This window comes from Panthera onca, chromosome A2 (genome assembly GCF_046562875.1).
Source record: "Panthera onca isolate mPanOnc1 chromosome A2, mPanOnc1 haplotype 2, whole genome shotgun sequence".
NCBI lineage: Eukaryota > Metazoa > Chordata > Mammalia > Carnivora > Felidae > Panthera > Panthera onca.
Window position 1 is genome coordinate 45,794,909 of NC_138340.1, and position 144,179 is coordinate 45,939,087.

The following is a 144,179-nucleotide window of genomic DNA, read 5'->3' on the forward strand; positions in this document are numbered from 1 at the left end:
CACATCCAAACAGTAAAGATACCTAATCATGCCTACTTCCTTCATTAATCACTGTGAACCAGACAATGAGGATAGAAAGGTAAATACAATCTATTCTAGCCTGGCTCGAACATCTGTCTTCCAGTGCCCTCTATGGTGGACATGACCCCCGACTGGTCCCTGGCTTCTGGTCTTCACACCCTTCTGTAAGCTCTTCCCCTGGGGGGAGTGTTTGTAAGAGAGTATATCTGTGACTTGCTTCTAACCAATACAATTCAGCAAAATAGGTCACCTCCATAATAACATGGTGTAAGATTCCTAGAAAACTTGCTCTGGAGTCTATTTCTGTTTTCCTGGTCATGGAGAAGTGAGCTGAGAGGTTGTAAACTGCATGTGGAGAAGGCCACATGGCAAGGAACTGAGGGAAGCTCCTAGAAGCTGAGAGCAGCCTCTGGCTGATAGCCAACAAAAATATAGAAGCTCCCAGAACTCCAGCTGCAAACACAAATAAATACAAATATTTTGCCAGTAACGTGAGAGAGCTTAAAGCAGATTCTTCCCCACTCAAACCTCCAGAAGAGAATGCAACCCAGCCAACATCTTGATTGGAGCCTTGGAGAGACCCTCAACCCAACTAAAAGAGAGCCCAGTCAAGCCATTCATGGGGTTGGGGTAATACACAGAAACTGTGGGATACTAAATGTTTGTTGTTGGAAGCCACTAAATCTGTGATAATTTATTCTGCATTATAGAAAACTCTACCTGCTCTGATAATGCCTGAGCTGTATAGGTACAAGAAGACCTTCCTCATTTCTTTTCTGTCCAGTCTCTCTCCCCTCTTCATCAAGCTCTGACAAGCAGAGTAAATGAACAAACCTCGCCATGAGAAATCCATGCTTAGAACACTTGAAGGCCTAGGAAAAATGCTGAGCAAAGTTGTCTCTCATACCTAGCTGTCCTTTTCTCTAATAACAAAAATAGGCAATTTTCCTAATTGCCTAATTTATACATTTTAAAACCACATCCTATTTCCAATTACAGGGAGAAGGGAACTTTCTCTTCACCGGACACTGAACCTCCTTCTGGCTCCTTTACAGCCAGAAGATAACCGCCCCTGCTTCCCCACAAAATGGTGGGATGATATGGGTGGGCTCAGAGGGTGAGCCTCTGAAAACCTCACTGACCTGCTCTGATAAAGTCCTCACCCCAATGCAAAAGTACATTTAAAAAAGCCCATAAGGCTGGTAAATTCCAGCTGTTTCCCCTTGTCAGGCAAAATGGGCAATGTGGCCATGAAGGCCTGCTCTTTCCAATAGTAAAAGAATTGCAAAAATCAGTTAGGCTGTATGTCCATCACAACCGTTTTACAACAGGTATTTTAGAAAATATTTGTGGCACTAGTTCCATGTGTGCTTGGGACTGGGGCTCTCTTAACAACATCATTCAGACCCCAGCCCAGTATGCTGTCTGTGCCCAAGAATTTCATGCTGCTTGCATGACTAGTGCTATGCAGAACTTTGCCACTGCTATTCCGGTGTCTTTTAAACAACTGTCTGACATAGGGGATTCCCGACCAAGGAAGCAAGCCCAGCTTCCAATCATTGTCAGCAAACCAATGCACTGAAATAGTGCGGTGGACTTTACAGAGGTCATCCCTGATATAGAGGACTCTAACTCTCTCTCTCACTGTTTTTTCCTATACACTCTGGTTAGTCTAACTATATGTGAAGGCTTCTCCCTCATTCATTTCCTGGATTAATAACTATGATGATTAGACCCAATTATCTTAGCTAGCCTAGGGGATGAGACAGATAGGGGGAATAACCTCAGGGTTGACAAGGCACCTTTTCTTTTATTAACCATCTCTGCTCTGGGCTGCTTTGCCTGCAGTGCAGCGGTCCATAGTCCAATTCACCAATTTTCCTAACCTGGCCCTATTCTTCTATGAAGGCAGCTGTCTGCTATAGTACTAAATTTGGGGTGCTTTCACCCTGAATATCTAATCTTGTTATTCCTGTGTGTTGGGCACCTTTGTGCCCTTTCTATTTCAGGCCTTTGCCTCTCCTTGTCTATTTTGTGGTGTCTTTGCACCTCCCTATTCCTGGTATCTTTGTGCCTCCCTATTCTTGGGGTGCCTTTGAACCCCCCTATTCTTGGAGTGCCAATCTGTTTTACCCAAACTCAGGTGTGAGCATTTAATGATTTTGTATTTCTTTATGACTTGTCAACCCATTGGTGTAAGCCAGGGGATTCCTAAGCTTATCCCCCACATCTCCTACTGTACATTTCACTGGCTCCCCATGATATGGGGATCCAGCACACACATACTCCACACATACACTTCCTCACATCAAAGTAACTTTCACATTTCCCTCCATTTTGCTTTATTCATTCACAGAGAGCTCTGAACGTTGCCAAGTTCAAAATGTGTTGCTAAGAGACAAACTTGCCCTGGGATAAGGAGCAGGAATGAAAGGCAACTTGCTAATGGTTTCATTACTGACTCATTTATCAACATTGGAAGGCAGAGGGCTGCTCTACCTCTTGGTTTCTCCAAATGGTAATTAGAAAAACTTGTAACAATGGATGTTTTGTGCAGAGATATGTTCCTATTTGTTTCCATTGTGACAATGCAACACTGGCTAGTAGCAGCCAAGCCCCACTCCCTGTCTTACCTCTATATAATCCATGGTGCACACCAAAGCCAGGTTAATTTTCACATAGCACACCTGTCATCTATCTGTCCTCACACTCACACTAAAGTCTTTCAATGACTCCCAGTGCATTAGGTATCCATTCAAATGTTCAGTGAGAACAGATCCTTTGGGATCCAGCCTTCAATTTCTGCTGTCACTCTCTGTGCCTACCCTGCATGTTCCCTGTATCTAAGCCACCTGGCTCACTAGTTAACCCACATCTTCCCATTCGAACATTTTTTTGCTGCCACGTTGGCTGGTTTAGAATGAAGTGCGCTGATATTTCTGCCAATTGGAATTTTCCCCATCCTTCAAAACCTTTGAGATGCCTTTTTTGACACCATATTCCTAAACAGAAGTAATTAATCTCCCTTTCCCCTAATTCCTGTGATTGTGTACTTTCTCTTTTGGAGATCCCTACTTTCTTCACGGTGGTGTTTCTGTTACATATGACCATGTCTTCCCCTCTACCCTCTGGAATTACCTTATTGAGCTCGTTGGTTATAGGCACTGGGTCTCCATTACTGTATCCCACATCACAGCTTACAAAGGAAGATATTCATTTTGTTTATTGAATAATAATAATAGTTAACATTTGTTGGGTGTCTTATACAAGAGTCTATGCCAAGTATATTACATACATTATCTTATTTACACTTCATTCTAACCCAAAGAGGTCCTATTATTAACTCTACTTTACAAATTTGGAAACTGAGGTTCTAAAAAGTTCTAAACTCGCTCAGAGTCATAGTCATTTGGTTTTTAAGTGACCAAATCAAGATATGATTAATTGTCCACTTCTTTTTACTGAACGCTGTTGACTTAGGTATGTTTGGAGGATTTAAACAAAAGTTCTGAAAGCCCCAAAAACTCTCTTTATAAAATTATAAAGACCACCTCATTTGTAACAAATTTAATTTTTCCCAATCTTATTCACTGCTGGTCAGAGTTCATAGTGGTATAATTCCCTTTCAGAGCATTTGGATATTATTTTCAAATTTTTCAATATGCATCTGATTTAATTAAGTTAGGATCTCATTTGAGAGTATGTAATAGGAAAATGTAGTAGCTTAAACAAGACAGCAATTTAGCTCTCTTTATGTAAAGGAAACCCAGAGGGAAGCTCTCCAGGGCTACTATGGTGTCCTTAAGTTATCAGACATCCAGGCTTCTTCAGTCTTGCTACTTTCCTGTGTCCTTAGCATGCTACCTCATGATCCAAGAGGATGCTCAAATCCATCCAGCATAAAAGAGGAAGGACAAAAGAAAGGTTTGCTCTTTTCTTAATAAAGAGACTCTTACAAGAATTACAAAGCACTTGGGCTCTATTTAATTGATTAAAAGTAAGTCACACAGCCATACATAGCTGCAAAAGAGGCTGGGAAATATAGTGTTTTAGTTGGCTACACTTGTGCCAAAAAAAAAATGTAAAGTTATGTTATTAAAGAAGTAAGGAATAATGAATAGAGGCAACCAGTAATCTCTGCCCTGTATCTAACAAAGGATTTCTACTTCTTTTTTTTTTTTAATTTTTTTTTAACGTTTATTTTATTTTTGAGACAGCACTATTTGAAACAATCAAACATAAGAAATAATTCTAAAATCTTTAAAGATTTGGATGAAAGAATTATGGCATGCAATACAATATCACATGCTCCGTGTACAGACATGGTCAAAGTATTATGGTTGAGTGAAAAGCAGCTTGGGGAACAGTAGAGCATGGTCAAGTTTTTAAATAAATATATATAAATAAAAACAGTTTGTGTTTTGCATTACTTTACATGCTTCTGTATTGTTTTAAATGTTCTTACCAATGAATATGTATTACCTTTACAATAACTTGTTTTTAAGTTAAAATTTTCTTTATCAAAGCATATCCTTAACCTTAGGACCATTTACACCCCTTAATATAATTTCCTTTGTTATTCTTCCTGCTTCCGTTTTATTTCTTAATTCACAGGAGCAGCCTTATAAAGCTTCCCAGACTTGGGACAATAAAGAGATTGCTTTTTAGCCACTCGACATGAGTTACTCCTGAGTTTATCACTGACTCCTCTTCCCTGAGACTGCCTGTCCCCTTAGGCTATTTCAATGCTGGCCCAGGAAACACTTAGATTCACAGTTCCATAATGGAATTTCATTATCAAGGAAGTTTACGGAATGCTGTTAAAGTAAAATATAGTTCCTTTCTACAGGATATTTTAGAGCCTTTAATAGTGAAACAGTGTTGTCAATCTACAAGACAGGAATATGCAATAATATGCAGTGTTTAGCAAGCACCTTACCAGAAGGAACCCTTTCTTTCTCTAATAGGTTACCACATCAAATAGTGTTCAACCTTCAGCACACTCTGTTCCAGAAAAAAGAAGAAAGAGCAAATCACCCAAAACACACAAGCTCTTAGTGGTCCAACCCTGTCCACCTTTCTGTGTCCCAACATGGTTCACCATTCCTTTTGCTGCACCTTCACAGACCCCTGGAGGTTCTCCAGATACATTAATTTTTTTCCACCCTTCCCACACTTTACACTTGACAAATTTCTACTTTTCCTTCAAACCCCTACTCAAAATGTAGCTCATCCAGGAAGCCTTCCTTGCTTATCTTCTGACCTCCCCCACCTGTCACGTTTCTCCATAGTTTTCTGTACTCTATCATGATATTTGCTCCTCTGCATGTAATATCTAATTCACTTACCAGTCTTTACCATTAGAATGCAAATCCCTCAGCTATGAGGAATTATCCAAACTCAGAGAAAGAGAGTAGAATGGTCGTGTTTACTCTGGGCAGGAGGATGGGAGAAATGATAAAATGTGGATCAAAATGTGGAAACTTCAAGTTATATGATGAAAAATGTATAGTGGGGATCAAATATATAGCATGATGATTATGGTTAATAATACCATGTATAGTTGAAATTACTAAGAGGGTAAATCTTAAATCTTCTCAATTCAAAAAGAAATGGTAATTATATGATGCATGGAGGTATTAGCTAACCCTATGGTGGCAATCATTTTGCAATACATAAGTGTATCAGATCAAGACATTGTACACTTTCAACTTATACTATGTTTTATGTCAGTTATATCTCCAAAAATCTGGGGAAAAATATGAACAGAAAATTTGATATTAATAAATGCATTCTAGTAATGGAGAAAAAGTGGGTATTGTTCCACTGATACAAAGGTTCTGTCAGCAAATGTGTGGGAGGTTGTTATGGATCGAATCGTTGTCCCTGAAAAGATACATTAAAGTCCTAACCCCAGTAACTGTGAATGTGACCTTATTTGGAAATAGGGTCTTTACAAATATAATCAAATAAAGATGAGGTCATACTTGCGAGGGCAGGCTCTAATCCAATATGACCTGTGTACTTATAAGAAGAGGAAAAGAGACACAGATACACAGGGAGAATGCCATGTGAACACAGAGGCAGAGGTTGGTATGATTCACCTGGAAGTCCAGGAACATCAAGGGTTACTGCAGCAACAGAAGCTAAGAGAAAGGCAGGGAACATATTCTCTCTTCTGCAGTGTGCAGAGAGAGCACGGCCTTGTTGACATTTTAATTTCAAATTTCTGGTCTCCAGAAGTATAAGGGAATAAACTTTTAGTGTTTTAAGGCACCAAGTTTGAGTTACTTTGTTACAGCAGCCTAGGAAACAGTTACAGATGTTTATAGCTCCACAGAATTCATTTAAACCAGTGGCTTTCAGACAGATCCCAGGTTCCATTTCTCCAGCAACTAATTTTGTGGATCTGGGGTAAAGTCGGAAATGTGTGTTGTTAATAAGTTCCTCTGGTAATTCCAGAACACAGAAAATTTTTTACAAAACTCTCATTTGAAGTGCAAAGTGTTTTCTTCCCCCTCTGGCTTTTATCAGAAGCCAGGCACTTTCTCCTATACTTTTTCACAAGTATTCTAGAGAGCAAAAAGCAAACATGTGAGTTTGATTCAATACTAACTCAAAATGGTCAGCAGTGATTCTAATGATAAAGCAATGCTAGCTGAATCGAGATACCATGTCGACTCAGAGTGGGGGGCATTGGGGACTCATCAGCTGGGCTGCTTTGGCCAATTCCTGACTTAGAAGCTCAATTCCTGACTTAGAAGCCCAAGCTTAGGACTTGGTCTGAATTAAGTTCCCTGCTTGAAACTAGTCCAACTGATCACAATCTTACAAATATGAGAAACAGTTTTAGAGGAAGCTGGTTAAAGTTCAGTGCCAATGCTCTGGGGACCTGGATCTTAGGACTGACTTGATCGGCTAATGTTACCATCTGAATCAACAGGTAAATTGATTTTGATGAATAAATCACATGATCTGGAGTACGGGACCCACCTTAGCTGTGTCTACTTGGTGTGGGAATAGGTCCAAGTTATTCAACGTCTCTGAACCTGAACAACTCCATCTACAAACCAGTGATAACATTTGCTATCTCCCAAGAGCTATTTGGAGATTGAATAAAAGAGTGAATGAAAAAATTATCCATAAAGTATTAGTTAATACAGGTAGGTAGCCACATACATTTTTTTTGGCTAATGGCTGCATCTTCAGATCTAGGTGCCTGCTTCATAGTGTGAGCTCACAGAAGACCAGGTAAGAAACTGTGAATCTACTTGGACTACCCACCACTATGATTGTTCCCAAAAGAGCCTGTGCTGTGGGTAACAGATGCGTCATGTATCATGGTGGGTACTTTGGACAATAGAAACCCTCTGCAATCATCCATGGTGACAAAATAGTTTGTCAGTTTATTAAAAATATTGATTAAACTGGAAAATTCTTTAAAATGCTGCATACATACCTTTATTTTAACTTAAAATGTAAAAATTGGATCCATTCCTAAGTTTTTGATGTAGGCCAAGTTTTGTTGCTATGATTAACTTTAAATTGGTCCAATGATCAGAGTTCATACCATCTGTCTTGTGTAAACTCAATGTCTCATCTACTAGGATTTCCAGGTTTCCTTCCTATAAAGCAGAGTGAGAATGTACATCCTTTTGTGAAACCATCTGAGTGCAGACTCTCTCTAGTTTTATGATCTCCTCCACCCCAAGACTTTCAGACTTGTCTCGCCCACGTGTAATTCAACCGCACTTTCAGCAGCACAAAGTTACTAACTCTTTCCAAAACATTTATGGAGCCAACAACTCTCTTTTTGTACTTATATTAAATCAGTCGTGAAACATTTAATTGAAATATGTGATTATATAACAAACAGAACTGGCATCAACAGATATGGGCAGCAACACAACTGACTCTTGGCAAGTAGGCACCTGCACTGGTGGGAACAGAAGAACCAAGATGAAACAAAGAGCAGCCCACTAGTTGGGACCAATCCACATTCTTTAGGCATTAGGCAGTGTGTTTTACATAAGGTATAGAAAGCACTGATTAATCAAATAGGTGGGAGGAGATTGGTTAAGTTTCTAATGCTGCAATCTGTCTAACAGAGAAGCTCTGAACTACTAGCAAAGAAAGACTAAGAAGCCAGCAGATTTAATATGAACCACAAGCAGCCTTGTTGCAGAGCTGCAGGTCTGGGAATAGCTCTCATAGGGTAGGCAGAGAGTTCTAGGGCTCTTTGTAAATTCCACTTTAAGAAAGAGCCCATTTCATCAGCTCCTTGAATATTAAGAAAACTCAGCCCCTGATGAAGCTTCTGTACATCTTGAGCACTGGAGAAAGAAAGCCCCTAAGCATCCTTAAAAAAAGTCTCAGAGTGTCAGACTATGAGCACTGGCAGACAGCTAAGCCTCTCTCTTCCTTGACTGAAGACCTAGCCGGAGTCCCCTTGAGGACACCCCTTGCTTCAGGTCACAGTGCTCACTCTAACTCAGAGCCAACTAGCACTCTCAGGACAGCTTCTTCGACAAACAAACATCACCAGAATCAATGACAAGAGCAGTGCCAACTAACAGCTATGAAGCTCTTTCTTGTGATCAGGTATGACACTCGGTACTGTATAGATAATTGCTTATCTACGCTTCACAATATCTGTATGAGAATATCCTATTAGCCACATCTCACAAACAAGAACAGTGAGTATCAGGAGGCCAAAAACTTATGAACATACAGCTGGTAAACGGAAGAGCAAGAGTTTAAACCAAGCCTATCTTACAACACAGAAAAGGTCTTTAATCATATGACAGAGCAAAGAATGGAGAAGGGACGCTTCATGGGTGTGCTGATTTACAGGATCATGTTGTGATTTTAAGAACAACAGTCATGAATATTTAAATGGCATCCCTGAAGGTAGAGAGAAGCTTAAACTTCCAAATCACCAATGCAGATAACACAAAAAGGCTTTAGTGTATCTTGGAAAGACACTGGTCAACATCAGTTTCCTGGTGAGGAAATGTGGGCTAATCTGTTTGGGAAGATGACATAATAGGAGATGAAGACATAAGATGAGAAAGAAGTAGGGAAGTCATTGTTCAGTATTAGGCAGGCAATTAGCCCTTTTAATTTATTTATTTTTTTTAGCTCTCCCTGAGATACCCCATTATAAAATATTGCCCTAAGATACCGCCTATGTCATCAAAATTGGCAAAGATGAAGTTAAGGTTTCACTTTTTGCAGATGACATGATATTACACATGGAAAATCTGATAGACTCCACCAAAAGTCTGCTAGAACTGATACATGAATTTAGCAAAGTTGCAGGATACAAAATCAATATACAGAAATCAGTTGCATTCTTATACACGAACAATGAAGCAACAGAAAGACAAATAAAGAAACTGATCCCATTCACAATTGCACCAAGAAGCATAAAATACCTAGGAATAAATCTAACCAAAGATGTAAAAGATTTGTATGCTGAAAACTATAGAAAGCTTATGAAGGAAATTGAAGAAGATATAAAGAAATGGAAAAACATTCCATGCTCATGGATTGGAAGAATAAATATTGTCAAAATGTCAATACTACCCAAAGCTATCTACACATTCAATGCAATCCCAATCAAAATTGTACCAGCATTCTTCTCGAAACTAGAACAAGCAATCCTAAAATTCATATGGAACCACAAAAGGCCCCAAATAGCCAAAGTAATTTTGAAGAAGAAGACCAAAGCAGGAGGCATCATAATCCCAGACTTTAGCCTCTACTACAAAGTTGTCATCATCAAGACAGCATGGTATTGGCACAAAAACAGACACATAGACCAATGGAATAGAATAGAAACCCCAGAACTAGACCCACAAACGTATGGACAACTAATCTGTGACAAAGCAGGAAAGAACATCCAATGGAAAAAAGACAGTCTGTTTAACAAATGGTGCTGGGAGAACTGGACAGCAACATAGAGAAGATTGAAACTAGACCACTTTCTCACACCATTCACAAAAATAAACTCAAAATGGATAAAGGACCTGAATGTGAGACAGGAAACCATCAAAACCCTAGAGGAGAAAGCAGGAAAAGACCTCTCTGACCTCAGCCGTAGCAATTTCTTACTTGACACATCCCCAAAGGCAAGGGAATTAAAAGCAAAAATGAACTACTGGGACATTATGAAGATAAAAAGCTTCTGCACAGCAAAGGAAACAACCAACAAAACTAAAAGGCAATGAACAGAATGGGAAAAGATATTTGCAAATGACATATCGGACAAAGGGCTAGTATCCAAAATCTATAAAGAGCTCATCAAACTCCACACCTGAAAAACAAATAACCCAGTGAAGAAATGGGCAGAAAACATGAATAGACACTTCTCTAAAGAAGACATCCGGATGGCCAACAGGCACATGAAAAGATGCTCAACATCGCTCCTCATCAAGGAATCAGGGAAATACAAATCAAAACCACACTCAGATATCACCTCACACCAGTCAGAGTGGCCAAAATGAACAAATCAGGAGACTATAGATGCTGGAGAGGATGTGGAGAAACGGGAACCCTCTTGCACTGTTGATGGGAATGCAAATTGGTGCAGCCACTCTGGAAAACAGTGTGGAGGTTCCTCAAAAAATTAAAAGTAGACCTACCCTATGACCCAGCAATAGCACTGCTAGGAATTTACCCAAGGGATACAGGAGTACTGATGCACAGGGGCACTTGTACCCCAATGTTTATAGCAGCACTCTCAACAATAGCCAAATTATGGAAAGAGCCTAAATGTCCATCAACTGATGAATGGATAAAAAAATTGTAGTTTATATACACAATGGAGTACTATGTGGCAACGAGAAAGAATGAAATATGGCCCTTTGTAGGAACGTGGATGGAACTGGAGAGTGTGATGCTAATTGAAATAAGCCATACAGAGAAAGACAGATACCATATGTTTTCACTCTTATGTGGATCCTGAGAAACTTAACAGAAACCCATGGGGGAGGGGGAGAAAAAAAAAGAGGTTAGAGTGGAAGAGAGCCAAAGCATAAGAGACTGTTAAAAACTGAGAACAAACTGAGGGTTGATGGGGGGTGGGAGGGAGGGGAGGGTGGGTGATGGGTATTGAGGAGGGCACCTTTTGGGATGAGCACTGGGTGTTGTATGGAAACCAATTTGACAATAAACTTCATAAAAAATAAAAAATAAAAAAAAAAGATACTGCCTATGTGGCAGGCCAAACCTTGGCTACGTTTCTCCCACCATGATCAATAAGGTGAACCCTTATCCCTGGCCTACTCCAAAGGTTAGGTTAGAATGCTTTGGAAAATGCTTTGATTCTATTTAAAGAAAATTCATACATATATCACTTCCTTTCTCCAACATCCCACTGGGATATTAAGAGAGAAGGTATTAAATTAGCAACTGGACTTCAGCAAAGACAAAATTCACTCAAATTAGACTTATAGATATTAGAACCAGTTGTTTTCCATAAGTACTCACTTGGTTGGAAATAAGAGGGCATAGCAGGAGGAATAAAAACCTGACCCAAACTAAGTATTTCCTGCTAATATTCTACAAAACCAAAACTAGACCTGAATAATCAAGAGATGATCATGTTAATATTTTGAGATGCTTGGTTGAAAGCCATATTATAGAAATTCAGTCTCACTATCATCCATTTATTATGTAAATGTCAAAAAACACTACTATGTACCACCCAAAATGCTAGACATTAGGCATGCATAATGTAGTAAACAAAGGTGTAAGATTCCTATCTGCAATCTCTTAGCTAACTGCTCTGGACCGTCCAGCTTGTACTAAAAGGTCAAATCTCTAAGGTAGGTCTATGGCTAGCTGATAAGGCACCCATTAACCACCTGAAAGTTGAGACAGAGTCTTGATTATTTGCACATTTATTTTTCTAAGAAATGGGCTCATAGCTTGATTCATTTATCCAGTCCTTAACTTTAAATGTTAACAACCAATAGTAAGAGAAGCATGATTCAAATCAAGTAATAAATAAGGAGTCATTATCAACGAAGGCCCATACTCCTCCCCTTCATGCCTCTCCATTCTACCCCAATTTCTGGTCACATTTTGACAATTCTGAATAGCCAATAGGGTGTAATGGTGTGATATTTGCCTTGTAATCTCTAAGGTACTATGTATAAATAATAGTTAATGTTATGGTCATTATGACTCAATTTGTAGGTTTCTTCTTCTAACAGTTTCAAAGAAAGACAAATATTTAATGACCAGCCACTGTGTTCCAAAGACATTACCTTACAACACAGGTCATTTATGAAATGAGGAAAGAGTGACTCAGCACTCCAGCTACTACAGTGGTCAATTAGTTTGATCTGCTTTCCATTTTCTCTCTTTCTTTTCTTCTATCCTGATGGCCCACATTACCTTTTTACAACTACAAGAAAACTGGAAAACTTGGGGTTTCTGAGGGATTTTCTTAAGTGGCTATTAATTCTGAATGCTTTAAAATGATACTATCTGTGCATACTGAGGCTAAATGGGACCAACTGTTTCTTATGAATGTAACAGCTAAAAATCCTCTGAAGAATTTAAGCAAGCACCATCAGATAATTGCAGCCTTTGCAAATGGACACCCAGTAACTCCGCCCCCTCCCTCTCTTTCTCTGCTGTCTTCAGCTAAAATTTCCAGACTGCTTCTCCTATAAAGATGTATTATTTTTTTAAATAATTGTCCTTATTGTGACTACTCTGGCTTTTTAAAGACAGTTTAGTTATATTCATTGCAAAAGTATTTGGAATCCGCCTGCCTGTTTCCTCTACCCTAGCACACGCACTATCGATTCATCTTCTGGTTATGAAAGAAATAAACATCCCACAGGAACCCTCTGTTTTCAGAGTCAGGTAGGTGTGTAATGTCTCTAGGTTTTTCAGGATTTAAAGCAAAGTATATCTAGAGAAAGTGCTCCTGTCTCCTGTTGCTGGTAAATTCAAAGGAAACACGGTGGTTTGGTTTCACAGAACATGACACCTCCCTTCCTCTAACAGCTCTAGTAACAGTGTCTGGGTTAGAAGATCCTCAGAACGTGAAAATCAAATTCTATATAATCCGCTTACAGGGGAAGCAAATTAAAAGCTATTTTTGTCACTTTTTGAGCCCAACACACGGTCTCCTCCACAAATGAAATTTGACATTCAATCCATTCCTACCACTGACCTGAGGAATGTAAGACTGTCAAGGAGCTTAAAATTAGCTGACAAGTCCACATGAGCAATGGGCTGCCCAGTCCACATGTAAGATTTCTAAACAGCTTATGCTTCCTAAACCAAATCTGTTTTCTATTTTCCGTTCGTAAGTAGTTTCCTTGCAAATCACTTAAGCATTTGAGTTTACTGCATTATCTCAAAACAGCATTAACTTTCAGCCTCTCTCTCTCTCTCAGTCATCAAATATTACAAAGTCAAGTCTAAGCCAAAAAGCCTCAGCCTGCCTGGAAGCAGCTCTGTTGAGATGCCATTTGTTGTTGTTGTTGTTGTTGTTGTTGTTGTTGTTCCACCCTCACTTGGAGGAGGAAGCAGATGATGTTCTAGTCTCCCTCACGATGACTGCCTGCAAGTTGTATTGCTACAAACCACACTTAGAAATATGAAAGTGGAGTTGGATTCTTTAAGCCAGGTGGAAAATTACCTGGAGACATTAAAGACTTATCTTCTTCTCGGGGAGCCTGGGTGGCTCAGTAGGTGAGGCGTCTGACTTTGGCTCGTGTCATGATCTCATGGTTTGAGCCCCACTTTGGGCTCTGTGGTAACAGCTCAGAGCCTGGAGCCTACTCCAGATTCTATTTCCCTCTGTCTGCCCTCCCTTGCTTGTGCTCGCTCTCTCTCTCATGAATAAATAAACATTAAAAAAAATGTTTTAAAGACTTATTTTCTCTTGTGGTGCCTTCCTAATAGACAAATATTTCTAAGTTATGATATAGCCTAATGGTTAAAAGGGCAGATTTTCCCATCAAACAGGATGTATTCAAACATCACTAGTTGGCTGTGTGGCCTTGGACAGGTTACTAAACCTTGCTGTGCACAGTCTTCTACTTTATGATATGAAGGTAACAATAGTATCTCTCCCACATTCATTGTGAGGATTTAGTTATATAATGTTATAAGCCCGTCCTTCTTGGACTGTCTTTGGAAATTGGATATGGATATTCTCCAGCTTTATTACACTGAGCTTTGTATCTTTCCATATCTGGCTTCTGCCCATCAAAAAGTGAGGTCCAAAGCCGTCAGTCCAAGCATTTCCCTAAATGTGCCTACCACTTCCTGCCTTTCTGTAGAGAGATACTCTTCACTCTGCCTCAGAACTTTTACTGGATATGGTATCTCCGTCATATGGTGGATTTTCTGTTTTCTGCACATTCTAGTGGCAGGAATCATAGAAACAGAAGAAAGAAAGAAAGAAAGAAAGAAAGAAAGAAAGAAAGAAAGAAAGAAAGAAAGAAAGAAAGAAGAAAGAGAGAGAGAGAGAGGGAGGGAGGGAGGGAGGGAGGGAGGGAGAAAGAAAGAGAGAGAAAGAAAGAGAGGAAAGAAAGAAACAAACAAACAAAGAAAGAAAGAACGAGCAGAGGATAGGAGTAGGAATCTGGGAATTTACTCTGCCAATGGACAGCATGACATCAAAGAGGTGCTGGATCTTTCTGGAATTCAGAATGCATACAAGCCTCTGAAAGGATCAACAGCATGGCCAATATTTTTATCTTCTTTATTCATCCATGAATTCATATGATAACCCCCTGGATCCTTAAGGTAGCCTAACTGAGTCTCTCTTCCCTGCAACCAAAAGAACCTACCTCACATGCTCACATGCTTCCCATTGGACTGGGCATTTTGTCCTTATCACATACACGACGGAATTTCAGGGAGAACCAACACAATATATTTGCACTTAATCCCTAAAAGGCAGCAGGCAGGGAACCACACAGTTGTCCTCAATTGTGAGCACACACCTGGGCTCTAGCAGAGGCCCAGCAGAGAATGCCAACTGACATATATCCTTCCTTAAAACCCATTATTTCCCTATCATGTGTCCCTATGAAAATAAAAACTACATGGGAAAAAGTCATGAGCAAAGATGATTGATATGATCCTTGGGGAAATCTCCTGCTTCTGGAATGTGATGCCTCTTAGTTCCAAGAATAGCCCCCAGATAGAATCACCAGGGAATGTCCTGAGCTGCCTCAGACCACAGAGATCCCTGTACCTTGATGACAGGGCTCCCCTGCCCTATTCTGAGTGAATTCTAGGCACCTGGAAGGGTGAGCTTAGCTTTAACTTATCCACTCTTTGACTTCTTCAGCCATTAACCACAGCTTTCTGACTCCTAAACAAAATGCTAATGTGTTGGCCTTATCATACGCTTGCAAACCCTCCAACCTACCTGCTTACTATAATTCAGAGTTCACAACTGTGTTTGGGCATATACTACCTACTCGGGTCCCTCTATGCTTCTCATCCCAACTCTAGAAGAGGATGATATTCCACTGAACTGCTACTTTTGACACTCCTCAGCTGTACATAATGGCTCATTTCCTCTGACCCAGCCCTGGCACCTATAAGCAATAGAATTGAAATTTTCACATTACTGTAAAGGAATCAGAAAACCCAGGTTTTAGTCCTGGATCCATTCTTATATGATCTTGGCAAGAGCATCTTGATGTATTAGTTTTCTAGGGCCACCATAACAAAGTACCACCACCTGGATGGCTTAAAGAACGCAAATGTCTTGTGTCACAATTCTGTAGACCGATGAAGGTGTCAGCACGGTTAGCTCTTTCTGAGGGCTTTGAAAGAAGGATATGTTCCCAGTCTCTCCTCTACCTTCAAGAGACCTCAGGTGTTCCTTAGCTTAGATATGATCATCTCCCTGTGTTTCCTTATATTACTTCCTTCTATGTGTGTTCCTGTTCAATTTTTACCTTTGTATAAAGACACTAGTCATATAGGAATGGGGGCCCACCCTATTCTAGTATGACCTCATTTTAACTAATTACATCTGCAACAATGCTTTTTCTATATAAGATCACATTCTGAAGTACTGGGGGTTAGGATTTCAGTATGTGAATTTGGCTGGTTGGGGGTGGGGGGTGGCGCAGAACCCAATTCAACCCTCAGCAGTGGCTAATCCTTGTTTTATCTACTTGCCAAGTTGATGTGAGAGAAGAATACAAAAAAGAATACATTTTGCAAACTGTAAAGTACTACACAAACAGAAGGAATTATTAGGACTTAAAATACCTGTTGGAATTGTTTTTTTTTTTTTTTGGATTTATAGAACATGACCATCCTAATGATTATCCTGTATGTGAGAACAGTCTAAAAGTAGCCTTGCTGCTTCTATAAAACTGAATTTATTTTTCTGCAGGTGCTGTTTCCTTCTCATTTATTGATTTGCATAAAATGCCACTTAATGGCTTAAATATTTATATTACGTACACTCGGTAATAGTTTAATTTCCACAAAATAAAAACGTGCATTATCTCTTACTGCAGAGTCCTTTTTTTCCGAGCCATTTACATTTCCATCTCCCCAAGACAGAACTTATGTAAACGGATTAGTACCACGGAAACAAAATATATTCCTTGAAGGGGAAAATTTGACTCGGAAAAGGACTTGTACTGTGAAACTATCTGAATCATTTCTCTCAGAAGACTTTCTCCAAAGGCTAAGTTGATAGAGAAACACTTGAAAATCAAACTAGCTGAAATGATAGAGATTCATTGTTTCCCCTACGGAAGAAAGAGACACGAAGTTTTGTGATTCCACTTCAGAGCTTATCCAAGTTGTTAGTATTGGGCCCATCTTCTGCTAGGGGAGGGGGCGATAATAATCAACAATTGTTTGCACAGAAAGTAGCTACAGACCTATTTTAACACCTTTGAAAATTATTTGTTAATTACATGGTATATTAGTTTCCTGTGGCTGCTGTAACAAGTTACTACTAGCCTGATGGCTTAAAACAAGTCCAAAATCTGGCAGCACCATGCTGTCTCCAGGAGCTTTAGGGAAGGATCCAGTTCTTGCCTCTTTCAGCTCCTGGTGAACACCTCAGCATTCCTGGGTTTGTGGTCGTGTCACTCCAATACTGGCCTCTGTCTTCACGTTGCCTCATCCTCTATGTTACTGTGTCTTCTCTTCTGCCTGCAATCTCCCTCCTCTTTGTCTTGTGAGGACACTTGTGATTGCATTCAAGGCCAACAGGAATAAGCCAGGGTAATGCCCTCCTCTCAAACTTCTTAAATTAATCATGTCTGCAAAGACTCTTTTTCCACATAAGGTGACATTCACAGGTTCCAGGGAATTTGTATGGATATCTTTGGTGGGAAATCAACTATCACACATGGGTAGAAAAAAGAAGCTTCCAATATATATTTTGAGATCATTCGTTTTCAAGCTGTTTCCTAAAAGCCTTGTAGCTCTGAGGCGGAATAGCAGGAATTGCAGAGGAAGGTGAGATGTGACCAAATCCTGAGACTCCTCTCTCCCCATTACCACGAACAGCTCTCCTCTTTTCTGTTTTGGACAATGAGGCCCTGAGAGAAATGTCATTTCTAGGAAGAATTCAGTGCTTTCAAAACAAGGCTGAAAAGTAATCCAATCAAGACTGGTGATTGTGGAAATGTTGTTCCCGCTACACAAAATTCACATGGAAAAATAACTTTCTTAAACAGAACATATACTCCTAGCATGGGAGATTCAGAGTCACAAGTCTGGAGAGAAACCTTGCAGTATGTATTTTAAGAGGTATCAAGGCGATTTGATTTCATGGCCAAGACCAGGTGTCTTTACAGGTCCAGGTAAAATCAGGATCCTCCAGGGCCCATTCTAGATCTATTATTTGAAATTGATGGCAGGAGCAAGGGGGTCTCTAGTACCCATTAAGAATATTAGAGGCCTGGAGAGGCCATTTTCTGTGATGTAAACAGTTCAAGGCACTATTTTAAAAGAATTATTGGCATTTGTTTAAAAGCATTACAGTTCCCCCAAAAGAAAAATATTATATGATACCACTTCTCTGTGGTAGAGTGGCCCAAATTCACAGAGATGGAAAGAATGATGTTTGCCAAGAGCTGAGGAAAGGGAGGAATGGGGAGCTATTTTTTCTTAGGTCAAACATTTCAGTTTTGCAAGAAGGGAAGAGTTCTGTGGATAGATGGTGGTGATGGTAGCACAGCGTGAATGTACATAATGCTGCTGAATTACACTTATAAGTGGTTAAGATGGTCAGTTATATGTTATATATATGTTGCCACAAATTTTGAAAATTTTTTATGAAGCAACACCATTGTCATGGGCAAAATTGGTGCTCTGCTTAGATCCCGTAAGATTTCTGCTTAACATTTTTGTGCACCCTTTTTCTGTCTGACTTTGCTTCTTTTATATTTTTAACTTTTTACATGTTTATTTATTTTTGAGAGAGAGCTAGAGCACAATCAAGGGAGGGGCAGAGAGAGAGGGAGACACAGTATCAGAAGTAGGCTCCAGGCTCTGAGCTGTCAGCACAGAGCCCAACACAAGGCTCAAACTCACAAACCTGAGATTGTGACCTGAGCCAAAGTTGGACGCTTAACCAACTGAGCCACCCGGGCACCCCTGATTTTGCTTCTAACAAGCAGCACCCACACCTGTTTCATATCTTTGGAGGGCTCCCCTCAGGATACTTGAACCACTCTGCACTCGCAAGTGCCTGGGACATGCTTGGGTGGCCTTGACCCAATAACTCGTAGGTGCTCCCTGATCAGGAAAACTCTGACCTGTTCCATACTTCCCTGTGGGATCAGGTTGAAGGTAGCTTCTAAAGATTTTGCATGAACTCTCACCTTTATCTGGCTTCCTCCCATTCCCTGTTCCTGTCATGCTCACCAGGGTTCACTGGGACCCCTTCCTTAATACACCACTTGTGTGCATGTATGCCCACATGCACACACACCATTACGATTCCCATTTTGACTGAGTTGGTGAGAACAAATCCAGGCATAGGACTGACCATATGATTCTTCCATCAAAAAAAATATAATGAATTATCTCTCCTTTCTGGAATTTGTTGAGGTTTTTTAAATGTGCATAAATAGCATCAGGAAGTACATGATGAAGGCCATAGGAGTGATAGAAAATGTTAAGGCACTTCAGTGGAGGAAGAAAGTAATTCAGGCTGGAATAGCCCAGGATGGGGCATGGAGGAGGGAGTTAGACCTGGAAAGATAGAAAGGATTTGGATAAGTGAAGACTGGAAGATGGCAGCTCAAGAAAACTAGAATATGATACCAGAAGTAATGATGGGAAATTTTAAAAATGTATTCTGGAAAGGGTGGAGAAACTATGTAGGATCCTGTTCATCCTGAGACTAAATGGCCTGCAGGCATTGCAGAAGAAAGAGTCCTAAGACCAGAAAGTAGTTGATTACTTTCAATAGAGCACGATTCAGACTTAAAGGTGCTGTGCTGGAAGACAAAGAGAAGCCAGGGGCCAGAATTGATAGGCCACAGCAGTTAGATGCACAGGTATGTTAAAAGTCAGAATTCATAACAGACTATAAACAAAATGAGTTTCTGGGTATGAAAACATAATTTTTAGAAAAGAAAAAAATCGTACTTCTATAAATATAAAATTAAAATGTGTCAAAGACTTTATTTAGCTCATTAAATAATGAGGGAACAAGATGTAAAAAACAAACAAACAAAAAAACAAGTCAAAGGAGAATCCTGAGAACAGACACATACAGAAAATCAGAAATGCTGAAATAAATTTGCAAGCAGATGCATCCTTGCAATTCCACCGGGGCGGGGGGCGGGGGGGGGGGGTGGGAATGAATTTGCACTTCCAAGAACAAGAATCATTTGTACTTCTGTTAGTTGTCTACCACTTGGCCAAAGACAATAAAAGGCCAAGATCCCTATAAAATCAAATCATCCAAAAGAACGAGGCAGCTAATGCCCTATATTCAATTGAAAGGACACCCAGAAATCTCATTTGGCCATTCCAGTCTTCCAACTTTTTCTGACAGTGGTCAAATAATTTGGGGACACACTGGGTTAAACAAAGTTATCAGTTAACCCTTTCTCAGAGCCTTTAAGGGGTAACATCGATTTAGAATCAACATGAAAAGAATATAGTATGGACCACTTCCCCAGTTTATTGGCTTATAGGACCTTTTTTCATGGAATTCTTTTTAAGATATCATTGAATATCAGTATTCTATGGAACTGTTGGGGAACCCTGCACATGAGCACTCTGACTGACCTGCAAGAGATAACAGAAAAAAACAGGGTACAAGGACATCTTCTCTTTGCCTGAGGATCTTGGGTGGCTGGATGGGTATTTCCTCACTGCTGAGTATGGAAATATCTCCTACAGGTTTGCTATAATTTGTCCTTACCTTTCTCACATTGCTACCTTCCAAACACACTTCATGGTACACAACACCCTTTCAAAGTAGCACAAGAGAATTTGAAAGGATTAGATCTGGGATGCTAGAGAAACTATTCTTGTCCCTTTCTCCACCCCATCTCAAACTTTTATATTGACTTGCGTTATTTGTCTAGCATGCCTTGGGATGGATTACAGACCGAGATATTTCTCAAAAGAAAGGAATTGTGGCTAAGATACAGCTGCCACATTTATGTCTGTCAACTTAGCTGTCTACTTGGAGCTTTCAGGAGCACTCACTGAAGAATAAACAACTGTTCTAATCAGCAGTAAGCTGTTTGGAGACAAAGATATCTTCTTCCATGCTGGCTAAGACAATCAAGCAAAGGCACCAAGCCGCTGGAAGTACCTTCTCTCTGGAATAAATAGAACCTCTGGTCATTTTGTGGCCCAGGGAGCAAAACTTGGCATTTCAAACCAGAAGACATGAATTCAAGTCCTAACCTTTTCATTCATTAACTGTCTAACTTCAGGTAATATTTCCCCTCCCTGAGCTTATTTTTTTAATCTGTAAAACAAGTCCAAAAATAGCACTGAACTCAGAAGGTTATTGTGAGCACTAAACTATTCATTGAGATAACATATATAAAGCACTTACTGTATGCCTGGTATATAATAAGTACATAATAAACATTAATTCTCTAATTTATTTCATTTAATTAAATATGATAAAGCATTGTTATTTAGAGTACAGAAGGATGGTGTGCTACCCTTGATGGCCTACAGATGTGTGTGTATTTACAGGTGTGTGTATTTATTCCTATATATATTGTAAAAGACAACATTCACCCTCCAAACTGGAGATCACAGATCATTTTGCTTAGGACGAACTTAATTAAGTAAAAAAAATCAATTAAAAGGAAAATATTATGTTGATAACATTACAGGTAATGCACAGATATAGAACAATTGTAAGGGTGGTGCATGAATAATTGAATTTTAGGAAACATTGAGATATATGTGCTGAACGGCCCCAAAAGATTCTAGAAGCAAAAGCTGAGACTTCTGGAAGAATACTTCACTATGGAAGAACTTTCTAAGATAGCTGAACAAAGATGGACTGGACTGGACTAGGTATGTGTTCTGTTACTGGACACATTCCAGCAGAGATTAGCAGACTTGTGTGCAGAAATGGCAGACTGGGGATTCAGACATCAAATGGATGATTAGACCATGTATCCATTAAGATCCCTTTGAATCACATGAAGCCATGTTTCCATGATTAGAAAGACTGCCACTGTAGAAGCTTACAGATCACAAGCAAAAGTAGTTAGTAAATGATTCCTGGGAAAAGGTAGCACATCCAGGAGTAGAGGGCTTGAAGGTTCTCTGCTGGGTTCTGAGAGTCACCTGACCACGTTTCCCCTGCTTGCCCCTGTCTCTGTCTGCATGCCGATTCCCGTCACATTTCACAGGTTTTGCTCTTTCTATTCACTGAATGTTTCCTTTGGGAATAAAGTCCAGATCCGCTGCTGCCTCAGTGATTTCCTTTGGGTGTGAACAGTCGGAAGGCACAGGGTAATTAAAGCCCAAACGTGCAAGCGCAAGCCTGTCTGACTGACTGATGCGTCCTCCCTTCTGATTGGTGTCTGATTTGAATAAGAATGCCAAGCCGGCAGAGCCTAGAGGAAGAAAAGCATATGGAAGCCTTTCTAAATTCTAAAAAGAAAACGTCAGGAAGAGACTGGGTTGTCATCTTCAGCCACACTCCTCCTCCACCTTCATCTTGCAACACAACACACCCTCAAACTGAAGACTTTGGGACGCGGTGTCTAGGATTCCACAGAGAGCTTATGCAGGGAAAAAAACAAAAACAAAAAAAACTGACCTGCTGGTCTAACTACTTAGTGGCTCCACACAAAATACCTTTTATAGGTTGTCAGAGTAGCTGCCCAACTGGTGTGCTTTCCCAGGAACATGAAAATCCCCTCAAATGCCTCCTTATGACTGAAATCCCCTTAACAACTAACTGTGTCTTTACAAAGCAACTGCCCCAGAGAAAGGAAACGCCATGACTGAAATTTAAGCTGAGGTGGAAATGACCGACTTGATCTTAGATCAGAGAATTTCAGTTCAGAGTATTACCTGTCAGGCACTGTCCTAAGAAATGCTTCACTCCGACTGACGCTTCCTCTGCCCCTACCTATAAAGGGGGTGGTTCCTTATTCCCATTTTGCACATGAGTGACTTCAGACTTGGGGAAGGCAAGGGTTTCACTCTGAATCACTCTGAACCTATTATTTGAAACCGAGAAAAATTTACAGATCATCAAGACGAGACTTTTCTTGTTAAAAATGAGAAATGGAGAGGCAGAAAGTAGAAGAGTCTTATCCACTAGTATGCAGCCAGTAAGCAGCAGAGCTGGTACTGACGCCCAAGGATTTCCGGAGAATCCAAATCCCAGGCTCTAAGAAGCAGGTGTAATGGGGTGAAGGGCAGAGAGGTCAAGGATTCCAGGAACCAGGAATTTAGGAAGACAGAAGAGGGTGACACTCAGAACAGAAAGTACATACTTTTTCCCCTTCATAGCTTCGCTTTGGTGGCAGTGCAGGGTCCTAGAGCTGAACTTCAGAACGGGATAGAGCCCTAGCTGTGCCACATTAGCCACGTGGCCTTAGATAAAGTGCTTCCCCTGCTTAACTTCAGGGGTTGGGATGAGGGAGGCCACTTGCCCAAAATCACATGGCCAGGGTCTAGTGGAACAGAAGTTCAAACCTAGGTTTTCCATTATGGCAAATGGTAAAACAAAGGAACAAATAACTATGGTTATGTTATGGTTGTGTTTTTTTTTGGGAGGGGGGCGGTTATTCTAATTTGTTGTTAATCCAAGGAGAAGGAGAAGAAAAGTGAAACAGGTTGCTGGCCTTCTAGGTGCTGAATTCTGGCACCCTGCTAAATGGGGCAGCTCTGTAGCCCAGTGGCACTGAGACTGCTCCTGTGGCTCTCCCCATGGCCCAGTCCCATTCTCCCACCAGGCCAGCCCTTTAGTAAGGAGCAGCCTCTATGGCTTCCCATGGGAAAAGGTGCCCTGGTGACCTGGAACAGACAAAAGGGTCGTTTGGAGAATGGAGCAGTTAGTTGTCTGGGATGAACTGCTGTCATCTGTGACCTGGTAAGTGAAGGCCAAAGAGCCCTGCCCCCATCCCGATACTGCAGTACTTAGGACAGGAGGCTGAGAAGGAGAGAGGTCTTCACCACTTGGAAGCTGACAGCCTAGCAGTTTCTGCTCCCCAAGATGCCAGGTCCACTGACTTTCCTACAAGAAGCAACCCATGTGTTCCCAGGTCTGGCTGGCATGTGCAGGGAGGGGATTTGCTGTAAGTAACCAGCTGGCTTGGGGAGATGAATGTATGTCAGGGCCTGGGGCAGCTCTGGGCCCTAGTGCCTCACTACTCCATGCCAGGTTCCACGTGATAGCCTGTAACCATTAATTAGACACCTGGTTGATGTTTATAGCCCATGATTTCAACCCCCATTAAGTTTTTGTTTTGTTTTTTTATAAATCAAACTCTTTCAAAACCATCTGTCAATGGTGGATGAGGAACTAGGTGAGAGGCAGGTAACTAAATGGCAGAGGTCTGGCTCTGAAATCTTATTGACCTGGGTCTAAATCCTCAGTAGCTGTCAGCTCCCTTGGATCACTTCTCAACTTCTCTAAGCCTTTGTTTCCTTTTATGTGAAATGGAAATAATATTTCTTATTTTTATTAGAATTGCTTTCAGACTACACAGTGTTAGCTACTATCATATTGTATTATAATTCCCCATTCTCATGTCTGTATCCCCCACTAATGAATAGGTTATACAAAAATAGGAACTGCGACTTCTAGGCTCACCTCCTGATTTAGCATGAGTTGCCCTAGAAGTAGTCCCCTAGACAGGGATTAGAGAGCAAGTAGTTCATTTGGAGTTGATCCCAGGAGGAATGGGTAGGGAAACAGGAAAACAAGGCAAGAATGAGCGAGGGAACCAATAATGGGAGTATGACTTATGTGCCAGTTAGTGCTGTGGGCAGCTGAGGGTCCATCCCATTAGGAACCTCTGGGAGATCATGCCTCTGAGGTGTAACACTAAGGGGCAAGGAAACTGTGGTGCTTATCCACTAACTCTCATCCACCTTTGGATGAAGTAAGAGCTGAGGGGGTGAGGAAGCTGGGCTATTTATCCACTAATTCCCATCCACCACTGGCTGAGGGTTCCTCCTGGTGGCATTAACTCTCTGGGACTCCAACCTGCCCTGTGTACCTGGAAGAAAGCTCTAGAGCAGAAATTTGTGTAGCTCACACAGGATACCATCAGCATACTGCAACAGGGAGCGCCCTCAGGAAAATGGGCAGGGCACCAGCACTGTCTGATACTCCTCTATTATCTGACTTTTAGCACAATGCCTGATGCATGGCTAGTGCCTGATACATGTCCTGAGACAGGACACAGATATTGGTAACTGTAACATAGGATACTATGCTCATAAAATCAGGCATCATAAAAGAGGCATTTAAACTATCAAGGGAGGTTAAAAGGAGATAACATTTATTTTCATCTAGGAAGTATTATAAAGGTTTTAAAGAAGAGGTGGCAACTGGGTGGGGTGTTCAAGAATATGTTGTTATGTTGTGAACCCCCAAGAAATTTGTATGGTGAAATCCTAATACCCAGTACCACAGAATGTGACTGTTTTGGTGACAGGGTCTTTAAAGAAGTGATAAAGTTAAAATGAGGCCATAAGGATGGGCTCCAATCTGTTATGACTGATGTCCTTAGAAGAAGGAGAAACTTGGACACAGGTATTTATAGAAGAAAGAATATGTGAAGACACAGGGGGAAGGCAGCCATCCATAAGCCAAGGAGAGACACCTGAAACAGATCCTTACATCCTGGTCCTTGGAAGGAAGCAATCCTGTTGACACTTTGATCTCAGACTTCTAACTCCTAGAACTGTGAGAAAATAGATTTCTCTCATCTATGCCACCCAGTCCATGGCATGTAGTTTCAGTAGCCCTAGCAAACAACATGGGGTAGGCAGCTCTAAGCTTCTGCAAATTTCTATCTCCAGCACCTAGCAAACTGTCTAGCACATTGTGCGGACTTAAATTTTTTTTATTCTGTGATGAATTTGGCCAAGTGGCAAGTGGAGGAAAGGCATTTCAGCAGATACGAGTACATTAATAATGGCATGGAGACCAGAAAGTAAATGGCGTGGAGACCACAGCTACAGGATTCAGTCTGGCTAGAGCATAAGCACTAACCATGTAGTGTGACATCAGTGTTGGGATGGTAGATTGTATTCACAATGAATAAATGTTAAGGAGTTTGGATCTTATTAAATGGCACAGTGATGACTCCATGCAACAATCAAAAATTACTTCCCACTGTTTGGATTCTGGGTTTGGCCAATGATACCTGAGCAAGTGTGATGCAAATCAAGCCTTGAGAAGCATTTGTGCAGTGTGCTTGCCCTCTCTTACTGTTCTTAGGAATCCTGAGAGCACCTGTGAGGAAGCCATAGCTAGCCTACTGGAGAGGGAAAAACAGGTGCATTTCAGGCAAGCCATCCCAGACAAGCCTTCTAGACCAAGCAGTCTATTTACCTTCAGACATATGAATGAGGCTGTCCTTGACATTACAGACCAATGGAGCCAACCTAGACCAGAAAAACGACCTGTGTGATTGCAAGGAGTAATAACTATTTAATGTTTCAGTCCACCAAGTTTTAGAATGGGCTTGCAGTGCAAGCTCACTGATAGAATTGGGAGGTTATTGAAGGCTTTTGGAGGTCTGAATGGGGCATCACTAAGGCCGTGAGATTAATCTGGATTTATAAACTAATAGCTCTAGCTGTTCCTTAATAGGAATAGGTAAATCAATCCTTTGCTCTCCCTTCTCTGAATTTCTCTAGCAAGGAGTCCAAGTTGGGCCACATACTGGAACCCTAGACTATATTGTAAATATGCCATCTAGAGCTACTGTTCACAGCTACTGTGAGATTTGCTCTTTCATATCTAAATTTCTCAAGCAAGGGGCAAATACCAGAGGGGGGATTCCAAGGTAATAGAACAACTGAACTATTTTCAGAGGCCAAAACAAGAGGGATCAACACAGAATAATCTAAAATTTGTCACCGCTAAACTATACAGGAAAACAGTTCAGAGGTGGAGTTCAGATCAGGATAAAGGAATGGCTCTCACAACTCTAAGAGTCACAGCCTGTGTCTGAGTTGATTGTTCCTATTTGCTTGTAACTACTTGGCCCCCCACTCTTTCACCCTTGGAGACAGTCAGAGTCACATACTGTAACTGGAATGTAATTTAGATATGTAGAATTATTTTGACTCCAAGGTTATGATAAAAGGCTCGGTGAGAACGGTGCCATAAACTGTTGCCTCATGTTAGCCATGATAGTCTTCTCTCCAGCTAGTCTGAAAATTGGATGCATTATGTCATGCAAACAATTTCAGCATAAAGCCAGGGTTCCATAACAGGGCACTTTGCTTTGGAAGACCACCATATTTAGAAATCTACCACAGTAACTCTCCCAACCACTTCACAATGCAGCTCAAAGCCAATCAAGGTCATGGGAATCATGTGACTTTCCAGAGGGTCAAAGCATGCCAGCAACAGAACCTAAATTAGAAATCACAGCTCCAAATGCCCTGCCTGTGGCTTTGTCCACAAGGCCAGCTCTGCCTTCACTTAACTATTTGCAATTCCCTCCCACCCCCAAAGATGAGGATGGCGATAATTTGAGAAACTGGGAAAAACTGATTGCTTTGTTTTCCACTACATTCCAGTGTACTCTTCAGCATAGCAAACCACATGAGACTTCAGCTGAGGTACACAGCAAGGAGATGATGAAAAATTTGGATCTGGTTCTGCTAAATTTGCTTTACCCTTAAAAAAAATCATAATCCACTGTAATTATAAAGAACCCAGAAATGATTCTCTGCCCACCTCCACAAGCCCCTCCACACACAGGCACACACATTTTTATAACTTCAAAAGGAACTGATCCTCTGATTACTGACTGTTAAGCAGTGTCTCTGGCATATGTGTGAGAGCGTTAAGTCTTTGTGTCTCTATGGAACCAATTATCTGCAGGTCTGGAAAATTAAGAATTTGAATTATGTTTCTGTGGATGCATGATCAGATGTTAGACATTAGAGCAGAGTTGGGAGCTATAATAATCCTCTCCAGATAAATCCAGATAAATCCAAACACTGGACCTCAAAAATTTTCTCTCTTTACTTGCTCAGGATGTAGGGCTTCAGGTTTGGACAGTATCTCATACAAGGCCTGTATTTAGTGATCATTCACAGGTATTCTCTCACACAGTTTCACGGAGGTGTCACACAGACTGTTAAGGGCATGTTTCCTTTAAGTGGGGACTATCTGGTGTCTGAATTTGGCAAGCTGCGCAAGTATAGATAACTGATTTCATATTCCATTTTGAGTGAGATTGATAGGTTTTTGACTCTAGGACAAGCCAGCTCCAATTGTAGCATAGTGGGTGGATAGTAGCAAAGGCTTAAGAGAAAGGAAACAATAGGCTTACATGTTAGTATTAAAATAGCAGTATTAAATATCATTGCTGATAGTGTTATAAATGGTAATATCAGATAACATTTATTGAGCTCTTACTGGGTACCTTTGTCAAAATATCAGCTCCATACCTTGTGGTCAGTTTGACCCTTGAAAGTTACCCTATTAGTTTCCCAGAGCTGCCGTAACAAAGTTCCAAAACCCAGGTGGCTTAAACAGCAGAAATGTATTGTCTGGCATCTCTGGAGGCTACAAGTCTGAAATCAAGGTACTGGCAGAGCCATGCACTCTCTCTGCAGGCCCTAAGGGAAAATCCTTCCTGGCCTCTATCTTTGATTATTTGCTGCCAACCCTTGGCATTCTATGCCTTGCAGATGCATCACTCCAGTCACGTGGTCATTTTCTTTCTGTGCGTCTCCATCTCTGTGTCAAAATCTCCCCTTTTTATAAGGACACAGTTATATTGGATTAGAGCCCACCGTAAGGACCTCATTTTAACTTGTTAACTCTGTAAAGACCCCATTTCCTAATAAGATCCCATTTTGCAATACAAATATTGAAGACTTTAACATAATTTTATGGGGGGGGGGCGGGCAGGACATATTTTACCCATTAACAGTTACCTAACCTCTCTCCTCATGTCACCTTCCCTTTATAGAATGAGAATACTAGGAGTACTGACCTCACAGGGCTGCTAAGAGGATATAATGAGATAATGTATGTAAAGTGTTTAGCATAATGCCTGGCACATAGCTGGAAGGCAGTAAATGTTAGCTATTATTATCATGAAAGTGGAGATATAGATCCTTAAAGCTCAGTTTATTTTGCTTGGCTTCACAGAAGAGAAGCCCATGATGGTAATATTTTCCTCCAACTCTAAAGGGCATAATGATTTTTCTTAACAGTGTACGTTGATTTTCACATGTTGTATTTTACCAAGGAACTATGTGTTTGGGAAGAAAAATCCATTTTTTATTTGAATATTGCCATCTATTCAAACTATGATAAAATCACTTTGAATAAATACCTTATTCCCAGCAAGTAAATAAATCTTAAAGGTTAAAAACCTGATCAATTTTTAAAAGGTTAGTGAATGCTCCTTCTAGATTACCTCTAAAATAAAAGAAATAAAGCATCTGAAATGTAATATTAAGGACTTCCATCCCTTCAACCATGCTAATTTGGTAAAACATGTTGCAGATATTAGGAGAAAGCCTTGTACACCGATAAGAACATGACTTTTAGATTCATGCATGTGTGGGCTCAGCTTATAACCCCACTGCTTATGGCTCTGTGACCAGTGGGAATTTATTGAACATTTTTCATTCTTCGTTTCATTGTCCATGAAATGAGGATAATGCTCCCTCAGAAGTGAGATAGCCTAACCACTGACAGATGAATGGATAAACAAAATGTGGTATATACATACAATAGAATATTATTCAGCCTTAAAAAGAAGGCCCTTCAGACACATCCATGGTATGATACGGATGGAACTTAGGGATAAAGCAAATGAAATAAGCCAGTCACAAAAAGACAAATATTGTATGATTTTACTTATATGAAGTACCTAGAGTAATCAAAATCGTAAGACAGAAAGTAGAATGCTGGTTGCCAGGGGCTGGGGGAGGGGAAAAAGAGAGTTAATGGTTAATGGCTACAGAGTTTCAGTTTTATAACATAAAAAGGGTTTTTGGAGCTGGATGGTGGTGATGGTTATATAACAATGTGAATATATTTAATGCACTTAACTGTATACTTAAAAAAATGGTTAAGATGGTGATTTTTATGCTGTGTGTATTTTACTGTAATTTTTTAAACTATTTATTTTTGAGAGAGAGACAGAGACAGAGACAGAGTGTGAGCGGGGGAGGGGCAGAGAGAGAGAGGGAGACGCAGAATCAGAAGCAGGCTCCAGGCTCTGAGCTGTCAGCACAGAACTCGAAACAGGGCTCGAACTCAGGAATTGTGACATCATGACCTGAGCTGAAGTCAGTCGCTTAACCAACTAAGCCACCCAGGCGCCCCTATAATTTTTTAAAGTTTAAAAAATTGAGATAGCCTAAGTAAAGCCCCTAATTAGTGTCTGGCCTCTAACAGGTAATAATTAGACATACACTGTCATTAATATTCTCCTTCCTACCCATCACCAATACTTACAAAAAGAATTGGAATGTGCACATAGCAAAGAACTCAATGTAAAAGATCACAGACAATCCATCAATCCTTGATTTTGAAATAAATTTGAAATAAATGAATAAGTGAATGATATTGGATCAGGAGATAAGAAAATAAGTCCATCTGCTGCTATTGTCTAGTTCTGTGACTGTGAACACGTCACTTAGCTTCTTTGCATGTATTTTCTCATGTGTCAAATAACGGGGTTGAACTAGACAATCCATATTAATTCCTAGCCATTAGAGTCTTTCATTACATAAATAAAGCCAAAATATAGTATTTAAGAATGGAAGGTCAGAGCTTAGACTGCCAGTATGTCCTCTTCACCCAAAAAATTAGAGACAGAATAAATAGGAAATAAGTAATAAGGAAATAAATATCGTTTATCATGCCAGGATGGTAAATTGGCCAAAGGGAGTCAAATAGATTTAGCCAGCAATTAATAGCAAAAATGTCATCTTGGTCAAATACTATTGTACTTAAAAATATATAGTTTTGGGGTGCCTGGGTGGCTCATTCGGTTGAGTATCCACCTCTTGGTTTTGGCTCAGGTCATGATCCCAGAGCGGTGAGCTCCAGCCCCACATCAGGCTCTACAGTGAGCATGGAGCCTATTTAAGAGTCTCTCTCTCTCTCCCTCTCTCTCTCCCTCTCTCTCTCAACCTCTGCACCTCTCTGCCACTCACAGACACTCTCTGTCTAAAATAAAAAAAACTAAATAAAAAATAAGAGAATATAGTTTCGCAAGATAAAAAAAAATTCTGGAAATCTGTTACACAACAATATACATACAGTTAATACTACTGTGCTATGCACTTAAAGATGGTTAAGATGGTCAATTTTTTGTTATGTGCTTCTTACCACAATAAATAAATAAATAAATAAATAAATAAATAAATAAATTCTCTCTCTCTGTCTCTCTCTCTCTCCTTTCTTTCTTTTCTTCACTTCTTGAAAACAATATCAATGGTTTTCAAATTTTTTAGACAACAAATCCATTCATCAAAGAAGTTTTATGGGACAATGACTGTAAAAAAATGGAGTTGAAAATAGGGTACTGGATGGGGAGTACTAAAACCCTCGGTCGGAGTCTCTCTCTTGTTCCATGGCCTGGCCCTGAGTGCTCTGAGGACTCCTAGTGCTGTAGTAGGTGAGTTTGAAAATCAATGCTATGTACTCTATAAGGAAATGTAAATGCCCTCTCAGTGCATTCAATTGAGAGTCAATAATGGTAGAGCTTTACTAGTCTAAGTCTTATGATCCATCTAACCATTTATTGTAAGTAATGTTTAAGTGGACCTTAGAGAAGGTATTTCCATCTATTTTCAGGAAGAGAGTTTATGGATATAATAGAGGGGGAAAGAAAACATCACTTCCTGATGCCTTCCAGCGAACCCAGAGGTTAGCACATGCTCAACAAAGCTAGGCATAGGCATCCTTGAAGGAATGCCCAGCCTTCAGGGAAGGCATAGCAGGAAAATAAATATTTCATTCATTCATTCATTTGTTCATTCATTCAAAACCATTTCTTTATCATCAACTATATTCCAGGCAATTGTTAAGCCCTGCAGATAAAAACATGAATCAGATACAAGTGTCTACACTCAGGAAGTACACTGTCCGGTAAAACAGGTGTGTTTCCACACGTAATTGTAAGGAACTGCAGAAAATGCAAGGAGATTAAGCCCAGAATATATGGCAGCACCAAACCACTTGTTAGGGAACCAGGGAAGGTTTCTTGCAGAAGTAAAGAAAGTTAGCAGGCCAGTGATGGGGGAAAGTCATAGCAGGCAAGCAAAAGAATGAGCACATGTGAGAAAGAGCTTGGTATGCTGACAAGTGCAGGATGTAGACAGGAGGCATGGGAGAGAAGAGGCTGAAGAGCAGGGTTGGGGAGAGTTATGTGCATGGGTAGAGTCTGCCCACATTTTCCTGCCCTGGCTTTGCTTATCTCCTTTTGTCACATCCTAGGGAACCTCCAAATGATGTGTCTATGGAACCTTAGAATTCTATAATCACTGGTTCATTGTACTCCATGGAGTAAGCAAGGAGAAAGAGGAAAGAAGAGGGCTAAATGGAAGCCGCCATAAAAAATCACAACATGAGTGCCTGGGTGGCTCAGTCATTTAAGTGTCTGACTTTGGCTCAGGTCATGATCTTGCGGTTTGTGCGTTCAAGCCCCGCGTCGGGCTCTGTGCTGACAGCTCAAAGCCTGGAGACTGCTTCAAATTCTGTGTCTCCCTCTCTCTCTGCCCCTCCCCTGCTCGTGCTCCTGGGCTCTCTCTCTCTCTCTCTCAAAAGTGAATAAACATTAAAAAAATTTTTAAATCACAATATGACTTTTATCCATAGAAGAAAACAATGAGGTTCCTTGTTGAGAAAACAAGAGTCTTCAATAGCCTTCTGAGAGGCACAAACATTTGACTAACCAGAAGGCACTGTACAGAAAGGGCCCAGTAGGGACACCTGTTCCTCCAACCTGTCAGGACCAAGCTACACACACATGCTGGGGGTCCTGGGTTGACATACCCGGCATCAGACGGGCCTGACTCACAAGCCCACTCTCAGCTGTAAAGTTTTCCTTCTTGGGACATTTTACTTCCCAGCTCTATTTAATGAAAACATTCTCTTCTGATCCCATTTTCTTACCAATATTAGAAGACTCAGGCATCATTTCTCTGTAGGCCAGCATGAACACCTGAATAATTCTTTTATGGGGGGTGGGGCTCTATAGAGTCTGAGTCAGAATGCTGACTATAAGAAAGGGAGTTCCTGATATCACTTTCCTTTCCTATATGAGCTGCCACTAGATAAACATCAGACAAGCACAGAAAATGAAAATGCTGACCTAGGGCAGGGCTGAATTAAAATCTGATAATAAAGGCCTCAGAATCCTCACTACTGTTTCTAAGAATATTTTCCGGTTTAAAGCCTTTTCGTGGATCAAGATCAAAGCAGTGCCTTATTCCCTATGTTTGATACTTCATGCCTTGTTCTGATGTCAAGGCACACCTCAGAAACCCAGCAGTCCCATTTGCTAGATGCAGACCACAGGTCACTAGGAAAGGATGAATTTCAGAGACAATGAAAATCAAAAGCAACTATCCTTTTGGAGTTTCCAAATCAATGTTCTAGAGTCTGAATTCTATTGGCAACCAGGGAGAATCAAGCATTCTTCTTCATTGCCCAGAGTATTAACTTTATGGGACTGGATTGTCAATTTCCATTTATTAAAGGAAGAAAATCATATTGAAATCTTATAGTCTCCTGTTTTTTCCCCCTTTTTCATTGCCCTGAATAGCAAAGCACAGGACAAGATTTTGCATATATTATCAGATAAGTCTAAAATATTTTGTGACTAAATTTGGATTTTTGTATAACTATCCTTAAGGGGAAAGGCTTAAGTTAATTTTGGTACCAAGACTCAAGAATGATGTTTCTACATTTTCTGTAAAACGGCAAACAAACTTGTTTGATAAAAATAGAGAGACATGGTCAAAGTTTGAAAATAAAAGTTCTAAATCCTAGATTAAAAATTGAATGATGACAAATCCACAATTCTATGAAATGGAGCAAAAATTCATTTTAAAAAAAGAAACTTATTTTTTAAAGTTTTTATTTATTTATTTTTTGAGAGAGAGAGAGTGGGGAAGGGGCAGAGAGAGAGAGGGAGAGAGAGAATTCCAAGCAGGCTCCACACTGTCCACACAGAGCCCAACACAAGACTTGATCCCATAAATTGCGAGACCATGACCTGAACCAAAATCAAGAGTCAGATGCTTAACCCATTGAGTCACCCAGGGCCACAAGGATGTTATTTTTTAGAGCAGTTTTAGGTTCACAGAAAAGTTGAGCAGGAAGTACAGAGTTCTCAAATACTCCCTATCTCTCTCTACATGCATAGTTTTCCAATTATGATGACCCTTCACCAGAGGACTGTATTTGTTACAGTCAGTGATTCTACATCAACACATCATTATCACCCAAAGTTTACATTAGAATTCCCTCTTGGTGTTGTGCATTCCATGGGTTTTTGACAAATGTATCCACCATTATAGTACCATACAGAGTCATTTGACAGCACTGAAAATCTTCTGTGCTCTGCCTATTCATCCCTCCCTCCCCCTCTTCCCCTGCACAACCACTGATCTTTTTACTATCTCATCATGTTGCCTTTTCCAGAATGTCATACAGTTGGAAGCATACAGTTTGTAGTGTTTTTAGATTTGACTTCTATCACTTAGTAATATGCATCTAAGTTTCCTCCATGTCCTTCATCATTTGGTAGCTCATTTCTTTTTAGTGCAGAATAATATTCTATCACCTGGGTGTATCACAGTTTATCCATTTACCCAAGGAAGGACATCTTGGTTGTCTCCAAATTCAAGAATTCATTTTTAAACTCCATTTTAAAGAGTAGCTATCTGAGATCAATTACTGCCTTTATTTCCTCATTGAATTTCAGAATAATTGAGCCAAACTCTTAGCTGATGCATGAATTTTCCTTGACAGGAAACCCAACAGGCTACAGACTGACTTCACCTGCATTCTCCTCCAGCAAGCAACTCACCATTTTCATAAGACAGTCCATTTCATTACAGGATATCTGTAATTATTATCACACAATTCTTCCTAATGGGGGACTGTTTCTACGCATCTCAAAATCGGCCTTTCCATGTGCATTTCCAAATACATCTTTTTAAAAAATCTCAGTATTTTTTCTACTGTTTAAAAGAGAAAAAAGTAACAGAATTGTTGGTTTTGCTATTTTTTTCATCTACTTTTGCAATTTATTTATTTGTTTTACTGTTGCAATTTAGTCTCTTAACATACCCTCTAGACTTTCAAACAATAGACATGACCCCTCAGACTTTCATTTTTCTCCAGGACCAGCAGTGCTAATTCCTTGAAGTTCACTCTCAAAACACCATTTGAGTCTCCCACATCATTCTGGCTATTCTCCTTTGGACACGCTTCTTTTTATCTATATTTTTTCTTCAGAATTGGGCACAGTGTTCCATGAGTAATCGGATGAATGCAGAGGAGAGGGAAACAATTATCTCTCGTGTGGAGTATATACATTCCAATTACTGCAGTTGGAGGCTGCCTCAGCTTTTCTGCCACACTACTCTGAGACCACATTAAACCTACAGTTAATTAAAACTCGCTCCTTTCCCATCTGCTCCACTCTCTGCCTCCTCACTTCTTCCTCATACTTTCCCTCTTAAATTTCAGCCTGTTACATTTGGCTCACTGTATTAACTTGTCAAGATAATTGTAAAGAAACTGTATCTACTATCAAAAGTATTAGCTTGCACCGTGTTTTATGGTGTTTGAGATTTTGATCAATAGCTTTTAATTAATTCACTCATTCATTCATTCAGCCAATATGTATTAAGTGTCAATTATGACATCATGTTCAGACTAGGCCCTGAGTATACAGAGCAAACACTGATACCTATTCTTAGGAAATAAAAATATATGGTGTAGTGGGAACAAGAGATTATAACTGATCAGACTAATGAATGTGTAATTACCAACTAATATAACCGCTCTAATATTTTAAAAGTGCAATTTTATTAGTGATAATAACCAAATAATCTAATGTGAATATAGGCATGGAAGTGGTAAGAAAAGGCTTCCCTAGGAAAGTGACAGTCAAGTTGGGGCCTTAGGGACAAGTAGAAGTTTCCTAGATAAAGGGGTAAAGGTAGGGAAGAATGTTCTAGCCAGAGGAAAGGTCCTGAAGGAGAAGGAAGCATATCATGGTTTAAGATCTGAACAGAGGCCAGGGTGCCTAGAATAAATAGTAAAAGTCATGGGAGAATCATGTAAGGCAATGCTACAGATGTAGGCAGGGCCAGATCATGGAAGGTCTTTGCAGGCTGGAGTAGTGATCTGGCTCTACTGTAATAGCCCAAGAGTCTCTCTGGAGCAGACTCCACTTCTGTGAATTTTAGCTTCATTTCCTCAAGTTTTCAGAGCCCTCCACCATTAGTCAAGTCCAAACCCTTTAGCTTGCCATACAAGGTCCTCAAATTTTGATTTTCCTTTTCAAATGTGTCTCTGATGGGTTCTTGATGTGAGCTCTGTGCCCCCAAAGAAACAACCAATCAAGCGGTACATTTTCCCACTCCTCTGCCTTCACCTGAAACATGCTACCTCTCTGTTCCAGCCTCAGTTATGGTGCATAAAGATGGACACATGGTCAAATGCACAACCAGTTAGCATTTCCTCAGACAATCACTCTGTATTCTCAGTGAGACTGTAATTTCCCAGTGGGCAAGAAATATTTTTGTTACTTCTTTTGAATGCTACAAAACTCCTACACAATTTCTACACACAATAAATAGCTAATTCATGTTTATAAGTTATATATGTAGCCTCACCTAAAAGCTCCCTAATGAATAAGGTTACTCAGTTTACCTAGTACTGTGTAGTGTGTAGTAGACACAAAGTAATGCCTCATGGTTATGAGATTCAGTTTCCTTAGAATACATGCTGTGGAATCCTCTGTATAAGGAGTCTATACAATGGAGAAGCCAAATTAGGGCATGTATGTTTCTTCTTCCTTAATGTTTGAGGGCAGCATTTTCCAAAATGTGCTCCACACTATTGAATGACATCGAAAAAAGTTGAAAAGGTGTTCCTTGGCCATATATGTTTGGAAATATCAGATTATGTATGGATTCAATTGATAGAACATCTCAGAGCATTAACCTATTAGTGGGTATTTAGACTCCCCAAGAGACATTGATTCATTCATTTAATAAATATTAAGAATTTATCATATGCCAAGTAACATGGTAACAGAGGTGTGCTGGCAAATGTTTACAAACCAGCTCTCTAAAGAAAAAAAAAAAAATACACCAAACACCTCAGCTGGTAGTGTTTGCTAATTTCCATAAGGTATACACTCCCACATGATGATTTCAAGGTACTGAGGTTACATCACAGAACTTGGAGTAGCAACAAAATGCACACAATCAGCGCTTTCCTGCCAGTTTAAGCTGCCTTCAGCACACTAGGTATTAATCAATGATGAATAAATAGCCACTTGTAGAACTAACAGTCTAATGTAGGCAAAAGAAAATAAAAAAGTTAGTAAGCCAATATATAAGATTGAATTATAAAGAGGATGACCAAGGAGTGGGGGGAGACAGAGCCCTGTAATAGAGAACCGTGGGGTCTAGGGAGATGGTCACATGAGTCCTCCCCAAAGAAGAGATGTTCTTAGCTGAGTAGTAAGTTATGAGAAGATGCCTATCAGAGGAGAAGAAAGGGAAAAAAAAAAACATTCCAGGTGAGGGAGGGAAACAGCATGTGCAAAAACATAACTTTACAAAGAATATGGTCATTTTAGAGGACTAAAAAGACCACTGTGTCTGGACAGAGTGAGTAGGGGAGAATGGCAAGAAATGAATTTGCAAAGGTAAGCAGGACCTATATGCCTGTCATTGGACCTCCAACTTGGGAGTGTGGATTTTAAACGGCAGAAGGAAGAATTTGAAGATTATTTTTGTTTTGTTTAAGGTGGAAGTAGAATATTCTTACCAGCTGACTTTTGACTGCTGTGTGAAGAATGGCCCAGAACATTTCCCACACTTACTTGACATGGAGCCCTGCTTTGTCTAAGGGTCTTTCTCTGGAATAATGCTCACACCAAATTTTTTTAAATATTATATTAAAAGTTTTAAAGAAGCATGTAATGAGTTAACATTATTTTTCAACCTCTCATGCATTAAGAAACAAACAGGTAAGTGTGATTAACAGAAGCTTCTCTTTTGTTGCTCCCTACCAAACCATCCAAGCCTTTTCCAACAGGCTCAGGACAATCTCCACTGTTCATGCATGTGATAAAAATGAAAACAGCTTTAAAAAAATCTGAAGTGTAGAGACACTGTGAGATCCAGGTCAGATAACAGACAGAGTCTGCTGCTGGTTATGCCCAAAGCCTGGTTGTTTTTAAGAAAATAGATAAAGCTGGTTCTAAAGCAGCACTGTCCAAAAGACTGTTCCACAGTGATGGAAATTTCTGTAGCTGTACTGTCCAGTATCATCATCCCTTGCCACATGTGTCTATTAAGCATTTGAGATGTAGTAATGTGACTGAGCTCTGAGTTTTAAATTTTATGCAGTTTTAACTCATTTAAATTTAATTAAAATAGCCACATAGGGCTTTGGCTACCATAATGGATGCCGTAGTCCTAGAAGGTATTAATGGTAAAATAAAAAGTGGCGATTTCCCCTCTCTTTATAGCTAAATGAAACCCCTCCTTCTAAATAAACTTAGTCCCATAGGAGAGCAGTAATACACTAAAGGCATTTCAAAGGTCACTCTGCAATTTAGTCTTCATTGCTATTTTTTGCCTTTTTTTTCTTATTCAAAGCCATATATACACAGGAGAACTTGTTAATGTCTCTAAATAATAGATTAGAGTTATTTATTACTATGCTCACATACTCATTTTCTCCTAAAAATATCACAACATTTTAGACATAAAGGCTTCCTCTTTGATGGAAAAAAAAGAAAGTTGGAAGGCAATAGAGAACAAAATAGTCTTCTGACTTTGTTTTGTCGATATGTAGCTGCAACCAACCGACACAGCAACTATTACCCAACACTCCTATTTTTCATGTCAGCACTCAGAGTTCCTTTAAATCTCCTTTAAGCTCCCAAGTACTTTTAAATTATATCATACCAAGTCAATGGATGGGAAAAATGGCCAGGAATATATGGTCCATTAAAAATTCCCTACTGGCCTTCTATGACAAGGCGTTTCTCAAAACATTCTGTTATTTTGCAAGATAAATCTTTCTTATTGATTTTACTCTTTAGCACCCCCACCATGAAGAATTGGGTTTGCAAATGGTCCAACACATGGGGTTGCAACTTGTTGTTGTTTAAATGATGCTGCCCATCATTTTCTAAGTAGGCCTGCTTTCCTTCTTCATTCCTTCATTTTTTATCCTTCCCTGCTTCCTTCCTTCATCTGTTCAACAAACTTCTAAGAGCTTACTATGTGCCTGGGACTATGGCAGGGGCTGGAGATAGAGCAGTTAAGACAGAAAGGGTCTCACACTTATGGAGTAGTGGGATGCTATCAGATGTAGGACAGCATGCTGGACAACATGGGGAAGCCTATAAATGGAGAGGTTTGGGGAACAGATCAAAACATTTGCAAGAAGAAAGAGAAAATGAAGACATGGGGTTAGAGGACCAACACACTTGGCTTGAATTTCATCCAGAAATTTTGCCTTTGTAAAAGAAAAATATTTCCCAGAATCACCTTCAAGGACTACAGAAAAAAAAATTGAAAATTATTGAAAACAGAATCAAAGCAAATCTTACCCTATCATTAAACAAAATTGTTACCTATGTATGAATACAAAAACAGACAAAATCTCTTCCAGGGGGCATATAGTTTAAAATCAATTTGTGGGCCATTGAAATTTCCCTATTGCTGACCAAATAATCTGAAATCCTTAGCCAGGCATTCAAGAGCCTCCAAAATTTAGCTCCAGGTTACTTCTCCAAATTTGCATCTCTCTGCTCCTCTCAGGAAGCCTCTATTACAGCCAGATGGGTCTATGCACTCTGTCCTGAAATCTTTGCAGGTTCCTGACTTCTATTCTTTTGCTTTCTTCCCAAATTCTTAGCAATTCATCACAGCCTAATTTAAGTTTTATCCCTTACATGGAGCACTGCCTGACCACCCCAATTACAAAGTATGCTCTCTTTCTACTCAGAACTAGTAAGGCACCTCATAAATATGATTGTTTCTAGGCAATGACAATTTATTACTTTGCAGTTAACAAATTTATTAGGCATGTCTAAATCATAAGATCAACGTACCTTATATTCTGCTTTTCACTAGTAGAACATTTGTGTATACATTTAGTGCATAAAGCTTAAATTTAATCCTCCCTACAGTAGTCTAATTAGGTAAGTATTTTCTTCACCTGTGTACAGAGGTGAAAACAGAGGCCCAGAAAAGGGAGCTAATTCACCCAAGGTTCTACAGCAAGATATAACTGAGTTTAAAAGACATTCTGATTTCTGATTAATGAATAAAATGAAGCCTTTTTCAAAATCAGCTTCACCAGCAATGCAAAAGAAGCAGTGGTGGGGATTCATTTTTTAGAGTGCCATCCACGGCAATTTTTGGATTAAAAAAAATAGCTACAAAACGAATTGCTCATGATTAAGGCCATGGTTGCTCCAAATACATCTGAGTCACCTAACCTTTGGCTCTCCTTTTCCCTAATGGTTTCAGGCCAAACCACCCAATCCTTTATGGTATAACAGCTCCTCCATAAATGGAGACAGATCAGAACAAATTATTAATACTCAAGCGGATGCAGAAACCACCCAGATGGATAATTTCAATGTTAATACAAAAATATTTAAAAGAGCTGCAGAATGTCACATAGAGGATTAGTAATACAAAAGAGATAGAAGGCATTTATTTTTGAAAAAGTAATTTTTTTCTGTGTATCACTTGTACATTTTAAATACAGTTTCTACAGCTTACACATGAATTCTACTTTCTAAGTAAGAGGTAGCTTACATTATAGGTGAGTGTGCTTCTTGGTTACGCATGCTTAATCATATTAGCTTCCATATTCCAAATGTCCTCTATGCTGTGCAGTGTGAGGGAACTTCTCTACTCCTCACAACAACCTTGCAAGCTACATGTTATTAGTCATTCCACTGATAAAGTATTTGGGTTTTCCATACAAAGCAATTTTGGCACTAACTGCCTGGAGTTCATGCATACCCCACAAGTCAGGGACTCAGTCCCACCTCAGATGCCAATCAGAAGAAGTGTACTCCCAGATAACTCACACTTCTTCCGACTTGGCTACAAGTGGGAGGTTCCCACAACCTCTTCCATCAGTGTCAATTATTTGCTGGCGTGGCTCACAGAACCCAGGAAAACAATTTACATACTACTGCTGGTTTACTACAAAGGGTACTTTTTTTTCTTTTTTAAAATATAATTTATTGTCAAATTGGTTTCCATACAACACCCAGTGCTCATCCCAATAAGTGCCCTCCACCCTGCCCATCACCCACTTTCCTCTCTCCCCCACCCTCCATCTACCCTCAGTTTGTTCTCAGTCCTTAAGAGTCTCTTATGGTTTGCCTCCCTCCCTCTCTGTAACTTTTTTCCCCTCCACTCCCCCATGGTCTTCTGTTAAGTTTAGATATTTTAAAGGATACAAATGAACAGCTGATGAAGAGGTACAAGGGTAAGGTTTGGAAGGGTCTGAGCACAGGAGTTTCAAACCCCGTGGAGGTAGAACTGAGCTACCTCCTAGAGTTCCCCCACCTTCAACATTCCCTGAGCCTCATTGTTGGGGATTTTTACAAAGGCTTTATCATGCAGGCATGATCAATTGTTAACTCCATTTCCAGTCACCACTCTGTCACCTCTCCATAAAATGGCGGTAGGGAGAGGCTGAAAAGTCCAAGCTTCTAATCATAGTTTAGTCTTTCTGGTAACCAGCCCCCATCTAGGAGCCCACGAAGAATCAAAACATTAGAACAAAAGATGCTCCTATCAATCACCAGGAAATTCCAAAGAATTTAGGAGCTCTGTGTGAGGAACAGGGGCAGACACACACACACACACACACACACACACACACACTCATTTTTTTTATTATTTCAAAGGTGGAAGAATTCCCAAAATTGACTACAGACTGGTGAAATATAAGACTACATAAGAACTGTAACAAAGATTGTACAATTTTTGTATGGTTAGGGGGTAAAATTTTTTTAATATAGAAGAAAATTACTTAGAAAATTATATGAAGGAAAGACTGAGGGACAGAATAGCTAAATTGGAGAAATTAATATAAAGTCAGTTTCCTAAAAGGAAATACATTTTTTTTCAGTTTTTTCTCTAAAACTGACCCAACAGCATCAGCAGAACTCTGACCACATTATCTCTCTATGTGGGTCTCTAGGTTCCAGACAGTTTCCAAAATGGTTCCTCTAAAAGGGAACCTGGGATTCTCAAGGATAACTGATCCCCTGCCTTGGAACCAAGTCACATCAGGAGAGCCAGAACAGTTGCTAAAGAACACTAGTGCTCTTGAGCACATGAGGACAAAGGGCCAGCTTAAAAAGACTCATACTGACCAAGTTAAGGCAGTTTGAGCATCAAAAAAAGAAAAAAATAATTATGAGTAGAACAAGTTTGAGTTTGTGAAAAGCCATGATTCCATCCTGGTAATGAACAGGGAATGTTATAACAAAGTAAACTAAAAGGTAGTTCTAATGCAAAAAGAAGAGTGACTGTAACTATATATATATTTGCTTTTTGATTGATTATAGTAATTAAAAGAGAGATTACATGTAGGTGTGTTGCTTCTATATATTCTTCTCTACATCTGTTCACAGGGTGCAGATATGTACTTGCTGTCTAAGTAGAGAAGTAATTATAAGACAGCAAAGTAGTTACAAGGAACTTTGGAACTAAGCCCTCAAATAGAAAAAAACAGTGATTATGGTCACAAATAATAACCAGTGGAATGAGGTTTAATCAATAGCCAACTTCAATGATCAAATAGAAAAAGGGTTTAACAGAGAATTTTGAGATGATCGGTTGGCCAGATGTTCTCAGAAAGCTAGATGGCCCTACTAATTATATTAAATACTAATGAGGCATAGATAAGTTGTTAATAATACTTACAGGACAGGGTAATATATCATCATTGATAGGATAATTGATGATATAGTGCTGGCTGTGCAAAATTTAAAGAATGCCTCATTCTGGAGAAAAAAAACACAAATTGCAAATATCTAACCATGGGAAAGATGCAGAATTCAGATCATGCCACTAATATAACAATAAAGTATAGTTTCATAAGAGACCTTGCCAAATGATCAGTAGCTCTGGTTCAAATCAATTTGGGACAAGCAATCAGTCTTATTTACACATCAGAAATTAGCTTGTTGATAATCCAGGTCCTAGAACCACGGTGGTGTGAGAAGATACTGGGGCTGTTTTGTTTTTTGGATGATTTTTGGAACCAGCAAAGACTTTGTAATCTTGGTAAAATGACCATATAAACTCTACTATAATTTTAAGTTAAACTAAAACAAGTATTATTGTAACCCTGCAAGGGTATATAAGAATATATATCAAAATAACAAAGAAATCAGAGCATCAATAACTTTGAATAGTTTGGGTATAAAGTAACAAATTTAGGGGCACCTTGGTGGCTCAGTCTGTTGAGTGTCAAACTTCAGCTTAGGCCATGATCTCATGGTTCATGAGTTTGAGCCCCACATCCGGCTTGCTACTATCAGCAGAGCCCACTTAGGATCCTCTGTCGCCTCTCTCTTTGCTCCTCACCCACTCATACCCTCGCTCTCTCTCTCTCTCCAAAATAATAATAATAATAATAATAATAATAACAATAAAGTAACAAATCTAGTAAACATTATAATTATAGTTATTTTGTCTACCCTTCAAGGCATTTATATTGTTCAAAAGTTTTAGTCACATTAAAATTTTAATTGTAGGGGCGCCTGGGTGGCGCAGTCGGTTAAGCGTCCGACTTCAGCCAGGTCACGATCTCGCGGTCCGTGAGTTCGAGCCCCGCGTCGGGCTCTGGGCTGATGGCTCGGAGCCTGGAGCCTGTTTCCGATTCTGTGTCTCCCTCTCTCTCTGCCCCTCCCCCGTTCATGCTCTGTCTCTCTCTGTCCCAAAAATAAAATAAAAAACGTTGAAAAAAAAAATTTTTTAAAAAAAAAAAAATTTTAATTGTAATTTGCACTTTCTATTGAGAGTTTAACTAATTACATTTGTAATAAATTTTAAATGTTCAATCTGATGTTTCAAAGTTTTGTCTATTAGGTATGTACATTCAGTAAGTTGAGCATATTACAAAATATAGATAGAAGTTTATATTCTTCTCTGTTAAGTAAGCCCTTAGAGAATCAAAGAATTTTATCAGTAGAAGTAGTCTCAGAGAGATTAAGTAATTTGTCCAAGATCACACTGCAAACCTAGATCTGTATGAACCCAAAGACTATGTTTATATCTATGCATCCAACTCTTTGTAGACATTTTTTGTAATAGCATTCCTCACATTTAGGTCACTATTTTTTTCCCACTTGACGGTAAATGATTTGGGGTTATATAGACACAGCTGTCCAGACAGTTTCCCTATGGGCTGGATTCAACCATAAGAACTATCAGTTTGGATCACATAATTTTTTAACAGAAAATAAATGAATTCATTGATGATGTTTTTAAGAAGAAAAACTTCCCATAGAAATACACATGTCAAGCTTCTCTTGAAAAATTAGCAGATCTGGCAAAATTGGGCTCTCATGTGTCAAAAGTCAACAGAAATTGAGTTATGGCTGCCCCTAGAATGGGGCACTCATGTCATTTGCCACTGTCCCTATCTAGCCAGTTTAACTAGTTTACATTACTTGCCTGGCTCTCATGTCCACGTAAGTGTGCTCTATCTTTTGAAACCAACTGCACAAAGACCTTCATGTCATACATGCTTATAGAAGCCATTGTCGGGGGGGAGTTTTAATAGTATCAGGCACAATAAAGAGACAGAACCTATTTCAAGGCCTCAAGGACCAAGTTTCCCCAGTTCTAAACTGCACACTCTAGAATGGTGTTATATATATAGATATATAGATGTATCACTCTAAACAGAATTAAACATTAGCAAAAGAGAAAGAGCCAGCAAAGAACCCTGAAAAAGAGTAGCCTAAGAAGTCAGATGAAACTAAGAGTCTATCAATCCATCCATCTCTCCATCTGTCCACTTACAAAGGTGCTTTGCCAGGTACATAAGTACCTCATAAATCTTTCCTGAACTTGTCATCTATTCATCCAGTGATTTTAAAAACCCTCTTTGTTCCAGGCACTGTGGACTATGCACCATATAGAAAGCAGCAAACAAAATACGTAGGATCTCTTCTATCACCTATCATACCCTAAACTGATAATCCTACAAATAATTAAAACTGTAAATGTAATAAAGAAAAAAAGTAAGGGATGCTGTGAAAGCACATACCAGGAGTTTCCTACCCTAATTTAGGGATTCAAAGCATGCCCCTCTGAGGATATGACATTAATTGATTAGGACCCATAGGCCAATGATTATCCTTTTCCAAACCTGGGTCTGTTTCACTGTGCGTTCACTTGTCAACTGAAGTAACAATAACAGTAGTTAAGCTAAGGATTTACCATGTACTCAGCATTGTGGTGAGTGCTTTACACACATCAACCATTGAACCCTCATACTAATTCTATTCTAAGACAGATGCTCTTACTATCCCCACTGTGTAGATGAGGAAGCAAGGAAAGGCACAGAGGTATAAAGTATTTGTCCAGAAGCTGGAAAACTGAGTCAGAACTCAGATTCAAATCTGCCCTTCTAGAGTTACCACTCTCTTAACCCTTCTCTTCTTATAAAGGATCCATACCTTTCCTGAAGAAGCCAATATAGCTGGTAAATAGTTGCATATTAATCTGCCTTTTGGTATCTCTGTCTCTCTCTCCAAAGCAGCTTTTCCCAAAACAATAAATGTCAACGTGTCTTAGCCCACTTTTATAGTAAAGAGTTGATCCAGCAAGTACAAGCATATTCCTCCTGTAATACCTTTTTATTAAGGATAAATGTGAGTTAGGAGACACGGTGCAGCATCCAATCTCAGAAAGCAATTTTCAAGGATTGAGTATCTCTACTTTATGTTGCAAAATAACGAACACATGGACACCCCAGAATGCTTATCCAACATAGTTTGCCATGTTAGCATTTAAAATAGGCGAGCATGTGCTGAGAGATATAAAGAAATGTAACTATACAGATGATTTCTTCCCTATTTAGCTCAACATTGATCATTTGCTGTTAAGTAAACACTCTAAAGTAAAAGGAGTCAACGGGAAGTTGGATCTTTCAGAAGAAATTACATGGCAAAAGCTCACTGTAGGGAGGTGAGAAAAGAGAAAGCAAAGGAGCCTTTAGTAGTGCTGAAGGAGAAAGGAAAAGCTGATAACCTTGGCTGAGAAAAACCCTTTCAGAATGAGTCATTTCCATATGCAAGAAAGATCACGTTTTATACAGTTGCATTATGAAATAAGAAGAAAGCTTTCCCCTTTTTCCAAGCAAGGGAGATCACTCCTTAGGTTAACATTAGAAGCATACAAATATTTTCTTCCCAACTTTCCCTCCAGCATCAAGCAACCATGGCCTTTCTTAACCCTTTGACACTCAGAGCTTTGTTAAATATGAATTCCTCAGAAAGTTTCTGTTGCAGCCTGAAATTCAATCCCTAAAATCCTACAATGCATGGGGAACATCGAAGGCCACAAATGCCCCAGGAAATCCTGGGGCTCTTTTTCCCTTTTACCTCCCAAAACAAAGAAACCTCACTGAAGCTTAAGTTTCCCCGCATCTTTCAGCGTTGGAATTTTTGGAACTTTTAACATGAGATGGTATGTGCACACTTTGCCTAAATTTAACAAATGCTTGAAAAAAAGTTTTACAGAAAAGCTGAAACAATGTAATACAATGAGATTTGTTGTTGTTGTTGTTGTTGTTATTGTTTTTGTGGGGTGGGGGAGGGCTGTTTGGTTTGTTCTGTTTGGCATATTGTAGAGGAAAAAGAAATGTCAAATCATTTAGTGCTATGATATTGCGTGATAAATTAGAGCAATATTTCTGAAGTATATTTAATTACAAATTGGCCTGAGCTTTCAAAAGGACAGAGCTTGGAGACAGGTGTGTCCTGAATATGAAACATTGCTATATTAATGATGCATTAAATCATTTTTATAAAACAAAAAACCCACTGCTTCTAGAGCGCATAACCAAGTATCCGTGGCTCTTGATATACACTAGGTGAAGGAAAGGAGTTTTTGTTAAATTTCAAACACCAATGAGTTCAAGGGAATGGGATCATCTAACTAAACCTTGTGAAGATTAGCGTCTTCATTCACTCATCTCATAAATATTTATTGAGGGCCTATTATTCTTCAAGGTTCTGAGGAGATAGCAGTGAATGAAACAAAGTCTTTCTTCTCCTAGGGCAGGTATTCTATTAGGAGGAAACATGAAAAAACAAAAAGCAAATAAATACGCAATAAAATGTTGTGAAATACAGTCTCTGCAAATGAGAAAAGAAGAGTAGTAGTTGTGCAGAAGGTGGAAGCGGTAAGTGAATGAAGGCTTATAAAAATGGTTCGCTATTGTCTCACCTCCTGCCATTAGCCCCCAGAAAGAGAGTGGTAGAACTGAGGAAGACCTCTGGGTGAGGAGGCAGGAGACATAGGCGCTAGGCACAGCCTTCTCGACAAGGGCTCATTTTTGTTAGGGACACTTACATTCAAGATCTCAGGATGTCTGGGAAAATGAGAAGTCCGCAAAAATTCAGAAACTGGAAAGAGATCCTTTGGCACTGTTTGTTTGAAGGCGAAGTCTGTTGCTTTATTGGGAGGCCAAAAAGAACATGGGCACTGGAAGCAGAAAGGCCTCCTTCAATCTCTTCTTAGCTGTGTGACCTCAGGCAAGTTGCTGCATCACTCGAGGTCAGTATCTTCATCCATCAGAGAGATATGCCTACCTCAGGAAGTTTTCATAACAATTAAATGGGATCATGCATGCAACGGAAGCTCAGGGGTTGGCTATTGGTAAGTACTCAATAAATGGGATATGGTATTATTATAGTAGACAACAACACAATGACTGTCTTCAAAACAGAGCCAACAAGGGACGTCTGGGTGGCTCAGTCGGTTAAGCTTCTGACTCTTGGTTTTGGCTCAGGTCATCATCTCAAGGTTTATGGGGTTCAAGCCCCACATTGGGTTCTATGCTGACAGTGGGGAGCCTGACTGGGATTCTCTCTCTGCCCTCCCCCCCTCACACTGACTGTGTCTATCTTAAAATAAATAAATAATCTTAAAAAAAAAAAAACACATATTCAACAAGTCTTTTTTATTTTTGCAAGAGGCCCATTCTTTCTACTACGTGAAATAACTTGATTATGGTAAGTTGCTTTCTTTAGGCTGATGAATGGTACCTATCATGTTATAGATTAGTCTACTAAATATTTGCATTTTTAAAATAACAGAACCCACTTGCAGCTATTCAGATAAGCAGAAGGGAAAAAAATCCACTGAAAACTAATGCTAGTCATTTAGTTACTAGGTCTGAATCATTTACAATTGCAGGGGCCAGATTTCCTTAGATTTGGACTCACATGCAGACACTAGCCATGGAGAGAGGGAACCCTGGGTACTGATCGGGTGTGTTTGTATTTGTCTGACTGCATCCTAAATATCAATATAAAAATAAATTTTAACTCTGAGTCCTTTGTGGATTATTATTACCCAGAGGTCTCTACTAAAGCTGACAAATATTTAAGTGTTGACTTGAAATATATTTCTGTCAGTTCTATACCTTGCTCAGAAACAAAGAAGAAAGAAAGAAATAGAGAAGCATTTTTAAAGCTTTGCAAGCAAACAACATGCAGCAAAGAGAAGATTAGCCATTTGGCAACAAAGAGGCACCGGCAGAGGAAAACTTATGCCAGGAATGTAGACAGAATATGACCAAGAGACATGGTGTATTGGGATAGAAGGAGTTCCCAAGAAGTATCTCTTACATTTGATCCATGAAGCGACAGGTGTTCATGGAAATAGGATCCTGTATTTGGCTCAGGCCATGTCCTCTGTCAAAATGGAGACAAAGGATTGGAAAAATCACCACCACACTGACAATTCCCATTAACCTCTGGCATGGAATAATACGCTCTTATCTACCGGCAACCACTGCCTTCTCTGCAACCCGCCTCTTATCTTCATTTGCAGGCCATGGAATTACCCTGTCCTCTGAAAATGCACCAAGAGCAAATATTGCTGCAACCCGAACCTCTTTGGTGATTAAGAGCCCCCTGAGGCCCAGGGAGGAGGGTTGCAGATAAATGTTTATCTTGATGAGCACACATCACACCGCCTAGACTTTTTAATCGAGGCCAGCAATAGTTACTCTTTGTTCAGAAAACTCACAGGGATTGAATATAAGTCAAACTAAGAGAGAAGGAGAAAGGGGAGTAGAGATAGGTAGAAATTTGTTGCCACATGCCTGTGGCCACCTGGTTGTCTGAGCCACAAATGTAAATATGTTTGGAACAGAGGTGACAGCCTTCTCTTGCCTGTAAGAAGCCTCTGAAAAAAGAATGGACAGTACAGAACACTGCCCAATTCCCCATCTAACACAGAAGTCCCAAATTGGTGAGGACTCTTTTTACCTGGGCTTCTATAAGTAGCAAATCTCAACCAAGTATGAGCAGTCACTTTCAAGTGATCAGAATGGGTACATGAGAAGAAATGTGCTCATATATTTTAGATAAGAGCCCAAAATAATCCCCATGCACCCTTTTGCCTATTGGGGATGAAATCCTAAAACAACCTTAAACTTAGACATTGTAAACACAATTCTTGGCTAGATTTTGACTCATGTGACACCATTTTAGAAACCACATGGTCTATAAAGGAAAATGTTATCACAAAGTAGCAGATGTGAAGCCTTGAAATGTCAAGTGGATTTAGAGAAAAACTGTATTCTTAAATGGCAACAGGTGGCCTTTACTTTTCATACTCATTTTAGGAGAGAAGATCACAGAAGAGAACACACATGCCCTGTCAAGGTGATGATTAGGCAGGAGGTGATGATCAGGCAGGAGGTGAAAACATAATGTTACAAGTCAAAACATTTGAAAAGGTTAAAAAATTTTGTTTTCCATGATACTCAATGGTTTTCAATCCTTTTGTGGGAGACGGTACACAAGCACACATTTTGTCATTTCAAACACGATATCTTTTATGAAGTAGAAAAAAATAGGTTTTGCAGAGGAGGGTCAACTTGTATTTCATGAACAAAGAAAATGGGAATGGTAGAGAGTGAATGACAAAGAAATGCTTAGGTGACAAACATTGCCTGTGTCTTCTCTACAGTCTAATTGAATTCTTTGAGGAAAGTTGAGTCTGTCTGCATTTCAACAGATTCGTAGGTGACTTACCTGGAAGAAAACCAAACCTTGCATTCAGCAAGGGGCTCATTGTGAAACCTATATCATTTGGTTTTATGCACCAGGCTTGTCTTGCAGCTTTTTATTGGCTTTGTTTTCACTTGCCTAAATCTAGACATTTTATAGAAGCAAACAAATGTCTCAGTACTCAGAATGATGATGTCTGTTCTACCAAAATAGAGAACTCCAAGGTGAAGAAAGTCTGTAGGCATCTAACCCATCTTCCTAACAAAGCAGCAGTCTTGCTTGGTGGGTATTTTCTACTGCTTTGCTTAGTCTCATTTTAAATAGATTAAGCAAAGAGTCTTTTATTGCCTAAGACCTCTCATTGTTCAAGAAGTGTCCTTTTTTACCTTTAAGTATACACTGTAGTATGTTCATCCCACTGTTTCTATTCGCTGCTTCCCTCCAGCACCCATATTGTCCACAACAAAAGTAGGCATGAAGAGAGGGAGAAAATGAGGGAATTGTCAGATGGCTTTGAAAAGAAATGACACCCATAGCTGAAGAAATAGGTTTTAGCTCTGCTACCAAATTAAGAATGCATAAAGTGCTTTATAATCATCAGTTAGCTGATCCTCTACAGAAGCAGATGAGTTTCCTATTTAGTATCCCCAATTTTTAATGTTTTTTTAATGCTTTCTTCACTCCCACAAGTAATGTCTCACCCAACTACATTCACCAGGTGTTGATTCCCACCACTGAGTTGACTCAAGATAAAAGAATCACTGGGGCCCTTGGGTGGCTCAGTCAGTTAAGGGACAGCTCAGAGCCTGGATCCTGCTTTGGATTCCCTGTCTCCTTCTCTCTTTGCCCCTCCCCCACTTGTGCTCTATCTCTCTCTGTCTCTCAAAAATAAATAAATGTAAAAAAAAAAGTGAATAAATGTTAAAAAAAATAACAAAAAAGAATCACAGACATTTTGAAAGAGGAGTAATGATTATAGCCATTTCACCATTAAGAATACATTTTTTTCTGCCAAAAATTCCTAAAAGGGTGTGTTTATCTTGAGTTATTCATTTTAATTATTTTCCATAGATTTTTAAATTATTTTATTGTATAATTAAATTCTCTTACAGTTAATCATTAAAATGAATTCACAGGTTAGGCAACACAATGCTGAGATTTTGATATTGTTGCATTCTTGCCATGTTTAATTAATTATACTTTAATGATAACAAATAAATGAATTTTAAACAATAAGATCACAGATTAGATTCACATGGCATGATTTTGAAGTCACATGCCGCATTAGAGTCACATGGCATGATTTGAGTGATCACTCAAAGTTCCAAGATCTTTTTCTTTAATTTTGCAACAATTTTGGGTTCAAGAGTAAAGAGGCATGAAGGGACCAACTGTCTGAGAGATCATTTCATAAAAAAAATTTATACTAAATAAGGATCTACCTATTATAGTTTATGCTTTCAGAATTCATGACTCAGAATTTCTCTCATTTCTCTTTTCCATCTCATGTCCTGTTTCCATCCTGTATTCCTTTTAATAATGTGTATGCTTGTATGGGAGAATATAAAAACACTAATAATGACGATAATTATAATAATTGACATTTAGTGAGTATTTCCTCCAATCCAGCTACTAGTTTAATTTCTTTATGTGCTAATACATTTCACCCAAACAAAATGTCCATAGGCCATTTTATGAAGGAAGAGATTGAAGTACAAAGGGTTAAGTAACATCTGCACCCTCATCCAGCCACAGACGATGGATCTGGAGTCAGACTCCAGACATATATTCCTATATTCCTAACCATCACAGTTTACTTCATCCCTCAAAGAACAAGCCAAATTGATGCCATCTATTATTCACTTGTTTTTTTTTTTTCTCTCAACCTTTATTCAACATTAAAAAGCAAACACTAGTAGCAATTATCTGGGTTGTTTCCCTCTAAATGCTGCTAAGGCCAGAAGACAATTTCTAAGTTGCTCTGCCTAGTTTTATGAGTTCTTACATGTCGAATGTTATTTCACCCCAAATAAAATAATATATCACTTCAAAATGGTGTGCTTGTAAATAATTGGTACTATCTTGTCCATTTCTGAAATCAAAGTATAAATTAGGACTCCTGATTAAGTGTCAAGGCAGTATTCCAAAGAATAGTGGGAAGGTATCTTGCACTGACAGTGACCTTGGAGAGGATTAAAACATCAATAAAATAAAAGAAGAATAAAGATGTCAGACATTAACCCTTTCTTACCTCTGTTCTTCCTTTCGTTAGACTGCATGCATGAAATCCACCCCCAACAGTCTGACACCCACAGCTCTTTTTCCTCTCCAAATTCCAGCAGATGTTATATGCTACCCTTATTTTTACCGTCATTTTTTGAAATTGTGTAGTCACTGAAGGGTGCCATTCATCTTCCCTCCCTATAAACTCCTCTGAGGATTTCTTGTTTGTGCTCAATAGATTGATTATGGTTATGGTTTCCAGAACAAGAAGGACTCATGGAAATCGTCTAGTAGAACCTATTATTTACAGAGGAATTAACTAATGCTAAGAGAGGTTAGAGGGTATATCACTGGTTACATAGCTAGTTAAGGAGCAGATTAAGTACTAGCATCTAGATGTTTTTATTCCTGATTGTGAGTTCTTTACCCCAAATCAAGGTTGTCAGCTGAAGAGAAGCCTTGCAAAAGAGAGATGGTATAGAAATACCTGGTTGCTCCCATATGTTTATATCCACATATTTGTGCAAATTACATAATGGGGGGTCTGAAAATGAAAAGCCCATCAGTAATATTTAAGAACTTAAATAAATAGGAGATTAAAAAAATTTTTTAATTAAAAAATTTGATGCCAAGGAATTGAAGTCAAATATATAGGATGATAAAGTTACTCTGATAGGAACCTCTAAGCTACTGAATCAGGGGAAGGGCTTAGATACATTTCATGCCCATTTTAGTAAAGTACTTCACACAGTCTTCCATAATCATCTGTTGTTACAAGGATTAGAAATGATTCAAACCATTCCCAATGAGTGCTACTTAAAAGATCAATACTGAATTGGAGAGGGGTCCCTAGAATAGTGCCACAAAGCTCTGTTTTGGAGTCTACTTCTCCTGAATATTGTAAACGGTACATCTGATTAAAATGTAGAACATGTGTCTATAAAAAATGTTTAGACTAAAACAATTCTGGCAAAGATACCAGTACAGTGGCTGACAAAATGAAGTTTCAGAACCATCTCTGCAGGCAGCAATGCTGGGCTGAAATCAGTCAGAAGAAATATAACAAGTATGAAAGAAGATTCTTATATTTAAGCTTTAAAAAATGGAAAAGAAACAAGTAAACAAATGCAAGATGAGAAGCCCAGCTTGAAAGCTATTTCTTTTTTAAAAATTCATGACTCTTATGTCTTCACCATCTAAGCTCCCCTTTTGGACAAGACAGTATGGGGGATACTACTATGGACTGAATGTGTGCCCCCCAAATTCATGTGTTCAAATCTCAACCCCCAATGTGATAGTATTCATAGATGGAGACTTTGGGAGGGGAGTAGGTTATGAAGAAGGAGCCTCATGCATGGGATTAGTACCCTTATAAAAGAGACCCCAGAGAGCTCTCTCTTTCTCTTCTATCATGTGAGGACATATTGAAAAGGCAGCTGTCTGTGAACCAGGAAGCCAGTCCATTCCATTGACATGAATCTGCCAGCACCTTGATCTTGCACTTCACAGCCTCTAGAACTGTGAGAAATAAATGTTTGTTATTTGAGCCACCCATCTTTGGTATTTTGTTATAGCAGCCCCAGCTGACTAGACAGATGTCGCACTAAACAGATAAGCTGAAATCAGAGGTGGGTGGTGCTAGATCAGAGCCTGCAGAGACACTTTGAAAAGAACAAATTTGGGATCCAGCCATGCAAAACTCTACTGGAGTATCACACAAGAGGGGCGAGGGAGAGCAGAGAAAAATAGATGTAAGGCCATGACAGCAACAAGAAGTCTTAGGGTGGCACGGATGGATTTGAAACTTGAAGAAAGAGGCCAAACTCTTGAGGTATTAGACTGGCTACTGGCCTCTTAAAGGCCATGACTTCCCACACATAATATGCAAACAGATGAGTTGGCTGTGTTCCAATAAAACTCTATTTGGATACTAAAATTTGAATTTTAAATAATTTTCACACGTCACAAAATATTATTCTTCTTTCATTGTCCCCCTCCTCAACCATCTGTGAAAAAGTGAAAAATATTCTTAGTTTAAAAATAGTAGAGAGAGAGCCATAGGCTTTAGTTTGGCAACTCTAGTGACAGACTGGAGTTGAATGAATGAATGAATGAACGAATGAATGAATATGATTTATTAGGTGTTTTAGGGAACAAAGATAACACCAGGAACAATGGAAGATGGACTTCAAGAGGGGAAAACATATTCTACGATAACCTAGCTATTTTAGGAACATTTCAGGGGAAAATATTAATCTGTAAAAAAACACTCAAAAACTTACAACTATGCAGCAAGAACCTTGGTTAATTCACCCCAGGAAATGTGAAACTGCTTCCTTCAAAACAGAGGAGTTTTATCATTTCATAACTTAAGTGTCTTCCTCGAAGCTGAGGTCAGGAGGGATACATGAGAGTTGCACATATGCAAAGATCAGAGAATGGCATCTTTTCCAGAACAGAACTGGATTCTTACTTACATTATTTCAGACTTGCAACAGAATACTTCTTTTTTTCTGCAGAAGAAAGATTTTTTAGAAATAAAAAAAATTAAATTCTTTCTAGAACACTTGGGATCACCATACACTTAGTTTTTAGTTTTTACACCAACTCTTCTGACAATCTGATTTCATTCTCCCTGTACTTAGAAGTTGAATGAAATTTAGCAGCAGAAATGGCAGTTTCCCCCTTGATGAAAGAGAAATACAAGAGCAAAGCCAATAGGTTTCCTTATAGATGTATGCTTTACATGGAAAAATGTACACCTGGGTTTTAGCACCACCAAATTATTCATAATTAAAGATTTTCCCATGAATCATGCACTGCAATCAAACACTTGAATGCTATTTCCAACAAATATTGCCTTTATGTCACATATGATGTTTTAAATATGACATGTAGTTTACCAGTTTCTAAATGAACAATGTTGATACAAATTCTAGGGCAAAAGTGAAAGTCTGGTCCATGTTACTCTGCAGAGTTTGCCATCATCCTCTTCACATTAAAAAATAATGAATCTGGTCTCATCTGCAGGTTCTTAAAAGCAAGCATCACGTGGCCATATGACAATATGAAGCCACAGCTCATAAATAGTAAATGCAAACAGGATTTTCTTACCTTTTCAAACAAGTACGACTGAAAGCTTTCTGGGCCTCCAGGGACTCAAATTTCTGTACCAAAATTTTGGAAATTCAGGGATAAAATAAACAACAAAAGCCTCTGAGGACTGTGGTAGATCAAGGGTTTGTTTCCCAACACCCCCCCCCCCCACCGCCGCCTTCTCCAAAATTCTACCAGTTGTTCTACAGTTATAATCATTTTTAGGATAGAAAATATCTGGTGACTGTGGAAAATGTCAATTTGCTCATTTTTTGGAGTATTGCAAGTGTTCCTTTTTTCTGGAGTAACTTTGGAAACTCATGGTCATTAAGTTTAGCATAGTACTTGTGTTTATTTCCTAGGACTGCCATAACAAAGTACCACAAATGGGTTGCTTAAAACAATTTAAAATACATTCTCTCATTGTTCTGGAAGCTAGAAGCTGAAAGTCAAGGTGTCAGCAAGGCCATGGTCCCTCTGAGTCCCTGGTTAGAACCTCTTGCTTCTTCCTAGCTTTGGGTGAAGGCCATCAATCATTGGTGCGCTCCTTGGCTTGCACCTATGGGACTCCAAACTCCCTGTCATCCCCTAGCATTCTCTTCCCTATGTCTCTTTCTCCTCTTGTTATAAGCCATCAATTATATTGGATTAGGGGTCACCTGACTCCAGTATGTTCTCATGTTAACTAATTCCATCTACAATTACCTTACTTCCAAAAAGGTCACATTCTGAGGTTCTAGGAGTTAGGATTTCAACATATCTTTTTCAGGGACACAATTCAACGATCGCAATACTTAACAAAATCTGACCCCAGAAGATTTTTTGGCCGTGTGAATGAAGAACAGTGAACAGAGGCCAAGATCATATCAAAAAGCATTCCTCTTGAACCCCGTCCATGCAACAAGTCTACCTGCCTCTCCCTGAGTACCTTTTCCATCATAGACACTACACACCATGTCTCTCATACAATACTGCTAATCCTACTACTGTATAGCAAGGTCAGTGTTTCACTTCAGTTTTACAGATGAGGAAAATGAGGATCTAAGACGTACAATGACTTTCTTAATGCTAAGTCAAGAGAGCAAGAGAAGCAATAAGATTCAAATCCAGGGTAAGCAAAACAGTGAATAAATTTACAGAGTCATGTGGTTAAATAGTAACATAAATTATTATTAATTGACAGTGGAGTAGTACCATTTACAAGGGTTGTAAATGCTCAAAGTGTGGGCCGAAGGTCTTTATGATGTTTTATTCTGAGCCCTCGTACAGACTGAGAATTTCATTATTGAGCACTTATTATCTGCTAGGTCTTGCAGCAGACTCTTGGAATATGAGATTAAACAGGATATCATCTCTCTTCTTTCAAGATGCTCAAAGCCTAGTAGGTTAAAAAGGAAAGTATATGGACAATCACATTTTGGTATAAAAAGACAATAATTAGGTAACATGTATCAGACAGTCCATTCCTGGGCCTATTCTATATCTAAATAAGTATGCATTCTTGACCTTGAGTTTATGGACAAACTAAATTATACAAAAAGAAATAAAATAGTCTGTACGTATGGTACTTGATGGGAAAAGTGAAGTTTACAAATTAACTGAAAGACTGAGAATAATTTTTTAGGTGGTGCCTAACATTTTTTTTTTAATTTATAAGTTATCATCTTAACATTGCTTCAGTGTTTTTTGGTGAATTGGTCTCTTGTAACATGGAAAGGGGAGTAATAAAAATTGAAATTTCTTTTTAGTTCATTTCCAATTACCAGAGTAAATAGTGAATTCCATTCTTTTGTGCATTTTAGATTAAATAACAAACTAGCTTATTGCAAAAAGAAAATGAGTTGGGAGCATTAAATCTTTTATATAATTTTAAATACTTGTTTTGTCCTTAACTCAGTTTAATACAGTAGTGGTTTCTGATGTTCAATGAAACATAAAATTCCGAAGAATACTTTTGTTGGTATTTGGATTTGCTGTTAATGTTGTTGAATAGCTTTTGATTAGTGTATTTACCTTTATGAATACAACTATATACACAAGATTTCATTTTTAAAACCATATTATGTGTAGACATCTATTGATAGTTTACATAAAGAAATTATCGTCTGTTCACTTATATGATTTATAATTTAATTGTATTATAAATGTAATCTGACATACAATGAAAGGTAAAAGTTCTCCAAGTCACACTTTTATTATATTTTTTAAATTCAATTGCTTTAAACTCAAAAAAGAATGGAAGAAAGAAAGAAAGGAAGAAAGAAAGAGAGGCAGAAAGAAGGGAAGAAAGAAAGAAAGGTCACCCATTTCTCCTAGTCCCTACCCCATACTTCTGGCAACCACCAATCTATTCTCTGTATCTATGAACCTGGTATTTTTTATTATTTTATGGGTTTTCCCACTATCCAAAGTAGACCGTTCCTTTTGAAAACTGTCATAAACCAAAATGGCTTAAAGCAAAAAAGCAATTACCATTAATTTATATGGCAAATATTTTTGACATTCGCAGACCCAAAAAACAAACACGCATAGGTTTTTCTGATACCTTAGGACACATCTTGCTAACAGATGCACAAAATAAATTGAGATAAAACACAGATGCTCACAGACACAGTTCAAACCTAGGCAGCTTGATGCTGAGAATCCGAGTATAGTTCCCAGGGAAGCAGTTTGGTGGTACCATGCGGGCTGCTTGGGGTGTGCACTGCTCCTAAAAGCACTCACTGCAATACAAATGCTGAATGCTATTTTTGCTTTTTGCCTTTTTTCACAAAAGTGTGAATCTGCCTTGGATTCCTTCATTCAGTGAAAACTACTAATGGAAGTCTTTCAAAAAAGCAGTGGTAGATACAATGCAAACTTTTCCTAGTGGGGAATACCTGTGTTTATTTTTAGATTCCACATATAAGAGAGATCATCCAGTATTTGTCTTTCTCTGACTTAACTTCACTTAACATAATACCCTCGAAGTCCACCCATGTTGTCGCAAACACCAAGATTTTATTTTTTTATGGCTGAATAATACTTCATTGTGTGTATATACACCACAGTCTCTTTATCATTCATGGATGGACACAGATTGTTTCCATATCTTGGCTGTTACAAATAATGCTGCAGTGAATATGGGGATGCATATGTCTTACACAATCTTGCTATAAACCCCAGCCATGGTACCACGAACCACATCTAGAAGGGAGCTCAAAACCCAGAGCTTCTCCCTAGATAGCAAAGGGTTTGAACCCTACAGCAAGCATCCCAACCTTTGAGACATATACTTGAGACACAAACCCCCAATATTTCTAACATTGAAAACTAATGGCTCATATCCTGAGACTCAAAATACTGAAGGAATCTGAGAGAAACAGTTCTGAAAGGTCTCTTGTGCTTAGACTGACCTACCCCAGGGCCCAGCTCAGAAGCAGCTGATTGCACCTAGACTTAAAGTGAAGTTTCACCTGCATGTAATTAAACACACATTTAGGAGCCTATGGGAGAACTCTGCAGGTTGGACACTTGTGAGGCGCCATCTTCCTACTTTGTCTTTACCGTGTTCCCAAGCACCAGTATTTCCCAAAAGGGAGCTTGTACACGCATCTGGTGGCCCCATTTTTGCAGCTGCCACCAGGAGACATCTCTACATTACCTGGCTCTGGTGGCCAGTGGGGCTTACATTTGTGGGTCCCTCAGGACTGCAACCAACAAAGAAAGAGTTTTTAAACAGCTACCACCCCCAGGGCACAGCAAGAGGCAACAAATTCGGGAACTTGATCTTTCTGTTAAGGAGACCTATGAGCTCATCATCATGGCTACGGCCTGCCTATGGGCGGGTTTCTAATTAAACACACTGATAGGGCCTGACTGTACTGCTTCCCAGAGAACCTGGAGGGTGGAAACCATCTTTACACTCATCCTCTGCCACTCTCTAGAGTGCCAATGTCTCCTGGAAGGAAGCTTTACATGTGCCTGGTGCCCTGGTTTTTATAATTGGTGCCTTATTCTTTGTGGCTGCTGCCTCGGAGACATCCCGGAGCACCTGGCCCTGGTGGCTGGGGAGGCTTGCATTCCTGGGTTCCATGGGACTGGTGATCAGAGAGATGGCCCCTGGAAGGCTACCACCCTGAGAACTGCACAGACAGAAAACCGAGGCATATCCCTCAGCCTTTCTGTGATGGAGGCCTCTTTGCTTGTCCCAGAGTTATGGCTAAAGGACAGCCTTCAGGTTTGGCATACCTTTGTGGTTTATGGAGCTGCTCTCAAAGAACAGGTTGTGAACACCATCTTGGTGCTCTTCTTCTGCCTTGCTCCAGCTCACTGGTATTACCCAGAAAAGATATTATACACTTATCTGGAGCCCTGATTTTTGTGGACTACCCCCCACGAAATACCTCCAGATTGCCTGCCACTGGTAGCCAACAGAGCTTATGCTTATGATCTCATAGGACTGTATATATTTTCATACTTTTAAAACTTGTTGCCTGAGGATATGGCTTGCCTGATTCTAGGTGCAGAGATCCTCCCTTTTGGGATGCTGACAGGTCTTGGACATCCTTAACTACTAGGGACTATTAAAAATATATTAGGCTACTTGGACACGCACAAAGTTTTGAGAGACAACCAAGAGCTGAGGCAGTGCTGAATGACAAGATTCATCTCTTACATGAGGCCACTCCCTCAAGGCTGGGTGAGGAGGTATTATTTCAAATCTCCATTTTATAGGAGAGGAAACTTCAGAGCTATGATAACTTTTCTAGAGTAACATTGCCAGAATGTGGCAAAGCTGGTTTTAAACCCACAGAGTGGCTACAGAATTCACACCCTTAGCTTTAAACTTTATAAGTTCAACAGCTAATACTGCTTCAATTGCTCATCTCATGACCAAGTATAAAATGTATTCCTTCCTCCTTCAGCCCTGTCTCAAAGCGTATTAATCATGTTCTACCTATGCTAATGAGGGACAGCCTTATCCAGGTGAGTCATGGGTAAAGTAGTTAGCCAGTTTCTGTGTGACAGTTTCTGCTTGAATTTTAACTTTCTCACTCCTAGAAGGACAAATCTGAACAAATATACCAGCCAAACCTTCACTACTTTGCAACTAATGCATGATCACCCCTACTTATAATGGCAACAATTACTCTACTTATTTCACTTAAAAAAAAAAAAAAAGCCGACTGCAGTATATACCATCTACCTTCTATGTTCTATGCAAACAATTAAATGGTAACCATTACCAGATTTGGTATTGTAAATGTATTTTCCATAATTTTTTTTAACTTTTTTTTAATGTTTATTTATTTTTGAGAGAGAGAGACAGACAGAGGGCAAGCAGGGAAGGGGCGGAGAGAGAGGGAGACACAGAATCTGAAGCAGGCTCTAGGCTCTGAGCTGTCAGCACAGAGCTGGATGCGGGGCTCAAACTCATGAACCATGAGATCATGACCTGAGCGGAAGTCGGACGCTTAACCGACTGAGCCACCCAGGTGCCCCATATTTTGCATAATTACTAACTGAGAAGAAAATGGCCCATTGCTTCCCTTATTAATGGGGCTGGTTCATGTACATGGTTTAGCTGGGCATTTCTGTTTGGTATGATACAGGCATCAGAGAAAGAGGTGAAACTTGGCTGTTCGAAAGAAACAGAGGTTCCATCCAGACAATGCCAGAAGTTACTCAAGAGGTACCCACCCAGTAACTGAGCACAGGCATTTCTCTCATGAGGACACAGAGAAAGCCCGTTCCTTTATAATGGATATTAGAGACTTTAGCCTGAGGCCACTGTAAATCCATCCTAAGAAACCTCCAGAGAAAAAGCTTTATTCAGTCTCAAATTACCAAATGGACCAGAAGTTTTTATTCCCCTTACCCTGTCTCAGTGGAAGTGTGAAATGCTTCTAGTATAGTACAGAGGCAGCTGAATATGCTAAAACTTTCTATTGTGAGTGGAGAACCAACTCCCTCCATCAAAAATCTTATAAAATACACATATGTCATTCAGTTATCTTCACCTACCGGTTATATTAAGTAAAGTAAGTCATTCTTATTACAGATCCCAGCAATCTATACCAAATGGTTATTTATGTGAGGTTCAAGAGCCCCTCTAAATTTTGGCAAATATACCTTGACTAGGTGAAACCTACTGATCAGAGTAGAATTTACAAATGGAAAGCCCATGAGCAGGATGTAGCCCAAAGACAGGCAAGAGTTCTACAGAGCTTTTAAATAGTTGAATTAGCTACCATTTTGACACTATTTTTAAATGAAGTATTACATATGCAGTTCTGAATCTCCAGTATCTCTTGGTAAAACCAGATCCACATCTCACAAGATGGCAATCTAATAGTACTACTAAATAGCAGCTGCCCACTTCAAACAGGGCATGTTTTATCCAATTTGGCACAGTTGGCACTGGGCTATTTTACTCACTTATCAGCTAGCCTTGTGTAGATATCTTGGTTTGTGATTGTCATAGTTAAGATTCTGGCAGTCCCATGAGCCAAACCAGAAGAAAAGCAGCACAGGACTATCACTTAATACAATCTATATTTGTGTTAGTATGCTACTTGTTATATTTGTATCTTTCACAGCCCAGTGCCTTTTACAGAGTAGATGTCATACATATTAGTTGAATAAATGAATAATTTAATTTAAGGACTGCTGCTCATGTTCTGTTAAAACTTATCCTCTCTTGTTTTAAACACAACACTTTTTTTTTTTAAGTATAGGCTGAGTTCTCATTAGCTCTTTTAACAATTATAAACTTTCTGTGGAAGCCTCCCCACTCTTCTACTACCCTGAAAATAAAACACTGGGAATGACCTCTTTTTTTTTTTTTCTTTTTTTTTTGGTAGAAGCTGATTTTAATTATTTTGTTTTATTTTTTATTTTTTATTCTTTTAAATATGAAATTTACTGTCAAATTAGTTTCCATACAACACCCAGTGCTCATCCCAACAGGTGCACTCAATGCCCATCACCCACCCTCCCCTCCCTCCCACCCCCCATCAACCCTCAGTTGTTCTCAGTTTTTAAGAGTCTCTTATGGTTTGGCTCCCTCCCTCTCTAACCTCTTTTTTGTTTATATACACAATAGAATACTATGTGGCAATGAGAAAGAATGAAATATGGCCTTTTGTAGCAATGTGGATGGAATGGAGGGTGTTATGCTAAGTGAAATAAGTTATACAGAGAAAGACAGATACCATATATTTTCATTCTTATGTGGATCCTGAGAAACTTAACAGAAGACCATGGGGGAGAGGAAAGAAAAAAAAAAAAAAAGAGGTTAGGGAGGGAATGACCTCTTATACTCTATGGGCACAAACTCAGGAATATCTATTCCTTCAAGCACCAGAAGGGAATGGTTCTAGTAATGAGATTTGAGTAGATGTCTCCAGTCTGGTTTAGGGGTTGATCCCAATGACCTGGTGATGAGCCATCTCTCAGAATCTGTGCTGCCTTTAGCCATAAGAGCATTTGGCCCAGCTGATTCAATTATCAGGAGAAGAGACCTAATGTGAAGACCATTACAGCCATCATACAACAATATATGTCAAAGATGCTGAATGAACGGTAAGAAAACAGTGGCAGAAATTGCCTAATGTGAAAGATATGGAGAGAGGCTGAAAAAAGAGAGATGGGGAATTAATACAGGAAGAGTCAAGCTAGATAATAATGGGTGACATTTTCTCTTCTAGCTGGTACTTTTAAAGAAATCTCTTTAGGATTTCCTAAAGGAGCAGACCCACTAACCTATTATGTTAATAGAAAATTCGAAATTACGAAGAAGTTTATCTCCATTTGGCTAATGTGAGGTTGTATGTGCTGGCTTGTTGCTGCTTATAACTCTAGGACCCACGGTGTTAGCTTTGACATTTAAGCTGTTTTCTCAGGCTCAGAGGCACAGAGGGATTTCTGCCTACTTAGCATCGCAAGGTATACATCTGTCCTCTCCTGCCACCTTTCCCTCCTGTTAAATTTGCACATCGTAAGGAAATCACACAGATAAAGGGATTAAAATGCAATAATTTAGGTAAGGAGGAGGCATCAAAAACATTTGACCTGAGCAAGCTCTTTTTATCTATATAAGCATACCATTCATGGTGGAAGATTTGTAGTTTAAAATGCAGGTAAAAAATAAACACAGTATTTACCGCTTAATTTATACCCAGGGCATTACAAACCAACCTCAGCCCTTTGTGTTCCCAAGATCTGACCATGCTATGTTCTAGAAGCTTTTAGGAGATAGGTTTTAGGGTTTTATGTTCTAGAAGCTTTTAGGGTAGAGATAACCAAAACATTAAAAGATCATGCTTGCACTCAGGGAGTTTTACAATTTTGTTAGTAACTTGGAACACACCCAATGGAAACATTTAAAGAGCATTTCCAGGGCAATACACGAAGTACAAATGATGGAAAGCTAATGTAGACCACCATGTATATATGCAACTTCTTAGTTTTAAGCCAGTACTGTAGGTTTTCTTATTCAAAAATAGGAAAAAAAATTTGTGCTTCTTCTCTGTGCCAGGCACTTGCACATATATTATCTCATGTAACCTATTCAAACACCCAAGGCATAAGCCTCCTGGCTTTTCTAGAGGAAAAAGCTATGGTTAGGAGAGGTAATTTGTCAAGGGTCATCACAATAGCAAGAGCTAGGACCGAGTTCTTAGCTGCTCTCTGCAATCCCACTCCAGACTTCTTTGTGCCACATCACAGTTACATCCCAGGGTAGAGTTCCTCATTTTGAATGAATGGAATTAAATTCCTCAGAGGCAGAGAGACTGTCCAATAGGGGATATACAACCTGTTAATATAACCAATTCATCCTAATTTTGCTAGAGCATTCCTGATTTTAGCTCCAAAATACAATACCCTGAGAAATAACTCAGTCTTGGTTTAAAATAGAAAATTGAGTGCACCAGGCAACCCCTCAGTCCCAGACAAACTAGGATGATTGTTTATTCTACCTATGGTTTCTCCATATGTAGAGGGACACAGTCAACCCTAATATCTGCTTATTTAACGTCATCCCCCTATGAAGCCACTCAGCCCACCTCAGACCCTTGAGAGCCTCACTAATGCTAAGAGCCAAAATCAGTTCCTAGAATATAGTAGAAACTCAACAAATGTAGAAACTCAACAAATGTTTGCTAAATCAGTGTCCATGTTTGTCTGGTCTCCCAGGTCATAGGCCATAGTGCTTGGCATGTATGTAGTCAATGTGCAGAGATGTTTGCTGAATCAAATACAGATGAAATCAGTCCCTAACAAATGGCAAGAGCAATCTTAAATAGTTAAAGAAGACTCAGGGAAGTAGGGACGATCCATCTCTATGTCTTGGTGATGGTGGACGATGGTGGGTTGATTGCACATTTATGAATATCATGTCTCTCTTCTCCGGAAAATCAACTGGTGGAACTGCTTTTCCTCTCCTTGGGCCGCAGCCTCCCAAAATCACTGCTTGGCTGCCAACACCAGTTGAGCTTGCAAAGGACAAAAAACCAGTGTATGTGTCTTGATGACTATACTAGACAACATTTCTTATATCCCAGGGAACATGCCGGTAGGTTATCACACATTGTCCCATTTAATACCTGCAACATGATGCAGTTACTATCATTATTCTTATCCTGTAAGTAAGTGGAAGCCTCTAAAGGGGCTGAAAGCAGAGCCCAAGCTCTTGGGCACAGAGACTTAGTACATCTTTAGTTACCATGCACTTGATGGATATACCATGTCTAATAATATGGTATCTCACTGATTTCAGATGTCTTTAGAATGCCTTGATGATAACAAGAATGTTATTTTCTAGTCATTGAGAGATGTTACATTGCAAAAGATTATGTAAACAGATATCTGTACAATTTAAGGCAGCTTAAGTTTGCTTGCTCTCTCTTCTGATTATTGCAACTTTGTGCTTAGATTCTGTAAATCTGAACTTATGCCAACACTGTAAGCGTTTTCCCTACAACTGCATCTGCAAATACTCCCAACTTAAAATGCTTCCCTTGAAAGTCTCAAAATACACCCTTCTGAAAAGAAATCCTATATATCTTTGTCAAATATTCTCCTTTTTTTTTTTTTGTCTTACAGTTTCCTTTCCTTTTGTGTGAATTGGATGTTCTTATACTAATATACCTAACTGAGGAATTCAATGAAAATGCAAATGTACATGAAGCTATACTCTCTGGGTATAATATTCTTAACTACTAATAATTACAGAGAATATCTTGGAATTAGCCAAGCCCTACAGGAAAATACTTCTTTAAGCACCACTACTTTAATTTAATCTTGGAAATGAATAGAATCAAGGAATTTTAGCACTAGAGAGAATCCTAGAAAAATCTAGTTTGGTTGTTTTCTAACTTCAGTCTACAGAGAGCTGGAAGCCTATTTAGCGAATGATTAGCCAACCTGGCCCCATTATCATCAAGGAACAGGGACAAATGAAGGTTGACTGGGAGTTCTGGCCATCTTAAAGGAGCACTGATGGCACTCACTGATACTGTGAGTTGGCCCACTCAGCACCCAGTCCAACCCCTTTCTCAAGATGGCTTCCTGTTCAATACAAGGCCTAGGTTCAGTCAAGCAACACATAGGTACAAGTCAGCTACATGAAAAGGCAGCCACAGGCTGGGGGTTGAAATCTGGCAAGAACTAAGGCAGCATCTAAGAGAGGGCTGTATAGAGTTTCTAGATTCCAAACCATAGTGTGGCAGGTATTAAGTGATGGACAACAGTGACAATGGTGCTTCCTTCTACTAGAATAGGTGCATGGTGGTAGGGCATGTTCTCTAGCTGCTTTGTTCTTGGCTATGCAACATCCTTGCCCATCCTTCCAGCTCTTCCAGAGGCTCAAAGACTAACTAGTACTTTTTAATACTACCCAAACTACCTAAAGTAGATTTGGTTGTTGTAACCAAGAACCCAGACAAATTTGCTTTTATGTCTTCATGTGGTATTTCCTCAAGATCTAATTTAACTAAAGAATTCTGAGGGGAATAAAATGTATGAAAACCACACATTTTATCAGCAACCTCATTTTCCACATAAAGAAATTACACATAAAGAAATGGTACCTAATAGGTAATAGATACCTTTACCTATTAATGGTAAAGCTTAGACTAGAATCCATTCTCTCTATAAGCTCACTAAGTGATCTTCCAGGAAGTGACCATGACCCATCCTTGGCAAACTATATCCCATATGATTGCTCAGCCCTTCAGAATCAACTAGGTGGCCCATGCTGGCCCTTCATACATACCTGTCCAAAAGCTCCAGTGTTACAAATTGAAATTTCATTGCTTTTTACATTTCAATGATTTTCAAATCCCTTGCTATGGACTTTCAACTCTTATTTTGTGAATGTCATTGTTATTCTAACAAAATCTGAGTAGTGTTCCTCATATTCTTACTTTCTGAAATATTAATATATTTGGAGACAGTTCCTGGGATACTACTTCAGTCTGTTTTTTTTTTTAATTTAAAAAAACTTTCCTAATAGGTGTGTTTATGTCAATATGATGAAATGATATAAGCCTTTCAGATTATACTATTATAGCATAGATAGGATTGGACACTATGGATTATACTATAGCTAAGAGCAAGAGCTCTGGTGTCCGGGGCAAGAAATCTACCTTTGTTAATATCGCAATTACTTTACAAAAACAAGAGTGATAATCATACCTCCCTATCTCATGGTATTGTAAGAATTACATGAGATTCATGCAAAAATTGTACCATGTAGCTACATTTGTGGTGAGAATAGCATAGTGCATAGAGTTGTCGAATTACTATGTTTTACATCTGAAATTAATATAACATTGCATGTTAACAATACTTCAATAAAAAAATAATAAAACCAGCCTAGCATATAATACCTGTTTAATAAGAATTAGCTGCTATATTTATTATTATTATTGTTTCTTGACTTCCAATGCCAGACTCTTTAGAGGCATCAAGAGAAACTTTTCTGTAGGACATTTAGCCAATGTCTCAAAGTCTACTGGTACCCTGTTTTCTGCCCAGAAATGAGGGGGATGGTAGCAAGTACAGGTGGTCAGTGTACTCTACATTACACACCACTCACATCATAAAGGCTGTCACAATCTGTGGGACCTTCATTCTGGAAACCCATCTCTCAGAGAGCGTTTCACTATCATACCATCATGAAAACATGGTCTACATCATAGCTTGCAAATTACTTCCTTGAATAGTCAATTTGATCCAGAAAACAACTCTATGAGGAGGCAAGTAAAGGAGGCAAAGTAAAATGTCTTTACTCCGAATTTTCAGGGAGTACATTAAAGAGAAGGGGCAGCTGATGGCACACTGAGAGGCACATGAGTAGGCAATGGTACACTCATATCTTCTGACTTTGGTCCAGGACTCTGTACAGATTTGTACGCATATAATGCATGAATCACATATATGAATAGCCAATGCTGAATCAATTTATTAATCAGAGGTTGCACATTCAAAATAATACAGATAGGTAGCATAAGTGTGTAAATCAAGCTGGGTATAAGGCAAATAGGCAGAGTGTGACTGAATCATCTAAAATTCCTTACCTCCCTAAACCTTCAAGAGTTTTTAATGTGCAAGCCAACTGGTACACTAACACACTGTTGGTAGGAATGAAAAATGGTACCAACTGCTTTGGAAAGCAGTTTGGCAGTTTCTTAAGAAGTAAAACATATACCTACCATATGATCCAGTCATTTCATGCTTGGATATTTACCCAAGAGAAATGAAAGCAAATATCGAGTCAAAGACTTGAACACAAATACCCAAAGCAGCTTTATATGTAATAGACAAGATCTGGAAACAGCCCACATGGCCATAAATGGTGAATGAATAAACATATGGTGATAAAGATATACAATGGAGTTCTAGTTAGAAATAAAAAACAATTAGTACGCACAACAACATGGATAAATCTCTAACAATCATGCTGAATGAAAGAAATTCTAAAAAATACATATTAATCCATAATTACAGAAAGCAGGAAAGTTTACTGAGTCTAATGATGGACAGAAAAGAAAAGGGCATGGCAGGTAAGAAGGAATTAAGTACAAAAAGGCACATAAAACCCTTTAAGGATCATGGATATGTTCATTATCTTTATTGCAATGACGGTTTCACAGCTATATACAATCAAAATTGCATATTTTGTAGTATGTGTAGATATGTGTAATTTATTCTACAGCAATTATAAAAGTTTACTGCAGCAACTATAACAGAGTACTTCAAAGTGAGAAGCTTAAACAACAGGTATTTCTCACTGTCTTGAAAACTAAGTTGGAGATCAAGGTGTCTGAGGGTTGGTTCCTTCTGAGGGCCACGAGGAAGAATCTGCTCCATGCCTCTCTGCTAGCTTCTGGCAGTGCACCAGCAATCTTAGGTTTGATCCTTGCTTTGTAGAGCTTCACCCTGATTTCTGCCTGTGTTTTCACATGGTTTTCTCCCTTCAGATGTATGTCTGTGTTCTAAATTTCCCCTTTTTTATAAAGATACCTGTTATATTAGATTAGGGCCCACCCTACTCCAGTAGGACTCAACTATTTACATCTGCAAAGACCCCATTTCCAAATAAAGTCACATTCTGAAGTACTGGGGCTAAGACTTCATCATATGTTTGTGGGAGACACAATTCAACTCATACTGGCAATTACACTTAAATAAAACTATTTATGAAAAAAAAACCCTACCAAACCAATTAAGCCCAAGTTCAATGGTTAATTTCATGTAATAGTTGAATATTTTTCTTTCTTTTTTCTAAAATTAAGTCATCTCTTGGGATGCCTGGGTGGCTCAGTCGGTTAAGGATCCGACTTCAGCTCAGGTTATTATCTCACTGCTTATGACTTCAAGCCCTGCATAGGGCTCTGTGCTGACAGCTTGGAGCCTGGAGCCTGCAGCCTGCTTCAGATTTTGTGTCTTCCTCTCTCTCTGCCTCTCTCCTGCTTGTGCTCTCTCTCTCTCTCTCTCTCTCTCTCTCTCAAAAATAAACATTAAAAAAATTAAAAAGAAAAAATATAAATTTCTTATAGCAACCCACCAGACTCTTTTTTTTAATGTTTATTTATTTTTAAAAGAGAGAGAGACAAGGTACTAACAGGGGAGGGGTAGAGAGAGAGGAAGACACAGAATCTGAAGCAGGCTTGAGGCTCTGAGTTCCAAGCTGTCAGCACAGACCCCCATGTGGGGCTCGAACTACAAACTGTGAGATCATGACCTGAGCCAAAGTCAGATGCTTAACTGACTGAGCCACACAGATGCCCCAACCCACAATACTCTTGAGAGTATATCCACAAACTTCTGGAAGGTCTGAGGATCCCAGGGAAGGTTACACAAATATTAGAGAAAGATTCCTGATCTGAAAATCAAGAGAACTAGATTTTAGGCTTGGTTCTCCTATTAACAGGCAGTATGACCTTGAGTAAGGGTTTAAATCTATGCAAATTTCCCAGATACTTTCAAGTACATGGAAGTGTTAGTGTTTTTGAGACTTGGATTTGCTCATCTGTAAAATGAAAGAGTTGAGTCAGATTATCTCTAAGGTTTTTTCAGTCCTCAACTCTGATGGTACTTGCTAAATTGAATTGCAATATGGACTTGCTTCTAGTGATTAGCATAAGTCACCATTTAGATATCACATATCTTTCTGCAGCTTTTCTTTCTCTGAAAGTCACAAAACTCAAAAGCTAAGTCCCTTTTCCAAAAGACAGTGTGCATTCAGTGCAAGGTTTTAGGCAGGGACAGAGTCAAGGGCACAATGTGAATCAAATTTAAGAGAATAAGGATTCCAACAGATGATCAGTCTGGTAGATGGGTACTTAGTTATCCATGAAAATGGAATTTGGGCAATGCTTCACTTAGAAGAGACTGTTAACACGCTCAGAGATAAAAAAAAGTGTGAGCGTCTCCATTATAAAAATAAAATGAAATGAGGGCAGAATGCAGACAAACCTGACAGAGGAAGGTGTTAGATGAAATGCAGAGAAAATTCTGTGAGCTTTAGTGTTTCTGCAGAACGTATATAAATCAGTTGTATCTACTCTACCTGCCAATCTTTGTTTTATAGCCTGTTAGGCCCCTAGGACCAAAAGTAAATGTGGATATTAAATTTATGATAATAGGGGCACTGAATTCCAGTGCACTAGTCTCTAAGTATTTTCTTATGAGGAAAGATTCTGAACTACCTTAAAGTTTTATGATTACTGAAAGAAAAAGGGTATTACTGAGAGAAAAAGGAGTAAGCTGCTGATGGGGCAGCTAATGGTCTTCCTCTCCCTCCTTGAGGTCTCTGGGAACTTTAGGAAGGTAATGTGTGATGGTATTCAGGTTGGCAATCACCCAGGGACAGTTTTAAAAGGAAGTGATCATTGGAAAGCCCCGCTGTGTAGTTGTTTCAAGTATATTTTGTTTGCTATAATGAGAGCCTCTTACTTGCCGTATGATTCTGATCCAGTCATTTCCTTCTGCCTACCTTATCAGACTTATGATTAGGATGAAGGAAGATGAGAGCCACAGAGGAGAGATAGGCATATTTCTTACATATGTACCTGTATTTTTACTATAGATCATCATACATCGCAAGATTTCCTCTTCTCCCTTTTAGGCATACACATGGTCTACATTTCCCACATTCCCTTGCTCTTAGATGCAGCTATTTCTCTGAGTTCTTGCCAGTAAAATGTGGATGGAGGCAATGTAAGCCATTTCCTAGCCTAGTCCATAAAATTTTCCCATTTGGTCCCTTCTTTCTCTTTCCCCAGCCTCTGTGTGAATGGAAAGAAAGTCTGGAAATAGAGGAGGAAGAACCAACAGATGGAAGCAGCCATGGCCCTGAATGATCATGAGGAGTCCACCCAGCCAGGAACACACTCCTTTACATGAGTGCAAAATAAACTTGCCATATTTAAACCACCAGGGTTCTTTTGTTGATTTGTTCCAGCAGCTAGCATTCTAGTAACTAATTCGTTAATATGTAGTGAATGCTTGCTATATGCTGGGCGCATACCCATCTCTTTAATTCTCACAAACCCCATGGTATAGATACGTTACAAACACAGAATTTAACTTGTTCAAATTCACACAGCTGTGTCAAGCTGGCATATAAACTTCAGAAGCATGAATCAAGGGCCCTAGCTCATTACCATTGTACTGTACTGCCTATCTCAACATAAGAAACATTACTTAGTACCCAGTACAAAGTACTTAATTTATGTTAGCTATTATTATACAGAGAAAAGAGAAATCAAAATGGAGAGGAAATAATTGAAAAGAAAGAAACTTGACTCTAAAATTTTATCAACTAAAATCTTTATAATGTAAGAGCAAAAAACCCAAATGACCTTTTATTTTTTATTAAGGTCTGCCTGTCTAATCATAAGTAGTAAGAAAAATAGAAAAAATTGAATGTTAAATTGCTAATCCAAACTATTGTTTATGTATCTATAGTTCAATAACTAAAATAGACATTTCCTACATGTATGTTTATTATAATGTGTTATAGCCAATAATTGATAAAGCTCTTATTTCTCACCAACAGAAGATTGTGGAATTATACGGTCATTAAGCATTATAGTTTCAAAGACTTTAATGATATGAAGAAATGCTTGTGATATAATGAGCTCCAATCACATAAAGACATTCATTTATTTAATTTATTAAATTCAGTGATTGAAAAATGTTTAATGAGTACTTAATACATGCTGAATGCCGGGCTAGGAGTTAGCCATCTGGTCTCTGCCTTCAAACAGTATACAGTCTAGCTTTCTAGTGTAGGCTTTGTCAGCAGACTGGCAGAGCTCTTTCTAGAGCTTAGTTTCCTTATCTATAAAATAAGGAGGTTGAATTAGATAATTGTAATGGGCTCTATAGCAATTAAGTTCTACAAGTGGAAACAGGATTCTTGATCTCATCCCTCTTACTGGTGCTAGAACATCATTTGTTGTATATGTGCTGCCGAAGCGAGCACTAGAACATCATTTGTTGTATCTGCAAAGTTATAATTCAACTAAGATTACAACAGTACCATATACTTCCTAATGTGAGTTCCATTTAGGACAAAGAACCATCTTGGTTTGCCTGGAATGAGCTGTTTCCTGAGATGTGAGACTTATAGGCCTATTTCCTAGATAGTCCCAGGCAAACTAAGATGACCGGTCACCTTAGTTCCATACCAAATTATTAGACTTAAATGCAAAAAAAAAAAAAAAAAAAAAAATTACAGAAACCTCAGTTTTGTGGTGTGTTGGGATGATATTGTGTTGGAATGAATTGGTATGAAGAACAAAACTGGAAGAATAGGAATTATATATAGTAAACCTACTCAGTTGTCAAAAATTCTTAGGGAAACAACACATTTGGTATGAAATTTAACAATAATCACAACAGTCACATAATTATGAGCTGTAGAGTCATCATTCTCTAAGAGCTTGGTGGTGTTTGTTTTAAAACTATAATATTAACTCAGAGCCTTGACTCCAGCACTCTATTGATATTTCAATTAGAAAGAAACATATTTTCAACTTTTAAAAATTGTGGTTTTAAATGGCTTATTATTACTTTATTCTCAAAATACAGATGTTCTTTTAAAAATTATTCTAATATGATCACCATCTAAAGTCCCATCTTTCTTTTTTTCCCCCTCATTTACCACATAGATCACTGCAATTAGGCTAATACCAATTATAATGTTTCTTCAAACCAAAGCTAAAGAACCTCAAGGGGAGCTTGGGGGGAGCCCAGAGGGATCTGTAGGGTCCCAACATGGCCAGCTCCAGGGGCAAGAACTCCTCCTTATATCAGTAGAAGGATCTGGCTCTCTTGGGAACTCTTAGGCCCTTCTATCCATTTCTACTGTCCTCCAAAGCCTCCAAGGTCTTCTACAATGGCCCAAATAAATGAGTATTACGATAAGTCCTTTCCCACTAATAAATTTAGAACCCCAGGACTGGGTGACCTCACTAGGAGTAATCCAGACAGACTTCTAAAAAATAAACAAGTGAGTTTGGTTTAGTTATCCTGGGCCATTGAGTAGCTGCATCCTCTTCATTCATCCCTCCAGGTAAAGAGTCACAAAATGACAGTTTCTAAAATTTGGACCAGTTAGCCATCCAGGCAGTTTATTAAATTTTCCAACCACTAGACCAAATTTCAGATTTCTTGGTAATTGCTCTGCCTTCATTTGTCCTCTTCTGTCCCACAGCAATCTTCCCCAAACCAAACAATCCCTGTCCTCCTGCCCAAGTCCCATTTCTTCCTACTGACAATTCTCCTTCTGCCTGGAGCCAAGTAACTGCACTGGTCAAGTAGAAACTGGCAGAGCTTCCATTCTTACTCTTGCCTTGGGGAAGAGGGAAATACGTTTAAATAAAAGATACTGTTTTTAAAAGAAATGAATTGAAGAGTTGGGAGACAGTCTGTTTCCCTCATTGGAAGTGCTAATGCCTTTAAGATATTCTGTCACCTGTGTGACAGTTTTGTGAATTAATTATCCCATCTGTTTGAACTGATGTTTGGCTTTCGTCTTCACTACCTGGATAATAATGCCTACTGCTTCCATTTGCTGACTGCTTACTATATACCAAGAACTGCACCAAGAAATTTTTGTGCTTACACTTTCTCATCAGCACAACCCTTTGGGACAGGTACTGTTATTAACCCCACTATATAGCCAAGGAAACTAAGGCTTAGAGAGGTAAAGTGACTTGCTCCCGGAGGGACACATCTCATAAATTGCAGTGTTGGGATTTAAAGCAATGTTGGCCTCACACACTCATGCCTGAATTGGTTTCTTCTTAGCTGGGCTTCATACCATTCTCATGAAGTCTCTTCCCAAACCTGGAGGCTGTTATCCATCCTGCCTCCCAGAAAGAATAATTCCCCATCATCATTAATTGCTTCAACTGCCCCCCTCCCATGACACATCTCTGTAAAGCCCCACAATGCAGGGTGCAGCATCAACTCCCCTCCTCTCCCAGAAAGACAGCTGGAAAACCTAAAGGAGACTCCCTAAGAAACCTGTGTTCTATCTTTCCCTGATGATTCACCAGAGCCCTGCCTTCTTTCAGACAAACTCTAACCTGCGTATAACCAGTATCCGAAGGGGGGAAAGAGACAAAAATGTGAATCTTGAGAAAGACTCAACTTGCTTGGAAAGTTCTTAAATCCTATTCACTTAGAGGCAGTACTCTCCCACCCTAGTTGCAATGAGCCTTTTTGCATAGCTCTTCTATTCTTTACCTACCTTCTGCCCACAATCCTAATATCTTCTTTCCCTAAAGGTTCTAAGGCACACTGTGACCCACTGGAAACTACATGATAGTTTCAGGATAACATAAAGGGGATGGACATATAGAAGCATTGTATTTATCAGACATCTAGGAAAGACATCAAGAAATGCAATAAAGACCAAGATATACGATTATTATTAAATTTACACAATGTCTTCAAGGAATTCAGAAGATAGATTCTGTAATAATGTGTCCTTCCAAATTCCCCACAAATTCTAAGCTTGAACATGATGAGGAAATGTTACCACATTCGCACCCAAAGCTGTTCAGTAATGAGGGGTTAATAATTGCCTAGCTTAAAGCAGATTCCTCAGCGACAAGTACCAAAGGCTTTTCTCGAGCCTGGTTCTAAACCGGACTCTGGAAGTTGAGCTTCAGGTTCACGTGCAGTTTCCAAAGACCCATTTCCACCTCTTGCTCTCAGACACCCCCCACTCCGAATACACTGCATTCCCAATCGGTTTCACACGTAACAAATCAAAGGGCTGTAATTAGAAAGTTTCAGAATCATTTTTCCTTAAATCGGAAGTGGCTTCACCATTCATTTAAGTGTCCGCAAATACTACTTCCCGCGACAAGGGCACCAGCCAGTTGCACAGCCACCTAGGTAGGCAAACACACAGCCCAAGTAATCACCATGCATTTTAAGACGAAGGTCAGATTTCATACTTTAACCTGGCTCTCTCTCGGGTTGAATTTTGTCTGCTTCTCTGTCTCTGAGCCCAAGTTCTATGTTGCGCAGAGATTGGGCCCCATTGTACCTTACTGGTCTCCCAGCAAGTGCTTTTTTTTTTCTTTTTTTTCTTTTTTTGGTATTTCTTTCGCTAAGAAACGGCACTATGCTTTGCCTCCCTAACCCAGCCGCAGCCTGCCGTCCCTCAGACAAAAAGCGGCGGCCCACTGCTCCCTGCAGCGGCCGCGGCGGCGGCGCAGGGCGGCCGGGCCACCCGAGACCGGTGGCGCTGCGCCTTTGTTGGGCGGGCTACAGATGGTGCCCCACAAGGGGCTGAGCCGGAGGCTGGAGGCCAGGAGGGGGAGGCTAGGAAGGGGGTCGGGCGGGAGGGGAGGAGACCGCGGAGCAGCCAATAGGCGTGCAGCCCATCAGCTGACCGCTTTTGCTTACACCAGGTGCACGCCGGCTGCGGGGAGCACAAAGCGGGGCGCACCGAGGGCGCCGGCAGCGAGCCGGAGAGCTAGGCGAGGCCCGTGCGCCCGCGCCTGCAGCGCCCTCCGCGTGGGGAGAGGGGCTGGTGGCGTTAGCCCAGGCGGCGGCATCCGCGCGGTGGCATCCCTAGTTGCCCCGGGCGCCTTCTTCGGGACCTGGCCTCTCTCTGCCTCGCCCTCTGCACCCCACTTCTCCTGCCCTCCTCCCCAATCCTGCCTGCTTCTGCCCCGACCCCCGAGAGTCGGATTGAGCCCAGGCCCGCGCAGCAGCTGTTGCTCGTGTCGTTGCCTCGCCTCCTGTCTTGGTGCTCTGCTGGGAGCCCCCCGAGGAGCCAGTACGCGCTGCGGGTTGGGAGGGAGGCGCCGCTCAGCCGGCAGTCCTCCTCCTCCTCCTGCTGCCGCGGCGGGTCCGTGCGCACCCCACAACCCCGCCAGCCGGGCCTCGGGGTAAGTGCGCTCGCCTAGCCGGGCGGTGGCGGAAGGTTTGGGCGGCTGCAAGGGGGAAGTCGAGGCAAACTTGGCGGCGTGGCGGGCCCCACAGGGTATGGGGAACTGCGGGATAAGATCGCGGGCCTACGGGGGATCAGGGGGCGCGGCTCACGGAGCTGGAGAAAATGACCAAGTCGGGGAAATGGCAATCTAGTAACCCTTTTCGCATCTTCCCACCAGCCCCCCTCCCCAAAATACCCCACAGGGATGGGGGAGAGTAATAGTTTGGAATGAAGGCGAGGCAGAAATGGGCAAAAGGCAGTGACAGGAGGCGAGCCCGCTGAATTTCAGGGACCAGCGCGGGGGAGGGTGTCGCCCGGCGATCCACAGGAAGGAGGACTGCTGGGATGTGAACGGGTAAGACAGCTGGGGCCGGAGAAGAGCGCGTAAAGGGGGTCTGGGGAGTTGGAAAGAGAAAGGAAGAGATGGGAAGGAAGGTGGCAGGTAGTGGGAAGAGCTAAGAGGAAGCATGTCTTGGTGGTGGCCTTGTTGTTAAAGAAAGGGGCAAGGGACACAATTCACAAAGCACTGAAGTGTAATGAAGCCCGAGCATTCGGAAGGACCTACCCAATTTTCGGGCAGTGTAATTGGGGGAAAGACCTTACCCTACATATTTTGAGTCCAGAAGGGGTAGCAGCCTCAGGAGGCTTGTCAGGGATGCTGAAATGTCAGGGAACCTCGGTCCGTTCCAGGAACCAAATAGGTGCTGGGTTCCCGCTCGGCCGGGGTCAGAGCAAGGAAAGTTTGCCAGCGAGTATCCTCTGTGCTGCGTGGAGAGGGGTGTGGGCAGCCCCCCACTCGGCGTTTCCAAGGGACCTGCTGCGACCGCCTCCCGCGGTGGGAGTCCCTGCCTGGCAGGCTGGGGTGGTGAAGAAAGATCCAACCGCGGGAACGGCGCCACGCGCCCAGGACCGGTGGAAAACCCGTCCCGGGACCCTTTCGAAGGGGTCGAGGTAGATATGCGGAGTGAGAAACTCGGAGGTGGTACCTATTCTGGGTGAGGGGGATCTTACCTGCTACGTTCACCGCTGTATCCCCATGGCCAAATACAGTGCCTGGGAATGAAAGAATGAATGCATGAATGGCCAGGGTGTGAATAGTTTTGAGGCATTTGAACTCCACAGGCAAAAGCCAAGAGTCCGAGAAAATGGATCCTTCCCTAAATCTCACGTCACCATTAGCATTTTCATTTCCAGACCTACATAGTAAAGCAAAGGCTTGATTCAATGCGGGAACAGGTATCACTGATTTGGGTTTTTGCTTGTAGGATTTTCTGAAAGACGGTGTGTTGTTTTGTTTGGCAGTGTGCTTTGGCACGATAGTCTAAATAATACTACTCAAATATGCTTATTACTTCATTTTTAAGAGCTAGAACTAGAGATGTTGAAAGTTCAGGAAGGCACTTTGATCAGTATAAATCTAGAGTAAAAGTGGTGTTGTTGGCTTCTTGGCCATGAGTGTCCCGAAGTCTCTGATTTGCATGCAAATGTGAGCGAATCCTGGCAGATGTCTGGCCTCATCCATTCACATGAAGGAATTTGAAAAGACAAGGAGTCTTTAGTTAACAATAGACCTTAAGAAAATGGAATAAAGGCGCAGTGTGAGTTTTTCTGTTTAGGAATTTCATATCTTGCTGACACCTTCAAGAGCCAAATTCTCTGAGTGTATTGTGTTGAAAGCTCAAAGTACTACTTGCTCTTTACCTGGCTGTGTATTTTTGTGCAACATTGAAGCTGCATGTTCTAAGTTGGATAATGAGGAAAATATTTATATGAAGTAGGCTGTAACTTTAATCCACTTCTGGTGGTTTGAGGTGATTACTGAACTGCCCTTTCAACTTTTAGAGTTTCTTTTCTTTTCCTTTTTGTCATTTTATCTCCGGCTCACATTTGCTCTCCATCCTCAGAGCTAAAACAATTAGGAAGAGATAGTTGTAATTGACATTCACTAGAATGTTCACTGTTCAAGCAAAATTATTTTAGTTCTTAAGACATCAAACTTGTAGAAGTGAAGGTGATGAAATCAGCATGTTCCTAGTCACCTGACGGGTTTTCGGGCCACAGGACAAAACCATGAGTGGAAGGCAGTCCAAACTAGGGGAATCTCTGCCTTGTTTAACATTAGCTAATAGACCACTGCTTGCTCACCTCCTAGAGTAGTGCGACTACTGAACAAAAGGCCAGCGGTGTGGGCTGCACGTGAGCCCTGGGATTATACCTACTGACAAGCCAGCCTCCTTGGCCTCTTCTTTTGTCAGTCTGAAACATTGTTGAAGAGAAAAAAGAACCTATTCACTAAACAGTGCTTGCCCAGTATTCTGTATATTCACTGAAAGGGACATTAAAATCCACCCCCCACCCCAAGACAACATTGTTTTGAGGGCTCAGTGTTTGTGGGGGAGGGGTGCACAACAGATGTTAGTCTGCTATTTTACATGTTTCCTTTAAGTTATTTTTGCTGGTTCAGTGACTTTTACACATAAGGCAGTTTTTTTCCCAGGAGGGGAAAACTGAATTGAGTCAAATTTAAGTAAGAAAATGTTAAAGCCAAGATTTCATTTTACGTTCTTAATGCTATCAAGAAGACTTCTTAATGCTATCAAGAAGTCAGAAAGTAACAAATCATTAGAATACACACATATGTAATTTAAGCCTGAGATTCGGTCTTCATTATGGACTTGAGAGTTAACTATAAAATACAGTTGACTTTTCTAAATTAGGCTGTAAACTATTTTACTGTAAATTGTCTAGGTATTTTTGAAACAAACCTGGTAACTTTAAACTGACCACAGCCTCACATTTGTAAGAAATTCTCTTTGGTTATTATCCTGCCTATGTGAAATCTTTGCCAGTCTAATGAAAGGGAAGATTAGAGCATAGTCCTTGGCAAATAAAAGTAATAAAGTACTTATTATTGTAAAAAAAATCACTGTGCTAAATAAAATCTTTGACCAGATCTAACTGCAGACTCTGCCGCTGAACAATAACACACGGAGCTCTGGATAGTGTCTGGAATTCAAAAACAGCAAGAAAAAACTCACCCATTGATCTCTCTCTGGTTGGGCCCTGCTAAGGCTAGCTTCTTGACCTGAATTGCTAGAGCAATTACCACATATCCTAAAGCAGTGACACTCATGGCAACAAACTGGTAGGTACTAAGGAAAATCTGCCTCTACAGAGTTATAGTGCTACTTTCTAAGCCAGTTGGGTATGACTATAAATAAACAGAATGGTGGGCTTTTTATGCCACCATAAATAATCATATATCATAAATAAAATATGGTAAATTATAGGATCTGCATGTCATTTTTTGCTAGACTTTCATAATGCTTTCTTAAAATTTATTTTAGGCTACAAAATAATAGTTCTTTGAATGATTCACTTGAGCACTAATGTAAGGTTGCTTAACTATTATATTTAATTTTTCAAAATTATTATGCTGAATATCTACTTGGGGTTAAGCCAATCTGGAGATAAAGCAAATTCCATTTTAGAATCATATTTTGGTTTCTGGGAACAATGGAAGTTTCTTTGACTCATGAATATAGCTTTGATTAATATTTTATTCAGGGTGAAAATATAATTATATAGATGAAGTCAGGAAAACCCGTATTCTCTCTTGTTTTTGGCTTAAAATATAGGATAGAGACAAAAGTTAAACCCTATATGTAAAATTCAATAGTTACTGTCCAAGGGAACCCTTTGCTCTACAAGTCTTCTCAAATGAAATTTGTTTTTTTAATTTTTTCTTTTAGGATATTACCGTTCACCTATTTTATAGATCTGTTACAGACTGTGGCCTCCAAGTGTTAAACCATAGACAGACATGTTATAAATAGTTCATTGACATTGTATTTACGACACGTGATAAAATATTATAGTATATGTTTCCAGAGCCATGGCACCTACAGAACTGGTACCCATATTATTCAATAATTAAAGTCTATACTATTTTGTGGTACATTGCTTTTTGAAAAAGAAACATGTAGGCTTACATCTTTTTTTACTTTTTGAATATTCTCCAAAGGTCTAGCAAAGGTAGAATGTTATCAGCAATTTTATTAGTTATTTAGCTGGGAAACAAGCTACTGTCTAGTCACAGCTAGGTTATCTTAGCTGTTTCTTAACCCTGCCAACCCTGTAACGTGATAATGTTGAGTGAATAGCTCTGGAAGGACTAACTTTCAGTGAAACTGCTAAAGGGTTTGAGGAAGCTGTGCTTCAAATGCCATAACTAACAAACATTGAACTTGGATCGAACCACTGTACTTACCAGACTGACCGTCATCCCTGACATGCAGAGAAACTCAGCTTAAACTTTCAGTGATACACACTGAAGTTCCATCATTTTGCACTTAGGATGCTGGTGCATCTACTTACAACACTTAGTTTTGAAAGCTATGGGATGAAACTGCTTTTATGTGGCTTATTGCCTTCCATTTACACTCTTTATTGCAAAGGGTTTGGAATGTTATTTGAAAGCTTCGATTAATATAAATGAGTCGTAATTTTCCGACCCAGGCCATCCTGCCTCTCATCTATTATACCACTGGCAGACATGTGGACTCCACAGCTGTCCCCTCATTTGTGTATGAAACAGACACACTGGTGGCATTTTTTGGTTCCCATAGTTACAGTAACAATATACATGTGACATGACGCCCTTCTACGGGAAAGGTTTTTGTGTTTTGTAGAACTGGGAGTAAAGGACAACGAAGTAAAGTTTGGGGGATACATAAATTAATCTGCCATTGTTTTCTGGAGCCACTTGTTTCAATCACGGGAGGAGAGCTGTCCCTCAGTGGTGTCCAGAAAAGGGCAATTGCAAGACTTCGGCTAACAAAGATTTCCAAGGGAGGCATTTCCAACAATGCCTAACCTCTATAGGAGAATGTCCATTAAATATTCATTTCAAAATATTTGCTCTTCCTATTTATGACTGCCCTTTGTGAGATAATGTATTAGCATAGTCATTTTCAATTCATACAGGAAAAAAAGACAGCACCAGTATTAGCATCCATCTCAGTAAGACCTAGGAGACAAAAAAATCAGTTTGCACTATTAAGCAGTAAGCACAAAGAGAGAATCTTCATTTAGGAACACTAAAAAGCTTTACAAAGAAAGAAAGGTTGCTTAATTGGTTTCATGCCTATAATTTTCCCCTCTAGAAAAAAATGTTAGTGTGGCAATAAAGAATATCATTAACCTGCATTGTTATTTCACAATAGTAATAAGTCTTAATTTGCATCCATAATAATCACTGTAATCAAGTACTGTCCAGGGAGTCAGGAAGGCGCAGGCTCATTTCCCCGCTCTGACACTAATGCCTGAATGTGTGACCTTCTAGATGTCCTGCAACCCACCTGGTACTTCATGTCCCTAACTGAGTTGTTTCAAAGGATGCAGAAATGCTAGAGGTGTCTAGTATTAGCACTGCAAAGAATTTTATTTCTGCTCTAAATGCCACGATTGGACGGAGAGCTAAAGGTCTGGGGAACATAGCCATGATGCTCTTTTCTGCAAGGTATTTTTTCTGGCTTCTAATCTCACAGCTAAGAGATTTTTTTGTTGTTCTTTTAAAAATTTTCTCCTCCTAATGTGATAATTCCCTATCACCTCACCTGGGTCTTCTTGAGGGAAATAATTTTACCTGGGATACAGGAAGCTGTTTATTTTCTTGGAACACTCGTTCACCCAGTGAATATATACTGAGCCCCAGCTGTGTGCCAGGCATTATAGGAGGTACTAAAACCAAAAGAAATTAGCTTGATTTTTCTGCAGCTTGTACATTAAATCCATCAGAAGCAGTTTGTTTCCATCAGTCACATATTCTTCTACAAATAGTTATAGAGTGAAGAAGGCACTTTGCTAGATCTAGCACAGGGGTTTTTAACTGGGGGTGATTTGACCTCCCCACCCCACCCATCCCTACCTCCAGGAGGAACTTGGCAATATTTGGAGACATCTTTGGCAGTTGTCACAACTAAATGTGGGGGATGCTACTGGCATCTAATGTGTAGAAGCCAGGGATGCCGGTAAACATCCTAAAATGCATAGGATGGTCCCCCCACGGCAAAGAATTATTTGGTCCAGTGTCAATAGTACCAAAGTTTTGACAAACCCTGTTCTAACAGACATTGACTCTGCCCTGAGTTAATGTCTATTTGGTGTTATAGAAAGGAGAGTGACAAGTACAATGAAGTGTGCTGTAATGGCAAAAGTGTGAGCTACAAAAGTACAGAAGCAGGAGCGTTAATTCAGATTTTGGCCATTGGCAAAGGCTTTAAGAAACCTTCTGGTTAATTCACAGAACAGGCTATCACCTGCAACACAAGTATTTGGCAGGAGACCATTTTAAATCTAGCCTCACTGAACACCAGTGAGTGGGATGGTTGCTTTAGAGAGGGTAGACGCCTCTGAATTGGTTAGAATTCAGAGTGTCTTGAGCAAGCAGAAGAGGAGGCTAGAAACATAATCAAAGTCAGTTGCAAGAAACATGTAACAGCACATGCTGCATAAAAAGAAGATGGGCTGCACTGACAAAATGAATAGTGCCTCATGTTTTACAACTTCACATTTTGCAGAGTCCTTAAATATGTATCTCATTTGACCTCTACTATTCTGAGACACCAAATATCACTCTTTCTCTCTTTTTTCAATAACTAAGGGACCAGAGCCATGGAGCGGTTTAGTGTGACCTTGGACAAGTCACTTAATACATTTCTAAGTTGTAAAAGAAAAAAGGTTGCAATTTTCTTTTTCCTAGCTTAAGTTGAACTTGTGTAAGATCATACATTCTGGGATAAGACCTGAGGCTCCTTGCTTGTACCAATCCTGTTTCCTGAACTGTGGTGACAGAACAGGTAATATGACAGTGACTCAGCACTTTAGCTCTTGGGTTACCAAGGAGAGCAAGGACCTGGGACGTATCAGTTAAAATGTATCATGCAGGGAAATTTAAGCTGGGTTTCCCAGACACCTAAGAACTAATCAGACTTTCTCTCTAATGTCTTACCTTAAACTGACCTTAGAGGCTTAAAAAAATAACTTGTGACAAGCTGGGAAGAAAGGTTCATAGGCTAAAGATGGCTAGGATAAGAAAATGAGATAGCCCAGAAGATGAAAGAGAACTGAGGGTGTTCTGCCTACAAAAGAAAAGTGATAGTGGCATGGTTTTCTGGTTTTGTTTGGCAGGGGTATTTTAACTTTGTATATACATACACACATGTGCACACACATACACACAAACAGGAGACATACTTGATTTCATACTGAGAAGCGTATGTTTTTGTTTCAATAATAAGACTTGTTCATCAAAATGAGCTTTGTAAAGAGCCTTCTCAAGTTCTTAAAGATGTAACTTCTCACTTCTCTGGGATAGTGTAACGTTCTCTTGTGAGAAGCTACATGACCATTTAAGGTCCTTTTCACCTTCATAATTCTGTGATTTCAATGAGTGCTATAGTTATATAGGACTTCAGCTCATGTCTCCAGAACACTGATGGAATTTATAGTAACTCATCCAACCATGATAGAACCACTGAAGACATTGGAGTGGCAATTAACTGGATTTCTCTGCTTGTTCTTCCAGCTCATTATGGTTCTGTGCAGTAAGGACTGCATGTAAAGTTTAACACTCCCAAAGGACTAGTTAGTTCTGCTATGTCCTGTGGGGACAACCTGTCTCTGGAATCCCAGCCAACCTCCTCACATACTCACAAACTCATCATTTCTCACCTGGGAGACCAGGTGAAAAACTTGAGTGTCTTCAAAGCCATCTGAAGGAAAAAACACAAAGTACATGAGCAAATGCAGGTGAGATATTTTTCCCTTCATGCATGAAGGATAGCACTGTCAAAATAGAACCCTTGTAAATAAGCTTACAAGCAGCTTCACCCTCAGGAGTGACAATGGAGTGAGAGATTCACTCCATACACAAGAGATGCTTTAGTAATTAGGAGGAAAATATTACATAGGGCTCCTGAATTATATCCCCAGAGCCCCACTAGATTACCTAATACAGAGTGTAGTAACAGTAGGAGAAAAGTAATGATACCCAACATTGTGTGTGCCTTTCCACTGTGCCGGGAACCATCCCGTGCACCTTCTATGCATTAACTCATTTAATCCTTGCAAAAACTGTATAACGGGGATACCCACTTTACAGCTCAGGAATAAGGCACAAAACAAGTAACTTGCCCAAGGTCATGGTAGTGTGTACTCAGTAAATATTTGTCAAATGAATGAATGAATAAGCATCTGCTTTAGACGTGAAAGTCTTTTATTTGAATGCTCAGTTTACAGCGGCCCTGCTTCCTAGGCAAGGTGCTTTCAAGAACTGGCTCTGTGACTGTGGATGACAGATAGTCTCAGAGCTGGTAAGTGGCAGAGCAAGAATGTGAAGTTGGGCCTGTCTGACTCTGAACCTGCACTGTTAAAGCACTGGGCTGTATTTCTTCATCTTTATTTGCAACTATAAAACAAAAGGATTGGATTGGACTAGCTCTCATAGCCCATTTGGCCCTAAAAAGTCTGTAATTCCATTATTAAAGTAGAGTTTCTATAAAATAAAACATGATGTATTTTATTATTTAAGTTTCTTTTTAATTTTTTTTTACATTTATTTATTTTTGAGAGACATAGAGACAGAGCACAAGTGGGGGAGGGGCAGAGAGAGAAGGAGACACAGAATCCGAAGCAGGCTCCAGGCTCTGAGCTGTCAGCATAGAGCCCTGATGCAGGGCTCAAACTCACAAACCGTGAGATCATGACCTGAGCCGAAGTTGGACGTTCAACCAACTGAGCCACCCAGGTGCCCCCATTTTATTATTTAAGTTTTGAGTCAACTTTGGTATTTTTATTTAGCCAATCACTGAATTATTCTTTAAAATTATATTGGTGTTATTAACAGCAAATTTTAAAGTCATATTTAAGGTAAAAAAAAAATTTAATGAGCCGAAATACCTAAAGATTGCATTCTCCTAACCATTACCATCACACTGCGTATTGTTATATCATCAGTGTCTGAATTTAGAGGGTTTCTGAAAACCGAAAAGCATCTTTTTGTTACACGGAAAAAAGACAGAAGTAAAATGATTAATTTTGAGGAAAGTTACTGTCTTGGATATTTGCAGATTGCTGAATCTTATGAAAAGTATTGAATGATTTTTTACAAGAGCTTAAAACTGCTAGCAATAATGAAAACTATTTAAGATTTGCTTCTAAAGAGTGTTTTGCTTTAAGGGATCTTTCTGACATGCAGGTGATACATCAGAACAATGTGAGTCACTACCATAAGGGTTATAGGATGTATAGCCCAAAGCAGGGCAAAGAGAGTGGATAACTAGACAGAACTTAGAGTTGAGAGGAATTACTTCCAAAACTGCATCTTAGCTCTGTGGTCTGGAGTCATTTCAGTGAACCTCAGTATCTTCATCTGTAAAATGGAAAAATAACAGACCCTGCCTTACAGAATCACTGGACTTATTCAATGAAATCATGCATATATAGCCTTTTGCACAGTTCCTGGACCCCAAGGTAAGTAAACAGTAGTAATGGGTAGGAGTGGTATTATATTGAAATCTAACATTTCTGACTAAATGGTGTAGGCATTCCAAGGATCCTTACCCAGAGGCAAGTGAACGGACTTTAAGAGACAACAAGATTCAGACCAGATGTTTGGAAAGTCAGTAGTTCATAAGTAGTCTACCTTTGTGGTAGACCCCAAGAGAGATTTACATTTGCCCAGACATTCAAGAAATCTTATATCAGCTTATGTGCTTTAGAAGAAAAGGCAGACAGATGAATACATTAGAGACTTTTTTGTTTGTTTCCAAATTATGTTCTGTATCCACTCTCTTTTCTCACTTTGAAAATATTACAATGCCCCAAAGTCATAATTCATATAATCACATTTTCTAACCAGAAAGAACAGATTCAGTTCAGAGCTACCATTCTCCAAAGAGGAACTGAATTCAAGACATTGCCAGAACTAACAGACCCATAAGCTTCAACTCTGCGGGATCCAGTGTTATATGATAAAGTTGGGGGCACATAAAACTCTTAAAACAATGGCTAGCATCTTGTAAGTGCTCGATAAATCATGCTGCTACCATTGATATTATTGATTTTTGGTATCATCATCTACATAACATCACTTTCTTGCTTCTTGACCAAACTGCAAGGCTCCTGTTTGGGACAAGATGAGAACCAAGAACATAACCTTGGTTATGCAGCATAACCAAGAGTCCTCTTGGCTGCTGGGTTAGTACAAAGCAAGAAAAAATCACCAGGCAAGCCAAATCAGGTAACCCTTAAGGAGACCCCTGGTAGGCTGACAACAGGGACAGGTTGCTATGACTTAGCCTCTACCCTGTTACAGCTAGCAAATTGTCATATGCACTTGAAGGACAAAGTTGAGAGTATGCATTAACTGCCTCATTATTCTTTGAATGCTTTGGGAGCTGGAAATAATAATTTTAACAAAGAACCTCATGTTCACTGTCTTGTTTAACCTTCCTCATCAAAGTTTCCCAATTGATAGGTGACTGCATTTAGGGGTAACTGAAGATACCTGTACTCTTACTTCTGGGGGATAGCTAGAACCACCACCTCACTAGTTACCTCCAGCAACCCTTGTACGCCAATAAATAGCATGTGTGCTTAGAGGAGTACACAGCAACTCTGGGAGGTATTATCCCCACTTTAAAAGAGAAAAACAAACAAAAAAACCCTGAGACAAGGAATTGACCCAATACCTTAAAACTAGAAAGTATATAGGACCAGGTACTCACTCTGGTTTTCCCCCAGGCTAAGTTTGTCACACTGGCCTTGATTTTCACACGTTTGCTTGTCCTCACTTCAAGTATATACTTTAGGATTATTTATTTTCACTCTTTAATAACACCATCAACAGAGGCTCCTTGAGGGAAAAGACTCTGACTTACTTAGACTTGGATCCCTGGCACCTATAAGAGCACTTGGCACATGGAAAATGCACTTAGCAAATAGTCCATGAATGAAAGAGGAAAGGGATTTCCATATATCTATTTCACTTTGTCATACTGCTTTTTCTAAAAATTTTTTACAAAATTACTTCCTATGCAGTTTGGTAGAAACGAGTAGACTATAAACCAGTATTCTATCAGAGATGTACTGTCTTACTATTTTAGAGAGGTTTTTACTGAAAGTTGAACTCATTTGGGGATGCTTTTATGATATTAATGCCAAGGAAGTGTTATTAATCAAAAAGTATTCATTAAATGCATGTAGAATATCAAGTGCTATTAGAAGGGTGATGTGGGGGATGAAAAAAAAATGTACATGGTGTTAACTTCCATCCCAAGTGAGTTTTGAGACTCACTGGGGAGAGAGAATGAATAGAAACAAGACAGAAAATGATTAAGTGATCATCTGTGGAAATTCCACAATAAAACAGAGCTTAGATGAGATGGTTCCAGGTATGAATCTCAACTCTATCACATACTGGCTGTGCGATCTTGGTTAAAGGACTCAAATTTATTTGACCCCCAAGCTCTCTCATCTACACCATGGAGGAATAATATGAATCCACAGGGTTGCTATAAGAATGTGTGGGAAAGCTTGTTACAGTGCTTAGAACATGACGGTTACTCACTTCAGTCATTTGGCAAATATCAACAGCACCACCTCTGTGCAGGTCTTCTGTGAGCTGGTGATACAGTTGTGAGCAAGACAGATGAAATGTGGTCCATTCCCACGTGGGGCTTGCCATCTGATAGAGGTAACAGCATTAATCCATTAATCCACAAGTACCTGTGGGAGTATGGCTGTATTAAGTTCAGTGAAAGAGAAGTGCACAAGGCCAAAAGCGAATATTACATGGAGGATTGTAAGAGAAGTCCTTCGTAAAGAAGTGACATTTCAACCAAAATCTCAAGGGTGAGTGAAAGTTATGGAGGCACAGGGAGTGCAAGGGAAGAGCTTTGGAAGCCAAAGCCCAGAGGTTTGAAGGACCTTGATGGGTTTGAGGGACAGAGAAAACCAGTGTGGCTTAGAAAAGAAAAAAAGGGGGGGAGATCATAAATCTCAAACTTTCATTTGCCCATTCCTCCAAAGTACACTTGGAGTTTAGAGAAAACAGAATTACTAGTTAATATGAAGTTTGACAAAAGGAGACTGTGCATTATGCACGGAAGGGATGAGATGTGTTGAATTTAGTCAGGGAAGGGGGATGATGACAGAAGGCTTTGAATATCTGGAGAGAAATCACATAAGCAGGGATTCAGGAGTGGCTGAATTGAATGGCGTGCTAGTGCATGGCATGTTTGGACTGGCACACACCAAGCTCCAAGAGCTAAAGGGCACACAGGAAGAAAGTCTCTACTTCATTTCTGTGTGACTCTTGGTTAAAGATATAATGTATGTGAAAGTGGCACATAATGTCTCGTAATTTAGTTTACCTTCTTTTATTTTCTGCTTTCTATTGCTTATTTTTCCCTTGTAATACAATCCCCTTTTATTATAGATGAACTCTTGATTAGGGCACTAGCTAATTGATAGCACATCACCTGTGTTGCCCACAGATGGAATTTTTTTTTTAATACTAGTGTGGGGATGCCTTTAAAAATCCCTCTTGCTTGGAATGCAAATGCTTCATGTATGAAATATTTTTGTTCATGATCTCCATTATGTACAGCCACATCTGGCTGGTGTTAACATGAAAGAGGTGACGGATGTTGAGTGTTCAAGATCCTCCAAGAGATTTAGATGGTAAGTAATTTCATTAGTGCATAATGACCATAAAACCTAGTTGTTATTGATTTGTCCTCCATGGAGAGATCTACTTTTCTGCCTCATCTCAATCATTATGGTTCATAATGCAGAGATCATTTCAACACTGAGTTGCTAATGCATGCCCTTATAATAATTTGTGTTAGTTCCATCTTTGTATTGACATATAACTAAATTCAGACACTATCACCAAGTAGTTATCAAGGAGATAATAGTGGAGATAGTCACTTATTTTTCAGTAAGATGCAGAGTTAACCTTCCATTTGTACTGTGTTTTATGGTAGTACATCTCTGGCTCCACTGAGCCCTTTCATTTCATTTTTGTCTCTATGCCTCTTGAGATCTTAAGTCTTCTATACTAGACCTTTATGAGACAAACATCCAACTTCTCTCTGGTTATAACTTTACTCCCAAACTCCAAATGCCTGCTGGCTATTTTCACCCTAAAAATCACATCCCAGAAAGCTAAAAGGGAGGCACTGGTTTTTAGGATACAGAATGAGCTGTGGCTGTATGAGAGTATCCCATAGCCTTGTGCAGAGGAACAAAGCCTCCACAAACTGGCCCAGCAGAGAGAGAACTGGTAGAGAGTGCTCTCACCTTTCTCTTCCCACCCAATCACATAAATGGAGAAAGTCAACCCACTTTCAAAGTGAGGTCTTGCTCTTGCATGCCCCTGTCTTACTTTGGCAATCACTAGCATCAGAGTCAAACAGGCTCAGTGCCTTGATACTATTTTTAACTCTTCCTCCCCCATTTTTACATCTAGTTAGCTGTATATCTAATAGTTACCTCTCCACTTGTCAGTCTCTATTGTTTCCTAAACATGGCCCTTCTCTGTTCTTACCACCATGATCGCAGTTCCATTGCCTCTTTAGCTTAATGCGAGTGCTTCTTAATGGGTTTCCCTACATCCATTATGTACCCTCTCCAGTCTGTCTTACACACAGCTGATGGATCAGTGTTTCTGAATTATAGACATGATTCCCTAGTTCCCATTACAAGACATTTAGTGGTACCCACTTGCTGTGGGATTGTGCTGGATATTTTCTATACCCTTCCAGATCCACCCTACCCTTCTCCACTTTGCTTTGTACTCTGGGAATCAGACTCAGATGGACTGCATCAATGGGTCCTTTGCCATCTGGCTTCTTGTTGGCTTTTGCTTCTTGCAGCAGCTAGCCAAGGGTTGTGAGTCGGTACCTTAACCTTATCCATGCCCTGTAAATGGTCCCTTTTCAAAACTCCCTTTTCAAAAACTCCTTTTTGAATGCACCATCTGTTTTCTGCTAGGTCTTAAACAAGGATAAGAAATGAAAGAAAACTCCTTAGTGAAGCATGAAAGGCCCTCCATATCTAGGTACCATCCAACCTTTCTATTTTGGTTTCTTTTCCTAGCTTGGCAGACCTTAAATCCCATTCAAAATGAAATAGTTCCCATTCCACGTACCTATTCAAGCTCTGCTGCTTTGGTGCCTTTACATCCAGGGTGTGCTTGTAAAAGTTTGACAGCCAGCTTTCCAAAAAGATAAGTTCTGATTTGTAGTGTTCACCAATTCCTGTGGTGTAAATACACCCAACCAGGACCAGTTTTTAAGTGACTAACACGATGTTTCTGAACGTGGATTTGGAAAGAAATGCTCACAATTGACTCAGGACACCACTGCTTTGCACACACCTTCCCCTTCAGCAAGGATGCCCTGTTTCCTACCCCATGACCCCCCAGGCCTTACATAGAATTGCTGCTCAGTAAGCCATTCTGGTTGATTTCTGTCACTCCTGTGGGCATGTGGAATGGTACTGAATCATGAGCCATGCTGATGGTAATAATTCTTAATCTTGAGGGCTGACATGGGTGCTAGTTAGATTTTGAGACTTAAAAGCCCTGAAGCAAAAATAAGCTGTATATTTTATGCCAAGTTGTCAAAGCTTACTACTTAAAGTTGCTTAATGCTCCAAGAAATTGATTCTCATTTGCTGGTCTTGTTTTCAAATGTGGTCTTCATTATCCTCATTTAAATATAATTTGAAGTAATAAACCACCATTTAAATAGATTTCCTTTCTATTATAACAATTTGAACATTCCACAATTTAAATTGTGTCCTCTTAAAGCTAAAACTCTACAGAAAACTTTTAAGGTGCATGTTAGTCCTAGATGGAAAAGATTGCACTGCAATTTATTGAAATTGTATTTTCTTAAGAAATAGGCTTTTTGTGTAATCTACCTTTCTAAGAGATAACTTTAATTTTATTTCATTAGCAAGATGATTCCTGTAGTTAAAGTTTTAAAAAAATAACTGCAATTTCTATTAGAAAACTAGGAGGTAAAATAATAAAGATGATCTTTTAATATGTGTTATGTTAATCATTTATGTTTTAATGGTTATAAATGCCAATATGGATATTCAAAAATCATTCTATTTTTACTTTCAATTTAACAAAACACGTGAATTGAAGAAAGACTATAGAAAGCGTTATGATTTATAATGCCTGCTGGCATTTTAATGTTCTCAGCTGTTCTTTTGCACCATTTGATTACACAAAGCCTAAACTGTGTAATTAAGGACCATCCCACTAATGTGCTCTGGTGGATTTATGGCGTCCAGGTCATGAACGATCTGAGCACTTTGAGTATTGGACCATTAGTTTCAAATGCATACTAACATAGGGGAACATGCTGGTATCAAGAAGAACCTATAATAAGAAGCAATTTCAAATTCAGGGAGGTAGCTTTCACCTGATTTTCATTTACCAAAACAATTGAAAAACCTTGATTACGAGAAATTCTAATTAACTGGAATTTTTTCCTCTGGAGTGCACTTCTAGGAGAAAAGGGAAAATTGTAAGAAAATAAGTTAATAATCAAGACTTTACACTTGGGGGGAAAAAAAAGGATTTCCAATAGGAGTTCATTATCAGGGTTTAAAGGAAAATGCCTTAAAGAAACCTAAAGCACAAGTACCTTTATCAAAGACAAGAAAATGGATACTAAAGATTGAAACTAAAAGATTTCTAGGAAACCTTCAGCTACCCAGAAAATTAAATGTGCAAATTCCCTGAGCTTAATCTTCCAGCTAACCCAGGTTTTACTCTTCAGGTTAGTTTTCTTGTGTGTACTTAAGAGAATGCTGTATGCACTCACAGTCTTTCTGGAGATCCAATAAAACAATTGAAGCAGGTAGTATCACAGAAAAGGCTCTGACTTCAGCACACGACAAACTGACATTTAATCTCTGCTCTTTGACCAATTAGCTGTGGGAATTTTGATAGGTCACTTAATCTCTGAGCCCTGAAGTCATGTGTAAAATCAGAATATTCACATCTACCTCCATTGGGTGCTGTGAGGACATAAAGCACTTTGCCTGGCACTGCCCCTTTTGTTAGTATCCTCTCTATCCCTGTCTTTTGGCAATTGTGACACTCCCGCAGAGAACGACTGCAGCCCCAAGCTTTCAGAGAGAAGGTTTAAATAGGCAGGCACACTTTTTACTATATTCATTCTCTCCCGATGATGAAAAAAAAATCAAGTTCTTTAACTCCTTTATTAGAACAGTCATATAAAAAGAATTGAGAGAAGCAACTTGACACCAAGTTTATTTTCAGAGTTCAGGGACAGATGGCTTTATTTTCCTTCTTTAAAAGAGATGACATTCAGTAGAGATACAACATACTTGAGGTCTATCAAGTCTAAGGGCAAATACTGTCATTTACCCGAACAGGGCTGTCTTTAACCTTGAGTAGCAAGAACTTTAAAGCTAAATATATGTACATTTCCATGTATCAGTCTCCACATTTTAAAAGAACATTTTAATGTGGAAGGAATATGTTTTTGACATTTTCTTAGTCTAATGCTTGAAGAGTGCTTAGTCTCCTAATTGGCAAATACTAAGCAGTCAGACTCTTCAGAGAAATACCAATAGATCAGAGCTAAAAGTATAGCCTCCCATCTTAAGGACACTGGATATTTTATTTTTTTAAGTAAAAATTTCATTAAAATATCAGATAGTTAATAAAGATTATTAGTGGATTAAAAAATATAACAAAAGATGGTATAGAACTCTTTCTGAGCAAAGAAAAACCATAAATATTCTGAAAATGATGTGAACATGTTTGCCATTTTCTTGATGAGAAGTTATTTTCAGTATTATGAACTAAACTTTAATTTGGTCTGGAAGCAAAAGCAAATCTAGTATAATTTAATGGAACTGCTTTGCTGGGTTAGCATCCAAAACTCTTTGGTATTGGTATTAGCAGGCTACGGATTGGCACTTTGAGTACCAACTAGGACAAGTCTGGTTTTTCACGGGTCTATCTGTAGTTCTGAATGTATAATCAAGAACCATTGTAGCAACTGGCTCCTTATGACACGTTTATTAACGTGGCATGGTGAAATCTATGTCTGCAGTGAAAATACTAAGCAATATACTGTGAAGTACTTAAAAAGAAGTAATGAAACTGAGCCTTCTAGGCATATTAAGGCTGCCAAACTGAAGATTTTACATTTATTTAACATTTAATCATGTCGGTAATTACAAAGCAATTACTTCATATAGACCTATTATGGGAGGAGAATTAAAATAATTTGTAAAAAGAATAAAAGTAATTGATTTCATGGTAGTTTTTATATCACTACACTTGCTGGTACTAAAAAGGAGCAATAAAAATAGCCCAGTTGTTCATTCATGTTTTGTTCTGTTTAGCCTTCTGTCACTTTCTCAGTTCAATAATGTTAAATTGCTACTTTACGATTCCAGCTATGCAAATAGCAAATTTCTTACAAAGAAAGAAAACGATTCAAACTTTCTTGATCCTACAAGTGATTTGAACACAAAACAAAATTTTTCTCCTGGTCCTACTTTGCCTGTCATAGAATCTCAGGTATGTTTTGTTTTGTTTTATTTTATTTTATTTTATTTTATTTTATTTCATTTCATTTCATTTATTTCATTTCATCTCATTTCATTTCATTTATTTTTTGAATCTTGGGTTTTTTAAAAGGGATTTGAAAGACCATAGGTTCAAGAATCTTTTAAACTGTATCTGGTGCATGACTTTTTTAATGTTTATTTATTTTTGAGAGAGAGAGAGAGACAGAGAGAAAGAAAACATGAGTGGGGAGGGGCAGAGAGAGAGGGAGAAAGAGGATCTTTGACAGTAGAGAGCCCAATGAGGGACTCACACTATGAACCGCAAGATCATGACTTGAGCCAAAGTTGGTCGCTTAACTGACTGAGCCACCGAGGCACTCCAGGTGTGTATGACTTTTAAAATATTGAAGGAAAAATTATTTTGGCAAAGAGCTGAGACAGTTCATAAAAAGTATTAGTCTTGCTTGCTACGTCCTAAAAGAAGAAGCTGCAAAGATCATTAACTGCTTTTAAAATTAAGAAAAGCGTATGTTACTATCCATAAGATTACAGGCAATGGTAGAAAACATCTCCTTTCATAATCAATTCTTACGTGTAGTAGGTATGCAGTAAGGAGAAAGAGGATGAGGAGAGTCAGCACCTTAAGTATTTAATACAATAAGCATTCAAATAAAAAATAATTGCAGTAGTTGATACACACAGAGCACTGTATTGCTTTCCTAGAAGTACTGCAACAAAGTACTAAAAATTGGTTGGCTTAAACAACAGAAATATATTGTTTCACAGCCCAAAAGTTTTAAATTCCATTTCTGATTCACACCAGCCACATGTCAAGTACTCAGTTGCTTCAGTAACTACCCTGTAGGGCGATGTCAACACAGAACATTTCTGTCTTCGCAGTGTTGTAGTGGCAAATGCTGATGGAGCCAGCTCAGGTTGGCAACTCTCTGCTCTTCTTCCCAAGGATCCACACATCTGCTCACTCACCCCTCCCTTTTGACATGTACCTTCCTTTATGGAGTTGCTTGGGTAGTTGTCTTCTTGTCTCCCTACAGGATTATAAACTCTTCAGTGACAGGGTCTGGTCTTTCTGGCCCTGTGACACCGTAAACACGCAATCAGTATTTAATTACTCTAATTAAATTAGGCACTAGTTTATGGGATCTATTTTGCATTTAGTCTGAATCTAGATTTCATCAGAGTGTGGAGAAAAGAATGAATGAGAGAGCAGGTTTTTCCTAAGTCACAAGGATTAGGATGTATGGGGAGCAGATATGTTCTAAATGGTAAGGGTTTTGGTTTTGTTTTATTTTTGTCTTGTTTTGTTTTGTATCACCCCGGATATAGAAGAGACCCAGTAGGACTTTATTGGCAAGCTTAAAATTACTGTTATGCTTAGGTACCTGGAAAGCACATTTTCACTGATTCAGTTATTTTATTTATTTATTTATTTATTTATTTATTGAGTGCCTGCGAGGTAGATGCCAAGCCAGTGCCTGGCCCTGGATGACTCATTGTGAACAAAACAGAAACAGGGCCTGCCCTGTGATACTTATTCTAGTTCTAGCAGATTAACATTTTGGCAAGGACTCCCCCTGCCCAGACAGGCTGGGATGGGAGGAGTATGATCTAGGCTCTGGCCTCAGATGCCTGCCATCACATAGAACCTCCACCACTCTTCTGGCTCAAAGACCTTCATTATTCATTATTCCTACGTCTCCATCTCATCATTGGGGAAAATAGGGGGGAAATGGTTCCCCCCTCGTGGGGTTGTGAGCATTAAGTAATTTATGTGAAGTGCTCCATGCCTTGCACATTGCATAGTAAGAGCTAAGTGCTGTTAGTAAGTACTAACTGCTATTATTCTCATGACTGCTACCCAGCCAGAATGACCCCGCAATGAACATTAAATGTAAAAGAGAGAGAGAGAGAGAGAAGTGTTTATATGGCTAGAAAATACTTCATTATTTGGAAAGGATGTTTCCTGTCTTTCTTGGCCTAACAATATAATTCCCTTTGCTTACTATTTATATTTTGTACCCAGAGTAACTAAGATTGAAATGTGTTGCTAAATGCCCATTGTTTCTTGGTGAAAGATCTTATTCATTTGGGACACTTCTTTCCAAGACAATCAGGAACAGAAATGCTTTGGGGGTCATTCAACCTCTTAGTGAGAGAGGTATGCACTTTTTAACATAGTTGCAAAGGAGAATCCTTTAAAGAGGCTTACCATTAAACTGCAAAATTGAAATCCTAAGTAACTAGCATGCAAAGATTTAATTAGCATGGTCTCATTAAAATAAATGTGTGACTTTTCTCTTCCAAAAATGACATTGCCTTTGAAAATACTTCCTGGAAATGAGTTAGGAAAAGGGGGGATTAAAGTTTGAAGGCAGTCATGTGATACTTGGGGAGTTTGTAGTTACAGGTCTTTCTGAGCCCTGCCCATTGTTGCTGGAGGACACCTGCTTATGTACCTGAATATCATATTCAAACAAAATAAAATAAAAATCTTGGACCTACCAGATTCTCCCATAAAATTCAATGTAAACCAAACTGCAGAAATCTTCTTGGGCTTTTGCTTTCTCATTTCTCATATTAAGGAAATCTATTCTATTATTACCTGAAGGATAGAGGATGTCTCAGTGGTAACCAAGCTATTTGACAGAGAGGAACCATCCCTAAATATTCACTATGATTTGTTAAACTCCAATCATTCGGGAAGACTCTGCATTGCTTTCAAGAGCTATAAATGCTCCCAGCCACACAGTCTATACTATACTTCTGATACTTTAATTGACAGTCCCATTTATCGATTCAAAATGGGGGGTTCTTTGGGAGCCTCGGTAACATGTGGGAGATAGTGTTTAGGGCACGGGCTTTAAAGCCAGGCTGTCTCTGAGTCCTGTTCCATCACTGTCTAGCTATATGTCTTGGGCAAGTTACTATTTCAATGCATGGTTTCCTCCGCATGGAAGGGACAAACAGCTTACCTCTCAGGGATGTTATGAGGAAAGCACCAAATGAGGGTTGGGTTTGGAAAGAAAGAAGGAAGGACAGAAGGAAGGAAGGAAAGAAGGAAGGAAGGAAGGAAGGAAGGAAGGAAGGAAGGAAGGAAGGGTGGGAGGGAGGGAGGAAGGGAGGGAGGAAGGGAGGAAGGGAGGGGCAAATGGAGTGAGAGAGAGAAAGGGAGGAAAGAAGGAAGGAAAGAGAAGGAAAGGTTGGGGGTAAAAAGAGAAAGAATGGAAGGGAGGAAGGAAAGAAAGTATGATGGAAGGGAGGGAGGTAAGGAAATCTGTTCCAGATAGTTCTCAAGAAAACCATTAATTTCCTTGTTGGAAGAGCAAACATTAACTTACATTTTTAGCACATGACTCTAGTTTTCTAAGTTGAGAACTCCAAAGGAAATTTATGATTGTTGAGATTCTACTATGTATCAGCTGCAGCTCAAGACTTGTACTCTCATCTAATCTGCACAGCACCCACATGAGGCAGGTATATAACCATGTCCTTCTAACAGATGAGGAAACCAAGACTCCGAGGGGTGGACAGTTTATCCAAGGCACCATAGGTAGTACCAGGATATGGACTTAGCTCTGTCTGCCTCTTGAGACCATAACTTTTCTTAAAAAAAAAAAAAAAATACTAAACATAGAATTTTTTTTTAAGCCGTGATCAAGTGTCTTGCTCTCAACCATAAGGAGTGCTGCCTACATGGGCGCCTTTAAAAGTAGAAACCCAGAAAAGAATCATCAAATGCCTAAAATCCTGGAGCTGGAGAAGCCCTAAGACATCGTCTAGATTTAGCCCAACCTCAACACTTACAGGTAGGGAAGATAGACAGCATGATCTGAGTTGGTGGGAAATGAGGACCCCCTAACTCTTGGTTCATTACTTCAGTCTCTCTACCATATTGCTTCTCAAACTACCTGACAATCAGATAGGGGTTCTGAGCTAGATAGCTTTAGGGCATGAGCCCTATGTCCTTGACTTGCTATCTTATTCAAGATCTTGGAACAAAGTGAAAAGCAGGTATGATACACTTTACACCATACACATATAGTCACTCACTATAGCTATTAATACATAGTAAATCTTTCATTAAGTAAGTCTGTAACTAAAGTTAGCTACACTTATACTCATGAGGCCTCTTTTATCTTGAATGCCCATTTCCAATTCCTACTATTTGTTCAAATACACTTTACATTTCCTACACTTGAATTTCTCTGCCCTTACAGAGTGTGCAAAACATTATCCATTATCAAATTAAGAGAAGCTTAATATATGCATTCTAAAAATTATACTTGTGATTTGGCCATGCTTATGTAGAATAGGTCAACTATGATCAATTCACTGCCACTTTAAAAAAAAGATCAATGAACATGATTAAGCTGACCTGACTTAATTTTTTGAAATAAGTTAGGCATCAGCATGATTGATTGAGCTATCCCTGATCTACCTAATCAAAGGTCAAGATGGAGGTTATTAAACAAGCTATTTCACTCTCCCTAAATTGAATGATGTTTTCTTATGCTTCTAATAAATGATAATTGATTATGGAGTAGTAGAGGCTAACATCCTTCAAAGAGGTTTAGTTCCTGCCCAAGTGATCAAGAATATAAATTTCAACTAATCCTACACTAAGTGAAGCAGTATGGGGTTCTGTAGTGTAAAGGATTGTGCATTTGGAGAGTAGAAATGGAGTCAAGTTGGCTTTGGAATATGTGACCTCACCTCTCTGAGGTACCTTCTATAAAATGAGAAGTTGTTTTAGATGTGCTAGGTGATCTCTAAGGCCTTTTCTAACTTTCACAGCTTGTATTTCTCTTATTTCACAGGGAGGCTAGCTTGTTTGCCTTTGATCAGTTGAAGCCAATTAAGAATCTGGAGTAGATGTTCTTCCCAAGGGTTCTTCCACAAGCACCTTTCCTCACCATGCCAAGCCACCAACTTGGATTTGGATTCATGCCTGCTGGCTGTGTCTGGGCTTTTGGCTTTTTAATTTCCTTCCTTCCTCCCTTCCTTCCTTCCTTCCTTCCTCTCTTCCTTCCTTCCTTTCCTTTCCTTTCTTTTCATTTCCTTTCCTCCCTCCCTCCCTTCCTCCCTCCCTCCTTTCTTTCTCTCTTTTCTTTCTTTCTTTCTTTCTTTCTTTCTTTCTTTCTTTCTTTCTTTCTTTCTTTCCTGTCTCTCTTCCTTTCCTTTCCTCCCTCCTTTCTCTCTCTCTCTTTTCTTTTCTCTTTCTTTCTTTCTTTCTTTCCTTCCTTCCTTCTAAACTTTCTTTTGTAATTTTTCAGTCCATCTAGTCCAGCCTTGCTCTGTTTACCGTGCCTGGCCAAACCTCCTGCAAGGGCTAATGTGCTGTCCATGCCTAGTCCTCTTAGGAGCTGAATGAATTGTGACCCCAGCTTCAATGCTTAGCTTGGAGACCAGCTGCGCCTTTGGGTTTTTCCCAGAGATGTTGGCCGACACTGCACCTGCAGTGTGATGGATTTGCCCTGGCCCAAAAGAGGAAGGAAAATGAGGGGGAATCAAAAGATCACTTGTGTACATCCTCTTCTTTGCACAGTAGTGCATTTGTACCACCCAAGTGTACCAGAGAATTTTTGAGACTTTATTAAGTAATAATAATAATAATAAATACAAGAAAGGAAAGAAAAAGAAAATAAAATAAACTAGAGAAAGGACAATCAAACTTTTCTCTGGGAACCAGGAAAACCATAAATATTTAAAGTGGTCAGATTAGGAAATGCTGAATTAGGGATCAAGGGGTTTGGGTTTTATTTTGTTTCTCTGCCAATTAACTAGGTCATCTTGGATCACTTAGGGGACCTTTAAGGTTCTGCCTTCCTTTAAAAGTAGGTCTTCCAAAAGAAAGGAGTATAAAATGAATTTTTCTAAATGCCATCCTTTTTTTTTAACTGCTCAAGTTTTCTTCAGAGCAAAGATTCACACTGTAATATAGTGAATCTCTAATTATAGGCTTTCACATGTGGAGTATTTGCCAGTAATATTTTAAAGTTGATATTTAATCATCTACTTATCAAATACTCCCATTAGCTTAGCATTATAACTGATATGATGCTTATTACATTTATATGTATTTCAGAGGTTGCAAACTGGCCACAAGCCACAAAAGGCCTTGGAAAGCAGATGGTTTTTGTTTGGCCTGCATAGTTAACATTTTTGGATGCCTTTGGAGTGCAGGCACACTCCAGCTTTTTACATGACTGTGTTAGATTCAGTTGACTTCACCTACCTAGCCCCTGAAAGCACTGGAGTTTGAGAGCCTTGGCATAATCAAACTTGCTGCATCTCAGAAAATGGCTAGAAGGAATTTTCCATGACACCAGGAGAATGGGTTGGTAAGATGACTTCTTGAGGTGTTTCTTAGCCTGGGAAGCTGTGACTTCCTTTCCTCTCAACCTACTTACTGTAAGATAAATAAAATAGAACACAAAGTTACTAGACTCTTTCAAGGTCACCTAGGAAATTGGTGGTGAAGCCAAAATTAAGAATCTCTTCCCTGGTGTCCTCATTCTGTTGCTTGGCCCACTCAGACATGCTGCTGCACTGCTTGCTGATGAATAATGTGGACTCTCAGGAACAGTTCCTTATGCAAAAGAGCTTCACCAAGCTCCATTATGTCCTTGCAAGGGGATAGACTTTATTGTTTCCTTAATGCATTATGGAGACTATTATAGCTCTTCCTCCCATACGAACCCTCCATCTGTGATCACTAACACACACTACAGGGTGTTTTGCTTGGGATAATGTGTGAACAAGGAACATGATTTTGGGAAATGGTTGGAGAAAGAAATCTAAGATTCAGAAAGGGCCAGGGACCAGACAAAAGTCCAGGAAACTAATGTCTTTAAAAATAGTTCATGCAGGGATGCCTGGCTGGCTTAGTCAGTAGAGCACACAGCTCTTGATCTCGGACTCATGTGTTCAAGCCCCATGCTGGGTGTAGAGATTACTTTTAAAAAATGATTAAAAAAATTAAAAATAGTCCATGCAGTTTCAATATTCAGAATGTATTTGCAATGCCTTATTTCCTTCCCAAGGAAGATGAAATATACCCTCCATAAAGAATTTGCTGTGATCATTCTGTCTCTCTTTCTCTCTCTCCCTCTCTCCCTCTCTCTCTCTCTCTCTCTCTCTTTCTCTTTCTCTCTTTCTCTCTGTCTCTGGCCAGGCTGTTTTCAGAACTCGTAGTTGCTGATGTTACAAAAGGTACCCTCTATTGATTTCAACTACCTACTCCTTTCTTTCATACTCAAACCCATTAAAAAGACTCAGATCCAATGAGACATCAAACCTGTAAATAGTAATGTGTAACATCTATCAGGCACTCGCTATGTGGCAGGCCCTCTGCCAAAAGCTTTACATTTAACTTGTCATTCTAATTCTCTCACCACCCTTGCAAAGTAGGTTTTATGATCTTCATTTTCTAAAAAAAAAAGTTAACTGAGACTCAGAAAGAAAGCTTCAATAACTTGCCCAAGGTCACAGAACTGAATTTGAAACCAGGTTTGTCTCCAGAAGCCACACTCTTAACTCTATTGCTAAACTCCTCTTTCAAAAAGCTAATATAGCCTTTTGAGCCTAACAATCAGCCATGTGCACCTGAAGCAAAGTCATGCTGGCCTTCCACACAGGGAAATTACCTTTGGGAGGTCAATCCAGTGAATGGAGTCTACCTAGCTCTACCTTGCTCCCCTCCCCCCACAAGAGTGGCTACAGGGAGAATTTATAAGGAGACAATGTATTTTTTAACCAGAAGGAAAGCTTCATTGAACAAAAATCCCATTGTCCTATTATTAAGCCATGCCCAAAAGAAGCTAAGCAAATTTGAATGCTGCATTAGCTCTGGATCTATTTGGGGACCAATAGAGCTAAAAAATGATTTCTTTAAACATTACATATATATGGTGAATTTGACCACCAAAAAAAGTATACATAAATGCACATGTCCTAAGAGGGCATTTTCATTTTCTAGGGGATCAAAAATTTAGCTTTTTATTGCTGTGACTACTGTCTATAAAAGGATGTTAATTTCTAGGTTGGAGGTTTGTATTTCATAATTTGCTTGCTTACATAGGGTTTTAATTTAGCACAGGGCCATATTTGGTCTCTGAATTTCTAACACTTAATTCCAATAATACTGGTTGAAAATGTAACAGAAATGGTAAAAAGAAACAATGACTTTTTTCCAAACACCTGTCATGCCCAAAGGTCTTAAAGAGATTTGCTTATTCATTACCTCCCAATACCCCTGCAGAGTGAGAATGAAATTTAATGGCAAACTTGATGAGGTTCCAGAGATTCAAATAAGTATCTGAGGGCTCACTTTGTGCTGGACTCTTTCCCAGGCTCTTTAGTTATCATAATTTTCATATATGAAGTATGTATAATTAGCCTTAATTTAGGCATAGAAAGTGAGACAGAATTCTCATAGTTGACACAGGGTAATACATCTAATAAGTGAATAAGTCAGAATCTGAATACAGATCACTGGATCCCCCAACACAGAATTATTTCTACAAACAGAGAGCTATCTGGGTTTTAGTATAACTAGAATTAACTTAATCATCATGTTATTGTGATTGCTTATTTCTTTCACCCAACTTTGTAAGAATTTAATGCATAAGGAACCAAACCCAAGTTATACTAAATACTGTGATTTTGTTAAACTGACATCCCATCTCATATGATTCTATGGGAAAATAGGGATCAGTGCCAAATTCACTTGATGGTTATGACCATGCTGTCCATTTCCCTTGGAATTTTATATTCAGTGCAGAGTGTCCCAAACATATCTTACTGGAAAAAGAAGTATCAAATGTAATTATGTAATTGTTTGTTTGAAATGCATCCCTTGCCAATACTGGGCCTTTAAAACCATGGTTTCTCACTTAAGGAATTGTTTCTTTAAACTGCCAGACTTCTTTGTGGAACATCATTCTGGTAATTAGTAGGACATTTTCTTCTCACATTTGACCGACTTAGTCCAGTAAGCCCTAGAACAAAACAATTCCACTAAAAAAATCTATACTGGCCATTTTTCAATTTGTTGCAGAATTTAAGATAATTAATTGGTATATATGTGACAAAGTAGGCCTGAAGTATAATGGTTTTACATTTTTTAATGATAAAAAATGACATTAAATTTGCCATCTTCCATTTTTAAGTATACAGTTCAGTAGTGCTAAATATATTCACATTGTTGTTTAGCAAAGTTGTCAAGCTTTTTCATCTTATAAAACTTAAATACCCAGTAAATACAAATACCCCCACTCCTTCCCACAACCCTCGGCAACCACATTCTACTTTTTGTTTCTATAATTTTGACTACTTTAGATACTTCATATGAGTGGAATCATATGGTATTGGTCTTTTTGTGATGGACTTATTTCATCCAGGATACTGTCCTTGAAGTTCACCCACATCATAGACGTGATAAAATTTCCTTCTTTTTTTAAGGTTGCATGATATTCCATTTTGTGTATATGTCACATTTTCTTTTTCCATACATCCACCAGTAGACATATGGATTGCTTCCATCTCTTTGCTATTGTGAACAGTGCTGCATTGAATGTTGGTGTGTGAATATCTCTTAAGATCTTGCTTTGAATTCCTTTGGATATATACCCAGAAGTGGGGTTGTTGGATCATATGGTAATTATATTTTTAATTTATTGCAGAACAGCCATTCTACATTCTATAGTGGATGCATCATTTTACTTCTTATTTTCTGTTCTTTTAATGGTAGTCATCCTCATGGGTATGAAGTGATACATCACTGTAGTTTTGATTTGTATTTCTCTTATGATTAGTGATGTTAAGCGTCTTTTCATGTGCTTATTGTCCACTTGGATATCTTTGGAGAATTGTCTGTTGTTACAGAGTTATAGGAGTTCCTTATGTATTCTGGACATTAGTCCCTTATCAGATATATGATTTGCAGATATTTTCTCCTATTTTGTTGATTGCCTTTTCACTCTGTTGATTTTTTCCTATGATGTGCAGAAGTTTTTAAGTTTGATTTAGTCACATTTGCTATTTTTGCTTTTATTGCTTGTTTTTGGTGTTTAAGAAATCAGTGTTCTGAAGCTTTTCCCCTCTGTCTTTTCCTAGGCGTTTTCCAGTTTTAGGTCTCACATTTAGGTCTTTAATTCATTTTGAGTTACTTTTTGTATATGATGGAGGGTAAGGGTCCAACTTCATTCTTTTGCATATGGATATCCAATAACAGTTGGCGAAAGTATCCTTACCTCATTGTGTAGGCTTGGCACAAAATTCCAAGGTCATTTGATCATGTCCAGGAGAATTTATTTCTGTGCTCTCTTCTATATGTCTGCCTTTATGCCAGTACCATGCCATCTTGATTACTGTTGATTTATTGTATGTTTTGAACTCATGAAGGATGAGGCCTCCAACTTTGTTCTTTTTCAGGACTGTTTTGGCTCTTTTCAGGTTCTCATGAATTTCCATATGAATTTTAAGACTTTTTTTTTCTATTTCTGCCAAAACTGCTGTTGGGCTTTTAACACAGCTTACATTCAATCTGTAGATCACTTTAGGTAGGATAGACATATTAACAATATTAAGTCTTCCAATCCATGAACATGGGATATATTTCTATTCATTTCTATGTTTTATTCTTTTATGCTTTGTAGTTTTCAGTGCACAAATCATCCCCTTGGTTAAATTTATTCCCAAGTGTTTTATTCTTTTTGATGCTATTGTAGGTTGGATTATTAATTTCCTTTTTGGATTGGTCATTAATAGTATACAAAAACACAACTGATTTTTATGTATTTATTTTGTGTCCTGCAACTTCACTGAAATTGTTTATTATAACAGTTTAGGGGGGTTTTGTGACATCTTTAGGATTTTCTTCATGTGAAATCATACCATCTGCAGACAATTTTACTTCTTCATTTCCAATTTGGATGCTTTATTTTTTTTTTCTTGCTTAATTGTTTTGACTCAAACTTCCAATACTAAGTTGAATAGAAATGGTTAAAGTGGTCATCCTTACTTTGTTCTTGATCTTGGAGGAAAAGCTTATACTCTTTCAACATTGAATATGATTTTAACTGTGGGCTTTTAATATATGCTTTTAGTATATTGAGGCAGTTTTCTTTCATTCCTAGTTTGTTGAGTGTTTTCACCATGAAAGGGTGTTGAATTTTGCCAAATGCATTTTCTGCCTCAACTGAGATGATCATGTGGGTTTTGTCATTCATTATATTAATATGGTCTATTACTTTGAATTATTTTCATATATTGAACCATGCTTACATTCTGGGTATAAATCCAACTTAGTCATGGTGTATAAACCTTTTAATATACTGTTGAATTCAATCTGCTAGTATTGTTGATGAGTTTTGCATCAATATTCATCAGGAACATTGGTCTGTAGTTTTCTTCTCTTGTTGTGATAATGGATTTACTTTTAAACACCATTAGTGAATAATTCCTGAGACATGCCTTATGTTTTAAACATATAAAATGGTTTAAGCATTCTTTTAAGCTTTGTTCTCTGGCTAAAAATGTCATGTTCAAAAATTAGGCTGGAAAATATGTTAAAAAGAATTCAGAATGGTACACAACTAGAAACATCTTAAAACACCTCCTTTTATGTCAAGGAAGTTTCATTCTCCACTCTCAAAGAAGCCAAATGCAGGTTTGGGGAAGGAAAAAGTCTTCCCTCTATGTTTGATATGGTATTTAACATTCTCAACTTGTGTGGTTTGTTTATTTATTTGTTTGTTTGTTTAAAGAGGTATGTGTATGTCAAACAGATTTGAGTACTGCAATGCAATTACTTCAAACCATATAATTTAAACTAAAATGGAGACATTACTTGTGACAATAATCGAAGTACAGCCCCATTAAAGATATTTTTCAGTAGCAACAGATGGTTTTGGGAGACTCACACAACTTCAGCACATATTTACTTTTAGCTATGTTTCCTTAAGTTCAGTCAAAACATAAATATTAATTGAAATTCCATCTCAGAGTTATGAAAAGTAGATTTATTCTTTGGGTTTTCTATTTTGAATTAAGATTAAGCAATAACATGTGGCAGAAATTTACTTAACAGAAAACTTACTGTGGTCATTGTACCTCTTTTAGGATTACTCTGAATGGAAACAAAAAGAGGAATAAATTTGTGGAGGCAATGATATTTGGAAAATTATTGCTCTCTGAGGTATGTTTTTATTTTATGGATTTTCCTGATAAAAGTCAGAATCAGGTAATTTTATAATGTTGAAAAGTTTTGTACATATATAATATATGGTAAAGGAACCAGATTAGGGTGAGGGGAATGCCAGTGTTGCCTCTCCACACGGAAGAGAAAGTATCCAGCATCAGCATTATGCAACACATCCATTTCCTTCTCCTACCTCCAAATGCCAAATATGGATCAGGTGATTTTTTTTCTAAATACCATCTTGTTAGACCAGTAACTTGGTTTGCATATTTTCTAAAACAACAACAAAAATGTAGCACTTTTCTTTCTTTCTACTAAAATATGACAAATAACAGAACTTTTAGGACTGGCTATTTGTATCAGTTTGCCTCTTGGTCAATCACAAAGAAAACTGTATTTTGCAAAGTTCAAAGATAATAGCACCAAATACAAACCGAAAGCTTGCTATGTGTTGGACACCAGGCTTCAAGTACATTATGTGCTGTATTTTATTGAATCCTTACAGTAATTTTAGGAGGCTAAAGAAAACACCAGCCACTAAAGTACTTCAATACTTAAAGCTGAAGTTCAATATAGAAAAACAAATGTAAGGAAACATGTAACTGTACATTTAATATCTTAGTAAGTAACTGCCTAGTTTTGAGAAAGCAAGATAGACCATGGATCCACAGTGGCTTTTTATACCTGATTGGAATCCAGAAAACTAGAACCATTAACTGCTAATATTATCTTTTATAAGCAGGTAAGCAATACATACTTGACCTCAGAAGACCTCATTCAAACCATTAGATTATGACAGAATAAGTCAAATGTCCCCAGCTTTCCTTCATTTACCTATTCTCCAACAACCACTAATTAGCTAGAACTAATATGGATAAGAGATATAGTAAGATGTCAATAAATATAATTAACTTCTGTGAACATTTAATATCTGTCAAGCACTACACTAAGAGCTTTATATCAATTCCTTGAATTCTCTCAATAATCCTAATGACCAAACCCATTTTATATAAAGAAGCTGAGGCTTCAATGTATTAAAGAACATATCCCCTCCACTAAAAGAAACATATCCAGTATATCCATGCTTTATAACTCCTAAGTGGCTAGTGACATTCCCATGAGATTGGTGAAATTAAATGTGTAAATACATTTGTGTTTTTCATGAAGACCAGTGGTAATAGTGGGGTAAAGTCCTTTGACTGTTTTATTCAGTCCAAGATTAGCTGTGACCATTAGAATATAAGAAAAACTGACATTTTCTTTTTTTTATGTTTATTTATTTTTGAGAGAGAGAGAGAGACAGATTGTGAGTGAGGGTGGGGCAGAGAAGGAGGGAGACACAGATTCCAAAGCTGACTCCAGGCTCTGTACTATTAGCACAGAGCCTGATGTGGGACTCGAACCCAAGAGGTGTGAAATCATAACCTGAGCCGAAGTTGGACACTTAACCAACTGAGCCACCCAGGTGCCCCTGATATTTTCTTTTTGTAGTTGAGTTAGATTAATTTTTTGCATAAGAATAATTGAGCTAGAATAGCATTGACTGATAGGTCTTCAGAGTATACGATTTGGAAAAGAAAAACTTCTGAAAACAAATAAAAACAACTATTAAAATATAAAAAACTAAAAATGAATTTTGAGTGTTTTATAAACTGCCTTTCATGTTTTGCATTTGACCTTTTGATTCTTCTTGGAGGCTTAAATAGGCAATTTCTCAAGTCAACTTTGTTTTTAAAGAAATGATATCTGTGTGTTTTTCTGAGTGTCCCTGGTGTGTGTGTGTGTGTGTGTGTGTGTGTGTGTGTGTGTGTGTGTGTGTGTTTGAGGGTTTTACCCAATTAAATTGTAAAAGTGGTAACTAATTTTAGTGTAAGAAGGAAAATATAGGAAAGTATACTGTAATTTAAAAGCTTGTGTAGTTGTTTTGAACATTCTGTTAATAGATTTGTGATTATGCCTTTTTAGTAGACAAAAGAAAGGCTGTAATGTAGCAAGTATATGGAAAAAACATAACATCTGTCCTAATCTAATTTTCAGGCACATCTCCAGACTTTGATTTGGCTGAAGTAACTTCTACCACAGAGCTGTGGGCATGCCTGGGATTGAGAAACACAGTTAAAAGACTCCCAGTTGCTTCTTGCCTTTTGAAAACTTCTGAAAACCATCCCTTCAGACTCCAGAATTGTACCCATCTCAACCAAGACTTTGCTTGAATGTTTACATTTTCTGCTTCCTATTCTACCTATCACTATTTAGCATTCACCTTTTGTTAAAATTTAGGAGTGTCAGGATTGAGCTTGCTCAGCAAGCCAGCATGGCTAGGATGAGCTTTGTGTTAGCAGCTTGCCAATTGGTGCTGGGCTTGCTAATGACTTCATTAACTGGGTACTCCCTACAAAATAGTGAGTGTCCACAACTTTGTGTATGTGAAATTAGGCCCTGGTTCACCCCGCAATCCACATACAGAGAAGCCACCACTGTTGATTGCAATGATCTCCGCTTAACAAGGATTCCCAGCAACCTTTCTAGTGATACTCAAGTGCTTCTCTTACAGAGCAATAACATTGCAAAGACCGTGGATGAGCTCCAGCAGCTTTTCAACTTGACTGAGCTAGATTTCTCCCAAAACAACTTCACAAATATTAAGGAGGTTGGGCTAGCAAACCTGACCCAGCTCACTACTCTACATTTGGAGGAAAATCAGATTACGGAAATGACTGATTACTGTCTGCAGGACCTCAGCAACCTTCAAGAACTCTATATCAACCATAACCAGATTAGCACTATTTCTGCTAATGCTTTTTCAGGCTTAAAAAATCTTTTAAGGCTCCACTTGAACTCCAATAAATTGAAAATTATTGATAGCCGCTGGTTTGATTCAACACCCAACCTGGAAATTCTCATGATTGGGGAAAACCCTGTGATTGGAATTCTGGATATGAACTTTAAACCCCTCTCAAATTTGAGAAGCCTGGTTTTGGCAGGAATGTATCTCACCGATATTCCTGGAAATGCCTTGGTGGGCTTGGATAGCCTTGAAAGCCTGTCTTTTTATGATAACAAACTGGTCAAGGTCCCCCAACTTGCCCTGCAAAAGGTTCCAAATTTAAAATTCTTAGACCTCAACAAAAACCCCATCCACAAAATCCAAGAAGGGGACTTCAAAAATATGCTTCGGCTAAAAGAACTAGGAATCAACAATATGGGGGAACTTGTTTCTGTGGATCGCTATGCCCTTGATAACTTGCCTGAACTCACAAAGTTAGAAGCCACCAATAACCCCAAATTATCTTATATCCACCGCTTGGCTTTTCGAAGTGTTCCTGCCCTGGAAAGCTTGATGTTGAACAACAATGCCTTGAATGCTGTTTACCAAAAGACAGTAGAATCCCTTCCCAATCTTCGTGAGATCAGTATCCATAGCAACCCCCTGAGGTGTGACTGTGTCATCCACTGGATTAACTCCAACAAAACAAACATCCGCTTCATGGAGCCTTTGTCCATGTTCTGTGCCATGCCACCTGAATATAGAGGGCAGCAGGTAAAGGAAGTTTTAATCCAAGATTCAAGTGAACAGTGCCTCCCAATGATAGCTCATGACACATTCCCAAATCATTTAAACATGGATATTGGCACAACAGTTTTCCTAGATTGTCGGGCCATGGCTGAGCCAGAACCCGAAATTTATTGGGTCACTCCTCTTGGAAATAAGATAACTGTGGATACACTTTCAGATAAATACAAGCTAAGTAGCGAAGGTACTTTAGAAATATCTAACATACAAATTGAAGACTCAGGAAGATATACTTGTGTCGCCCAGAATGTTGAAGGGGCTGACACACGTGTAGTGACAATTAAGGTTAATGGAACCCTTCTGGATGGTACCCAGGTGCTGAAAATATATGTCAAGCAGACAGAATCTCATTCCATCTTAGTGTCCTGGAAAGTCAATTCCAATGTCATGACATCAAACTTAAAATGGTCATCTGCCACCATGAAGATTGACAATCCTCACATAACCTATACTGCCAGGGTCCCGGTAGATGTTCATGAGTACAACCTAACACATCTGCAGCCTTCTACAGATTATGAAGTGTGTCTCACAGTGTCTAATATTCATCAGCAGACTCAGAAGTCATGTGTGAATGTCACAACTAAAAATGCCGCCTTTGCACTGGACATTTCTGATCAAGAAACAAGTACAGCCCTTGCTGCAGTAATGGGGTCCATGTTTGCCGTCATTAGCCTTGCATCTATTGCTGTGTACATTGCCAAAAGGTTTAAGAGAAAAAACTACCACCACTCATTAAAAAAGTATATGCAAAAAACTTCTTCAATCCCACTAAATGAGCTGTACCCACCACTCATTAATCTCTGGGAAGGTGACAGTGAGAAAGACAAAGATGGTTCTGCAGACACCAAGCCAACCCAGGTTGACACATCCAGAAGCTATTACATGTGGTAACTCAGTGGATATTTTGCTTCTGGTAGTAAGGAGCACAAAGACGTTTTTGCTTTATTCTGCAAAAGTAACAAGTTGAAGACTTTTGTATTTTTGACTTTGCTAGTTTGTGGCAGAGTGGAGAGGACGGGTGGATATTTCAAATTTTTTTAGTATAGCGTATCGCAAGGGTTTGACACGGCTGGCAGCATCTCTAGGCTTCCAGTTTGTGTTTGGTTTTTATTCTTATCATTATTATGATTATTATTATATTATTATTATATTATTATTATTATTTTGTTTTAGTTGTTGTGCTAAACTCAATAATGCTGTTCTAACTACAATGCTCAATAAAATGATTAATGACAGGTTGGGGTTCCCTGTGCTTTTACCAATAGCATGACCCCTTCTGAAGCCATCAGTAGAAAGTACAAAGTCCTCCAAAAAGCTAACACAGTTGTGAAGCAGCATTGAACCTTTTGTAGCAATCTGGTCTACAGACTTTTTAACTCAAGAAGCTAAGGCTAGACTTGTTACCTTCGTTGAATGATGTTAGTTGACTGTACTGTAATGTTGTATCAACTGAATTGAATGTTTGCCTTTGAACAATGACTTTTCCTTTTTTGTAATAGTTAAAGAGGCTTAGAACAAGCTAACAGGCAATAGAAATATGTATATCAGATTTTTTATGTAACAATCTACATGTTAATTGTTACCTTATTCTTTTTATCTTTAGTAGACACTTTTAAAAGAAAAGACAATTTTGTTGTGTTTAACTCACCAACATGTGGTGTATAATGAAGACAGAACTATAATAAATTAGTTTTGTTCTGATTTTTTTAGAACACTTGCAATAATATATCATTTATAGTTCTTGCTAGTGGCAGTGGTGATTATTTTTCACATCCCTAATACAAACAACCAAAATAAATCAACTATAGTGTGATGCTTTTTAAAACTAGGCCCTAAAAGTTTTCAATTCTTTTTCTAAGGGAAGAAATATCTATTTTAGTGAAGATATTTTAATGAAAAGGATTTCTATATCTTGAATATTACTGATCAGAACTAATGGAGGGAAGCATTCTTATGAACAAAAAGGCATATTACTGTATCCAATACGTAACTAAACGTGATTTGAAAAAAAAGAGATATACACACTGATGAAGTGATAGATATGTCACATTTTTTTTGTAAGGGTTTTGTTAAAATCCAAATTTTTTTACTGGTTTCCATGCTCTCCATCAAAGTCTAAAATATGCAGCTATGCAGTATTTCAAAATGTATTACATGCTATTCCTTTTTTCATGGCTATCTATATGCTTAGACCCATATTAAAACCCATATATCCATGTGGAAAAATCTGCTGAGACAAGTAAATGATTACTAGAAAACAGAACACTTTCTGTACATTTGGCATTTTTCAGCCAACTAACATAGACAGTTTGGCAGAATTAAGTGTATCTGGAAAACGTGTGTGTGAAATTTAGGACAGAAAAAGCTAGATTTAGGTAAAAGGTCAGTTCCACAAAGTGTGTGTGTTGGAGGCGGGGGTGGGGGGCGGGGGGCGGGAATTGAAGGTATAGTTAGAGAAAGAAACCATTTGAGAATGCAGATTAATAATGCAGAGAAATAAAGAGAAGCTTCTCCAGATGGCACCTGCTTCCAGGACACGCCATCACACCAGGAATGATAAGATTGTAAAAAGGGACAGAGAGCCAGCAGGTGCCAGCTGAGCAAAAGCAAGAAGAAGGGAGCAGAAAAATACACGCAAGTGAAGCAAGCTGAAAGGATTTCTTTCTTTGTACCATTCCTTGTTTCATGAATCATTTAGAAAAAAAGATCATCATTTTTTCCCCCATTTCTAAGGGGGGGGGGGGGACTTTTTCATATGCTGTAGCAAGTGAGCTGTAGCAGAAAAACGAGTGTCTGAGCTACAAGCATCTCTTCCCACGGCCTTTGCTTCTTGGTGAGAAAAATCTATGCCCACAGAACTGTAACTTGCCCTGGTCAGACTCTCCTGCCCCCTGAGAACTCTACTGCTCTGGGTCCAGCAGCTTTCCAGATTCCTCTGCAGAGCTCATCGCTTACAGTTCTCAACAACCTCTGGTGCTATATGGCTTCAAAAATGCACTATATCCTCAAGTTCTCATTTACTCAGGACAAAATTCAGCACAAGGGCAGAACCGGGAGGTCCAGAAAGGCTTCTACATTGTTGTTATTACCAAGTACACGTAGGAGACAGAGAAGTGAAGTTGCCGGGGATGCAACCAAAGTTGGGGAGTTTCCTGTTGGGGGAATCTTGTTTTCAAATATCTATAGAGAGTAGTACACCATCTAACAAATTCTCCGGTACTTCTGCAAACAATGAAGGGAGAGGCACTAAAGCATTAGGCCTAGAGCAGGGAGGAAAGAGGAGGCATAATTGGTACTATAAAGCAATGATTTGAACCTGGCACGTAATCAGCACTCAAATATTAGTGGAATATATGAAGGAAAACAACCATGTCTCTACTCTGAATATATACCAAGCACCAGGGAATCCAAGTGTTTTGGTCAACTATGTTTGCCAGGCCAGCTTGGGGGAAATAATCCCTTTTAACTTTTCCTCCTCCAATAAAATATTTTTGAGCTTATTTTTCCTTGTCTGTGCTAATTGGGTTGGTTTTCAGATGAGAAAAAGCAAAATGGCATGGTACTTTTTTCCCTAGCCAAGTATTTCTTCATTTGTGCTTAATTTAATTTGATAAGTTAGACAGCCGGTGAAATTAGGCATCCAAGTAGTTCCTAATTGATAATGGAGGTTATATCACCTCCAGTGAAGTGACTATTACAGGTCACTTTCTAATTTCATATTTTCCTTTTTGCTTCCTGTTGCCCTCAGGACATTTAATATATCTCTAACCTGATTTTACAAGGTTATTTTTGGAGTTTCTTAAAACAGACATTCTCAAATTTGCCTGTTTAATTAATGACAAATGGAACTGATGCCATGAATATAAAAACAAATGCAATGTTTGAATATCAGTTTTTCTAATTTGGCTGTGTGTTTAGCAAAAAGGAATCCTCTCCATCCATTTTTTAGCAAAACGAATACTACCAAGGTCCATTATTTTCTCATGTGGTTTTCTATTTATTCATTTATTCATTTGCTAAAAACACCACAATCAACTGTACTTGCTGCTTGCTTTCTATCTCTGCATTCATCTTCCAAAGCATTTTCTTTGCTTCATTACTGTTTTTATTAGTGGGGGGACAAAAACATTTTTTATCTGCAGGAAAACCATACTTTCTGCCTTACTCGCCATTGAAAAGGGGAATTTACTTCTGACGCATCCTAACTATAAGTGACAACGCTTTCTCCACCTCAATTCTTTCACCTCCTACCCAGGTTGCAAATATTAACTTTATTAACTAGGATTAACTGGAGGGAAAATGTTTCTTTAAAGATGAATTTTAGGATCACCCTCCAGAGCTGTGGGATGATCTTGGCCAAAAATCTCTGCTTTCATCTGAGATGGGCAGGTTTTCTCTGTCCTTTCCTCCTGCCCCCCATATGCACTGGTCAACTCCTCTCTGAATTGTAAGTCGGGAACTTAGGACCTATGGTAAAAATACGGAGATGCTAATGGAACTCATTATTTTTGTACTTGCTGGTTCAGCATTACCCAGCACGGGTTAACAGAACTAAATGGGGTTTTTTGTATTGTAGAATTCCTCGGAGACTTGATGGCACTAATATAAAGTACATAGCATTTCCCACAGCCATTTACCACTGGCATATCTCAGGGTACTATTCTGTCCTAAAGACCCTGAGAAGTTGAGGATTTAACTTAATCCCCAAAATCATTCAAGTGAATTGGGTATTATTCTTTCCAATTTACAGATGAGGAAACTAAGGCCCCCTGGCATAGTCATTTGTGTGACACCATAAAGTGGATGATCATGATGGGGCTCTTCGCTTCTTGTTTCCTCTTCCCCTGTCCAACCCCCTTCTAAAGTGGGGAGAGAAGCATCTGAAAGGGCAGAGACCAGAGGTCACAGGGCACACGGTGAGTAAGGCAGAGAAAGAAAGCAAAGGAGAGCTAATGAGAGAGGACACTGAAAGCTTTATGTCTTAAAGTGCTTCTCTCTGCTTCCTGCTTCCTTCCTTGTCCCTTCTCCCTTAACAAGCTTTATGTGCTGGAGATCTGTGAACTACACATCAAAACTGTTTGCAGCAGGCTAAATTTTAATTCTAATCTTCATTTCTCCCTATACTCTCCTCTCTGTTACCTGTGCACATAATTAAAGTTTTAAACATTTTTGTACAGGAGATTCAAAGCTCATTCCTTAGCAGTAAACCATAGAAGGCTAATGTAAAATCAACGACAAATTCATTGTTTAGCTCAAAAGCTCATGTGGGGAAATGTAAAGTTCATGTAATTGGGCAGTTGTAAGGGTGGTGTCTGACATACCTAGAAACACATGGCTTTTGTATAATCCCCAAGTTTCTGGAATTTGTAAGATATTTATATCCAGGAAACTTCCCTCAAATAGTCCATCTGGAAACTATAAAGCCTTAAAAAGTTGTCTTTTCCATTTCTTGTTTTAATAAATGCAATAGCCTCCCCAACATGTCCCATTGTTCGTTATATACTACTTTTTTATGAACCAAAACCAGTCTCATGCTCCTCACTAAAGTAGCTCTGGGCACAAGATGGGTCAGACATCGCCACTTTTCTCCTTTCTTCCTTGGCCTCATTCTCCCAGAGGATTAAAATGACAAGGTAAATTTCATCCTGGGCCCTGAGAGAATGGTCATGAGTTCCCAATAAGGGGGATGTCCTGAATTAAGTACTATTTTAATGCATCAGTCTTCATGTTAGCATGTCTCACTGATATAAACAGAAAACAGGATACTCATAAGGAAAGGAAAACAAACCATTTACAATAGTGACTTCTGAAGGAATAAGGAGAAAAATCACTGTGTATATAGGTCTCCTTTAAGAACTTCACATAGATCATTTACTTTTAATCCTCTTATTTGGTCCAGGAGGTGAGTACTATTGTCCTTAGAGATGATAAAAATGTATACTCAACCTTAGAGACACAAGCAACTTACCTGAAATCAGCTGGTATGAAGCAGAATTTAAATTCCAGGTCTTTATGACTAAAACTTGCGGAATTTCACTTATAAAATGGTCTGCAAGCTAAATATGGATCAGGAGTGTAGAAGAGAGCCCCAAAGTCAATTTGGCCTTGAGACAGAGGGGAAAAAAGGAGCAAAGGGAGGTAATGCCCAGCAGTGAGGCCTCAGAGTCCCAGGGGTCTAATTTAAGGCCCAAACCTGAGATCAATACATGGAAATAACAGCAAGCCAAAGAAAGGAAAAGATAAAGGACAACTATTTAAAGTGTGTGACAATATGTGCATACAAATAAAATGCAGTATCTGCATAAAAATGGTGGAGTGGGTTAGAAGTGTGAGTAGGTATCATAAGTTGCTACCATAAGTGTTACACACTTGGTATGTTCCACATAGGCTAAGCACTTGACCTATATCATCTCATGTAACATTTAATAACTTTATGAGTAGGTATATTTTTCATGTAGAGAAACAGCCTCAGTTCATCACTCATTAGTGATGAAGTCAAGGTTTCAACCCTGGCTGTCAGATTCCAAGGCCCCAGATTAAACACTAGACTACTGTCTAGTTAATAGGCACTCAAACTACTAGGCTGGTCATCTCATTTGCTTTATTGATGTATTTCTTCTAGGAGAGTTAGGAGCAAGAAGAAGCTCCTGACCTGTCTAGGAGCTTTCATGGACCTTCCTACAAAACATGTTTTGTTTTTTGGGTTTTTTTTTTTTTTTCTTAAAATGTTTGTTAACATAGAATTAATGCCACAGAGTTAGGTAAGAGGTAAAATCCTTACTCAATCCTTTTCCTTTGTAACCTGTAAAGTTAGTCACATTTTAATCATCTCTCTGATCTGTTTTTTAAAGCTATAGCACAGTGTTCAGAGCAAAGACTTGTTCCGACGCCCAGGGTTATCTAATCTTAACTTTCCTGTAAATCATTCCAGGGCATGGGGTGCAGGGAGAATACCCTCCCTAGAGAACTGTTAAAGTGACGAGCTTTACACCTAATCCCATATTTTTGTGATCTTTATAGCCCTTAATTACAAAATATATTACTCTCTGGGGCTCCTGGGTGGCTCAGTCAGTTAAGCCTCTGACTTCAACTCAGGTCATGATCTCATGGTTTGTGGGTTCAAGCCCTGCATCAGGCCCAGTGCTGACAGCTCGAGCCTGGACCCTGCTTCAGATTCTGTGTCTCCTTCTCTCTCTGTCCCTCCCCCACTCACACTCTGTCTCTCTCTCTCTCTCTCAAAAATAAATAAAAATTTTTAAAAACTAAAAAAAAAAAGAAAATATATTACTCTCTATCTTCTAAGAGGCAAACTGTTTTAAATGTCCCCATTCTATTGATGAAATTGTGCCAAGAAGGCCACTGTGACTATTAACTAAAAAACATGCTCCCATGTTATTTTTCTTCTTGTTAAAACATCACACACTTAAAACAATGCTTGATTTCACCTAATTTTATTTTAACCGGGTTAGGTGTATTCCCCTCCTCCACATCAGAAAATAGGTCCTATCTGCCATTCATTTTGAAATGGTAGTTTTCTACTCTAATTATAAGGGTAATATATGTTCACTATAGAGAATCTGGAGAAAAATATGTATGAAAAAACCAGCATATAATTCCATAATTCCAAACAAAACAAGTGAGATTTTGGTGTACTTTCTTCTACTCTTTTACCCATCTGCACATATATTCATATATGAATACATACCTATAATTATAAATATACCCATCTTTATGAATATAGAATTAGAATCGTGATATATATAATTTGTATACTGGGTTCTTTTTCTATCACACAAAGAAGTAAACATTTTTCCATATTATTAAAATTTTCTGGAAAGCATGATGTTAGAATCTATGTAATGATCTATTATATAGCTATCCAGTAATTGAACAATTCCTTCTTTTGGGGGGCATTTCACCTCTTCTATGTCAAGCCCCAGAGGCACGAAAATGAGCCTACTGTGCTCTTGCTTCCCAAGGCACAGTCACAGAGGAAGATGGACATCTCTATAAATGACTACCCAGGATGAGGACTACCACCAAAAGGATGAAATGATGGCACAAAAGCACAAGGAAGAAGAGCCTCGGTCAGGCTGGGAACTCAAACGTCAAATCTCACAATTTATGCTCAAACTTAGAAGATGAGGTGAGTGTTTAACAAGCCATCCTGCAAAGGGAGGGCATCTCAGGCAGAGGGGGCAGATCCCCCTGACTGCAGAGTGTCCGAGGACCTGGCAGAAAGCTTCCAGAAAAACTGGGGATTCTGAAAGCATTCTAATGATGGGGAAGAGCCTACCAAAAACTTAGAGTAACTAAATAGGATGCTGAGGTAGGAGAGAAGAGATAGCAAGGTTTTGTGCAAAGGTGAGAGGGAGAGGCTGAGTAATACAAGGATGCTATGGGCCCCAGAAAGAGCTTTGTTTCTGATTTAATTTTTTGTAGCCATTCCATGTCATCCCTGGGGAGGTACTTTCCTGGTGAGATAAAAGAAACTTATAAGAGCAGCTAGATAAACCTCCCATGACCTGGGGCCTCAATGTGGAATCTGAGCTGTGGTAATATGTAAAACCCAAGTTTTAAACAAATGAGAGATAGCACAAATTTCTTACCTCGATCCCAGTCAGTGGCCTGCAGTCAGTACAGGTTTCCTTTGGTGTCTGTGGTGTCAAAGAAATAGGAAGTGTGTGGTTAGAAAATGGAAACTGATTATGTGGGGTTTTAAAGTACAAATTAATCCTCTGTTTAACTTGCTCCTTGCCCACTAAATACAGATATTTCTGGTTCACTTGCTTAGAAAAAAAAAATCTGAGTTTTTAGTGTTATAACAAGATCTCATGCTGGGAATAGCAATAAAGGACAAGCCATAGTTTGATACATCTACTCTCAAATTCACACACCTCACCCTCTTTGTTCCCAAAAGTAAAAAAGGTGAGAGACATTGTAGTGTAACCTAACACAAAATAGTTATGAATGTAGAATCTATTCCTACAGGATTTCCTTTGGATTCTTAATTTAGTTAACTCCTGAGAATAGAAATTCATGATAACAAGAAGGATTAGCACAAATGTTTCTTTTCCCTAATTCTGCTTTTAACAAGTATATTTGTGGACACAATACTTAATGGTGTTTTTATCATTGGGAGATTTGTCCAGGCTGCTTTCAGAATCCATCAACCCACCCTGTGAATTATTGGTCTCTCTCTGGACAAAGATTCAAATAACCACTCTACAGATAGCTTCATTCCATTCCTTTTCCCCAGACAGACAATGTAAGTTATAGTTAGCTTCCCATTAGAAGCATATATTGAGACAAGCAGTGTTGTAGACAATGAAAAACCCTGGACAATCCAAAAGTCAATAGAGGTTTATTGAATGAATGAAGTCATTCATAACTTTGACTGTGGAGTGAATAACAAGTTTTTGCTAGAAGCAGACTCATCTTCGTAGTTAGATTTTGTTTTGTCTAGTAATAGATTTTTAGACTGCTGCAGACAGCAAGCTGGCATTTGGTTGATTTGGGAAACAGATAGCATTTCTTTCTTTCTTTCTTTTTTTTTTTTTCTTCTGTATCGAGGCCTGGGAATTTTTCCCCTAACGTCATTCCAAATTTGTGGAAATCATGCAACTGAAGGACATCTGCTTACGCTGAGCTACTTGTGGTGACCCAGGATTGTTGGGATTTGTGTTTAGCCCCAAGCTGCCATCCTGAACACACAACAAAACAGCTCACATTCTTCTGGGTATATAACAATTGTCATTGGGTTTAGCAGCTTCAAATACTCCCTATGCAGATGCGTACGTGTTCTTTATAGTTTAGTGAAATATACTTTCCCAATCCCTTTGGATTGGGAAACTCTGAAACCTTTATTCAAAACAGCACAGCCATCCTTTTTGTTTTATTTTTTTCCAGAAAAACTTGCAAGAAGAACTTGCACTTCCTCATGTTCCATAACTACCAATGACTCCACTGAGGAGGTGTTTGGGAAAGAGTATTGACACTTTTTTCCAAAAGAGGAATCAAAAAAAAAAAAAAAAAGTCACACAGCCATCACAGAAATGCTAGACACTGGGGACAGTATAGACTGAAAACCGCTTAGGTGCAGAGTGCACAGACATCTGCCTCCCTCCCTAAAAGCTCTCTACCATGTAACCATGGCAGGAGTGGAGAAAGGACAAATCAAAGTTTGCTAAAAGAAGAACCTTTTAAACTGATCTTTTCCCTTTCCATTTCTCATTTCCTCTAAGCAAAGCTTCTGACACTGCTGCAATTACTCCAAACCTGTCTCATTTGGGTTCCCTTCCTCACAGGCAACACATTTTCTGGGGAGTCAAGAGAACTCCAGGTTAGACCTAGAAGAGTGGAGGCAGGTTTTCTTTTAAGTTGTCCCAGTCAGTTCCCCGGGGAATATGAAAAGGAAAATTCAGAGCAAAAGTTCTTTCCATGAATTCAAAAAAATTGCACATGGTTGGCGTAGGTATCCCTTGGCTATTCCTCTCAGAGATCAGAAAATGAATGACAGGGTCTAGTATAGCCCGCAGTCACAGCCAAATGGGTTGAATGATTCAATCCCACCCCTAGTCTTGTGATGCTTCCTCTATGAAAAGCATTAAGTTCTTATGTTTTCTAACTCACAACCTTCAATTTTTACATCCTTGCTTCCTCTCAGCACTGTGGCCACACTACAATGCTTTTCAGATCCTTGATCATACCTTTCCACCTTCCCTTCCCTAGAACACCTCCTCTTCTTTCCTTACCTAATCCTCACTCTCTCCTTGCAGCTTCCTTAGAAAAGGCTCCCCCAAACCCTCAGATTAAGTTAGTTCAGCCTGTTATACCTTCTCTCATAAGCCTGTTTTTCCCTTCTTAGCAATTGTGAAGGCTGTTGACCTCAACCACCAAGAGAAAATACCAGGAGAGGAACCATATCCTTATTCACTAATGCATCTCCAGAATCTTAACTGTTATTTTCTCCTTTCCTCCCCAACCAAATAATGAGTAAATATATGTCCAACTTTTGCCCCAAGGACTGAGCACTTAGGAAACAAAATTTTATGAGTAGCCTTTCAAACTCTTTCCACTTATTCCAGTTCTTCTAAAATTCTGCCCCCACCCCACCCCCTAATAGGATTTCTATTTTTCTTTAGAGAGCACAGAGAGTCTTTGTACTAGTTTTCCATGAAAGACATAACAAAGAACCACAGACTGGGTGGCTTCAGCAGAAATTTATTTCCACAAAGGTCTGGAGACTAGACATCTGAGGTAAGGTGTCAGCAAGGTTGGTTTCCTGTGAGGCTTCTCTCCTTGGCTTGTAGATGGCTGTCTTTTCCCTGTGTCTTTTTCATGGTCTTCCCTCTGTGTCTGTGTCCCAAATCCCTCTTTTCATATGGACACCAGTCATACTTGGCTTAGGGCTCACCCTAAATTACCTCTTTAGAGGCCCTAAGTCCAAATACAGCCACATTTTGAGGGACTGGGGGTTAGGTTCCAATATTCGAATTTGGGGGATATACAATTCAGCCCACAACAGTCCTCCTTGGGAGGCTTGCTTGGATGGATAAATACAATTAGCCAGCTGTCACTGTGAACTCTAGGTAGAGCACATTCTTCACACTGACATACAAAGTGAGTTTTGCTTTCCTCATTCATCAGGTGGGTGCCTCTGACCTGATGGCATCTCCTAGAGGCTTAGTGAGAAATGAACGTTGGAGGAACCTTCACAGATCATTTAGCTTAACACTCTTACAGATGGATAAACTGAAAAAGATATCAACCTGGCCAAGATCTCCCAAGCAGTGAGTGTAGAAACTGAAACTGACTTTCAGAAATAGGAAAACTTAAGCTTTGCCCCCAGACTTTCCTACCTTGCATTACCAGGATAATTGCCTCAGGTTTATTTCATTTAGTCTGTTGAGGATGAATAATCTGTGGTCCTATTTAGTTCTGATTATGAAAATCTTACTTTTAGCTCCTATAATTATGTGGAAAATTCCTTTCTGTTTTTATCCCCCAACATCTTACCCAAATACAGTATGTGGAGAAAAAACACAGGGAGCACCTCCCCAAGGCCATATCTATTCTTCTTAAAAAGAGACATTTATTCAAAATATAGGAACTTAATTTTTTCCTGCCATCTTGTGAAGCAAAACAATGGCAAGACAGAAATAATCCATCATAATCTTTTCAAATACCAAAACCCTCTGCTTCCCATGCAGTCATTTTTAACCTGGGCCATGACTGGAAATGATAGCTGTCATAGAGAAAAGAACTATTAATCCAAAAAGACTCAGCTCTTACATATAGAATCCCCAAAATCAACTTAAATTCATGAATCATAAAATGTATCTAACATGTCACCAAATATTCCCAGGCTCAAGGCTCCAAGGCTCTTAGAATCTCACTATAAACACTTCCTGAGAAATTTCAATTTAGGCTGAAACAAGGTCTTCTCATAGAGTGACATAGGTGGTCGTCACGGAAAGTTCCTTTCACCTCCTAAGATCCTTTCCCTGAACAAATACTGAGCATCTGCAGTACGTTGTCCATGGTCACAGAGTGGTTGTGTTTATTAGTTAGGGTCAGGTAGCATGCGACAGAGGATTGATATTACCTCATTCTAGAGATGCATGAAAAGGAAGAAATTTGCTCCAGATCTCAACTACCTAAGTGAGAGTCCAGAAGAGCATCCTTGAGTCAAGTGGCTGCCACTTTCACACTCAGAAAAAAATGTCAAGGGAATTTAAAGAAAGGAGAGATCACTTAAAACTGCGTAGAGCAGGAAAGTAGGAATTACTTCTATGGAAGCATTTAGAGATGAGACAACAACACTGTGACAGGGCATCAGAGAATGAAGAACACTTGAACTTGGGAAAGTGGGGAAGGAGTAAGAAAAAGCACAGACAAAAGACATCTGAAAGAAAATGTAAATTATGGGGTACTGACAATACTGTTTGCGACAGTAATTAGTTCAGTTGCTGGATCAGGAGAGAGAGGTGGTAAAAATAACTTTTTATTGAGCCTTTGTAGTGTTCTAGGCACAAAAGTGAACATTCTATGTGCATAATTTAATTTAATCTTCAAAACAACCCCAGGAGCTAGATTCCATTATTTTCTCCATGAGAAAATGGGAAGGCTTAGAAAGGTTAAGCAATGTGCTCAAGGTCCCCCAAGAGGCAGAATCAAGATATTTAATTCCAGAATCTATGCTCATAACCACAATACTATCCTAGAATTTGATTAGGAGGAAAACTGAGTGCCAGAATAAAAGCCTGAGATCTTATTCTGTGAGTGTTGGGGAGCCAGTGAAAGGTTTTGAATGATGAGAATGACATAATCAACATCATTCTTCAGGAATGCAAAGGGATCTATGGTCATAGATCATGTGTCCAAAATATACACAAAAATTTATATAGAATTTATATAGAGAGTAGAATTTATATAGAGAGTAAAAAAAAGAAGCACAGCTTTCAAGAACAAAGGCTATTTCCTAATCTCAACTACCATTAAGGAATTGATGAAGTCCTTCCTCACCCCCATTTCATGCATGGCTTCAGGTCATCAAGCTTTGGTCACCAGAAGAAAGAAAGCTATGGGGACAGATGACTCAGATCCTCACAGGTGGTTGTTGAAAGGTTAAATACACAAACTGCCTCATCTTTTAAAGCCGTATAGAAACAAAAATCAGTCACGCATAGAAAAACGATACAGGTTTGGAATTATCCAGGGCAAGTGATTAAACCCAATGTGTATCCCTACCGCTCTCTCACCACCTTTCTGCTTTTAGTGGTGTTAGTTATTTAGCTTTTCAAAACTAACATAAAACTGATGTACTTTTTACAGCAACTTAACAAAATAAAATGTGAGAGGTTCTTCACCAGAAAAATAAAAAAAATAATACAAATTACTTTCCAAACAAAAAAAGAATCCACATTCTGAATTATCTATTTCACTGCTACCAGGTATATAGGCTTAGGCTCCTTAAGAAGTGCCCATTGATATAGGAGAGACCCACATAGTAGGTATCATGTGTCACCTTGTTGATATGTTGTCCACAGCTGGTATCTTTAAAACCACATAAATGGGAAACTGCCTATTTGGTTATTGGAATTTGAAACCTCAAATCTGGTCATACAGAAATAGAGAGATCAAATCATGAATTACATAATTCTTTCATTTACCACTAAATAAGACTTTATTGAGCCTCTACTATTTGTCAGGCACCATGCTGGGTACTGGGGACACAAGGAGAACAAAGCCAACTGGAATCAATAAGTTAAAGAATTAGCTACTTGATTATACCTACGATAAGTGCAATAAAGAAAATAAAAGTACTGAGATAAGAATAACTGGTGTGGAGAGAGGGCAGCCCATTCCTTGTCCCCTGCATGGCTATCTACAATATATTCTAGATCATGCTAATATGAAAAATCTCTTGGCGTTGGCTTTGTAGTGAGACCTAACTATATTCTGATGAGGATGCCTTGTTACTTAAATATCTCCCTAGCAGAGGACTCATAGCAGTTTGCAAATGGCATGCTCATTCATCACTGCAGCACTCCTGAGAGCCAAGGAGAGGTTCAAGCCTCATTACCTCTATTTGAGAAAGAGGAAGGGCAATGACTAGAGAATTACCCCCAGCCAAATATCAAGAAGCAAAGCAACTGTGGGGTTGATGCTGTAGCTGAGCTCAGATCCCCCTGTTCCTAGATTTTTCCACTAGACCATTCATTCTATCTTTCAGCATAAGTTGGCAACTCATGCTTGCCTGGAGGTTCTGGAAGCAAATTGGCTTAATCCCAACTCAGCAAAACGGCTTATTTGTTACACCAAGAAAATTGTTCCCAATAGTCATTAATATGAAGGTTGCTTACCTAAACTTATAAAATTTCCTACCTGCGAGAAATCTAGTATATGGAATCACAAACTGAATACTTTTGTTGAGTGTTTCAGCTAGCTTTATCCTCTTTGCAACAAACAACCCTACGTTGGAAATTTCTTTCATGGAAATTCTAGTAGTCACATCAAGTGGAACTTATTTTAAGAGTCATCATGAACCACATCCAGAAGAATACATTCAGTTACTTAAATAATCAAAGGACATAAGACAATCATAAATGATTGTTCTGGAAGAGATGAAGAAGAATCACTTAATTCAAACCTTTACCATTCCAGATGTGGTTTAAAGCCAAGAAAATTAAAATGACTTTTCTAAGGTCTCACAACTTCTGAGCCAGAACTCAAATTACAGTTTCTTGATCCTAAATCCAGTGCTCTGCTAAGGTATCAGAAACTCTACTCAGTAGTCAACACATCCTTGGGACACAGGAAAGACATGGACATTGTGGCTTCAGAATGGTAAGGACAGGGGCACCAGGGTGATTCAGTCAGTTGAGTGTCTGACTTGTGGTTTCCAGCTTGGGTCATGGTCTAGTGGTTTCTGGGTTCAAGCCCTGCATCGAGCTCTACACTGACAATGCAGAGTCTGCTTGGGATTCCCTCTCTCTCTACCCCTCCCCCATTCTCTCTCTCTCTCTCTCTCTCTCTCTCTCTCAAAATGAATAAACTTTAAAAAATATATTTAAAAAAAAGAATGCTAAGGACATTTTACTTATAATGACAAGATAGCACCCTGCAGGCAAGCAGGATAATAACTCAAGGATTTAAATCACTTACGCTTTTTTACATTTTAAAAATTCTGTCACGATTAAGGCATACATGAAAGTTGCAAGAATACTACAAAGCATTCCCAGACACTTTATCCAGATTCTCCAAATGATAACATTTTATTATATATGCTTTATATCCCAGTCCCCTTTTTTTGAACTGTTTTAAGAATAAGTTTCAGATGTGATGTCCTTTTATCCTTAAATAATTCAGTATGTGTTTCCTAAAAACAAGAATATTCTTTTAGGTATTCTAAACATAGAAAAATAAGAATATTCTTATACATGACATTAGTACAATTTACAGAATCAAGATAATTTAATATTGATAAAATACTATCATATATTCTGTAGCTCTTACTCAGATTTTTCCAATTGCCCTAATAATGTTATTCAGAGGAAAACAAAAATACAAGACCACGTGCTCACATGTTTCATTTAGGTTTTCCTATCTTTAATCTGGAATAGCTCTTTAATCTTTCCTTGTATTTCATGACACAGACATTTTTAAAGAAAACAGGCCAGTTATTTTATAAAACATGCCTCACTTTGGTTTTGCCACACTTCTTTTCAAGATTAGATCCAAGTTATACACTTTGGGCTGGAATACCATAGAAGTGATGTTGAGCTCTTCTCTATATCATATCAGAAGGCATGTGTTATGAATACATCCCATCAACCAATTAGGTCATTTGGATAAGGTAATGTCTATCAGGTTTTTCCCCTGTAAAGTTACTCATTTACCCTTTGTAATGATCTTGTAGGAAAATACTTTGAGATTATGTTAATTCCTGTTATTCTCACTTTCACTTCCTGGTTTCAGAAGGAAATTGCTGAATTGACTATTCTTGACTGGATCAGTTATACTATGTTTTCCAAATAATGATTTATGATTCCATCCTCCCTCCTACATTTATTTATTAGTTGGGTTTTGACTGTAACAAAGAGCTTCCACTTCTTGTTTGTTGTTATTGTTTTTATGTATTAATGGACTCCTGGATTCTTACTTTAGCCAATAGGTTATAATACTTTGTGCTCATTATTTATTTTGATGCTCCAATTGTCCCTGATTTGATCAGTAAGAGTTCCTTCAAGCTGGCTCTTCTGTCCTTTAACCTGTTTCCATCATTCTTGGAGAACTCAAAGAAACTCACTCTTCTAAGGGCTGGCAGAAGTTAAACTATTCAGTTACAAGAAGCAGACTTGAATGCAAGTATTTGAATTTGGGAGATTATTCCAGGAAATAGGGGAGCAGTAAAACAAGAACGGGAAGGAAACCAGAAAAGGGTTTGTCATCAAACTAGTAACCGATGTGGATAGCTAGAGCTAAATCTCACTGGGAATACCTGGGCACTGTGTAGAACATATGCTCAGAGTTCTCACACTCAAAAAGTGAGGGAACTGGGGTGTATACACACTGAGGTAAACAATGACCTCCAAAGACATCCACATACTAATTCCCAGAGTCTGTATACCTTGCAAGGCAAATGGGACTTTGCTGTTGTGATTAGATTAAGGATATTGAGATGGGGAGATTATCCTGGGTTATAGGCAGACCCAAAGTAACCATTAGGGCATTATCAGAGGGAAGCAGGGGGATCAGAGTTAGAGAAGAAAATGTGACCTTAGGAGCAGAAGTCAAAGTGATATAGCACCACAGCCAAACAATCTCAGAAGCTGGAAAAACCAAGGGCACAGATTTTCCCTTAGATCCTCTAGAAGGAACATTGCTTTACTGATACCTTAACTTTAGCCCCATGGGACCAGTGTTGAACTTATGATGTCCAGAAGTATAAAATAATAAATCTGTGTTGTTTTAACTGCTGAGTTTGTAGTAATTTGTTGTAGCGGCAAGAGGAAACTAATACACAACACCAACTCTTATCAGTCATTGGTTAGGGACTGTTCCTTAAGTGTTAACTCTCTGGTATTTCTGGCCTGCAGTGTACTAAGGTAGGAAAAGCCTCAGGCAAAGAGACACAGGTGTAGGCATCTACACCTTGGGCTGGTGTGCATCTAACAACATAAGGACAGAATACTGACGGCCTCTACTATATCTCCAAACTGCAACCTATTTCCTAATCTCCTCCCAGAGCAGCAAACACCCTCTATTCTGCCAAAGCAATTCAATCATTTAAATAAGCAATGAGGAGTATTATTGAAAGAGACAAAGTCATACCTTGACATGTCTCTGTGAATCTCATCTTAGAATGTTACTTTCTTGCTATGGATTCTTGGCAATTTGGGAACATAGCCCTGTCTATTATCACTGAAAAGGCCCCCCAGATAAAGACAGAGGCTTATAATACAGTGGTGTCACTGATAAAACTTAGCTTCACGATATCTTCTTGCAATGTTTAATATCCAAGAATCATAGATAAGACAAAAGGTCAATTTACAAACATCTACGGGGCAAGCCGAAGAAAAGCAAAGAATCTCAATTTATACTGTAACCCAGAAGAAGTCTATCAAAGTATTCTTAAAAAATCTTTGGAGAATGTTATTATATTGCACTATCTATAGAAGGGAATGTAGGATATAAGCAATATATAAGGAAATAACCCAAAGAGAAATGAAGGACAAGGTGAGTTTGAAATATCCACTGTCACCCTCTGATAATTAAATGCTCAGTATGTATCCCTCAAGTTCCTTTTGAGCATCTTCCACTAATTAGTCCATGCTGCCTCTTTCTACATTTCTACTTCATATATGTGCATGTATGTAGGGCAGTATTATAGTGAGATTCTGGTGTTTGTGCCCAATGGAGAACGACTGCACATGAAGAAAGGATAAATTAATAACAAGTGTTACAAAGAATATGGACAAAGGGAAGCTTTGTATATTGCCGGTGGAAATGTAAGATGATACAGATGATGTGTAAAATTGTTCCTCGAAAGGTTAAACGCAGAGTTACCATATGATCCTGGAATTCTACCCTTAGGCATAGACCCAAGGGAACTGAAAACATAAGTCCACACAAAAACTTATACACAGATGTGATGTTATTCATAATAGCCAAAAAGTGAAAACAACTCAAATTTCCATTAATTGAAGGGTGGATGGGGCACCTGGGTGGCTCAGTCGAAGCATCCGACTTTGGCTCAGGTCATGATCTCGCAGTTCATGAGTTTGAGCTCCGCACTGGGCTCTGTGCTGACAGTTTAGAGCCTGGAGCCTGCTTCGGATTCTGTGTTTCCCTCTCTCTCTGCACCTCCGCTGCTTGCACTCTGTCTCTCTTCCTCTCAAAAATAAATACACATTAATTTTTTTTTTAGTTGATGAGTGGATAAACAAAATGTGGTATGTGTGGGTATACATACATAGATGCATGCATACATACATACACGGGTGGCCCTTGAACAATGCGGGTTAGGGGCACTGACCCCTCCCACAGTAAGAAATTCATGTATAACTTTTGGTACTCCAAAACTTAACCACTGATAGCTTGATGTTGACTGGAAGCTTTACTGATAACATAAACATTAACAAAATTTTGTATGTTACATGTATTATATACTGTATTCTTTTCAAAAAGTAAGCTAGAAAAGAGAAAATGTTATTACAAAAATCGTAAGAAAAAATACATTTAGTGCCATACCGTAAAAAAAAGGATGGATAAGCACACTCACACAGTTCAAACTTACATTGTTTGGGGGTCAGCTACATATACACACACAAACACACACACACACACACACACACACACACACACACACACAAGCACAAGTGAATATTATTCTGCCATAAAAAGGAATGAATTACTGATACATGCTCCTACATGGCTGGACCTTGACACATTAATGCTAAGTGAATGAAGCCATTCACCAAGACTACATATTGTGTAATTCTATTTATATGAAGGTCCAGAATAAGCTAACTTTTAGAAAAAAGTCCACAGACTTTTAGTGATAGTCAGGAGATAGAAAGAGGGAGCAGAGAATAGGAAGGGACGGCTAAATGGGTACAGGGTTTCTTTTGGGGTGAATAAATGTTCTGGAATTAGTGGTGATGTATGCACAGCTTTATGAATATAGCAAAATAAGAACAAATGAAGTATACAGTTTAAAAGGGTGAATTTTATGGTATTGAATTACATCTCAATAAAAACATGTAAAAAAAATAAGAGACAGAATATATGGGCTATGCCTTTATTTTATTTAGTTTATTTTTTTATATATTTAATTTTGAGAGAGAAAGTGCTAGCAGAGGAGGTGCAGAGAGAGAGGGAGGACAGAGGATCTGAAATGGGCTCTGTGCCAACAGCAGAGAATCTGATGTAGGGATCGAACTCGCAAACTGTGAAATCATGACCTGAGGCTGAAGTAGGATGCTCAACGGACTGAGCCACCCAGGTACCCCTTAAAGGCTGTAACTTTTACAGCAACCACCACATGTATAAAGCATTATAGTTGTCCAACACACTGCTAAATTTTAATGAAGTATGCAATTTTCCAGAAATTCTTGAAAGCCCATATGTGATTGAAAACTTATCACTGAATCTAATATCTGTTTTAAGTTAATTGGCCACCTCAATACATTATACTTCTTTAAAAAAGCTAATTGGTCTCATGGTTTTTTTTTAAGTTTATTTATTTATTTTGAAATGGTGGGGAGGGTTAGAGAGAAAGAAATAGAGAGACTCCCAAGTAGGCTCTGCACTGTTAGCACAGAGGCTGATGTGGGGCTCAAACTCATGAACTGTGAGATCATGACTGGAGCCAAAATCAAGAGCTGGATGCTTAACCGACTGAGCCACCCAGGCATCCCAGCTTCATATTTTTATATTCCCAGCACCAACCTGACTCTGTGTGGGGGATTTCAGAAACAGTAGAGGGAATATTTATTACCTGATCATATTTTCCTGCTTAAAACCCGGCAGTAATTTGCCAAGAGGATAAAGGCTGTCCTTCAGGGTATACCATATTAAGCCCCTCACAGGTTGGCCCTTGTCCACAGTTCTCAGCCTCTTCATCCACCACTCCCCAAGCACCTGCCTCCTTCCAGGTGGCCCACTTCATCCTCACACCATCCTCTCAGGCAGCAGCCACTGTTAAAGCCCATCCCTCTGAAGTGTGCTCTTCACCTCCCACTGTACCTGGGAAACTCCTGCCCAGGGAGTCATCTGGGCACACAGAGAGGCCCTGGGAGCATTCTCTACACATCTCTGTTCCTGCTCACCACCTGTGAGGATGTGTTTTCAGAGAATTTTTTTGTCTCTATGCCTGAATTCTTTGTACCTTATTCTTTGTACCTCAATATCTACTGCATTCACAGCACATAGGAGGCATTCTATAAATGTCTGTTAGCTAAGTGCAATAATAAATATTGTCAGAGATGTTTAAAAATCCAATGTAAAGGGCAAGAGGCAGTTTGATCTGGTGGCTATACTCCTAATCTAAAAACAAGCAGACCAGCCTTCCAATTCTAGCCCTGTCACTTGCCTGCTTTGTGACCTTAGGCAAGTCATTTACATTCTCTGAGACTCTGGAAAATCTTAGAATTTTAGAACATTTTGCAGTTAAGAAACATCTACACAATACAAAGTCAAATACTAAATTGCATAATCTAGATTCCTACATCAGGAGTTCAAAGAAGGAGAGAATGGATGAGAAAATTTCTCAGAAAGGCAAAAAAAAAAAAATCAAGATCTATGACCCACTAAGATCTGCTCCATACCAAACTGCGCCCATAGAAATAGGCCCAGCCACACATCACTCGGTTTAATTACCCTATTCTTCTAGTTCCTCTTTCATACGTTGCTCTTTTTTCCTGACTCTCCAGAAACACAGAACTTCTGGGAGTTGAAAATTAAGTTTTCAAGAAGAGATTAAAACAAGTGACTTAATTTTGTCAATAGAAATAAAGTTGAGAGGCCGCAATAACTGTGCCATGTAAGAGAAGACAGCAGCCTTCTGTGCTATACGGTTTCGGCAAATCCTGTTCTTCACAAAAATGATGTGTAAAGTTGGCAGTTGAAACATGAACTTGAGATGCTCAAGACAAGAGTGCTGTATTTAAAACCCTTATTTTAATTGCAAAGTTCTCAGAAGTAGAGGCTCCAGAGTCAAACTGTCTAAGGTCAAATACAGGCTCTGCCACTTACTAACCGAGACCTTGGACAAGAACTTAACCTCTTCGAGTTTTTTCATTCATTTTTAAAATGAAGATAATAATAGTAATTACCCCCACAGGAAACTACTGTAAAAATGTAAAAAAAAAAAAAAAAGAAATACATTTAAAATAGTCAACACAGAGCCTACTTGCAACCTATATACCTAGCAACTATTTCTCAGGCATATACTACTTTTGAATACTTTTGAGGCTGCAGTAGCCATTGGGAATATAATTATAACAAGATTCATCTTTGCCCATAAAGAGCAATGAAAATGCTTATTCCCTGCCCCCCTCTATGATATGACATATGGTTAATATAAGCCTAACTGCATGTTCAGAATACCTTGGAGAGAGAAAGTAAGGAGTGAACAACTTTTAATAAAGACAGTGGAGAATGTTTCAAAATGAAGATTAATCCTATGACTACCATTTCTTGTTCTAAATACCATAGTCCCCACCTTTACCCATTATTTAATTAGGAAATTCTTTAATTTTTTCTTCCATTAGGGACTGCACAATTTCAACATAAATTCTTTAACTGTGATAGTTGCAATAAAATAACAAGCCAATCTCTTAACAATTCTGAGCAACAATCAGGCCCCACAATTTGGATCTGATGACATTTGTCTTATTTCTTCCTGCCCGTTACTTTCCTCTCCAGGGGCAGTGAGTGTTTGTCTATAAATTTGAAGAGGTCAATGTACCAAGTTTCCCTTCAAAGAAATTCTAAAGAATAGAAGATGTTTTAATATCTTTGCTTTATAAAGTTTCAAATAAACATGTTTGTTAGATATTTAGTTCTTTGGTTTTAATTTTCATTCCCCACTTAGTGGAATAATCAATAATCCTGAAAGACTAACCTGCTAACCACATAGAGATATTATTTTACACCTCATTTCCCTCTGTAGCTTTTTGTATACAATGGAAACTATACATAGTTTTTGTTGCTGTTGTTAAGTCTTGAAGTGTCTGAATAAATCCATCTCATTCCATAATACATAAAAAAATGTTATTTTGTGATTGGTCCTTGAAGCAAAGTAGAATTTTGCCATTTGGAAAAGCAGGGGTAAAATTCCAGTTGACAGAGCAATGTAAGCAAAGTACAGAAGTGTAAAAGTAAATGATATGTTCTTGGAAATGCAAATAGTCTGGCCTGACAAGAGCATGAATTTGCAAATGAGGAACAGTTAGAAAGGAGGCAGGCTGAAAGGAGGTAGGTTTTCTTCAAGTACTGACCAAATGACTGATTGGTTTAGTGACTGATCGATTTAACAAATATTTATTAAGTACCTACTATGTGTCAGATATTATGCTGAGCACTAAGAATAAAATGAGGAATAAGACAGACATTGTCTCTGTTGTCATGGCACTTGCCTTCTAGTGAACTGTTAGTTACAAGGTTGCCATCAGAGATTTTGTCTATTTGAGATCTCTTTCACAAGAGAAAACTTTCACAAGAGGACAAGGGCAAAATTTGATGAGCCCAAGTTAGAAAAACATGAGTTTAGGTAGATATTTGGGGGGAAATTCATGAAAAATGAGTAAAAACTAGTGTTAGTAATAAGAGTAACACAAAGCTTTTATAATTACGTAAACAATATGGTTTACATTGTAATTCACACTTGTTATTTGTTTCTTCATATGACCCTGTATCAGGTAAAAGAAATGTTATTACCTCAATTTACAGACACAAAGACTAAGGTACAGTAGATTAAGTGGTTTGGTCAAAGTCACAAGTAAATTCTTGAATCTTGAATACAGGACATATAATCAGCTAGGCCAGCCTGGGGAGAAGGTCTATCTGGGAAATCTAACAGGCCCTCACTTCCTCTGATGGCTATACTGCTTACTATTTCTCCTTGTTAAATGCTTCTACAAACCCCTAGGTAACTCTATTATTCTTGGAGACTTTAGGTCCTGACTCACTCGTCACTTTCTCCAATACAACTCCTCTCATAATTCCTGAAGACTTTAATATCCATGTAGATAACTCTTTCAATCGCATAGCATCTTAATTCCTTGACTTCCTTCCTCTCGTCCAATGCCTTTGTGCCCCACATGACCTCAGCCATTCATCCCCACAGGCATACTCTGGATCTTGTCATTCCTAACAATCTCCATCCTCTCAATTTCAAATATCCCTCTCCCCACCTACCACCTCTTATCATTCCAGCTCACTCTGATTATTCTTTGTCCACAACCAGGACAAGCAATCCATTAATCCTAATGCTGTTCTCCTATCCCCTACAGCTCCCATGTTGTCATTTCCTCCGTACCCAGTTTGCATTCATGATATATCATTACATTCTTTGAGGTACACACAACACCCATTTCCTTGTCCCTTCTTCTTATTTTCATACTTTCTACCTAAACCCTACCCTAGCTAAGTCCAACTATTTACAACCTGAATTTATACCTGTGTAGCTGAACACATCTGGGGAAAAAACTAACTTGTAGAAATCCTCTGCCTTTAAGTTCATGACCACTGTCTGAACCAGACTAATACCATCTTGGACATACCCTCCCTGATGACCACTCTGTGACCTAAAGCCTTCTTGAGCACACCCTGAAACCAACATTCTTTCTTTTGTTTAACCTCACCCTTAAGTACACCCTTGGGACATAATGTCCTTGGTCTGCTCTGGATATATGACTGATTCTCAAACATTTCCTTGTGAATAGTTCCCTGAAATTTACTCCCCAGCATCTAGGGCTATAAAAGTAGGTCTAATGGGAGGTGAGGTCATGGAGATCTATTGGTCTTGCAGCCACCCAAGATACGTGTCTTTCTGGACATCACTTTAATAAGCCATTTCTTGTCAAGCTGGGCTTGTCAGCTTTTTTCATCAGTCTGATGGCTCCATAGGACTTTGGAAGTCATTTGCATATTATACCTCCCTTTCACAGAAAAACTACTAATCTTAAAAAGGCCTTGGTGGTCATCTCTTTCCCCCACTCCCAAACAACAACAACAACAACAACAACAACTCCTTCTTCTTCTTCTTCTTCTTCTTCTTCTTCTTCTTCTTCTTCTCTCTCTCTCTCTCTCTCTCTCTCTCTCTCTCTCTCTCTCAGCTAATGTTCTTGCTCGCTATTTTGCTGGGATATCAGATCCAATCAGAAGAGAATCTCCATATGTTCTCATTACCACACCTACATATTCATCTGCATCTCTGTCCAGATGCCCTATTTTCTCTCCTGTTTCTCCTGCTTGCTTCCTGGAATAACTGTCCTTGCTCCTACCTATATTCATTCCCCCTAACATACACTAGATCCCCTCTTGCCTACTTTTAGATATTTTCCTTGTAATTGCTCCCTCTTTTGTTCATGATGAGAATTCCCTCTCTACTGAATTATCATTGCTATAATTTCTTCCATCTCAACAAAATAAAACAATCTTGACCCACTTCTCCCCCTGAGAACCAACAGCCTCATTTCTGACTCAGCTGTCCTTTATAGCAAAACTCCTATCCACTTTCTCTCCTCTCATTCTCTTTGGAATCCACCTCCCTGAAATCAGTCCTGACAAAGACACCAATGGCCTCCATGCTGCTAAATCAGATGGTTGCTTTTAACACCTCATCTTACCTGAACGGTGAGAGGCATTTGACACAGTCGATCACTATCAGAATTCTGACAATAGGGACGCCATCTTTGGCCTGGTGCCACATGATGTCCACATGATGACCGCACGATGACCTCCCTTAGGACTACGTGTTCCAGCTCCCTTGGAGGTTAGTGTATGCCCTGACTGGAATGCAGGGTGGCTTGCTCTTAAGTCTTCCCTAAATTTGCTCAGATAACTAGTAGAGATAATGTAGTTTCTGCTTCTTGCCCTCCTGACACACAGACGCACTACAAGGTCCATAAGTGTGAGCTATTAATTAAGTGTATGAAGATCCTTTGACCTCACCACAACAACTTCCTGTACATCTTCTTGCTGGATAAAATCTGTAGACCAAGGTCTAGGCTTTGCAGAGAACAACTGCACAGCTGTCTGGATCATCATGTGCCTGACCCTCTCTGTCAGTAAGCTACCCTGAAAAGAACTGTGTAAACTGTATGGAGCTGCCTGCTTCATTTTCCTATCTCAAAATAGCTCCTCAGTTTGGAAGATTCTTTACAGTCCCTCTCCCTCCACCTTCTAATAGTCACCTCCTCTTCCTGGAAATCATTTCCTCCTTGGCTTCCATAGCACCAACCCTCTTGGTTTCCCCAAGTCCCCAGGTCCTTCTCAGTCTCTCCTGATGGTGTCTCCTTATCTCCCTGACCTCTTCACAGTAGACTTCCCAACGGCTCATTTCTCACACCCCTTTACGTCCCCACTCTAGTCTCAGGGCTTAAATTGACATCTGTATGTTCATGGCTATAAAATTTCATCTCCTGTTCAGACCTCTGTCCTGAATTCCAGTCTTTAAGATGCAACTATTTACTTGACATCTTTATACTGATGCCTAACAGGCATTTTAAAGTTAACTTGTTCAAAACTGAACTCTTGATCTTTCCCCTAAACATGGTGTACCCCAAATCCTCTCTATATCAGTTCAGAGCAACTCCATCTTCCATTCATTCAAACCTCAAAACTTCAATCACCCCAAACTCCTCTTTTCCTCTCACACCACTTACATGTTCTACTGGAAAATCCTGTCGGTTTTACCTTTAATATAAAATCAGAATGCAATTACTTTTGCTACCTCTAATAATACAAACCCAATCCACATCACCATCACCTCTCACATGAATTATTGGTGAGTCCTATGAGGTCTATCTTAAAGATATTTAAAGTCTGACTGGTTCTCACCTGAATCAAATAGCTATCATCTCTTCCTTGGTTGACTGCAAGAATCTGCCCATCAGCCTCCCTGCTCAAGAATTGCTCTAGCTATTCTTGAGAGAATAGCTAGAATGATCTCTCAAAATATAAAACTGAGCACCTAATTCCTTGGCTCCATTTCCTCCAATGGCTTCCTCAATTTCACTCAGAGTGAAAAGCTGACAATTACCATTAAGACTCAACATGAGCTCCTATCACTGCCAACTACCACCATGACCTCCCCCAACTCCTACACTCATACTCAATCTTCTGCTTCTGCCACACCAGTCTTTTTGCTTATGTTCAAACACTCCAGACCCTCTCTTTCTTCTGAAAGTCTATACACTCAAATGAATCCCTCTGTCTACCCAATAAAACTTTCTGTGACGATGGAAATGTTCTAAACCTCTGTTTTCCACTATGGTAGCCACTGGACAAATGTAGCTACTGAGCACTGGAGATGTGGCCAGGACAATTGAGAAACTGAGCTTTTAATTATATTTATTTTAATCAATTTATTTTTTTTTTTTTAAATTTTTTTTTCAACGTTTTTTATTTATTTTTGGGACAGAGAGAGACAGAGCATGAACGGGGGAGGGGCAGAGAGAGAGGGAGACACAGAATCGGAAACAGGCTCCAGGCTCCGAGCCGTCAGCCCAGAGCCTGACGCGGGGCTCGAACTCACAGACCGCGAGATCGTGACCTGGCTGAAGTCGGACGCTTAACCGACTGCGCCACCCAGGCGCCCCTATTTTAATCAATTTAAATGTAAACAGCCACCTGTAGTTAGTGCCTACTTTTAGAGTTTGTCTAATGTGTTCTTCTCTGACATTCTCACATGGCTCCTTCCGTTACCTCTTTCAGGTACCTGCCCAAATGTCACTTTATCAGTGAGGCCTCTTTGATCAAGATACTTAATATAGTCACTCCACATCCAGTTACCCCCCCTTTCCTGCTTTGTTTTTCTTAATTTCTCCATTTTCAAAAATACTATGTTTCATATACTCATTTATTTGTTGTCTATCTCCTCAAATAAAATTTAAGGTCCATCAAGTTAGAGACTTCAGTCTGTTTTGTTTTCACTGTTATATCACTGGTGCCTAGAATAGTACCTGGTACATAGCAAAAGTTCAATAATTACTTAATCAATTCAACATTAACTTCTTGAGTGTCAGCCATTAACTTCTTGAGTGACCTAGAACAAGTCATGATCCACCTCTTGTGCTCAGGTTTTTTCTTCTTCCTAGTATTATCTTACACTGTTCTTGTTTGTTTTCTTCTTTGTAATTACAACAATTTATACATTCTTCATTTATTTGCTTGCTGCCTATCTCCTCACTAGACTAAAAACTCCCAAAGGTTAGAGCCTATGTCCATCTTATCAAATTAGCATCATGCTTGGAACATAGTTGCTGCTCAATAAATAGATAGCCTTTCTGAGTTATGACCAATTAAGTCTGACATTCAATAAAGTTTCAGTAAGTATCTATTGAAGACTGCATTAATTATTTAATCTTCAAAATTAATTGGAATGGTAGATCTCTTCAAACTTAGGCATTCTCAGTTCTTAAAAAAGGGTTCATATATGGATCCACATAACTGCACAGACATCAGATAAAGGCCAACTCTTGTGTGACTTTGTTTTGTAGGACTGTGGACCCTATGAGGCCCTGGGGGTGTTAGGGTGCTCAGGGAGAGCTGACATTATTCCTGCCTATCAGATGTGATAAGGACCTACCATCTGGTTCTTCTCTCCTCTTTCACTATCCTGAGAGGTTGTGGTGGTAGTTGTTTTGTTGTAGTGGTTTTGTGAAGAGGCTCTGGAGGCCCTTTTCACATTTTTAACACAGTCACCTTCATAACATCTGCCAACTCTGTTAAATGGCCATCCCTTCGCCCGGTCTCCTGCTTCACATCTCCAAGGGGGCAGTTCCTGTTAACAGGCCTTCTTTTCTTTACTATGTGCAGCTTTAGAAAATAACAGAGACAGGACACTATATCAGCAGTAAACTTGTCCATTCACCTTTAACATTTTGAGTCATAAAGTATGCTTTACTACTAGCAGAGAGTGGGGACTTTTCCTCTTTGCTTGCCAGAATTGTTTACAGGGATTCAACATTTTCTAAAAAGCATTCACTAAGCTCCAAACAATTTTTAAATAAGATAAAACTGGATCCTAAGATTATTGTCTTCATTTAAAAATCCAACTTATTGGGATCAATAGTACTACTTGCTTTTTGTTTAAGAGAAATGTAAAGCCACCTCCAAATCATCTTACTATAGGAAAAATTATACAGAGTCTTATTTTCATATGTCCCAAAGTTACTTTTCTTCCTTATTTTTATCTTAATGCTACTAACAATAAGCAATAATTGAACACATATTTTTGATATGTTTTTGGTGTCAAAATCAAAGTTTACTTTATAAACCTTTAATTTGTTTCTAATTCTGAACTGAGGCTCTCACTTTCTATTGTTAAGTCAATCTATTAAAAGCTGGAAATTTCAGAGATCCTAAACTGTGTCTTTAGTGCTCTACTGATGACTTGCAATGTAAGTCAGTTTTCAGAGACAATAGAAAAGGGCCATCACTTACATTACCCATTTTCAAAAGGCAATTTCTGCAACTGTCCCTTCTCACTCCAAAAGACTGTGTGATAGCCCATGACTTGGTTAACCAACCTCAGGGACTTCTAGTTGTTTACTGTCACTAGAGTGAAAGCCACCTTTAAAAACGTGTCCCTATAGTCCAAATAAGTTATCTGGGCTTCCAAGTCTCCTATTGGTCTCCCTTACAATTCCCCTCTGCTTTCTTATTTCTGACAAATCTTTGACAGCAATATACAAGTTAACTTTCTACTGGGGGAAAAAATAAAGAAATAAAAGCCCTTAGGGTGAAAACTTAGGATAATATTCCTGCCTCTCTACTAACTGCCAAGTGGCTTTAATCTATAGTGAACTCAGTAATACTAAAATAAATTCAATATTCTCTCTTGTTGGCAATAAACCTTACATGGTTCAAATCTTGATGGACAGAGTGAATTTGAAATGGAGAAATAAACTTACAGAGTGTAATGAACATTTGCGATATTCTTATTTTTAGGGATATTTAACTAATTGAAATTCTAACAGTACTGCCAAGCAGAATTATAGATCAAATCTCCACTAATTAAAACTGAAGAATTTTCTGTATTTATAAGTGGTTTTCTAGAAAATTATTTTCTTTTCCAAGCACAATACCCCTTACAAATTCTTTAATTTCTGGGGGAAAATGCCCAAGATTGTAACATACTTTGGGGCACCAGCATGGCTCAATCGGTTGAACGTCTGATTCTTGATTTTGGCTCGGGTCATGATCTCAGGGTTGTGGGATCAAGCCACACATCAGACTCTGTGCTGAGAGTGGAGCCTGCTTAAGATTCTCCCTCTCTCCTTCTGCCCTCCTTCCACTTGCGTACATGCATGTGCATGCACTCTCTCTCTCTCTCTCTCTCTCTCTCATAAAACAAAACAAAACAAAACATGTACCATACTGTACATTAACTTCCTGGTAACCTTCCTGATTGGACACTCAGGTGGCATTGCTGCTCCCTTTAGCCTGTCTCAAAAAAGAATACAGGTGGTTGGAATAGAAAATGTGGAAACTGAATGAGGTGAATTCTCATCTGGCATACTTGTACCTACTTGCCATATCTCTCAAGTTTTTGTAGTTTATATTCACATAATATGTGAGGACAGGGTGGAGAAGTGGTGTCATGTGGTGAAAATCATCCTGGCTTGAGGTCAAGGGACCTTGATTCTAGCTCGTGACAACCTCCAACTACTACATGACTCTGTACCAATGTCTGCCTGCCATTACCCTCTTCTACTAAATTGGGGGGGGGGGGGAGGGGGGCTGAAAAAGCTCTTCTCTAAAAGTCTGCTCTAACCCTAAAACTCTGTGACTTTTCTTCAATGAAATACAATGACTTACGTAAAAGTGCAGAAATAATTCATTCAATCAAGTCATATTGCCTTAACCTAAATGATTTTTGGTTGCAAAGTTCAAATGTAATTACAAAGAAATGGAAGGGACAGAAATGAGTTGCCAGTTAAAGTTAACAGACATCACAGGCAATAGCTCACTTTCCTGAAATGCACATTGACAATTAGCAATTAACATCTTCTGGAAACAAGCAAATGATCTGGAAGCCTTTTGGCAAAAGGGAGTCATAAAGTTTCATTGTACCACTTAACAGATATTTTATCACATGATAAATTAGGTACCTTTACATCCACTGAAATAATATATTTCCTAAAATAATTAAAGATGATTCAAAGCCTGATGCACTATGGCAGGGCCTGATCCTGAAGAAATTACTTGTTCAATAAGATTTTGGTAGGTTTGTGTGAAAAAAAAGAAGAGCCAAAGTCGCATATTATCTTTTGATAGAAGTAACAGAAAACTGAAACTCCAAAAGGGAAAACAGTAACTCAATTATCTGGTGAGTACAGGCTTAGGCCTGGCTTCAGGTGAGGCTAGGTTCAGGGAATAACACAATGTTATCTTTGCGCTATTTGCTCTGCCCAATGTTGGCTAATCCTCAGGTTCTCCAAGTCACAACATGGGTGACTGCCACCAACAAGGGTGATTGCCAACCAAGTTCAATTTCAATGCTACTGAATACTTCTTTTCCCCTAAAAGTCAGAGTATAAGTCCCAAGCTTGGTTATTGCTAGCTTGAATTAAGTCACATAACAACATTTGAACCAAGCACCAACCCAAGGATGAAATGTGAAACCTGCCTAGTCTGGGTCATAAGCTGGTATCCTCCTCCACCAAACCCTGAAAACTATGCCAGGTATGAGTGGAAGTGAGAGTTTCTTCAAGGAAACTAGAGTAATATTAGCCAGAAACTGGGTTGATTGTGGCTAGATTACAAATTAACAGGTGTCAATTTCACACCTAAAATAACATGTGTTCTTACAGAAAAGTAGTAAACTTGAAAAGCATCCTTACAGAAAAGTAATAAACTTGAAAAGCATTCTAGTGATACCAATTTCATCTCTTCATTTAAGGCTGAGACTTAAACTGAAGTAAAACATAATGGTTATGCTCATAAGTATTGGAATCAGACAATCCCTATTTGGAGTTCTGATTCTGTCACTTATTAGCTCTGTATCTCTCGGCAAAATACATCACTGAACTAAGCCTCATTTGAAAATAGGAATAGTCATGGTCCCACCTCACAGGGTTGATGTAAAGATTAAATGAAATAATGGATGTATAGTACCTCACAGAGTACCTAGCACTTAGTGTCCAATAAATGATGGTTGTTATTAATAGAGAGAAAAAAACACTTGCCCAAAGTCACACAGCTAATTAATGACAATGCTGGAATTAAAATTAAGTCTCTTGACTTATAGCTCAGCAGAACTCAACTCATAAGCAACTCAATTTAATGGCACACAAGTCAACTATATCTGAAGCATTATAGAATAAATCAGATTTTCTTCCCAAATTGCTACCTGGAAACTCACAGTTCCCATTTCACAGAGCAGCCATGTAACGTCAACATCACCAGACACTGCTGAGAAGAGGCTATTACAGGCCTGTCATAGTTTGCTCCATCAACTGTAACTAGGCATATTAGAGAAAGACACCATTGACATTATGGACACAATCTGAGACCCTTGAGTATCTTATGGCTACTTATCTCATCAGCCAAGTACTTGCTGAGCATTTTCTGCACATTCAGCAATGTGTGGAAGATTAAAAAAGAAAGCACATATTCTGCTATCCAAGGCCTTACTCTTATAGAGTGATGGATCAGTTGGGTGGTAGAGACAAAAAAAAAAAAAAGTGTTAAAGGTGCTAAGGCAGAAGGGATCACTATAGGCAGGTTGGTCAACACACGACAGGCTGGGACAGAGTTGATTAAGGATAAAAGGAATAGGGAAAAGGGACTCCAGGTGATAGGTTCAGCATAAAAAAAGATGAAAAAAGAGAAGAGTATGATGTGGAAGAGTGGGAAGAAGAGCATGAAGGACAGAGTAAGAAGTAGGAAATTAAAACCAAGCAAGACAATGCCAGCCCTGGATTCAGGACTGAAGAGGCAGCATGTGAGTGGATTGAAGGCTCAGGAGCACAACCCAGCAAGGAATGATTCCCAGTCACTCAAGTATTCAAAACATTCATTGTGTCTCCAGTTCTTTAGCTTGACCCTCACAGTCTTACATGCTCTGATTCCATCCCCCACTTAGCTCTTTTTCCTCTTCTGATCATGGCCCACATTTTTACTCAACCACAATGCTCAGTGTTGGCAAAACCTGCTCATCACATCCCTGTCCATACTCATTTCCACATGCTGTTTCTTAACACTTAGAATGCCTTTCTGCTCTCATCTCTGCCTGGCATAATTCTGCCCACTGTAATGCCCAAGTCACAACCTTACCCATAAATAATCACTCCTTAAAAGTGATGATAGGAAGAATAAACTAAGGGCCTTCACATCCACTATCTTTTTTAACAACACTCTTCTGGAGCCTATCACATTCCAAATTACTTGTGACCCTCCCTCCTCTGAACCCCATTAAGGAACAGTAGCCAAAATAATAATAGTGACAGTAATGATGATAATACCATCATTTAATAAGTACTAAACACCTTATATGCATTATCTAATTTAACCTTTGTAAAAACTCCATGAATAATTTTGTGATTCTATTTCATAGATAAGAACAATGAGACTCGGGGTCCAACTTCGGCTTAGGCCATGATCTCACAGTTTGTGGGTTCCAGCTCCGTGTCGGGCTCTGTGCTGACAGCCCAGAGCCTGAAGCATGCTTCAAATTCTGTGCCTTCCTCTCTCTCTGCCCCTCCCCTGCTCTCACTCTGTCTCTCTGTCTCTCAAAAATAAATAAACATTAAAAACAAAAAATTAAAAAGAAAAAAAAAGAACAATGAGACTCAGGGAAGGTATGTAAATTTTCCAAGGTCCTAGAGCTAATAAGCAGCAGAGCCAAGGTTGGACACCTAACTCATTGTGCTATCATGGAAGACTTCTTTTCTTTGATGGCATTCATCATGAACTGCTTTTGATATTTATCTGTGATATGGCTTAACTTCTTCATAAAGTTTAATACTCCTTGAGGAAACAGAACATGCATTTACTTATATTAATAACAGTAATCTGTTATCTGTAAAATAACATTTGTATAGTAACTGTGTAACTTAAAAAGCCCTTTAATATACTAGTGTGTGGAAGTCTTAGCACAATCTTGTGAAGCAAGATTCATTTCCAACTTGCACATGAGGCAATGAAGTTCAGATGACTTAAATGACATCATCAAGGACATACTACTAGTAAGTTGCACACTCTTCCCACCAGAAGCTCTCAACCAAAATCCAGTGGCAGTTGTTGGAGTTGTTATATAAATACCTAGTTCTCTCATCCTCCCCCAAGATAGCTTGGAGCTATGGGTTCTATACCAGTTGCAAGAGGTGCCCAGTGGGAATAAGCTCCAGTTACCCACAGTAGTGATTTACTTAATCATATAGCCTTTGTTGACTCCTTCCTGGTCTTACTTCCTCACACCTGGACTGGTATTTCCTGGGATTACCTCCCCCAAAAGAACTACTTGCACATAAATTATTTTCTCAGGGTCTGCTT

At 39.0% G+C, this 144,179-nt stretch overlaps 1 protein-coding gene across 7 annotated transcripts; it reads left to right on the top strand.

The window, feature by feature from the left end:
* The first annotated feature begins 76,006 nt into the window (after positions 1 to 76,006).
* Positions 76,007 to 113,443, top strand: LRRN1 (leucine rich repeat neuronal 1). Of its 7 annotated transcripts, none has more exons than XM_060631603.3 (5): positions 76,007 to 76,465; positions 88,168 to 88,267; positions 89,183 to 89,256; positions 106,291 to 106,366; positions 108,407 to 113,443. In XM_060631603.3, the coding sequence occupies exon 5, from the start codon at positions 108,684 to 108,686 to the stop codon at positions 110,832 to 110,834; it is 2,151 nt and encodes a 716-aa protein (XP_060487586.1). In that variant the 5' UTR covers positions 76,007 to 76,465; positions 88,168 to 88,267; positions 89,183 to 89,256; positions 106,291 to 106,366; positions 108,407 to 108,683; the 3' UTR covers positions 110,835 to 113,443. The 7 variants fall into 7 exon arrangements, with proteins under 7 accessions (XP_060487586.1, XP_060487587.1, XP_060487589.1 ...); XM_060631604.3 differs by having other exon boundaries at positions 88,184 to 88,267; XM_060631606.3 differs by lacking the exon at positions 89,183 to 89,256.
* Positions 113,444 to 144,179: the final 30,736 nt, after the last annotated feature.

Bases quoted from the DNA above. Each gene is read 5' to 3' on its own strand.
- LRRN1 (XM_060631603.3), top strand. From the start codon at position 108,684: ATGGCTAGGATGAGCTTTGTGTTAGCAGCTTGCCAATTGGTGCTGGGC.